A 144,179-nucleotide genomic window follows, 5' to 3' on the forward strand; every position below is an offset into this window, starting at 1 on the left:
AAGCTAACATCCCTCCAAACTGCTTATGACCCACTCATTTGGTTTCTATTAGGAGAGCTTTCTCTTTGAGTTTGGTTCATGGTTAGATGCTATTTTTTGCCATAACATTTTTTGTTTCCCCTAGCACATTTGTTGTGTGTCTCACTACCTGAATCATCAGTTTTGTGAGGAGAGGGCCCATACTTGTCTTGTTAATCTTGGCATCCTTAATCCTTTGTCTTGGGTATTTTGCATCTGGTTGTATGAAACTACTGTTAACCTTAAAAATAAAACTGACAGTTATTTTATCAGCAACAAGGGGTATATTCAGGAATAGCAGAGAATTACAGTCTAGGATAAGCATGTTACAGAAAAAAAACAAACAAACACAGAGACAAGTCCATAGAACAAACGAGAGGAATGCAGAATCCTCTTTTACGGAGAAAAGGGGATTTGGGAGGACTTTTTTTTTTTTTTTTTTTTTTTTTTTTAGTTTATTTATTTATTTGAGAGAGTGAGAGCTAGAGAGTGAGAACACACACAGAGGGAGAGGGAAAGAGGGAAACAGACTCTCCGATGAACAGGGAGCAAGACACAGGGCTCTATCCCGGGACCTGATGATCATGACCTGACCTGAAGGCAGAGGCTCAACAGACTGAGACACTCAGGTGCCCTGGGAGGACTCTTACAAACAAAAGTCCTGTTGGAGGAAATTGGGAGCTTGACTAACAGAGGCTTTTCATTGGCTGAGTTGTGACTGTCTCTCATTGGCTGGGCTGTTGCCAGGGAAGAAGAAAAGCCTTTCTTCCTCCTGCTGGGGTAGCAAAGTAGTATTCATGTGCTAGGTCCCTGTTTTTCTGTGGGGTGTGACTTTGACAAGGAGTGATAGGGTATGAAAACTCCTCCTGCCAACCTCCCGACTTCATTCTAAACAAAAATTCCTTCTATTAATTTTCACATTACCCAAGTTAGACCATTTGCAATTCATATGATTCAATAAAGGTTTTCAATAAAGGTGTGTGGAACACACACATTGAAGGAGAAGGGCATTTTAAGTGTCAGGGGCTCGTTCTGAACACCATCTCTACCTCTTGCAGTTTCCTAATCGGAGAATCTGGGAAGATCACATGAGTGAGGGAGTCCCACTGCTGGAAGCCTCTTTTCCTGTAAATCCTGCCCCAAAATACAATAGCTGCACCCAATTACTGAGTGTTAGCAAATCCAAAGTCATAAGACAAAGAATAGGAGTCTGGATCTCATCATATAAAGTGTTTTGCAGGAATTAGTTCATTAAGCCTGGCAACGGTCCTCAAGTAGATGCTATTTTATTCTCAGTTTATAGACCAGGAAATTGAGACAGAGACAGTTTAGGTCAGTTTAAGTGGTGTGCCCAGGGTCATGTTTCTTGCTAGTGGTAGTGCTGGGATTCAAATTCAGAGGGACTCCAAGCCCCACCATCCTCCATTGCCTTTGAGAAGCACCACTCCTAGTCAGGCGTTAGCACCACAAATAGCATGTGAAAAATTGGTGTGTGTCTGTCTGGGCAGAGTGGCTGTGGCTGGGACTTGGCATGCCAGGGAGAGATTCTCAAGCGTGTCCCTGAGCACCGTGAGCCCCACTTTTCGTGAAAAAGATGCAGTTCTGCTGATAACTCTTCCTCCTGCAAAGTCAGTCATGTTTTCTGCAGCACAGAAGCTAATATTTTTGCCAGAAAACTGACATTTGACAAGACCTGTAAGTTTAAACAGTTCAGAAAGGTCATAGGAAACAAGAGACAAAGGGAATGGGTCTGTTTGAAAATAAAATAACTATATCCAAAGCTTCTTTAGAGTATTATAGTTTTATTAAGATAAAACTAACAAATGTATATTATTATTGTGTTATCATAAACGTGCGCATTTTTTTTTTTTGAGGATACTTTTCCTTGATAGGCTTATTTTCCTCCTGGTTTACTAAGGTATAATTGATAAATAATTCATATAATTTAAAGTACACAACATGATGATTTTATATATATATATATAAAATCACCTCCCATTTGTGTGTGTATGTGTGTTAAGAACACTTAAGATCAACACCCTTAGCAAATGTTAACTGTACAATGCAGTATTTTAAACTACAGATATCACTGCATTAGATCTCTAGAACTGATTCATCTTACAACTAGAAGTTCATGCCCTTTGACCGACATCCCTCCGTTTCCTCCCCCAATCCACCCCAGTGCCTGGAAACCACCATTCTACCTTGTCTTTATGTTTTTGCCTTTTTCGATTCTGCAAGTGAGTAGTACCATACATTATTTGTCTATCTCTGCCTGACTCATCATAGATAAGTTCTTACATTTTCTATATATCAGACAATTTCCCGAGATCTATCATTTTGTCAACTCAAACCAGGCACAGTGAAAATAACCCAGAGTGGGTTTTGGAAAATAGTGATGGTAGATTCATCATTGCCTTAATGGCAGCTTGAGTGCCCTAACTGAGAACTTACTGTTTTTGTTAAGATAGAGGCTGTTGGTGTAGTCCTCTGAGATTAAAAGCCTGATGCTGGTATATTTCTCACTGTAAACATGTAAAGATACATTGGGTGCCTGGGTGGTTCAGTGGGTGAAGCCTCTGCCTTCGGCTCAGGTCATGGTCTCAGGGTCCTGGGATTGAGCCCCGAATCGGGCTCTCTGCTCAGCCGGGAGCCTGCTTCCCCCTCTCTCTGCCTGCCTCTCTGCCTACTTGTTATCTCTCTCTCTCTCTGTCAAATAAATAAAATCTTAAATAAAATGTAAAGATACAAATGTCTGGGTTGTTTTATTCCATGAATTTATCTGAGCTTCTAACCATCAAGAGGCCACATTGACATGGCAAGTGAAAGATGTCAAGGGTAAGGGGAATCTTCTGTATCTCCTCTCACAGACATGCTTTCCCGCAGAGTCATTCCTTCTTATTACTGAGAGAAGCTCCGGTGTTGAGACTCCCATTGCAATGTCCACTTGTAATTCCCTTCCTTGTCACTTCAGAAATGAGACAGATGGTGAGGGCCACTGGGGATGCACATTTACTCTATGCATAGCACTGTACACATTAAATGGAACATTTGATTCAATTTTGTCAAGTGCAGTATTTGTCGAGCGCCATCTCTTTCCAAGATGCCTTGATAGTCACTGCAAATACCTACAGCTGCTGACTGCTGCCCGTCATTCAACCCCTTTTTCTGCAGTGCATCAGCAAGTGCAAGGATGTGTGTACCTGGAGGCTGGGATAGTGAGGGGAGTTTAGTCAGAGATGTGCTTCAAATGAGTGATTGGTGACTACTTATTGTGTTAACCCATGTCTTCCTCTCAACACAAGCCCCAGATAATTATATCATTGGACATTTCATGGGTATTGAGAGAGCTCCTGTGGTGAACCAGGCACAGTGTTGAGTGTAGGAGATTCACGCTAGAGCCGTAGAGTCTCTGGTCCCGCTTTGAAGAATGTCCATTCTAGAGGGATGACAATGAAATGAAGTTGGCAGAGGGCAGCTCCAAGACATCAGAGCCTCAGGCCACTCAGCTTCCAGCCCGGGTCATTTTATTTGCTATTCCTGACTCTGTTTCCCCTTTTCTCCACCCCACTCTGCCAAGGAGGCGGGGCTGTAAGTACCACTCAGGGGACCCCCTTCCTTTCCCTGTGGCTCCATATTGTGCCTCTGGGAGCACCCGTAGGAGACTGAAAAGGTGAACACAGTGAATTCTGGCTATTTATCCTCCAAATCTTCCCTGATCTCTCCTTTTGCCCGTTTAGGCTTTTGTGTTTGGCCCTACAGCTACTAGACCTGGTACTGTCTGATTTTTGTGGATTCCCTCACCCTACCTACCTCTTGTAAGTGGTCCCTTTATTCGTAGGTCCTCAATTGTCTTCCCGTATGTGAGGTATGCCATCTCTATGGTCCAGAAATCGGACTCCCCAGTCCCTAAATTACCTGAGCAGTTGGGCACAATTAGGCACGGGACGTTTAGGAGATGTTCCTTCTCTTGACGTCCTCCCCTGCCAGGGGCCGGGTTCTGCTAGATATGCTGAGGGGCTCTGGCCCCTCTGACCTTCTTCCCTGTATCAATAGATAAATACTGGGAAATGTTTTCATCTTCCCTTTCTATCGCTTTCCTCCAGTGGGGAGTTGAAGCTTATTAGAATATAAAGCAGAGCCAAACAGAGAAGCTACATTTTCACCACACATCTCACCATTTGGCTCTAGTTACTTTGGTCCACACGGATATTTACATAAATCCGCTACCTCTGAAAGTATAATCATCAGGCTTTGAATAACCTTAGGCATGAGTTACTATTTTTTGTTTCATCTTCAACACATAGCTCAGACCCTAACATAAAGGAAAGATTTAAAGACATTTATTTAGTGAAGGAGAAATGAATGACCAGAAGAAGAAGAGACAAAAGTAAACGATAGTAGCCTTTCTTCATATCACTTCATATTTTCTTTCTTTCGTTTCTTTCAAGAATTTTTTATTCATTTGAGAGACAGAGAGAGCATGAGCAGGGAGAGGAGCCGGGGAGAGGAAGAGAGAGAAGCCAACTCCCTGGTGAGCAGGAAACCAGACAAGGGACTCCATCCCAGGACCCCGGGATCACAACCCGAGCTGAAGGTAGAGGCTTAACTGACTGAACCACCAAGGTGTTCCCACACTTTTATTTTTAAATAAATATACAAGAATTAATCCATGTAAATGACTGTTGTTCCTTAAGTAATCACCTTAGGGTAGGCAGTAGGCAAAGACATTCTGACAATGCTGCTGTCCTTCATATATTTTCAGAGTCAGCCATGCATTCTTTCAGACAGTGGCAAATCTCAATCCTTTGCGAAAGAATTTAATTTCTTGAAACTGTTAAAAGTTATACAGAAGCTTCTTTTGCATTTGTGTGTGTGTATATATATATTACATACTGTTTGTATGTTTGTTATATATGTGTATATAGATATATTACATACTGTTTGTGCACATAAATATATACATACATGTATTTTAAAAAGGCATATTGCAAAGTGATGAGATAGCTTTCTTTTCCTTTTTCCTAATGACACTCAGATGTGCTTGGACATAATTGGATTTTAATTATAGTAATTCCACAAATATTCTGAGCAATACCAGTCTGGAAAAATGAGCATATAGTTTACCAAGGTGATTAGTTTGAAGAGTAACAAGCTTTTGAATGTTTAGTTATTGTTTCTTGAATAAATGGTATCTTATGTTGCCTAGTACTCAGTAAACATTCAATACAAATTAGTTGTATGAAATGAAAGTATCATTTCCTTATAATGACACCTCAGTTTTTCCTTCCTTCCTCCCCTCACTCTAGGTTTCTTTCCATGGCATACTATTGGCCTGTGAAAGATCTTAGTTTTAAAATATACTATTTTAACATTTTCCGCCATTTCTGATCCCCACTACTGTACCCCACCTTAACCTGTCTTTATATGTTCTTGGATATACATGCATCTAGAATAATGCATAGTACTTGATGTGAGATATATGTTGCCCATTTTTCAGTATTATATATACTGATATATTCAGATATATATATTTCTATCTATATGTATTGGTAGATATAGATATAGATGTATATATTCAGATATATTCAGTATAGCTCATTTTCTCAGTGTTATGTTTGATATACATGTGTCTATAATAATGCATGGTGGTGTTTTGTGAGATAAATTTTTTTCCTATTTTTCCCTCAATATTATGTTTTTAACATATTTTCATATTGCTGGATCTGCCTCCAGCACACTGCTTTTGGCTTACATGGTGTACCCTTGCATCCGAGGATGGAGACCCAGATTGCATTCACCTCCTGCTACAGTTGATATCCTTGACATACTCCCTTATGGAACTGTGGGTGATTTTTGTCTCTGAGGAGTATACTGGCAAGTGAGATTGCAAATTTACTCTCATTACAGTGTCAGATTTTTCTTCACAAAAGCTACATTAGAAGGTCATACATACATCAAATAGTATGTAAGAGTCAGTGTTTCTTTTCCCCAGGTCCACAACGTCATTGAGTGTTTTCCAACTTTCTCATTTTTACCGACCTGTGCATACAAAGAGGTTCCATTATTATTTAAGTTATATTACTCACACTACCAGTGGGCTAGAGCAGCTCATCACACGCTTGTGGTCCATTTGGAAATCTCCCTCTGAATACTGCCTAATCTTATTTTTGTCTCTTTTTATCCTACTTGGTTCCATGCCTTATTGATTTGCTGGAGTTCCTTATACATTCTAATTTTTGTTCCTAATAATCTGAATCTATATTTATTTTTTTCTAAGTGATTCATATCCTGCGACCTCTTGTCATTTTCTAGACTATTAAGCTTATTTGAAATAAATGGAGCTAATTAACAATAATTAGAAGAATTTTAATGAATCAAGGCCAAATACTGAACTTTCTTCATATTTGTTCCCAATAAGGCTATTCTGTTAGGAACTTCTGCCACTGACACAGATGTCTGTCTTATCTAGCTCTCACTGACTTCTGTTTTCTTTTCTTTTTTTTTTTTTTTAAGATTTTATTGATTTATTTGACAGACAAAGATTACAAGTAGGCAGAGAGACAGGCTGAGAGAGAGGAGGAAGCAGACTCCCTGCTGAGCAGAGAGACTGACGTGGGGCTCCACCCCAGGTCCCTGGGATCATGACCTGAGCCCAAGACAGAGGCTTTTTTAACCCACTGAGCCACCCAGGCACCCCTGACTTCTGTTTTCTGATTGAAGATCTCATCAAAGCTAACACACTTGAGACTGGTTAGCAGGTGGATCCTTCGGTCACAAAGACTGAGGGTTAAAACATAAGCAAATCATGTATCTAAAGCAAATGATTGTAGCATTCTTTTAGTTTAGATTATTGTCTGTTGACATGCATTTTTTTAGTACTGTATATTAAGAACTGCATTTTTTTTTTCAAAATAAGATTGCATCTGAGGAGATTGGCAATACAAAAAGAAAATTCTCTCAAAACACTTTGTCTTTATCTACGGGGTAGACTGAGAATTAAAGATTAACCTGATTTGTAGCACTACAAATACAAAAGTGATGTTAAAGCATCTTTAGACAAGTAATTAGGAGAATACTTCAACAAGTAAGCACCCGTGTAGCAGTAATTCCTTACATTGCTTTTGGTGTTTTTTTTTAAGCAACCAACACATTGTTCTAAATTCAGTAACCTTTGCCTGCATACAACAACGCTCGTGAAGAACTGACTTACCAACTTAGTAAACATAGAACATATGTGGACCCAGGAGTGTATTTCTTAGACTAAAATTCTAGTCCCTTATCATCTGGTTTCTAACTCAGCCTTTGGTATTTATCTTTCACAACCTTCTTATATATTCCACGTTGAATTGGATATCTCACAATTCCCTGAAATTTCTAACACATTCTCAGTTTTATGCTCTTGTTCTTCTTCTGGAATTCCTACTCCCTCATGCTGAAATCCTCCGCATTCTTGAGGGCTCGAGAGAGAGGCCACACCTCCATGATGTCATCACACAACTATCACTAGATGTGCCCTCCTTTTTCTGCTAAACCCCATGGCATTTAAAATATGTTGCTCCTGGTGCTTGGGTGGCTCATGTGTCCAGCTCTTAATTTTGGCTCAGGTCATGATCTCAGGGTGGTGGAATGGAGCCCAGCATAGGTTCGACTCCATGCTAGGCATGGCGTCTGCTTAAGATTCTCTCTCTCTCCTCTCCCTCTGCCCCTATCCAAACCTCCCCCAATCCAACTCATGTGTGCATACTCTCCCCCCCCTCAAAATAAATAAATAAATAAATAAATAACAATAAATAAATAAATAAATAAATAAATAAACCAAGCACTTTTTTCAACTTTTTTTCCTCCATTTTATTCTATTTCTTTTCAGTGTTCCAGAATTCATTGTTTATGCACCACACCGAGTGCTCCATGCAATACGTGCCCTCCATAATACTCCCCACCAGGATCACCCAACCCTCCACTCTCCTTCTCTCCAAAACCCTCAGTATCATATGGCACTTTTAGCATAATTTCCTGGAATTCTGCATACTGGCATTTGTTCACAGACTAGAGTATAAATTCTGCAGAGCATAGTTTGGGTCTTATTGATGTCTATCCCCAATGATGCCTGGCTACGATGCCTTTCATAAAGCAAGGATTCAAGTAATAATTACTGAATATTAAATGAATGTCCATGAGATCAATGAACTGTTAAGATATTGCACAGAGGATGAGGAAGAAATTGTCTCATATTTAAAAGCCAAGAAAAATAGGTCTTAGAGAAGCCAAGACAGATTTTCTTTTTTTAAAATAACTTTTATTTTTTTATTAACATATAATGTATTGTTAGCCCCAGGGGTACAGGTCTGTGACTCGCCAGGTTTACACACTTCACAGCACTCACCATAGCACATACCCTCCCTAATGTCCATAATCTCACAGCCCTCTCCTTACTCCCCTCCACCCAGCAAACCTCGGTTTGTTTTGTGAGACTAAGAGTCTCTTATGGTTTGTCTCCCTCCGGATCCCATCTTGTTTCATTTATTCTTTTACTTCCCCCCAACCCCCCTCATTTCCTCTCAACTTCCTCATATCAGGGAGATCATAGGATATTTGTCTTTCTCTGATTGACTTATTTCATTCAGCATAATACCCTCTAGTTCCATCCAAGTTGTCGCAAGTGGCAAGATTTCATTTCTTTTGATGGCTGCATAGTATTCCATTGTATATATATACCAAATCTTCTTTATACATTCATCTGTTGATAGGCATCTAGATTCTTCCCATACTTTGGCTATTGTGGACATTGCTGCTATAAACATTCGGGTGCACATGCCCCTTTAGATCACTACATTTGTATGTTTAGGGTAAATACCCAGTAGTGCGATTTCTGGGTCATATAGGGTAGCTCTATTTTCAACTTTTTGAGGAACCTCCATGCTGTTTTCCAGAGTGGTTGCACCAGCTTGCATTCCCACCAACAGTGTAGGAGGGTTCCCCTTTCTCTGCATCCTCACCAGTATCTGTCATTTCCTGACTTGTTAATTTTAGTCATTCTGACTGGTGTGAGGTGGAATCTCATTGTGATTTTGATTTGTATTTCCCTGATGCCGAGTGATATGGAGCACTTTTTCATGTATCTGTTGGCCATCTGGATGTCTTCTTTGTAGAAATGTCTGTTCATGTCCTCTGCCCATTTCTTGATTGTATTATTTGTTCTTTGGTATTGAGTTTGATAAGTTCTTTATAGATTTAGGATACTAGACCTTTATCTGATATGTCATTTGCAAATATCTTCTCCCATTCTGTCAGTTGTCTTTTGGTTTTGTTAAATGTTTCCTTTGCAAGACAGGTTTTCTTTATTCACAGTTCTGCTCCACCATTTGGAAGCTGCTGCTCTTGACCATGAGCTCAAACACTTTAATCCTCATTTCCTCAATTGTGTAATGATGATAATAATATCACCCACCCATACAGTTTCATTTAGGATTAAATAGATGATTTTTATGAAAAGGTTGGCTGAATGTCTGTATATCATTATCTGTTGGTTTTAGGGTTAGTATTATTTTTGTTAGGATTTTCATGTGGGTATAGACTTTATTTAAAATGATATTGGTGGTAGGTGGCAGTTTATCTGCCTAAATGGTAGTCAGTGATGAGAAATGTATAACAAAAATATTAGAAGGTAAAATGAAAATTTGATTCATGTAATCAGAGAAGTTTTTGTTAAAACAGAATGTACCCAAGTTCAGGAATAAAATTAAGAAATTCTTCTTATATCAGAGGCATTTCTTTGCATGTTCCTATTCAATTGAGCAATATTTTTTCATCCAAGAACTCCTTGGATGAAATTAACCAAATTGACTTTTTAGATTTGGTTGGAATTCTAGGCTTTGAAATTAGGTAGAAAAAACTAATTTCATCTCAATTTTCCAGGCCATGTTCTTTCACAATTTTATTACAAATTAAATATAAGCTTGAACAAACATGAAGTGTAGTGTCAAAAGCAAATTAATTCTATTGGTGTCAGCACATTCCCAGATTCATTTCCCAGTTGTCTGCTAAATGTGTAAGGGGAGAAGAGAGGAAAGAGGAGGACTAGACTTCAACTCCCACTTGCAGTTTTAGCATAGGAGCATGGGGGAGTGGGACATGTGCTTGAGCCCCAGAACCAGGCAGATGGACTTAAATCCTGTCTTGCTTGGTCATCCACTACATGTCTCTCTCAGGCCTTCACATGGTTCCTTCCTTTACAACATGGGACAGAGGTTAGTTGCATTATGAATCTGTCATCCAAGTAGCCTGGGATTTATGTGAAGGACTCACATCACAAAAGTATCTCAATAATTAGAGTTTTGAAGTCAGAAATGCACCAAAGTACATCCGTGATACTGTGAGTTTTAGAAAAGCGATACATCTTTGACTGCCTGGTGCCAAGCAGAAGGCAGGTACATAGTGGGTGAATGTTATATGTAATCAGATGAAAAGAAGGACTTCAACTTCATTCTGTGGATGCAAAGTAAATATCCTATCATCTTTCTTGCCCTGTCTGTATAGACATCTCTTATTACTTCTTATTCGAGATGCAATGATATTTGACAGGAGCTCAAGATCCAGGAATTCTCCAATAGCTGGCCAACACCTCAACTGATTCAAGAATGCATTCACCCAAGGGATATTCTAGGAAAAATCATTCCTTTTATTTTTTAAAGACTTTCCACCAAATCCCAATAGAGTCTTCTTATCATATAATGCCGTGAGAAAACCTTTAGCACGGGCTATAGTCAGCAGGACAGCTGGTCTCCTTGGCCTCATTTCTCTAGGTCTACACCCTAATCTCATCTTTCCATCTTAATACTGTGATGGCGAATAAAACATATCCCAAAGAAAAGAAAGTAGAGCAATAATTTATTTATATTTCTTGTACTAATAACCTGGTAATATGTCCCGAGTTGTCCTTGGACTTGATCCCTGCAGAGCAACAAATCTCTGGTAGGGTTGACATGTAAAGATGAGCCCTGAACACCAATCACTACTTTCTCACAATTTCCACCATGAATTGAAACTGCACAAGCCCCACTGCATTTTCCTTTTCCAATTGAATATACACAGGTCTTTAGTTGCAGCTTAGCCCTTGCTAATTTTATCATCTTGAAGCACCTATTTATTATCCCTGAGTATTAATTTGTTTTTATGGGAATGGAGTTATCTCACTTCAGTGATGTTTGAGGGAGAAAATGAAAGATTATAGAAGAAATTTCTGGAAATTGGCTGGTTCTCAAGAAGTATTAACTCTCTAATAAGCTTTGTTCAGCTTCATTTGCTTTTCCTATTCACTAGTCACCTTGACTTTAAGAAAAATTTGATATAAACAAATCACAGAGATTAATAGGAAAAATAAGAAAACCAAAATTTTAAGAGATAATATGCCAACTGGTTATCTATCCCAGTAAACAGTCATTGCCACATCTGTCCAGTCATTCACCCCCTCTACCTTCTGGAAACTGGTTCTCTGCACTCACTCCCTCTTTCTGGGAAATGATGTTTCTCCCATTGAAGGTATCTATTTTGAATGGGGGGTGTCATTTGTTCTAAGTCCCAGTAACACTTAATGATCTAAGGTGAGTAAATAAATCCAGAGTAACACCACTCACTGCCTGACCTTAACTGATTGGTCTGGGAATGAATCCACCACTCACACTAGACAAAGTACATATCTTCTCCCTGGTTTTTTAATCTGAAAAAGAGAGAGAAAGAGAGAGACAGCAGAAGCCAGTCATTTTCTGGTGATGACTCTGGAAGTTTGAAGGTGGAGCTGCTGCCAGATTCTGTGTTTCCTGCTGGTGGGAAAACCTTTCTTAAGAAAATGAAGCCAACATGTGGATACAGGACATGTAGCACATTCTGGAGACATTGGAGTTTCTATTCCCAGTTGGTCTCTGGGCCATATTTGCTCTTTTTGTGGTTATAAGTCTTCCAATAAATTTCCATTTTTTTGGCTCAACTAGTTTTTTGTTGGCTTGCTGTCACTTTCAACTGGAAATAAACCTGACTTAGGAAATTCTTTAAAACAAAACAAAACAAAAAAAAAAGAAAAAAAAAAAGACTCCATAAACTCTCACTCCAGGGCCAACAAGGGGTTCTAGGATCTGCCCAGATAGGAGAACTTGAAGCTGGATGTGACTGAGGAGTGGATGTTGCCCTTGCCTGGCTCTAAGCAGAACTAAGATGTAAGGGATTCAAGATAGGGGCAAAGGAGAAGCTGAGTACAAGAGTCCAACCTTATTAATCTTATAACCCTTATGAGCTCAGTCACAGAATAAACAACAAAAATAACAAACACACAATCAAAGGGGGTCAAAATCCAGAGTCTGTGACTGCTTATAATCAAATGGAGCAAATAGGCTAAAATGGGTAGGTAAGAGTCAGTCTATCTGTCCCATGTTGTAAGGAAGGAACCATCTGAAGGCCTGAGAGAGGCATGCGGTGAATGACTAAGCAAGGCAGGATTTAAGGATTAATATATTCAGGCACTGATATAAAGAGACCATTACTTCAGTTAAAGGGTGACTGTGTTGGGCACCTGGGTGGCTCAGTGGGTTAAGCCTCTGCCTTCAGCTCAGGTCATGATCTCAGGGTCCTAGGATCGAGCCCTACATCGGGCTCTCTGCTCAGTAAGAAGCCTGATTTCACCTGCCTCTCTGCCTACTTGTGATCTCTCTCTGTGTCAGATAAATAAATAAAATCTTAAAAAAAAAATAAAGGGTGACTGTGACTCCACTTGCAGAACGAACTCATTGTTAAATGGATAGTGTAGACACGGATATCCCATCCAAGACAGTGATTTTATTCTGAACTCTGGTTCTGACAGGGAGACAATGATTTTAACAGGAGACCATTCAAGTGACTATTTTAATTCTTCATTTGTATTGACTCATGGTTCCATGTAAATACTTTTTCCCACTTCATGAGTGAGGCACCCAACTTAAAAAAAAAAAAAAATCCTGTTTCCAATATGACTCACTTTGTATGTAACACATTAAGATACATCTCTTACATGAAGAAAAATAAACCACTAAGCACAAATAAATTGTCCAGAGTATTTAAATATGTAAGGTTTTGGCCTGCTGTTGATGATACGTATCGGTTCTGTGGTTGAACAAAAATGCATCTCATTCTAGGTAAGCCATATTTCCTTTAGCATTTTAACAGTTCTCAGATGTTCTATGTTGATTCATTCAGGCTACAATCAAGAAGAAAAAGTTGTCGGGTCTTTAGAACTCAACATCCAAGGTCATAAATTCACTAATACCATGGCAAGGACAATTGAATGGAGAATAAGAACCATCATCTCTTAGATGAGTAGTCTTTTAGAACAGAAAGCGCTTTCCCATTTATGATCTTATATGAGCCTTATTGTCGTCCTTTGAAGCAGGTATTATAGCCTTTTTAAGGATGATAAAAGTGAGACTGAAACATTAAATGGCTTGTTCAAGATTATACATGAGAGTAGTACATGGGAGAGCCAGGATTCACATCCATTTCTTAGGACTGTTTTGCTTTCCAGTACAATATAGCTGCATCACAGCAAAATACTTTATCTGTCCTTGAATGAGCTGTCTGAGATATCTAATAAATGATAGTAACATCTTAAGGCAGTTTCCTGTTTGTCAAGCATGATACTGCATAAGGGGTCCTGGACTAAACGTCTTGACAGTTGTTCAGAAACCAAAGCATAAAATGCATTCAAGCGGTTTCTCAATTACTTGGCACCAAACTTTTCTTGGAGATGATCCTGCTGTCAGATAACTGATGGATAGTCCCCAATTTATATCTGGTAAATTAACTACTGCCATTTGTCTGTGTTGAACCGATTTAGCAAAATATGTTTATTCTACAGCTAGCTGAAAGTGTATACTAAAGCAGAGTAAAACTTTCGTTGTTAATTTTGCATGAGTAAGTTGGAGAATAGTTTTGAAAAATTGAATCTATATTTAAATATTTGAATTTTATTGCATGTTTAGAGGTTTTATTACATTTTTAGAGGTTTATATATTCACCATCAACATATATTTTTGTGAGTCCAAGAAATATATAGTCATTATTTGCATGGCAATGGGTTCGCTTTATTGAGCAAATCCTGGGCTAAATACTCATTAAGGCCTAGGGATAATAACATAGGATAATGATACTGCTTTGTTTTAATTGACGGATAGGTTTGTAAAGGGACAAAATATTAGAACCATGTTTGAAATAAGACACCTTTTGGGATTAATCAAAAGTATTAGGGAAAGTTAGAATGTGCTTATAATTTCAGTCAAGCAAAAAATTGAAAAATAGGAAGACAGTGATTAGCGAGGTTGTTTAATAAATAATTAGAAAAAAATTAACCCCCTCTAGCCAACCAATTCCACCATGTCACTTATCTTCCTCAAATGGGAAGTTTTAATTATGTATTAAAATACTGTTTGTATCAAGGAATAAATATTATTAAGCATAACACTTTCTCATTATGGTTTTATCTACACATTTATAAGTTGAAAAAAATAAACGGAAGCATTTAGTCACTTTACAGTAGAGGATTTTGAGGGAACAGAGCCATTATTCAGCTTTACAATCTATGATAACTCTATCTTCTTAATGTTGGTGACATTCAGAGAGCCCCTTAGTAGATACGTTCAGTTTCCAGCTAATGTGAATCTGGAACAGATAAAATTTTGTCTGAAGAACATTATTGTTTCCACAGTTGCTTCTATCTTAAAATCATTATCTGGTAAGGCTATCTGCTGAGCCCCTTTTCTTCAAAGATATATGCAAAAGACATTTGATTTATTACTTCGTTTGAATGTGTTATTTACAGCACAAATCTTGCAGCAAGGATTTCAGGCTTGGAAATGCCCTCTTGAAATAACTGCTCATTTTGCTTCATTTATGTTGCCATATGCAGTCAGTGCCACATTAGCAGGATAATTACTTACAGATGGACTTCGTCTTACAGTAGGAAAATCCAGGCCTTCCACATACTGTATCAGACACTCCGACCATGTCACATAATTAAATCAATAAAACATAACTATGCACGTTTGCAGCATAGGTATTTATACAAATTTCTTCCCAGACAGTTGGCCCATGTCCATGGCCTAAGGGAGAGTGCTCTCAAGGGAAACCGACCAGTTTTGGCACTTCATCCTGTCTCAGAGTGAGATTTTTGTGGGTTGGATTCCAAATGTTATTGAAGTTGCCTAGCTACCACATCTCCATAGAAGGAGAAACAGAATTTGATAGCAACTGGCCATGTAGCCAGTTCCCAGGGCTTATCATGACACCTGGGTGGTATGGAGTTTTCCATTTGCACCTATCGTATCCTTTCTGAGTAAGGCTGACTGTGGGCAAAGGCTAGGGTGAGTAATCCTCCATGACTCCTGATTCACATCTAGTTGTGGTAGCTTTCGGGCCCTTGTGAATTGGAAGAGAATTTAAAAGTCAGTGAACAGATCTTGTGGAGCCCTCATGTGCCAAGATATGAGACGGGGGTTCAATAAGGCCTGATCCAAGGAAGTTGTGATGATGAAGGAAACTCCCCTGAGGAAGAGATCATTCATCTGGCGTCGGGAGAGTGTATTGGCAAGAGCCCCGTAGAAGCAACTTGCCCATGTGGTGACTCAAGGAGAAGAGCGTCATGTGTTCAAGGATCTCAGAAAAGCTTACCACAGCGGAAAAGAAGACAGTCATGATAGAGAAGCAACAGGTCAGTCTGGGTCAATTTTTGCAGGATCTTAAAAAGAGTTATGAAGAATCTTAGCCTTTAACCTAAACACAATAGGGAATTATTGCTGGGCCTTCGCAGAGAAGCTTTATGAGTCACAATTATGGTTTTAAAGAGGTCCTACTGGCTACTACGAGAAAAATGGGTCCGTGGTGGTCTGAGTGAGGTAGTATGAGATGGAGGAGACCAGTTAAGAAGCTGTGATGCTTTTATTATTCCAGACACAACATGATGGGAATATGTACTAGGGTAATGCCACCAGAGACGGAAGGGAGGCGAGGGACCCAGGGGGCATTTTAGAGGTGCAATTGACAGGCTGGATGGCTGGTTTGGCAAAGGGAAAGGTAGAGATAAAGGGAAGGCAGAGATCTAGGACAGACATACTCATGAATGCCCCTGAGAAACAGAGGAGGAGCAGGAATCCTTTGGGATGTTCTAGAGGCTTGTGAGAAAGGCACAACCTTAGTAATCTCTGGTTCTCACTGGGTCTCCCCAGCTCATGGCTTCGAAGTCTATTGGCTCACTTGAGTCTCCTATGCAGCTAAATTTAAGTCCATTGTTGTTGCTTTTTTTTTTTTTTTTCTGGTTAACTGATGGATATAATAATAGGATTTAAGGGGGAAAAAAGACCTTTTCTCCTTTTGCTTCTTCTACTTCCCCTTCTCCCCCAATTTATCTTTTGAGGCCATCCGGAGAGCCTATGATGTAGAAGACAGAAGTTTGTGTGGGTGAGCGTGTGGCTTGGTGTTTAGTGTGTGGTGATTGCTTACATCACATTAAACCTACCACTCCCAGGACTTAAACAAGAAAATCTGTGATATTTTGGTATAATATCTCTGCAGGGAGATTTCTAATAACTGTAATTTGTGCTAACAGAAAAGACATGATCTCTTATTACTGATGGTGGGAAGATAATAAATGTGCTATGGCCTAGACAAGGGGAAGAGTGTAACCATCACGGCAGGGAAGGAGAACAGGAGAGACCACTCATCCCTGCCCCCTCCCGTTACTTTCAGAATAGTTTTAAGGACCATTAGGAATAGGAATTATAAGGAGTTAAGGAACTATAAGGAATTTAAGTCTATTCAAATCTCCTTCCTGAGTTTTGGAACCCACATGATTTAGTAATTTCAACTACTCACAATAAGACATATATGAAACACATACAGCATGAAGCCTCCTTGGTAATAGATAAATTCCAAGTAAGAAATGTAGAAAGAATGATAAAATTAGAGAAATCATAATTTTGTAATTCCTAATCAGGCAGAAGAGGGACCTGGAGGGCTCATGTTTATGATTTACCCCAGTTCCTGAGAGCCTGCAAGGTCCCAGGGCCAGTAATGACATGGGAATTGAACAGAGTGATATGTTTCTGATTTCACCACTTTCGACCAGTAAGACTACATGGGGACTTTACACAGCCAGAGAGTTTAAGTTCCAATTTTCTCATTTGTAAAATGGTACCATGGATTGTATCTGTCTCTCACTAAGGATGAAATGATATAAGACATAAAGTATTGAGGGGCACCTGGGTGGCTCAGTGGGTTAAGCTTCTGCCTTCGGCTCAGGTCATGGTCTCCGGGTCCTGGGATCAAGTCCTGCACCAGGCTCTCTGCTCATCAGGGAGCCTGCTTCCCCCTCTCTCTGGGCCTGCTGCTCTGCCTACTTCTGATCTCTCTCTGTCAAATTAATAAGATCTTTAAAAAAAAAGATATAAATTGTTGAGCCTTTATTAACAAAAAATCTCTAAGTACCTACTCTGCAACAGGCACTAATTTAACACTCACTTGTTGTAGACATTGCTCTAGGCACTAAAAATAGAAAGTAGACAAGATACCACAGCCTCCAGCTTCATAAAACTTAACAAGTTTGTAGTGGGACGACACCAAATATGGTGTAGAGGCACATAAGGAAAATATTACAAGTTATACTAAGTGTTGGCAGGAAAGTAACTGTCCCATTCTGAGTAGTCAGGGAGGGCTTCTCTGAGGAGGTGACATTTAAACAATGCGGAAAGAGAGGGAAATATTGGTGGGAGAAAGAGGTATGAAAATTCTAAAAAGCCTTGTCTTCTTTGTGGAATCTGCTCTAGATTAAATGTTTGTGCCCACCCCGTCATCCCCAATTCGTGTGCTAAAATCTAACCTGCAAGGTGGTGGTATTAGGAAGTGGGGTCTTTGGGAAATGAGTAGGTGTATGAGGGTGGAACCATCATGAATAAAGTGCCCTCATAAGAAAGATACTTGACTCTCCTGTCCCAAGAGGACACAGTGAAAAGCTGTCTATGAAGCAGGAAGTGAGCCCTCACTGGACCCACAGAATCTGCTGACGCCTTGATCTTGGACTTCTCAGTTGCCAGAAGAGTGAGAAATAAATTTCTGTTGTTTATACACTACCCAGCTCATGGTGTTTTTGTTATAACAGCACTAATGGACTAAGACAATCCATGGAGATAAAGCCTGCAATGTGTCATGGGGTTGCAGAAAATGAGCTGGAGTCTGTTCATTCCGGCTGTGAGAGGTAGAGTTGGGAATTAGGAATTATTTTTTCCAAAAGTGACAGGAAATCGGTTCAGAGCTTTGAAACAGATAACAGATGTTTTGTTTTATTTTTATTTTTTAAAAATGTATTTATTTGAGAGATCTCTCTCTCAAATATCCCTGAGCAGGGATAGGGGCAGAGGGAGAGGGAGAAAAAGACTCCCCGTTGAGCAGGGAGCCTGACACAGAACTCCATCTCAGGACCCTGGGATTGTGACCTGAATCTAAGTCAGACCTTTGACGGAGGCATCCAGGTGCCCTGTTTTTGTTTGTGTGTTTGTTTGTTTGTTTTTAAGATGGAGAGAGAGCATGCAGTGGGGTGGGCCAGAGGCAGAGAGAGAGAGAGAGAGAGAATCTTAAGCAGACTCCTTCCTGAGCATGGAGCCCAACCCAAGGCTTGATTTCACGGCCCCGAGATATGACATGAGCAGAAGTCAAGAGTTGGGGCTTAGCTGACTGAGCCACCCAGGAGCCCCTCTGGTGTATGTTTTAGGCATATTTCTAATGTCGTATAGATCTAAAGCAGGTTAAGAGAGGAAGTGCACGGTCAGGAGGCAGTGGCACTCATCCACAAAAAAAACAATGGTGGCCTGGTCTAAGGGAGCAGGGGCCGAGAGGGAGAGAAGGACAGGGATTCCAGATGTACTTGTGACAGAATAAAGAAGACTTGATGGCAATCGGTGTAAGGAAATGGAGGTGCAAAAGTAGGAATTGGGACTGGGACATGGGCTTCCAGCTAACTCACGAGGTGGGGTGGCCATGGCATTTACGGGGCTGAGGAGAGGACCGAGGAGGGAGGAAATGGCCCAATCAAATCAGCAGCTCTTTCTAACACGTGCTAAATTTGAGATTTCTCGAAGGAGAAACTCAAGTACAGACATTTTCTCCCAGCAGGAAAACAAGTAAGTGCCATTTATTATTAATAATAATATGCTTAATATCCTTATTGGATGAAGCTGTTGCTTGGAGTGTTTTCTTAGCAATTCTTCTTTGGGAACCTAAAATAATCCCAAATAACTCTTCAAAAATTTGGGGATTCTATTTTGGCAAGATGTAATTTTATCACAATTAAATTCAGTGTACTAAATGATGTCAGAATTTTTTAACTTTTTAAAACCATGATTTAAAAAAAAAAAACATACAAATAGAAAAAATACAAACATTTAATCCTGAGAGCCAAATTGAAATGGAGACCTCTACTTCATTCAGTCTATAAAATCAGTCAACAGAATCGTATAATTTTGAAAGCCATATGATAACTCGCCAATTTTTATCATAGTTACATGAAAAGACAATATACCGTTCTTAGATTTACTTAATGTGTTTGTTTTATGCTACAAATTACTTTAACAGCAGCAATATTGAAAAAGCAAATGGCACAAAACCTTTCCTTCAAATCCTGAAACATTTAATCTAAATCACTGTAAAAAACAGATGTTCATTCACACTGTCACTTAAAAATATAGATACAAGGCCCCAGAGTGAGGCAATTAGAAGTAACTGTTCCCTCAGCAATTTTAAATTGCTTGTGTTCAGCTGACATTTCTTGTGTAACTGAAAACCACATGATTTTAAGGCTTGCCTCTTTTTATCATTTGAAAAAGTAGAAGACATTGTAATTTCTTACTGCTTTTTCAAATAAGGAAATTTTTAAAAACCCTTAAATGTACTGTTTATTATATGTTATGTTGTCAAATGATCAAATGCTTGGTTTGAACAATAGTTACCTCATATACCATTCCTGGCAGAGTACTAGGCATCCCTAAGAAAAGCCAAGTAGTACATTTTTCTTTCTTTAAATTTTTTTTTTAAAGATTTTATTTATTTGACACAGAGAGAGAGATCACAAGTAGGCAGAGAGGCAGGCAGAGAGAGAGGGGGAAGCAGGCTCCTCGCCGAGCAGAGAGCCCAAAGTGAGGCTCAATCCCAGAACCCTGGGATCATGACCTGAGCCGAAGGCAGAGGCTTAACCCACTGAGCCACCCAGGCACCCCTGCCAAGGAGTACTTTTTACATTAAACTAACTTGAATCTGGCTGTGAATGAGAGGGTGACCACCTTTCCTAGTTTGCTCAGGACTGAGGGGGTTTTAAGCATAGGGATTTCAGTTTTAAAATTAGGACTTTCTTGGGTAAACCTGGATAATGGCCCTTGAGTAGGGGCAAGGGAAGTGTTATTTTTACATATGTGCATTTTAAAAATTTGTGCGACTCCAAACATCACTAAAAATGGAATCTGTTTATTTTGAGGTAAAAAAATAGATCTTTAGAAATAGCTAATAGATTTTAGTTGTCCTCAAGGCACGTTTCAAGCTGGGACTTGGTCTTACCTTTTTGCTATAATGCCCACCAGAGACACTTTATAGGTATGGATTTAACAGGATGTTGACTGGTCAAGAAAATTAAAAGGGAGAGTGATACCACAATGCAGGTGTTCCCTTCCCTTCCCCCAAGGCCCCTAACTCTCAGATTTTCATGAAAATGGACAATTACTATAGTCTATCCTTTATAGAATTCATCTTGGGAAAAGGGAAGTATGAGAAACTTTCCGTTTCAAGACTGATAAAAAAATTTTATGAACCAGAATGCAGATTGGTAATAAATGTATTTTCTTTTTGTCTTTTTTTAGATTTCATTTATTTATTTATTTTAGAGAGTTGAGGAGGGCAGAGGGAGAAGGAGAGAGAGACGTTCAAGCAGACTCCACACTGAGGGGGGCGCGGCGTGGAGGCAGGTCTCACCCTCAGGACTCTGAGACCACGGCCTGGACATGAAATCAAGTGTCTAACACTTAAAATGACTGTGCCCCCCGGGGCACCCTGGAATTTTCTTCCTCAGAACTAGAATTTGTTAGGCTGCTGCAAAAAAGTCAAATTTTAAGCCCACCCTTGTCCTTTTTTTGCTCTTTAATGAAATAGCTTTTCTTCCGTGTGTTTTTCCATGATTAACAGAAGCATTTGGTTTGCAGTTTTTAAGGGAGCTTAAAGAAAACATTTTCTTTCTGTTCCTTTTATTTAATTTTTTAAAAATAAATAAAACTCACCAAACCAGTTAGTCTACATTCTTGGTAAAGCATTACCTGTTTCTTAATACAAGGAAGTAAAAATACATAAAATATATATAAAGGAGTGTTGGATCAAGGCCATGTACCTTACTGTTTATGCTGTCACTTGAGATGGGAGATCAGAAGCTCTGTCTTTCATCCTACATATTGTTTCCCAGCCCCGGGACTGAGTCAGCGGGGATGCTAACTGCATGTACGAACACAGGTGAAGTTTTAGTGTAAATGGGAAAAAGGGCAAGGCAAAAACATTAGCGGGTTTCCCTTCATGTCATCTATGAATGGGAATTGATTAAAGTTATTGCGCAAGAAGCGGGGTGTGGATGCCCAGGGAGGAGGTGGCCTGGGTGGTGCCCCTGACAGTGGAGGCTTCCAGCCCTGCCTGAACTTGTCTCAAGAGCAGGGAAAGGACAAAACAGTTTTCTCACCATGTCAAAGTACACCCTGGTTTCTACAAACTGAACAAGTTTTCCAATGGCGGATATTCTCGGATCATCGGGAATATTCTCATCAGTAATAGGCATTCATGTTAAAGCAAAAATGTATTTAGTAGTAGTTTTAGTGACTGCCTGCCAACATACATGTGAATACACATCCTCTGGCCCCTTTTATTTAAGAACTCTGCATTTAAAGAGACATCTGACTTAGGTGTCTTGTATTTGAGGATTATAGCTATATTCCTATGAATGGCTGTAACAATCTGGAATGAGTTTGAAGAGATTTCCATGTGCTGCATCTACCCATCAGCTATTGGGTTAAGCCAATTTTTCTAAAAGAAAATGCATTAGTTTTCTATTGCTTCTGTGATAAATTCAGTGGTGTGGAATAAACTTAAATACATAGATATAGATATGGATATATTTAAAAGATTTTATTTCTTTACTTGACAGACAAAGATCACAAGTAGGCAGAGAGGCAGGTAGAGAGAGAGGAGGAAGCAGGCTCCTTGCTGAGCAGAGTCTGATGCAGGGCTCTATCCCAGGACACTTGAGATCATGACCTGAGCCGAAGGCAGAGACTTAAACCACTGAGCCACCCAGGCACCCCTAAACTTAAATATATTATCTGACAGTTCTGAAAGCCAGGTTTAGTGAAAACATACATGCGTGAAATTTGTAAATACATGATATGAGGTTTTTCCCTAAGAGCCCCAAAGTAAAAACTCCCAGAGCTCTATGAGTAGGCGAATGGCTAAATAAATTGTGATACTATGTAGCAATGCACACTACTCATACACAAAACCACCTGGGTGCATTTCCCAAGCATCATGCTGACGGAAAGAAGCCAGACAGAAAAGAGTATGTCCTTCATGCTTCCATTTATACAAAGTTCTGTAGAAGAGGCAAAACTAACCCATGGCCCTAGAATCAGAACAGGGTTTTCCACAGTGGGGGGATTGATTGTAAAGGAACACAAGGCAAGTTTCTGGGGTAATGGAACTATTCTATACCTTGTTGAAGCTGTTGGGTAATGGGAATATGCATTTTCCAAAACTCACTGAACTGCATTTCATTTTTAAAATGTGTGAATTTGGAGTACCTCGGTGGCTTGTGTCTGCCTTTGACTTGGGTCATGATCTCAGGGTCCTGGGATTGAGCCTCCCATCAGCTTCCTGCTCCGTGGGGGGCCTGCTTCTTCTCCCACTCCCCCTGTTTGTGTTCCTGCCCTCGCTGTGTCTCTGTCAAATAAAAAAAAATCTTAAAAAAAAAAAGAATAAATACATAAAATGTGAGAATTTTAGTGTATACTAATTTTACCGTAAAAAGCAAATAAAATTAAATAAAACAAATTAAATTTAAATTAAATTAAAATTAAATTCAATCAAATTAAATTAAAAAAAAACAAATTAAATACAGAACATTACTCTGATTTTATTTTTGTGAAAGTATATTTTATGCTTTCCACAAATTACTAGAAGTAAATAAATTGATTTATGAATAAGGGTTATCTTCAAGTGGTAAAATCATTCATACTTTTGGGATGCCTGGGTGGCTCAGTCAGTTAAGCGTCTGACTTGAGCTCATCATGATCTCAGAATCCTGTGATCCAGTCCGGTAACTTGCTCCCTGCTCATAGTGGGATCTGCTTCTCCCTCTGCCTGGCCCCTCCCTCTGCCCCTGCTGTTTCCCAAATAAATAAAACCTTTTTAAAAATATTAGTATTTTTGTTTCTTTATCCTTTCAATATTTCTGCAATTCATAGTTTATAATAAAGTCATTTAATAAATGTCACTATCACACACATCAGGCCTATGACAAAAGTATTTGTAATTTTTCATATTCTGTTTTACATTTGTTTATTTAACTTATATGTTCTTTATTAATATTATATATTATATTATATTAAATTTATTTACTTATTTTATTTTATATTTATACATTTATAATATATTGTATTGCTTATTTCATTATATTTAGCTGTATATATACATTTTGTTATATTTATATATTATTTTATTTTATTTTTTCCAAATCAAATTTATTGGGAGCCAAACATAATTTATCAGTATAAATGCTGTTTAAAAAATTAAAACCAGGGGCGCCTGGGTGGCTCAGCGGGTTAAAGCCTCTGTCTTAGACTTGGGCCATGATCCCAGGGCTCTGGGATCTCTGTCAAATAAATCAATAAAATCTTAAAAAAAAATTAAAACCGAACAGTAAAGAATGTCTTAAAGAAGTCAAGCCTTGATCCTGGGAAGCATGGCAGAGCTCTTTAAATGTTGGTCAGTTCCAGGGTTCCTGTCCTTGGTTCCTTACCTTTTTATCCACTCTAGGTACACTTTCGAGTGACCTTAATCACTTACCTCACCACCAAGCTAACAACTTCCAATACCTTTGTCTATAGGGCTAATCTCTCTCCTGAGTTTCATGCCTGCATATTTCTCTGCCTTCTGGGTATCTCCAACTGAATGGCAATGACCTCAAATGCAACATTTTCCTGCTGGAAATAATTAACAAACCACTTCCCTAACTTCTTATCATCACTTAGCTGGGAACTGAAGGGTTCCTTCAGTTGCGGGTTTGTTACCCTTGTTTTCCCCTACCTCCCCTGTGCATCTCATAGGTGCTAAGCTCTGGCCTTTCGGTCTCCGAAGTGTCTCTCACTCTCACGTCTGCCTCCTGCCTTTTCCCCCACGGTCCCATAGAGCCACTGTTGGGTCTCCTACGAGCTCAAGGCTGACCAATGTCAGTAACCTGCTGCATTACGCTTCTGCTTCCGCCTCAACCTTTACAGTTACTGTGTTTGGGCCCCTGCCAGTGTGCTCTTATCAAATGCAGCTTGGCTTCCCAAGAGGACATGGGAGCTAGCGTTGGCCACTTATTATGTGTGACTTGGGATCGGTATTCACTTTGACTTCCTCATCTCCACAGCGAGGAAACCATGCCTAATGTCAAAGTGCACTGAGGAGCCTTAGAAGAAACAATCAATAAAATGTGTTCTACATGGTGCCTGGCTCAACCAAAGAGATCAATAAATTATATATTTTCACCTGTTATTCATAGACTTAGCTTGATTCTGTGGACGTCTTTAGCATCTCTGAAATCTTGAAATAACTTACTGCAACTTACTGAGTCATTGCTGTCCACTCTATACAATCCAAAAAGCAAGGCTGAGGTTGAAAAGAAACAGTGATCCATGAGATGTGCCGCAGTGAATATAGGACAGAGCCACACCCAGTTAAACTCCCTTCTCTTTCTGCAACAGGTGGGACAAAGGAATTCCTAACTTAATGGTCTGTTCTGATGTATATTTCACAAGTTCTGGCTAGGGGCGCCTGGGTGGCTCAGTGGGTTGCCTTGGGCTCTGGTCCTGATCCCAGGGTCCTGGGATCCAGCCCTGCATCAGGCTCTCTGCTCAGCAGGGAGCCTGCTTCCTTCCTTCTCTCTGCCTCTCTCTCTGCCTACTTGTGATCTCCATCTGTCAAATTAATAAATAAAATCATTAAAAAAAAAAAGTTCTGGCTAGGAATTTTTCCTTCTCTTTCCTTCTTTCCTTCCTTCCTTCCTCTTACCTTCCCTCCTTCCTTTCCTTTTTCTTTCTTCCTGTGGTCATACAAGAAGCTTGTCAGACAGTAAAGGTGACATTGTTTTCCATTTATTTTAAAGTACCTATAGAATTAGGCTGTTTCTTTCTCTGTAAAATAGGGATGGAACTGTAATTATCTACTAGTGCAGCTGTGAGAATCAAATGATTTCATTCATGTATATTTCATGTAAAGCATATAGTTCCAGGCACATAGTAAGAACTCAATAAATGTTCATATATATTATTTGTGGTTCCTCACCTTATTATTATTACATTCTCAACTCACTCAAACTCTATGGCAATCTAGAGATAGAATCAAAATGGGTACGTGAACACACATTTAGGTAGCAATATCTGTATATCTACATAACACATAAAAACATATTAAGGATTTTAGTTCATTTTCTTTGATATAGTTTTCATTTCCTTTGCAGAAGGAATTTCTCATATTTCCAATAGATGACTGAAATGACTTCTCTACTGCCTCGTCTGTTCAATTTGGTTCCATTTAATTGATACTTATTGGGTTGAATATTCTGCGCTAGACACTTTTGTGTGGTAATGGACATCAAATGGCAAATCGTATTAATACATCCCAGCTCTTGTGGGGTTGAGAGTCTAGCCATGAATGTAAATATTAAACAAGAGACTACAAGTTTGATCAATGTTATGTTTGGGGAAATGAATGGTACCGTGGGAAGGTGCAGCTGTCACCCATTGATTTATGAGTTTCTGGGCAATGCATAAGCTGAGTTATTTAATTCATTCTGATAATAGTCTTTCAGACTATCTCTCCTATACAAGAAAACTTTTGCACTTCTTGCCTGTGTTATTTTAAAAACAAAACCTTTGAGCCCTGGACTTACCTTGGTAATCAGACACTAAAAAGCTTAGGATAAGAGAAAAAAGGTTCTGAACCATGTTAATCAGAATGTACAAAGTCAATGAATGAAATTCAGGCACAAATTTCTCACCACTGAATCATACTTTGGAGAGAACAGTGCACTTAATGAGTAAATAAATGAATTCAGTAGGCAGGATAGAAGTTTAATTATGAGTGTACAATCCTGAAATACATTCTTTAATTTTAGATTTGTCAGATACTGACTTTATAATCTTCAGCAAGGCATATTTTATCTCTATTACTAAGATTTTGCTCTCTCAACACAGAAAATAATTAGAAGCAAACCACATCAACTATTTTGAATAAAAATTGGGAAATAAATGTGAGAAATAAAATCATGACATTTTATAAATTTCAGTTTTACTTGACATTTAAAATAGCTATGCTGCCAAATATTGCAGAAATAAACAATCCTTAGCTTTAATAACATATACTATATTCTTCAAAGGAATTACAATCCTCTTTAAGGCAGAGTCTGTCTTACTGATCCATTTAACTTAAAGACAGTAAATGAATATCTTTGCAAGAAATGAAGTGATTTTATTTATAATTTATTGAATAACTAATGAAAGATTTTTTCTAGTATATTTATGTATATATGTACAATATGCTCATCTACATAACCAGCACCCAGCCATGTGTTTCAGTTTATGCAGAGTTGACAGTAATTCTTTCAAAAGCCCTTTTTGAGCATCTGCTGTATGCAGTCCTAGGCTAGGTGTGGACAGGAGGCAAAGATGAACAAGATTGGTCCCTGACTTCAAGCAGTTTACAATTATTACAATTATTTTACAACTCAGATCATTCTCTAAACATCATAAGTTATGTGAGTCATTTGTTTGCTCAAAGACACTGAATTTTCATGGTTGAAACCATGTAATTCATGTAATTTCATGTAATTTAGACTACTGTAGAATAGTGTGGGCCAAATATTTCTTCAGATAATTTTCAATTTTTGCATTACAGTTCTTTTATAGTTGAAATAGTACTGTCATCAGTTTCACAGTTCTCCATCAAAGTCCTTGTCTTGATTTCTTTCTTAATCTGTCACTTTACTATACACTCAAGTATATAAATATAGTTATAATTGTCTTTTATTATAATCATAAGCTACCACCCCTTCCCTTCATTATCATATATGCTTTATGCCTCATGCTATGTGTGTATGTGCACACAGTACACACACACACACACACAGGATGCACACACACAAATATATTTCCACATCAAATAAAGGCTCACTCTATAAACAGGGCACAGTGAGATGTATAGAAATGAGGATGAGCAAACAAGTGTCCAGGAGAGAAAGAGCAGATAGACAGAGAGCTAGATTTACTGAGAACCAAAAATAACTGGCAAATAGCACAACTTAGAAGACCAATGAACTTGACTACAAGATGGCTTTAAGCTTTCAGTCTTCAACTCCAGCTCCCACACACTTCCTCTTCCCTAGAAAATAAAGGCACTAAATGGTACTGAACATCCAGGTACATCGTTAAGTCATTAAACCAATAATAGGAATGGATAACTGGTAACTCAACATGAAGTAAGCTAATGATTAAAATGATGATGATGACAATAATAATAATATCCAGATACAAAAATTCTGAAAGCATAGACATCTGGATTAGGGAAAATAGAAGTCCTCAAGGCATTCTTATTTTGTAATACAATACCAGAATTTATATTCATACTAATCACTTCAACTATCAAAAATGTTTCTACATTTCATGTGGTCTTTTGAGGAAGAAATGCAATTACAATAATTCAGCATATAAAGTTGTCTGCCAAAATTGTTAACACCGTTTAAGAGTTTGATCACTGCATAGGGAAAGTTCCATCAATCTTGACACCCTCCTCTGAAATACTTTATTACCTAGTATCTGTGTAAATAAGACAGTCACTCTTTTTTCCTGGGCACTAATCCTACATATCTCTTTCTGGATCTGGGTGATGAGCTTTCTTTAAACAAATACAGTGTTCTAAGCATCCATACACAGAAAGTTTGGCTTCTGCTGTTCAATGAGGTATCAGTTGAAGTCTGTCATACTTTGTGAATGACAAAGATTTAGAAGTTCTTATCATACACATTGTATTTTGAAAGTTACTCCACAGTCAAGAATATGAGTAGATTATATGATCTTCCATTTGTGGTGTGCAGTTCCATTTACTCAAGGCTTTTCTGTTAACCTACTCAATTTCTCTGAATGACTATAACGTTTCTTGGCTAGTTATACCACTAGCCCTTCTGGAACTCTGGAATTTAAAAACACAAGCCTTTATGCATCTTTAAAACACACACACACACACACACACACACACACACACACACAATCATAATCATCATCATCTAATGTCTGTTTTTGTTCATTTTAATTTTTTACACAACCACCAAGTTTGATTATAATTTGGTTTTCAATCCAGATTGGTGGTTTATTGCTTACATTTTTTTTTCAAATTTTCTTTTTTTCTTTTCTTCTACTTTTTTTTTTCCTGGTCATTTACATCTATTTCTCCTCCTTCTGTTAACCCCAATTGCCCTCAGTAAAACCTGCACTAAGGGCAATGGTGGGGATTGTCCATTAGGGTTCCTTGGCCCTCCTTAATTAAGGGGGGGAGTAGCCTCAAAGACTGAAGTGTAAATTTGCATAAATGAGTCATATAGGAATGTAGAAGATACAGATTTTATGCCCTCCACAAGGGAAAGGATTGGTGATATATTTTTCTTCATGTACTAATTAGGTGATTATCTTTTATGAGTTATTCCCATCCTTTCCTAGGGCAGATGGCTTCCTTCACGCACGAAAGAGAGATTTCTGTGATAGCTCTTGCTTCCATAACCTTCATTGTTTGTATCCCAGAGAAGACAGACGCATAATCTCTCCCCTCATCCGCTATTAAACCTTGAAAAAAGGAACTGGCCTTGTGCTGGAGTCACATGTCCCTTTCTGAACCAATCACAGTAGTTGGAGAAAAGAGTTGATCTGATTGGCCAGTTGAGGGCTTGTCCCCACCCCCACAGTGAGAAAGAGGCTAATTAATGTTTGTTGGCTGGGTCACAGCCACACAGAAGTGTTGAGCACCTTACTGATGTCCATTATGGGGACTACTCCAGGGCACTTTGTTTGTAATGTTAAGCTCACCAATTCTGCATTTTAAAAAGTGCTATCTTGTGTCAAATGTCCATGGTTTAAACCTGCGATTTTGTAGCAAATGCTTTTCTTTTCTAAATGGAACACGTAAATTGCCAACTTGAATGCAGATCGACTTTTTAAAAAATGTAGGCCTGTTGGTAGTGCCTAACAATGACAAGTAAAAACACATAAACATGAAAATCAAGATCACGCAAGAGCAGAATCATGTTAACAGTAGTGAAATCTATTTTAGGTCCATTAGAAAAGCTTCGGTAGGTACCAGTAATGAGTTTTAAAGCACCTGGGTCAGAAACACCAAACAAGCTGCTAGTTCACCACCCCGGATTCATTAATCATTTCTGTTGCCTGCAAAACAGGTCTGTTAAAATGCACCTGTATTCAGTGGAGGAGACACTGATCCATGAACTTCTCAGACAGGAGGACTGCACAGATGTGAACTACCCAAAACAGCTTCAATAAGATTTTTGATACCACCAGGAAGAAAAGATTAGGAAAAATGACTTGTAGAATATTCTAGATGGACACATATTTCTCCATTAAGGTTCCAAGCAGAGTAGATGCTCGGCATAGAACTTCACTGGAAGCTCTCTTTTCTGTCCTTCCATTCCGATTTGCTGGTTTTGCATATGTACTTGCTCACTTGCTAAATCGCCATGGCCCATTCCTCTGGCCAGTGAATTGCTGCAGAGACCAGGCACCTGTGTTACCTCTGCATGCTTCAGCTGTTAGCCAATGACACGTGTGCCTATAAAAACTCAAATGTGTAATGTGTTTGTTCCCAAACCTGGTTTTGCCAGTTCATCTATTACTATAATAAAATAATGAAATATTAATAAATTGAGGTAATATTCATAGTAGAGGAGAGTTGTTGATGTGGAAATTAGGTTAAATCCATTGTAAAATCTTGACTAATACAATTTTTAAATGCTGTATAATTAGGTGCATGCTCAGATATTTTATTTTATTTATTTTATTTTATTATTTTATTTTATTTTAAAGATTTTGTTTATTTATTTGACAGAGAGATAGAGAGAGCCCAAGTAGGCAGAGTGGCAAGCAGAGGGAGAGGGAGAAGCAGGCTTTCTATTGAGCAGGGAGTCTAATGAGGGCTCAATCCCAGGACCCTGGGATCATGACCTGAGCTGAAGGCAGACACTTAACCGACTGAGGCACCCATGCGCCCTGCATGCACAGATTTTAAAGGGGTTACGTTGGCCATCTTGTTTTCCCCTCAGACTCAGGTTCCTCCATGTTTCACCTGTGATACCTTCTGATGCCCCCCTCAAATTCACACTTATTTCCTTTTCCCATCCTCTCTGGTTCTTTGGGAGGCCGACTCATAGGGACTTATTCATGAATGGACTCCCCGGATCTCTGACTTCTGTTTGTTTTGGTCAGTGAGAATCACTGGCAGGAGATCAGAGGTTTTATTGAGTATTTCTTGCACTGGTTCCTTCCTGGTGGGATCACAGTAGATTGGCTACACTCCTGGACCAAAATTCTCATTTTCTGACAGGTTGCTTTCTCTCTCTGGCTCCTGGTAACTACTCCTTCTCTTTTCATTTCACACCTCCAGGTAGGAACTGTCATCAGATTTTACCAGCCGTATGGCACTACATGATCCTTGGTGTTTCCTCATACTTGGCCCACATTCTGATCTGTAGTCCCTTTTTAGAACTCACATTGACTTACCTATTTTGAATGGACTGGATGTTTCCTGCCAGTATTCAGGCTGACATGCTGGAGGAGTGAAAAGTATATGGCTACTGATTGGGACAGTCCCAGATGCAAATCTTAACCCTTTCCTGTAGTAAGTGGAGAACTCAGAGAATCGATGGTTCCTTTTCAAACTCCACATTCTTTGTTATAAAAATGTAGATAATAATAAAGGCTACTGCATAGATGTACAAACTTCTACTACCACGGCAAGAATCCATATATATATATATATTTTTTTTTTAAACTCAATGTCCAGCACATATGAAATGCTTGTTAAGTTTTGATATATGAAAACATTATTTTATGAATGAAAAGACAATTTTTCTCATACAGACTCCTATTTTACTTCTTGGTAAAATAGGCAATCATTAATCAGGTAATTCCTCTAGAATGTTTCAAAAGAATATTCCTTGAGTGAGAACCCATCTGAGAAACTTTCACTAATGTCTCATTCCATTGATTTAGCACACAGTCTGAAATAAATCCTGCAAAATTGCAATGAGTTCAAGTAGAAGGACACAACATGAGTCATGAAGGTAGGCACTACTTTGACCTTATAGCTATGTGGACTAGGATATTAAAATGTCTGGCTTTCTAATCAAATAGGCTTTCTATAAAATAGCACATTTATGTGCTGATTATCCCAGTGTGTCTGTAGCAACATAGTAACAATTTTCTATGTAATACTTATATAACCTTATGTAGTGCTAACTGTGTGCCAGGCTCATTGAGATTTTATACATATATATATAGGGTAAAACCTATAAACATAAAAACTTAAAAACTTATGACTCCACATGTAGTTATCCCTTTATTACCCTCCTTTTACAAAGAAGGAAACAGCAGCACATGGAGGTTAAGCAACCTGCTCAATGGCCAGTACATGGTGAATCAGAAACTATAGCCTTAACCATCAGCTTGTAGTCGCCAATAGCCAAGAAAAGTTTATGTATTTACTATACCTCCTCTTTCAGATCCCACAGAAAGGCTGCATTTCCTAGATTAGCTTGCAACTAGATGGAGCCCAATAACTGAGTTCTGACCTTAGCAATGTAGACAATAATGATGGAACCCCCTTCCAGGTTTGGCCTTTGAAATCACCTGATGCAGTTCTCCAGCTCCGCTCCGACAACTTAGGAAGCCAGTGGCTCCAGAGGGATCACTATGAGATGGCAAAGGGCTGCCCAACCCCTTTTCAACTGTGACAGGAACAAGAAATAAATTTTGATGGCATTAAACTATTACGATTTAAGGGAACATTTATTCAGATGTAGCTTAGTGTGAGCTAACAAAGATATTTTAAATTTCTTTTGAATCAAATTGCTTTAAAGTAAAATACTATATGGCATTGGCTTCGTTGTTAGGCAACAATAGAGTCAATATGAGAGATGAAGACATATAAGAAACTAGCTATCTGTTTTATACTGTGCTTAAAACTGCAGCCCCAAAACTGTTGCCTTTAGTAACTTGGGAGACAGAGTAAATATCTTTAACTTGTACTTTTAGAAGTGTATGAATTTGATAAGAAAACATGTGCCTACTGGCTACTGCTGGCTGCCTTGACAAGGTTATTACTTAAAAAAAAAAAAAAGTCAGAAAACAGCTGCCTAGCATTAGGTAGAATTGAAAAAGAATAGATTCTGGAAACTGGGGTCTTGCTGTGTTAGACGATGCCAGCTAATTAAAGATGAGATTTTAGGAGACACTCAAGAAAGAATCAGACTTCAAAGGTTATAAACCCCCAGAAGAAGGTGTGGTCCCTAAGATCCACATCAGATTGTGTCCAAGGACCAAGAGGAAGAAGGAAGAACTTTCCTGCAGAGAGAAGCAGGGGTGGGAGAGAACAATGGTCAAATCCATCACCCCTAGGAGTGGAACGAGACTGGTGGGTCAGCAGAACAAAAGGGCACACGCACTTATTCTTGCAGCCTGAACAACTTTACGTCCTCAGCTTGGCTGCTGGCCCTGTCTTATTGCCAGGTACAATGTGTCAATTTCACAGCAATATCTTGTTTTAAATCATTCAAAAAAGCCCTTTCCATCTCAAAAATGCCAACCTGATTAAAAAAAATGTAACAGTCAAATCACCATCACATTACAATAATTACAAATATATCATGGCCATTTCTTTTGGAAAAACTATAATTGCTAATTCCTCATTTGGGAAATTTCTACTAATTGTCAAATCACTTAGGGAAACTGAAATTTCAGTGAATATGAAAGTGACATTAGAACAACAGGATTGATTTTTGGCTGGCAGTTCTACCCCCATGGGCCTACCCAAGTTTAATTTCTTTGTGAGGGAGTAAGCAGAACCTTGCCTGTTGGATTTGGGTATTCAGAGCAGTGTGCTGGGGATGGGGAGGTGCCCTGCAAAGAAGTAATATGGCTGTATTTTTCCACAGCCATTTTTACTTAGATGACTGGTAGATACATTGTTTCACATTAAAAACAACACATTGCACTGAAGATTAGATTGTAACATGTAGATGAATTTTTGAGATAAGATCTAGAACTACAAATAAATTTATTTTTTCCTCATCAACAGGCTTCAGTTCCCAGGGTCTGAATCACTTGGCAGGGACGAGTTTGCCAGTCTGAGTTACACGAGGAGCTGGGAGGTGAGAGGGAACAGAGGGTAGGATGGATGTAGGAGGCATCTTGCAATTTAAGAAAATGGGTTTTCTTTCGTGCTTCTTGATATTTAGATCTGAAATCTTGGTGGTCTTAGGCCACTGGAAAGAAGAGCAAAATTCAGGCCTGGGATTTCTAAGGGGTAAGTGTTCCAAGTAATTAGGATGTGTAATGTCTCCTGGCAGGATGAAGGTGGAGAAACAGCACGCCTGTGCTGTTTATCCTTTTTCATTTATTCCCTTTCTCTCTTTAAACCTTCAGTTCAATTCAAGTTGGCATAATTCAAAATGCTACTACTCTAAACAAAGGTGTATTTGTTTATAGGTAGGTAAATGGGTGGATGTATGGACAGAAAGATAGAAAAAGAAAGGCACAGAGAAAGCAGTTCCATGAGCTCTTGAAATCATGACTCGCCCCCTACCTGTCCCCATCTTGCCCTTTCTCCCACCACAGCGGTGGCACAAGATCAAGACTGCACTACTTGGGGGCAACAACAGGACACTGTGTCCCAGACAGAGGGGCACACCCTATTTTTTCTGGAGTTGGTGAAGTGGAAGGATGGGGTCTGGGTTTACAGCTGATCATCTTTCCTATCCTATGAGTCTATAGAAAGGGGTCCAACAGAGAGAACCCAGGGGAGGGAGCCATCTCGGGGCCCAGGTCCAGATAAGCCACAGTCCAGCTGTGGCCCTGTGTTTCCACCTCTCTTTCCCTGTTAGTCTGAGTTGAGCTTCTGTTTCTTCCCATTAAAAGATTCTGGGCTGAAGCAGCATAAAAGGGAATCTACAAGAACTGGTGGTACAGAAGGAACAGGGAGATACAGTTCTAAAGTAACCAGGACTTTTCCAAATGGCCTTTCTCTAGGTTGAGTTGATTATGATTGAAAGTAAAATCTTGAGTCATGTCTTAGGTACGGAGATTTTTATTAGAATTCAAATAGACATTAAAAAAACCCAACTTACTGGCAATTTTTTTGAACAATATAAGAATATAATTATATATGGTATAATTAGGCTCAATTATAATTATCATAATTATATTTATGTTTCTAATTATAACACATATAACTGTATGTTGTTATAATTAATATATAATTAATAATGATATTAATTAATGATTATAATGATTTGATTAATGATTGACTGGTATATATTAGTAATTCATTTTCTTATTATATTATATGTTGTATATGAACATATACATATATATCTCTACTTCATAAGCAGATGGCTATGATGTCAAGGAATTTCAGAGTCTTGTGGAAATCTTCAAAAATAGTTCTGAGGATTTGGGTCATAGGAGAGACCCGACAGGCCCGAGATGCTAGGATATGCCAAGGGATGGCAGCACTCTTCAATTATGTCTGGCTCGTTTGGATTTAGAAATTTAGAGTTCCTAAAGTTAGGAGTCATGCCTTAGCCCTCTTTGTATCTGCCAAAACTGGTTCTGCAGATCCACCAGCCCCTTCTTCATCTATGAATAAATCTACATATATTTTGGAAAAAGGCACTATGACTGACAATGTTGTTTTAGAGAATTTCTCTTGGCCACTCCAATTTTTCATGAAAACTCTCCTGTTCAATTCTGGGTTCCTGTCCCATTACCTCATATATGATTTCCACCATTCTGCCTTCTTCTTCACTCTGATGCTTTATTAGGACTGTCCTTATTAATCCTGGCTGTCCGTTGTTTGTTGCCTTTCTAATATTGAAGCTCTTCCAACTTCATCTCATCCTTGTTCCCAGAATCCGTAATAAGCCATCATGAGACTCTGCTTGCTGAAGGAGAGAGTTTGGACTCCACTCTCTGAGCTGAATATCTTTATTTGACCTTCAGTTCCAACTCTGTCTGGCTCCACCATGTTGGAAGCCTCAGGAGGTTGAATTTTACAGTTTCCAACAACTGGGCCTTTTCCCTTTTGGCTTCCAGTTGGGACTGGACAATGGGAAGCACTTGTAGAAGAACAGAGAGCAGTGGGAGATATTAATCAGCTAATGACCTCCTGGCTTCCCTGGGATCACAGTAGTAGGTTGTTCCCTCACTGCTAAGGTGGTAGGTCCCATCAGGTAGCTCTAGGCCTGCTAACACTACCCTACAGGTTGTGCACTTGTTGTCCTACATGTGTCATGACTCCTTGATGGTTGCCCTAAATTCTGCTTATACTTTTATATAAGGTTTCCCTTTCTACTCTGCTCAATTACCTCATTTATGTGTGCCATCTCTCTCCTGTCATGACCTTGATTAAGTCACCTTTTGCTTCTAGAGGGTTGCCCTGAATGTAATAGGACCAGGGGACACTAGGACACCTTGAATTCTATTCCTAGATTCGCCACTTATGAGGTAGTTATTGAACAAGCATGCACCGGTTACTTCTTAAATTCTAGACATTTTGCCTTTGCCTTTAATGCCTGTCCTCGGAAAATGTCATGACAGAAACATGTAGAGCTATGTTTACGGATCAGAGGGAGGAGCCCTGAGGGCCTTTGGGAAACTGAGATCATAAACTTCATTTCACTGGATGAATGAGAGGTTGCTTCACAGACAAGAGGGAATGATACATATGCGCAAAATACACAAATCAGAGGGATGAACCAGTTGTAGAAACTTACAGCACATGTGTACATTTGGAGGTATGCACCCAGAAGTGGGCATCAAAAGGAGGGGCTTAAAAAGATGGCAGAAGTCACAGTACGAAGAGTATGTACTCATCAAACATCTATGTGGGGTAATATATTATGTCTTGAATTTGTGACTCTATTCTATAGGACTGTGAGAGTGGGAGATAGGATTGGATATAAGTCTTAAGTGATTGTATACCTGCAAAAGATAAAAAATTGTTGCCATTGTAGAATACTTGATATTTCATTCTTAAAATGAAATAAAAACAACATATCCTGTTACATACTTCACAATAATAAGAGTGGAAAATAGGAGTCATTTAAAAGTTCTGGGGAGTTGTTCATCCAGTTGAGAATACTATCTCTACAGCAGAGAGACCTGAATGTCTTCATAAATCTCAACAGAGGACTTGACGTCCTTACGACCTGGCACCCATAGGCTATGCTTTCCTCCAGAGGGACTGGCCGTGTCCTGTAGGAGGATCCTGTGCTCTCCATCTTCCTGTCATTCTTCATCCCAGGATCATACCACTTCAGCCCAGAGGACCCTGATTATGTCATTTTTCCTTCTCTCAGTCAGAGCAATTGCTTCTCAAGGTTCTTTTCAGAAACTTCATGTTTGACTTCAAGTATTTTCAACCAGATCCCCCTGGAACACTCTATCTCTATTAGGATCTCCTCCTTTATGTGAGGCAGTATTTTTCCTTGCCTTCTTAAGGGACAGGAAAAAAAAAAAAGGAGCTGTCTTCAGAATTCTTGAAATATCTATTTATTCCTTTTGGAGAATGAATGCAATGTTCCTAAGTTTCCAAACTGTTCATGACTGATGGAGGTCTTGTGAAACAGTCATGTTTTTGTACAGTTTTCCCTGTTTTCCATGCATCCATTATGCACGTATGTGCATATATGCACACGCAGATAACAAGGTCAGAAAACTTAAGTGAGTTGTGAGCAGCCACACAGAATGTAAGTAGCAAGACAGAAACTCTGGACCTTCCAAATGTGCCCATTATTCTATGATGAGACCGAATAGTGCAGTGGTTAATAATGCCAACACTGGACTGGATAGTCTGCCTTGAAATCCCAGCAGGGTGAATTTAATCTTTGTGCCCCAATTTACTTGTAGGAAAAAGAGATAATAGTAGTCTGTACCACATAGCGCTGTTTTGTGGCTTAAATTAAAACCACATGTCAAATGCTTAGCATTACACTCAAGTTATATCAGTTATTCCCATTATTTGATTGACCGTGTCCAACCACCACTCTTGCTCTTATTGCTTCAACTGTTCTTTAGTTTTTTATTTTATTTTATTTTTTCAGCGTCCCAAGATTCATTGTTTATGCACCACACCCAGTGCTCCATACAATCCGTGCCCTCCTTAATACCCACCACCAAGTCAACTTTTCCCTCTCCCCTTCCAAAACCTTGTTCGTTTCTGAGAGTCCACAGTCTCTCATGCTTCATCTCCCCCTCTGATCTACCCCAATTCACTTTTTTTTCCCTTCTCCTAATGTCCTCCGTGTTATACCTTATGCTCCACAAATAAGTGAAACCATATGATAATTGACTTTCTCTGCTTGATCTATTTCACTCAGCATAATCTCCTCCAGTCCTGTTCCTGTTTATACAAAAGTTGGGTATTCATCAACTCTCCTTTATAGTAAGCTTTCTAAAAATATTTTCTTCGATCACAAGGTATGACTTTCCTTTCCTGTTAAATCCCATGGTTTTAACTTAAATATACTTCTCACATGGCACCTTAAAAAATGGTCTATTTTCTGGAATTCTGTGTATTGAAAGTTACTATATATACCATCTCTACCTTCTTACAGCATGTTTCTTCATCAACCCAACTCTATTTTGACTTCTGCCTACATCATACTCCTGAGATTTAGGCTAAGTTCCGGTATGACTTCATGTCAACAAATTCATCATCACTGGTGCCAGTGAAGAAACCATATTAAGAGTAAAGGAACTGGGGTGCCTGGGTGGCTCAGTGGGTTAAGCTTCTGCCTTCAGCTCAGGTCATGATCTCAAGGTCCTGGGATTGAGTCCCACATCGGGATCTCTGCTCAGCAGGGAGCCTGCTTCCTCCTCTCTCTCTCTGCCTGCCTCTCTGCCTACTTGTGATCTCATTCTGTCAAATAAATAAATAAAATCTTTTTTTAAAAAAGAGTAAAGAAACTAAGGTGTTTTAATCCCAATATCTATGTGATAATTATTTTTAAGAAAAGGGTGAAGATACTTTCCAACAACCATGGCTAGGAATTCCCCTGAAATAGGGATTATGTTAAATGCAGGGATGTTTTAGAATCCCAAGCATACTAAATCATTTAGGAGTATTTGTAGATAATATAACAGTAAGCATTTCTAGTATAAGGAGTTTGCATAATATGACCCAAATATCATGTAATTTTTGTCCATATGGATCTGCAGGCTTGTTTGTGGTGATCAGAGGAATACATTCCTTACTGTGTATAATTTCACTCTGTAAATATTATCTCGATATTTCATAAGAGTATGAATCAGTGAGGCAAGAGCATTAGTGTATATAAAGCTACTGAATTTGTGAAAATGTAGGAATGAGGGCAACTTGTGACACATTTTGAAAAAGAAGCAGTACTATCATGCCCCATCCCATTCCCAATAAGAGAGTATCTGAAAAAAGAAGAGCTTAGCTATTTTTTTCTTTTGTACTTTCAAAGGTGGGGATACAAATTATATATATATTTACTTCCTTCCATATTCTTTTTATAAACTCTCTCTATGCATAGGTGTTTGGTGTTAGGAAACCCAGAAAGAGTATTTTCAAGCTTCTTTAAAAACTGTGCTCTTTGATATTTTATCTTAATGTCTCAATATGTATTTTTAGATTTATCAACTTGCCTCCTTTTTCTCTGATGTCAAGACCAAAATTAGAAATAGCTTCTTGTGTTTGTCCACTCTGTTCTTTAAGTCCTAAGGTCCTTTAGGGCAAAGAGAATATCCTTATTCTATGGAAGAGATAATTACAGTGCTCATAAGTGCCAGTACAGAAATCCTCACCCATCCTGGAGGTTGTGTCCCTGAAAAGCACCAAGATTGAGAAGTTCAAAGCTAAGATCATACAAAACAGGAAATTGGGGAAAAAATGTTTTTAAACATAAACATTGCCAGAAAGCATCCAATTATAAAACCTGTATGTTTCTCCTGGTAGCCTTCTTCAGAATTACCTTCTCCAAGTTGATTTAGGAAATATCCATGTGAAATTATGATCCGCTATGGGAAGAGTCTTCCATAATTCTATGTTATGCTCACTATACATATTAAAAATATCCATCTAGACTTTATTGGATTTAAGTTAAACATGTTTGCAATTACATCTCTTTTTACCTTATTTTCTTAAGATTTAGAAAATGCTCCTGTGCCTTCCTGGGCTTTTCACACATCATGGGAATGCTTATGAGTACTTTTTCCTGGGGCTTACATTCTATCAATATATGCAGGATTTGATTTAGATAGTCCTCAGGTCTTTATTTCCCTTCCCTCTCCCAAAGAACCAACAGCTAGGTTTACACAAAGAATAAGTTTTAACTAATAACACATTATTTTGCTTAAGGGTTATAAAGTGAAAAAACTACACATGCCAAAGTGTTATATGGCTCTAAAATTGTATGGACACACATTATTCTCCATTATCTCTGAAATGCAGAGGCCAACATGGTGGTTAATTTGGGGTGGCTGTACTCCCATTTTAACAAATTGTAAAATGGCTGACTTACTTCTCCCTTCTTCCTGTCTATTCTTACTTTACTATGAAAATGACAATGTATGGCAAATCTGGGTTTCACTGACTGTCTGGTGTAGGTCGCCAGAAAAAAATAAGAGAATATTTACGAGGTGTCGATGCTCATCTGTGCACAACCACAAGGATACATTCTATCTCTGCTAGAAAATGGTGTGGGTGAATATGCACATTGATATAAGAACTTTTTGCTCATATCAAAGTGACTCAATGTGTAAATGTATTCAAAGAGAGGTGTCTATGTTGCTCTTTGAGAAAGGGTAATGTGGTACTGTTACCAAAAAAAAAAAAAATTTCCTTGTCCAACTTATCTCAATGTATCTTTGAAGAGGTGTTATGTTGAAGAGGAAGTACATACAAAAATAGGACAGGTTTATGTATTCTATTCATGATAATGGAATACATTTGGGGCCTCAGCATGGTAGGCTTGATGTTCAGTGAGCCTGAGGGGAGTTCTGCCCACGAGTCTAGAAATCTGATTTGTCTTCACTTCCATTGTGTATTAGCCCTTATCATGGTACCACTTAACACATGTCTGATGCTCCACAACTGCATTTAATGAATTAATGAACTCTTCTATCCGCCCAAGCCAATTGCTCCTCCTGTAGGCTTTATGCACGTGGACTCTGATTTTGACTTCACTCTCCCATTAGCACTGGACACCTGCCCTGAGCCCTCTCAATGAAGTTTTGTCAAACCATCTACCTTTTAACAACCTCCTCTCTGGGGGGTTGAACCCTGTCTACCATATAAATTCCTAATAAATCAATTTTTTATGATTGAGATGCCCCCAGATAACTTTGAATACCATTCATCCTCTACCTCTGTGCATCTCATACATTACCAACAAAATTTGAATTCATTGGATATGAGGCATACCCTCTAGGTTTCGAGACATATAAAATTGGATATTTGGGATGCTTGGAGTGCTCAGCCGGTTAAGTGACTGCCTTTGGCACAGATCATGATTCGGAGTTCTAGGATTGAGTCCTGCATAGAGCTCTCCCTGCTCAGTAGGGAGCCTGCTTCTCCCTCTGCCTGCTTCTCCCCCTGCTTGTGTTCTCTCTCTCTCTTTCTGAAAAATAAATAAATAAAATCTTAAAAAAAAAAAAAAAAGGCCAAAAAACTGGGTTTCCATCTCAGTAGTCAGTGCCGTAGCAAGGACAGTTCTCCTTGCCCAGGCCCGTACTTCCACTCAGAGACTGCTCCAGCTTGTCTCTGGGCCAGAGCTCTCAGAGTTATAAACAGCAGAGATCAGAACAGGGACAATGAGTGGAAATTAGAAGGAAACCTATTTTAGTTCACCATCAGGAAAATTTCGCTAATGGGGTTAGTAAATTGCCAAAAATGTTCAAATATAAATTACATGACTATTAGGAGTGCAGTGAGAGAAATGCCTATATTCATAAAAAGATCTGTGTATCCAATATCTGTGGTAAATGGTTCCTCTCCTTTCATCTTCCTTCTTTTTTGCCCCTCAAATTTTACCAGCTAGAATATGAAGGTCTTACAACCTCAAGCTGGTGCAAGTTGATAGGTTTCATTTTTAAGTTTTAAAAAATACTTTTTATGTGATAAGCATGGGTTCAGATGAACTGCATCTTAGGAAAAGTAGGAATGGGTTTAGAATCAACCAAAAGTAGAAATAGTTTCAGAATCAATCTCAATGCTAATTCCAACCAGCAGTGCAACTTTCAGCAGATGTATTCCCTGCCCTGAAGGTAAGAATTTTATCTAGAAATGAGGATGAGAAAAGTGACCTGTCTGTATTTACACACACAAAGACACATGTACAGCCCATTCATATATACATACATAGAGTGTTATGTGCTAGATATGTACAGTTTGTCCCTTAAGTCATCTTTGTGTGTGTAAGTTTGCATGATGCCATTTTGCTTTCATGAAAGACCTGCCTTGGAACCGGCTCTCATTAACTGAAAGACATCTGAAGAGAATTTTTACTTTTATGGGGAAAAGCCCCAAAATGAACACAGGATTCAGTGTTGGTTTGGCAGCAGCCCTGATAAAGGCAGCTGTACCCCAAGCAACCACAGCTGCCCCACCAAACTCCTTCCCTGGGACCCACACTCCCGGTCTGGCATCAACTGCCAGAGCTCTGATCTGTGTCTGTGGATATCTGGGCTTTATCTTGACTTATTTCATGCATCTTTAGCAACATGTAGCCTAAGGTATCAGGAAAGCCTAAGAGAGGTGATTTTGGGGGTGGTGGTGGGGATACTAAAAAGTGTTCCATATAAATTAATGGTAATCATTTCTTAGCTTCACACCATTTCAGTTAGTAAAGGTTTCATAGAATGCTCTACTTTCAAGAATAGGGGGAACCCTGTATCTTAAAATATGACTTGTTTCTTTTCAACAGGTAGCTGGTAGTAATGGTTAAGTTTTATTACCCCATGTAATATGTCTGGTTGGTACCCTGTTTCTTAACTCATTACATGTTATATCTTTAATTGTCCCAGTACTCTGTGTGGAGGAATCATACAGATGAGGAAAACAAGGTTCATTCCCCTAATAGGGCTGGTAAGTGGCACAGTTGGCACTGGAATTGACAACATCATGACACCAAATCTAGATTTTTAAAGTGATATGCTTACAGCTGCACGGTACTGCATGGAATCTTATCATTATAATTTTCTTATTAGAAAGAATACCTGCAAATTTTCAGTCTCAATCTCTTAATAATGCAGTGGATACTGCTATTTAATTAATCTTTCCTAGTCAACAAAATATCTTATTTTTTTCAAATTATGCAATCCAGAAAGGTGAAAATTAGTTGGTTAATAATAAATCAGCCCATATATGGTTAATATAGATCTAAGCAGTAATACATATATATATATATATATATATATGCATATATAGAGAGAGATATTTTTTTAAGTACCACCAGTTTTTATGGGTGAGTTGTCCAAAGTGTAATGAATGTCTGTTATATCTGTCTCAACACTGGGTATGCACTGTTCCACAGTGTTTGAGCAATAACTCTGGACAAAAGATATTTCTTACCTCATCATGGAATGTGTTGCTTTGGGAAGTGAGGTTGTAAATATATTTTTAAAATTTTCTTCCCTTGGAAACTTTATGCAGTCTTGAGAGGTACACAGGTATATCCCTGAAAAGTCAAGTATAAATTCAACTTTTGGAGAATAAAATTGATTTTAAATGCTAATTATTTAAGAGAATGCTCATGAATTTCATGGGGCAAAAGAATTATTTCCCCATTTTTATTTTGAGCAAAACTCAATTTTCATATATCTGTTTTGCTTTCCCTGTATCTGTAGCTATCTGCAGAACTAGTAAGGCTTTACTAAGTCACCTCCCCAACATTCATGCCAGGTTTAGACATTAACGAATTCAGAAACAAACCAGGGAGCACGAAATTTGTAAGTTTCCAAATGCACCGTATCTTTGTTAATTGACTCTAATGCTTAGCTTTGGAAAGTAATCAAGAGAGATTAGTTGAGTTGCTGCTATCATGAGAGAATCATGGATGAGCTTCTATTTAATGAACAACAAACAGGCTGGAAAGAACACTGGCTTGGTAGTTTTGATCAGCAGGCTGGAGTCTACTTTTATCCCAAATGAGTCAACTTTGGTAAATTGCTTAGCTCCCTTGGCTCTCAGTATTCTCGTTGGGAAAATGGCAGCAGTAGGAACACATTCCCTTCCTACACGAAGTTTATCAGGATCAAATGAGAAAAGATGTGTGAGGATATTTATAAAGCACAAAGGGCTTCACAAAATTTTAGTAAATCTAATCAGGTGTGTGGTGCCTTAGATACTCTGTTATCTTCTCTTGGAAGCACTGGCAGCAAAGATGAGTCATTACAAGAAATGCTTTAATAATGATAATAATAGTACTTAGAGTACACACAATAAATATTCATGCTTTGGCCACCCAGAACAGATCAGAACAGGGATCCCATTGCTACATGCCTCTAGGCAATGATTGATGTCCATCCCTTCTCTTCTTTCCTCTTATCCCTTTCTCTTTCTCCAGCCATTCCTAGGTTCTTGTTCCTCATGGTCTTGACTGGCTTGCATTCCACCCAAGGTTACTGGCTTTGTTATAGTGTTCTGCTTTGTAATTCTTATTAAACTGACTTGCCTTCAACATATCATAGGCCACGTTCTCAAAAATCTGAGTGTGTAACTAGTTTATTAGCCTGACAAATGACAAACATTGAACAAATTCCTGTAATTAAGCTGAATTGACTGAAATATCAATGGGAGACCTTGACTTTGATGTCACGGTATCCTCATGACATTTGACATGGTTAGAACCTTCAGGACTTTTCCCTAGAGATGAGAAATGAAAACTCCCCCCTCCCTTTTTTCGGCCTAGCAGACTATTTTGTGTGACTTAAAACTTGAGCTGAAGACTAACTAGTTGCCAATATTTAAAAATATGAATATATATCATCAAGTTCCAGCTTTCTGACTTCTCTTGAAATATCAAGGCACATAGTGATACTGGGTCCTTTACAGCAAACATAACAGTGCAGGGGGCTGGTGTGGGAGTGGAGAGGAGGGAAGCTAGTTCCTTTAGAATAAGTTGTGTTCAGTACTAGGGTCCCCATCCATTCAATTTGATTTATTTATGTCATCTTGTATGGCCCCTGTAGGACCTGAGTTTGTGGCTCAGGACAAACCCACAGAAATAACCTAATTAAATCTTATCTCATAACCAGTTAGTCATGGGTGCAATCATGAACAGATGGTTTAAGGTGAACATATGTTGTTGATCTGTTTCTCTTATTTCATTAACCATTTGCCAGCATTTTAAACTGTGTAATCATATGTCACAAACTATAACCGGAGCAGCAATTTTTAAGGGGAAAATCTAGAGTTCTGTTGAACTCTATCTTTCCCTGTATATGATTTTCAAATTTGAAATGAAAGGTGCTTTGAGTTTTGATTGTAGATCAAGTTTACAATGTAAAATGGTAAAATGTAGAATTTTAACATTTGATAAGTGTGAGTCAGAGGCATGTTCCAAACTCCACACCTGCCACATACATGTGATGTCAGAGTACTACAAACAGCATCCCTGGTATGGGTTCTTTACAACATATGAATACAGAAAGTAAAAGGCCTCCCATGAAATGTCACCATAAGTGATATATTAGAGGCAAGGAGGAGAGAACATGGTGACTTGACATTGGTAGCATCTTGAAGCTTCTAGAGTTTTCTGAAAGTTTCACAAACTCCTTCCTTCATTCCCTATGCCTAAGGGGAGAAAAATTGATAAGGCTAAACTCAAGACAAAGAATGATGGGGCCATATTAGTAGCAAGGGGCAACTTAACAAGAAGATTATAGATAATAGTGTTTGGAAAAAATCCTCCCTCTCGCTCTCTTTTTCAATTTCTAATCTTTCCCTTTCCACAAATCAGAATTAAAACTTAGAGCCCTGGGATGCAGTTGTGGGCCTATAGAAAGAGGCCGTGGCAAATCCTTGGTAAACCTCATTGAAGGCCATAATGAATTAGAAGCACGGAAGTTGTCTGTGTGATTCCATATGGTCTGGAATGGGTCACAGACCAGAAGTTTCTCAATAGAGGTTTGGGGTTGAAGTCCTTTTATATCTGTGCAAACGGGAGGACCTTTCAAGTGTGACTATAGCCCTGGTGAGTGACCAGTCAAAGAACAGAGACTCTTGGCTTCAAAGACAGACAATATCTCTGCATTCCTAACAGAAGGCCTTCTCATAGGTCTGGCTTTGAGCAAGGGTAAGTTAGCCTAATCATCACCAACCAACTATCCAATTATCCTCCAGGCTAAATAGACAGTGATTTCAGGATCTAGGGAGAGGCAGCAGAGCGAATAGCAAGAGAACATTTCATTTGACACATAGACAACCACATCCTGCACAACTAGTAATTCAAACTCTCTCTGTGGATCCATGGAACTTGGTGAGCTATTGGCTTGATCATATACTGTGTATGAAAATGTTCAAAATCATCAAAGAAGACCGTGTCAATGGGGTTCCAAACCCCAGCTCAGCGTTTTCTACTTGTCTTGAGTCAGAATGAATTTGGCGTAATTAGAAAGAAAAGGATGTATAAAAATAACTGCAGTGACAGTCACAGAGAAGTAACAAATGGGTAGCATGAGCAGAGTTACTTTTTCTTCTTGACAAACTCACAGACAAAGTACATGGTAAGATGGCACTCTGTGTCATTCCATCTGCCTGAACTCAGCATTTCCACACAGTCCTCATGACCGTAGGGGTCACTGGGCTCCCCCTCTCTCCAGTTGCTGTAGTTCTGCAGGGGAGTGTTGTCTGTGAACACATACTGTCCCTCCTTCTCAAGGTCATTCACCCCGATGAACACCCGGAAAAAGCCACTCTTGGCCACATAGTCAGCGATGAGTGTGTTGGCAGCTTCGTCCTTTGGCATGGCCAGCATCCCACCCCGGATCCGGCAGTGGGTCAGGGATTCCCTATAGTTCTTCTCTTCCTGCACGATGTAGTAGAATTTCTCCTCAGTTTCCCTAATCCCTGCTATGACTTTGCAGAGAGGAAAAGATGAGCATGATTAGGCATCTCAAAAAAAGAAAAGGCAAGGATATAATATTGCTGGCTCTAACTTCACTTATTCGATGTTCAACAATTATTTTGCAAGTCCCTAGTATGAGGTAGGCACTAGTTAAATATTTTCATCACTTCTGTAGTTATCAAATGGAGAACGAAGTCCTGCCATTTGTCTTCCCCGTCCTTCCTCCTCAACTCCTCACACAGTTGTGAAGAGGAGACTATTTTAACAAAGGTTTGCTATGTTTTAACAAAGGTATGCTTTGTTATACCATAACAAACGTATGCTCTATGTCTTGCCGCACAACTCCTCTCAGACTCTTCTCCCATACTACTTTAAGCTTTGCCATACTTAGCGTCCCAAGAACAAGCCCTTCTCTCTTCCATGTCCATACTTGGAAAGTCTTCTCACTGCTTTACCTGGAAAACTCCTACTTGCCATTTAGATCCCAGAGGAAGTATTTTCTCCCATAAGAACCTTCCCAATGTCTCTGGACAGGCATGGGGCTCTTGCGTACACTCCCCCATGTTTCCACAGCTCCCTCCTCATCCTCTTTTGCATCACTCAACACATTTTAATCTAATTGTTGGTCTGCATGCCTCACATACTAAACTATGAATGTCTTGAGGAAAAAGGACCATGTCATTACCACTCTGTAGCCTCAGAGCCCACAAAAGTGCTTTGGATGGCAAATGCTTATTGAATAGACATAGGAATAACATAGAAATTTGTCCCATGTGGGTTGAATTCCTGGGCTACTAACATGTACCTAGACTGAGCTTGTCCATGTTCACTCCACATACACGAAGTACTGAGCTACTGAAAAATCTTCAGGACAGAATTGGGGACCCAGAGTCATCCTGAGCTCATAATATGTTAAATGTGCTTTAGGTTTTGATGGGATCTACATATATTTCTTTGGGTCTAAAAATAAAAATTTACCAAGAAATCCGTGACCACACAATAAATGTCAAAAACTACTGCTCTGTGTGGAACCTCTAGGGTCTGGTTTTCTTCATGAGAATCCGAGTCATGTCAAAGATGGCATCTCAGTACTAATTATAACCAGAGTTATAATTAAGAGTATTACAAGGTGAAGAACGCAAGATGACTTATGTCTGTTTCTAATAATGTACAACAAACATAGCTGGGTTACAATAAATAAAAATACAATAAAAGAAGACCAATTTCAACTGCAACTACAATAGATTCCTCATTCATCCTGTCTCAGAAGAGAATACGTAGCCCACCTGAAGGGCTTCACTGTTAACTACAATGGGGAAATGGGAAGGGGTAACAAAAATGGCTAATGTGGGAAGTTGCACAATTCAGAGAAACACAATGCTCTGTTGAGGTGTTTTGAGGCTAGAGCCATCAGTGAAACCAGTATTTGAATCCCTGATCTGTTAATTAGCTCTGTATCTATGGGATAGGTAATTTCTCTAAGCCTCAGGGTAATCGTGATACACACACCCTAGGTATTATTTCAAGTACTCAAGAAAATAGCTATTGTTTTACTATTCTTGTTTCTGAGATGCTATCTCTCTTTGACAATTCCTGTCCCTTTCTCTTCTTAAGGCATGTCTTGCCAAACTCTACCTTTTTCTTCATTCCCCTCTCTCCAGAAAGTATCTTTTTCTACTCATAGGCAATGCAATACGTGTGAATATATGTAGGTAGGGGTCCTAGAGTGTCCTGGAGTCTGAGCGGATCATTAGCATTTTGAGGGATGTATACAAGGGGTGACACTATCTCAGCAGGTATTTCCCACTACACATACTGGAACTGTAACGTCAAAAGAGAGCAAACTAGTAGATGGCACAAGGCAAAAAGGATATGCTCACCATTCTTGACAAACTTCATAGATGTCTTGAGGCGAGCGACACTAATATCCAGTTGTCCAACAACTTTCCGGTACCTTCCACAGTCACAGACGGTGCCTTTTAAATGACAAAAACTGTGAATTCGTGTTGGAGCACATATAGATCAGTTGGAAAGGGCATTTTCTCTATTCTCAGTCTTTACTATCTCTTCCTAGCCGGCCATATCTTTGTGTGAATGGCTATACTTTTAGTCTTTTGCTTAAAACAAGGCTTCCACATTTCATTGTCTTTAGGAATTTATAAAATATCTTCTTAAGTATTTTGGATGAGTTAAAACACAGCTCTAAACCAGATTTGTAAAGAGAAGAATAAATATGGCCAACCCCTGCACACATACTCTGGACGATTGGCCTTTCTGTCAAACACAGAATGCGCCTGTCCAATCTCAAAATAAAATCTTTACAGCTTTCTTAAAACAAATTTCTAGTCAGTCTTCTCTTCTCCTAACCATATTGCTCACTGGCTCATAGAACTCTCCCAAGACAGAAGAAAACTTTCATGATGAAACCAAATGAAAATTCTGATTATCCATTTCAAATACAGCTTGAATGATCCTTGAATGTTTCAAGGACTAAGCTGAAGTCTTGTGAATAGATTCAACTTCTAATTTCAAGAGCCAGTTGTCCCATTTGCGGATTAACGCTGATTTTAATTTCTGCCATTCATTCCCTCTTTGCTCATTTACCTTTCCAACTACCTGCTGATATTGTGACAGAGAAAGAAGTGTAAGGAAAATGATGCGAAATTCAAATGATTCTCTTTTTCTATTTAATGGCTGCTTCATGTAATCAGTCCCTTTTGCTTTCTTCTTTGGCAGTTGAAAAGCAAAAAAGAATTTTATTAGCCAAAGGGGGGAAAAATCTGTGGCTTTATTTATTCACATTCACAGCTAAATATATGGAATTTAAAACAGTTCTTAGAATTAGTCTTCAGTATACCTCTGTGATCTCCCCCAGAGAGGGGGAGATCTACTTTCTTTCCCTGCACGTAGCACTGGAAATCAAACTCTTTCAGGACTCCGGGAGACTCTCCCTGACCCCTGAAGGCATGTTCTGTATCCATGGGGTCTTTCCGGATCAGACCAGTTTGCTGTGGGCAAACAGGGCTGGCCCCTGTTTGGTTGAGATGCTGGTGGAATGTAGGACATGCTGGTGTAGTCCTCCTGTTGAGACAATGGTGGATTTTCCTCTGCCTAGGACAATGAAGGCTGCTTCCTGATGTGCTGGGTTTGCTTCCTCCCACTAAGCATGACTAGGATGGAATGTGCCATCATTCCCTACCCCAGGGCTCGGAAAATCACCAGCAGATAGAAAGGAAAGTTCCCTTCTTTTTTTCCCTCTAGCCAAGTTAAAAAAAAAATTTAGAGGACTATTGTTTTTTCATAAAAATGTATTTATTTTTAAAGATGAATACATTTGGAATGATGCTAGAAATTTAAGAGAAAAATGAACAAGTCATACCTGCTTTGCCTTTTCCTCCTGGTATCCCAGGCAAACCCTTTTCCCCTTTGTCACCTGAATAAAAACAATAGCCATGAAAAGAACAATTAACTAAAATGGTGGAATCATTTCTGATAGACAAAAGCTGATACACCTAAAAACATAAGAAAGAGTTTTTAAATTTTATTTGCAATATCTCTAACTAATATTCCTTGATTTTATATAAATAATTTGATTTTGAGTTGGCTGCACAGGTACAATTAGTCAAACAAGTCTTAATTTATTTAGATGGAATGTAGAATTCAGATGGGGGGCAAAGAATTATTTAAATTTGTGTCACCTGTCCTACTAACATGGCCTTCTGAGAAAGGCTAATACAATTCTCTGCATGTTTTTAACTTTCAAAGTACCATTGTTTTGTATATCTGAATTAATTGATTAGCATGTTGCAGTGCCTGTGTATTTATTGTCCCCCCAAGTTCTTCCATATGGCTTTACCCTTGTATTTTCAAAAACATATATTGTGCCTTTTCAATTTAATTCAAATATTTACTATTTATTACTTACTCTCTGCAAGATAAAAAGCTTGGTACTTTGAGAGGATATAAAAAGAGACAAGATTAAACTGAGTTGAAGGGATTTACACTTTTTGAAAAGATGTGATGCATGCAAATATCTGTAATATAAAGTTGTGTCAAATATATTATGCTGAAATATCAACCTTGATAATTTTTCCCTTCTGCTCTTCTTTGTATGTGGCCATTTTCTTATTCAGTCAGAGGCATCCACAAAATAATTCTCAGAGAATCAGGATTATTAAAGCAGAGAGAAAAAAATGTTGATTTTTTTTTCAACTTCAAAATAAGCCCTTGAAGCCTACATCAGACACAATAATTGAAAGCAAAAGCTTTTGATTTCCAAGAGGAAATGTTTGGCTGAGGTTCTCGAAAATCAAAAGAGAAGACCCTGATGGAAGTAAAATAGAGTTTGTGCTTCAATGGTGAGCTGGAAAAAGAAAAAAGAATTTGGGAGGAAAGAATATAAAATGAAGGTCATCCGGGCTAGAAGAAGATGGGGGCTTGGTTACCTCTGTAGGAGTTTGGTGAAACCAGGAAATTCATTAGTTACATGCAACATGAGGGGGCATTTTGAGGGGAAACAGAGTCAGGATTGAGGTTCTGCCTATCCCCATCCTTCACCAGCAAAGGGAAAAAGATAGGAGCCACTCTAAAACCTGTAAGGTAGCCCATGTTGCCTGCTCATTACCCATTCTTTTCAATACTGTCTGCTGAATGCTTCTCATTAAGAGTCCTACACATATTGACAGTTGATCTTCCAGGAAAGCCTGCTTGCCAGGGCACCAAGAATTTGCTAAGCCTTTCCAAATGGACCCAAGTCAATTTGACCTTAAAGAAACTTCTCTTTCCAGTGATAGTGGATATTCATGTGCTCCCCAAACAGGAGATGTCCTTGAAATCCAAGATGCAGTTTAAACATGTGGGAAGAAGCCTCAGAACGGGTCCTTGAATGAAATAAGACAAAGATGAAATCCATGACAGTAGAGTGTACCAAATACTATAAGAGAGACACTGAAAAGAGATAATAGACTCTGGGAGGAAGGTAGATGACCTAGTGCTTCTGCTGGAAGGGTGAAGGAAGGCTTTCCTGGGAAGATAGCACTGGAGCTCAGTTCTAAAAACCTTCAGCAGATGAAGATGGGAGCAAGGTAGGAGACAATGCACAAGGTAGAAAAAAGCATGGAAATATGCCATGCATCCTGATGAGGAAGATTGATCTACTCACACCTAAGTTGTGTCCTGCAAATTTCTCAATTTCTCTTAAATGTAATTTGTTAAAGATAAAAATAGATTTTGAGAATGTATTAATGGAAGAAAGGGTATATGTTTCATAAGTACAGTTCCAGGTACTTCATAGATATTATCATATTATTTATAGATATTATCAAATTAAATCCTCTGAGTTAGGTATTATTGTTATCTTTATTCTGCAATGGAAAGAATGGAGGATCATAGAGGCAACGTAACTTCTATGTTCAAGGACATCTAGCAATTCAATAATTCAATGGCAGTGCTGGTATTGAAACCCAACCATTCCTGGCTCCCCAGTTCATGGTGTTTCCCAAATGAGTGAACCAATGATTTAATGAATGAAAGCAAAGTATTCAAAAAAATCTTATCAGTACTTGAGAGGAACGCCAAGTCCTTGTCACTACCAGAAACAATATGGACTTAAAGATCATATATATATACATGATCTCTATATATTATAGATCATGTATATATACATGATCTATAATATATATCTATAATATATATTATTCCTCTCGTGCCTCCTCCCCCTGTTCTGTAAGGCTTTCTTCTGCATGTGCCGGGAATGGATCTCAAATCAGGTAACAAAAACAAGAGCTAAAAGGAAAATAAACAACTATGTTGATCTTATCTAACACTATTCCATATATATTATAGATCATGTATATATACATGATCTATAATATATAGAGATAATATAGATATATATCTTTAATACATATATATGTAAATACATATATATACATATATATATACATATATACACATATATGATCTATAATATATATTATATATCTATAATATATATGATATATATTAAACTATATTCAAACTTATATATGTTTGAATATAGTTTAATATTTTATGATACAGATTAATATTTTATCTTTTGAAAACAGCGTGTTTTCTTTAAATGTGGATCCCTTTCAGTTCAATGTGGGCTGAAAGTTAATTCTAGTCCTACTACGATCTTAGTTCTGGGCTAAACACAATAGTGGACATCAAAGAAGCCTAATGGGAGTATTTGTTTTATAAAAATAAAGGGGGTTTTCAGGAAAACAAAGCACACATCAGAGACCAAGGAAATGGGACACTATCACTCTTACCTACCACAGAGTGAAGTAAATAAAAGAAGTGCCTGCCAGTTATTTGGCAAAAATGGCCGTGCATCAGAGTAGAGAAGACGTTCACTGAAGCAAGAGGCTTCAGCTGGATCTTAATAGTGTGGAGAACAGATTTTTGAATTGATAAATGGCTTTTTTGTCTGACAGGGTGTAAGCACTGTGACTACTTTCCAGTATTTTTTTAAAGATTTTATTTATTTATTTGACAGAGAGATCACAAGTAGGCAGAGAGGCAGGCAAAGAGAGAGGAGGAAGCAGGCTCCCTGCTGAGCAGAGAGTCGGATTAGGGACTTGATCCCAGGACCCTGAGATCATGACCTGAACCAAAGGCAGAGGCTTAACCCACTGAGTCACCCAGGCGCCCTACTTTCCAGTATTTTCACATGAATTTTATTCCTTTTTAACAGATGGTAAAGTCAAAGCACTGTAGTAGAAGGAACAACCATTTTCGGCAGTCCAAAAAACTGTGGCTTGAGTCCTGGTTCTGTCACTTACTAGCTAAATGTGGATGGGTTATACAACTTCTTTAAACCTCTATTTCTTCATTTTTTCAGTGGAAATAATGGTACTTAAAATCAGAATATCAAGGAGGATAAATTAGATCATGTCATCTTCTCTTGGTATTAACTCTGTGCTTGAGTCATAAAGAATGGTTAACCAATGTTTGCTTCTGCCACACACTTAGCCAGAAAGCATGCCACATACTTAGCTGGTTCATGGAGGAGGTGAGCTGATAGTGCCTATTTCCCCAAAATGAATTCTGGTTTAAAGCCATACATGAAAACTTATTTTGGCCCATGAGTGGGAACATGTCAGTGATAACTGTCTTGAGGCTAAAGTATTAGAGGTTGTATTTAAACAAACAAACAAACAAAAAATCATAATGCTTCCACTATAAAAGGATTATTAACCTTAAGTTAAAACATTTATTTTGCTCTGAGATTGAATTTGCCCATACTACCTCATTCTCTCTTATTCCTAAAATGGAATATTGACATCCAGAAAGCTACCTTGTCCATTGCAAAGTGACAACATTAAGGTCAGCCCAGAAAGCTGAGATTAATCTGAGTCAGTGAAAAATTTAGAAGGGCTACTGACAAAACGAGGACAATAAATTTCAAAGTACAGATTAAAAATGAAATTAATCCAGGTGAGCCAGAGCACTAACCCTCAATTTTTTTGAAATTCCAGGACATGTTCATAAATTTTGATGACATATCTCTGAGGAGAAAGAAATCTTAGTGAATGGTGGAAATTGGTGTTAAGGGACAGTAGTACTTACAGAAATAAAGGGTAGAAATAGAGCTACATCATAGAAAAGAATGTATTTTATCATTCACTTTTTTGTTCTTAATGCAATAAACATTTAGAAAGTTTCCACTGTATATTAGGCATTAGAATAAACTGATTAAAAAGTAGGATCCCCACATAGGACTCATATTTATTTAAGCAAAAAGATCCAATAAATCTTTCATTCATTTTTTCCTCTAGAAGTTCACAGTCTGTAGGGGGGAAAAGACATGCTAATAAGCCATGACAATGAGTAAAAATGATAGCGGTGGCAAATAAGGAATTGGCTTGAAGAAGACATGGTTCGTTAACACTATCAATTCCAGACTGTTACTTTTTCAACGTTTGTGGAAGTTTATCCACTGTGAGGCTCAGAAAATCATACTGAAAGCTACTTTTCCTGTCTCTATTATCTACCACCCTCCCAAGACACCTCATCTTATTCTATGAAAGGTTTAAGACTTCACTCAACATCATGAACTCCTAACTTTCTTAGCTGGAGCCTCATCGGTATCTGACATTTCTAAATTTCGGCTAGTGTACCATCTAGAATAACTCACTGAAAAAAGAACTTCTTGAATTCTGGATGTGTTCACAAGAATGACTCCTTCTCCCCCTCCACGTCTGCTCACCTCCAGGGCAATACTTGGGATCTTAACCACATGGAATACGGCTACTTCTCAGAAGTCTTAAAAGTGCAGCATCCCACTTTCTGGCTACATCTCCCCAACCCTTAATCAGTTGTTACATGAAGCTGATACAGCCAGGGGCAGATCCGTAATGCATTTTATCTGAACTTACCCAATTTGAAGAGCCCTCTCTAAGAAAGATTATTCCAATTACAAATGGAAAAGTGGTATAAAAATGAATGCTTATAAGAGAAGAAATAAAAATAAATCACTAAATTTTAAAAGTAGACACCACATTACAAAATTCACTAAGAATTGTAACATTTAAATTAATAAATTTGTGCCTCTATGATTCTTTTTTGTACTTATGGGCTGAGTATGTTTGGCTGCATTCATGAATATGCAATTGACCTAGCACTAGTTATTGATAAGTACATCATTTCCCTTTGCAAAGTAACATCAACTTTGCATAAACCAAATTTAAGAGTCTTCCTGCATGCTCCATTCCCTTTCATTGGTGTATTTATCTATCTCTGCATAAATTAACACTATCTTAATGATTGTAGCTTTAAAACAAATGTTTAAATTCAGCCTTCCAGGTTTGTTTTTCTTTTTTTACGGTTGTCTTTGGGTATTCTTGGTTCCTTTCATTTCCATATACATTTCGAATTGGCTTATTAAATTCTAAGAGAGCTATTTCTATGATGTTGATTGAGACAACACTGATCTACACATAAATTGGGTGTCATCTTAACCATATTGATCATCTTAACCATAATGAGCCTTTCAATCTGTGAATGTAGTTTTACCTTCATTTTCTTAAACATTCTTTAAATCCTCTCATTATCATTACGTCATGTTTGTTGTAGAAGGCTTAGACACCTTCTTTATTAGCTTTATTCCTAGAAACTTACTAATTTTGATGCTGTAATAGATGGCATCTTTTTAATTTCATTTATGATGGTTCTCATATATAGAAAGAAAATCGATCTTTGTATGGCTGAACTGTAAAAATCTGAATACAAATAGTTAATCTGTAGATTCATTTGTATTTTCTGGATATGCACTCACATCATCTGTAAATAATGATCCTTTTATTTTTTTGTTTCCATTTATTGTGATTCTTACCTCCTGTTTTGCAATTTAGAACTTCTGCTATTGGGGCGCCTGGGTGGCTCAGTGGGTTAAAGCCTCTGCCTTCGGCTCAGGTCATGATCCCAGGGTCCTGGGATCGAGCCCCGCATCGGGCTCTCTGCTCAGCAGGGAGCCTGCTTCCTCCTCTCTCTGCCTGCCTCTGCCTACTTGTGATCTCTGCCTGTCAAATAAATAAATAAAATCTTTAAAAAAAAAAAAAAAAAGAACTTCTGCTATGATGTTGGTGAAAACTGGTGATAGAACTGCGCTCGTCTCATTCCCAACCTCAGGAGAGGAGTGGTCAAGATTTCATCACTGAGTATGATATTTAATAGTTCCTGTTGTTGTCGTTGATATTCCCTTTCATATTAAACATGGTACCCTCTATGTCTAGCTTGCTAATGTGTTTTGAAACGTGAAAGGGTGTATGTTTAATTAAATGTTTTTCAGAACTTCTGGAGCCCTAACTGAAAATGTTTATTTTTGAAGTGAAAAAGAGAGGCAGTTTCCCAGGTCATTCTTTTTGTGAATATCAGTTCAGTTTGAGCAACTTTCTGTTTGAGCTTCTCTGTCTCATACCACTGCCTTGCTTATAAATTGGTGAATGACTTGAAAGGAATAATAGTACAGAATGCATCACTCCCCTGGTGTGGTTCTCGTCTCCTCCAGATCAGGCCCCTAAAGTCCTATTCAGTTTGGTAGCTCCCCTGTGCCTTCAAATTTGTATCTGTTTTTTTGGTTTGTCTTGCCTTTTTTTTTATTGGGCTCAGGTGGTCATTCATAGCAGACGGATTAATGCAAGTAAATTTCTCATAGCTTATGCACAGAAATCTGAATTTTGTTTTATTAATGGTGTAAGAAATTTCTTTCACCTTTACAACTTAGCACTGATGATTTATGTAAATTAAGAATATTGTCAAATTTGAGAACACCTCTCTAAGGTCTTTCCATATATGAGCTGTTGGATTTAGCTAGTTCTGACCCTGTACATTTCAAACATTATTTCTTTTCCACACTCAACACATTTCTTGTGCCGGATGCCCCCAAGACACAGTCCTGTGATGATCTGATCTCTGCCCCTGCACTTTTTCACCATGACTTTGGATAGATCTGCACAGTAAGTGGTAAGAGTATTCTTGGAAACTAGTCCTAGACTGAAATTATTAGCAGTGACTATACATGGAAATAACTGCAACCAATGTAAGCCTGTCCCATGAAGTCCAAACTAAATGTTTTCCCCACTCAAGTTCCTCCTGGTGATCTCCCAAAATATTTGTGTCCACTCCCATAATCAGGCGATACAAAGAGAAGTCTGACATAGGGAAGCTGGAGCAGAAGGAGACAGTAATGTTAAGCTGTGTGTTCTCAATGAGGACAGTATCAGCTCAAGGATATAAAAGTCGGTTCTAGGGGGTGAAAAATCTTACTCTCTTTTATACATAAAGCAAAAATATACATACAATACACAATAGATATATAGTCCATGGGTGGTATTAAAATTTCATAGGGGAGGGCAATTAGAAAAAAAAGTCTAAAAAAACTGGTTAAAGAGGAAATAGTTTCTTTTCTTTTCTTTTTTTTTTTTTTAATGTTGAGAGATATTCTTTTACCCTGTTGAGGATTAAATGCCTTACTTTACAAACTCTGCCAAGACATATGGTCATGTCCATTGATAAGGCTCCAGTTAGGGTCCGAAGGACCCAAGTAAGTGCCAGGCTCTGAAGCCAAGGCTTCATTGGCTTCATGGTAAAGCCACCCAAAATCCATATTACAGAAAGAGTCATCATTATGAGGAGTCCATCTAGCTCATCCCCAGCTGTGAGAATTTCAATCACAGGTGAACATACAGTGCCGGCCATTAAATCAGTAATAGGTATAGCAAATTTTTTACCGTGACACTATTCTCTGTCCCTGCCCTCGAATGCAGGCAGAAGGAAAATTCTCAAAGGTATGAGTTGGAAAAAGACAGGGGGAGAGGAGATATTAAGCTATGGGATGAGGAGAAGAGCCACAGCGTCAGCTTACCCTGCACCAATCCGTCTGCCCAAGAACACACTATACGTGACGGGGAGGCCACACCTGATCAAGTAGTTGCTCAGGCATATGTGGAAGGCAAGCTTCAGGGTACCCATCAAGGCTGCAGAATTCTGTTACCGGTGGCACTGAGTTTCCTCAGTTCTGTACATTTGCACAAGTTCCTCCCATTTTCATAAACATGTCGCTGTTCTTCAAGAGCTCGCTGAGGTCTTTATATCAATCCAGGCTTACTCTCCCACATGGTTCCTATAGTAGTTATATAGTTACTCCTATTCTAATTCTTTCTGAGAAAGTCCCATATCCTAGCTTCATAAGTAGTCTATGAGCTCCTTGTGATAAAATTGTGATTCTCATTTGGTTTTGTACCTTTAAACTAAGTGGAGAAACGCCAGTATGGACTGCTGACCATCAGGGGCCGCTGGAACTTGCTATCATTGTGAGGGCTCATGGGAAGATGAGATGAAGGAGTGCTTGGATAATAAAGAGGCCACCTCTGTTTTATAACAGGAAAGCAGTCATTTTATGTAGGATTGGGACAGGACAGAATACAAGAGTATGAATATATATACTTAGAGTTTCTAATCTATTACTAAACCCCAGATGCAGAATCATTATTATTTCACTCCGTTAAAGAAGAAACATACACTTGGATGCTGGAGTGGCTCCATCAGTGGAGTGTATGGCTCTAGATTTCAACTTACATCATGATTTCAGGGTCGTAAGATCGAGCCCCAGGTTGGGCTCCGTGCTTAGTGGGGTATGGGCTTGAGACTCTCTCTCTCCCTCTGCCCCTCTTACCTGCTCTCTCTCTCTCTCTCTCTCTCTCAAATAAGTAAAATCTTTAAAAGGAAAAAAGGAAGGAAGGAAGAAGGGGGAAGGGATGAAGAAAGGAAGGAAGTGGAAGGAAGGATAGAGAGAGAGAGGGAGGTGGAAGGAAATTTCTACTGTCCTTTGCTAACTTGAGGTTTTTTTTTTTTAATTTTTTTATTTTTTAAATTTCTTTTTGGTGTACCAGAATTCATTGTTTATGCACCACACCCAGTGCTCCATGCAATCCGTGCCTTCCATAACACCCACCACCAGGGTTATCCAACCTCCCACCCCCCGCCCCTTCAAAACCCTCAGATTGTTTCTCAGAGTCCACAGTCTCTCATGGTTCATTTCCCCTTCCAATTTCCCTCAACTCCCTTCACCTCTCCATCTCCCCATGTCCTCCATGCTATTTCTTATGCTCCACAAATAAGTGAAACCATATGATAATTGACTTGCTACCTTAAGTTTTAATAATTGTTTTCTACCACTGAACACGCTTCATGGTCATGATACCCATTTTAGTCATATCAAGGATTACAACCAGAGGATTCTAGGACATAGTTCAATACAGAAAGTACCAAAACTTGACGTTTGATTCTGTCCCTAAATTTCTGTTTCATCTTGTTCAAGGTCTTTATTTATTTTTTTAGACACATTGTTTATGTATGAAAGGAACAGCTAAGACACAAAGAAAGAGAAGAACTCCTATGTTACAAGAAAGAAAAAGGATCATTTTCATGATACAGAACCTTTCAGGATATATCAAGGTATGCGTGATTTGCTTCAAATTGCCACTGGAGAAAAGGAAAACGCAGCTTACCCTTCTTACCAATGGGCCCAGTCTTGCCAATGTTGCCCTGGTCTCCTGCTTCCCCCAGCTCCCCCTTAATTCCTGAAAAGCAAAGCATGTCATTGTTTTTTGGTTGTTTTTTTGTTTTTGTTTTTGTTTTTAGATTTTATTTATTTATTTGGCAGACAGAGATCACAAGTAGGCAGAGAGGCGGGCAGAGAGAAAGGAAGGGAAGCAGACTCCCCACCGAGCAGAGAGCCTGATGCGGGGCTCGATCAGGACCCTGGGATCATGACCTGAGCTGAAGGCAGAGGCTTAACCCACTGAGACACCTAGGCACCCCAAAGCATGTCATCTTTATATCCTAAGGTTTTATATTCCCTTTGAAGATGTGGCTAATGCATTATATCACTTGAAGGAAATACCAAAAAGTGCATTCTTCTATCTGTGGCACGTGACATATATCCTAGGCTTCCTTATCTACTTTAATCACATTATAGTGTATGTATTAAAACTAAATGTGGATAAGTATGAAAATCCTGGACCTAGTGATATTGAAATGCTTACCAACACAGTATTTCTAAAAGGTCCATAGCAGAGAATGTTTAATCTAAAGGTCAAATAAAGGGCTGAGTGGAAGAATTCTTGCATTTTTTTCTAATTCTGTTCCTCCATAGATCTATTTTGGTTTCATTCTGGGAGTCTGTTTCCTCCCTAAAATTTAACTGTCTTAGCCATTTTTAAAAAGGGAAGGGAACGTGTCATAAAACCTAGTGATCAAAGGAACATCAGATATTGTCCCACCAAGTTTTTATAAAATATATATATAATCGGGGATCACTGAGTTCCTCCAAAATAGTTATCGATTTTGTTTTTTTCTATAATTACCTAAAAAAATTTACTGTTTATAAAGCTGTATCTCTGTGATAATAATTTTACAACTGATTGTATAAAATTATAGAATATTGTACATCTTTATTGAATAAGAAGAGTTTAAATCAGCAGTTTTCAGATTGAGGTCACAAAGACCTGTGAGTCTTCTTTTTTTCTCTTTAACATACTAAAGATTTTGAAATCAGTGGTCTAGGGCTACCACCTTGTAGTAGTTGGCAGGAAATATGTCCAGTGCTTGGAAGACACACACTTAAACATCACAACAGGCTTTGTGTCATTCCCATCTTTGCTCTGCTCTTCTCATGCCCCGCCATTTGCTGAAAGATTTTGGAAATAGGTGAATAAGTCAAGGGATCAGACAACTTCTTTCTGTTCCTTCTTATTGTTCTCCTTACACTCTAGGCAAGCCAAAATGAGTTGCCTAGCAGTGGCTTCTGAGAAGAGACATGGCTATCAACCCAGCGTGTTTCTAAAACTCACCGTCTCTTAGATGTCTCTGGAGACTGCTACTGCCTAGAGTTCCTGGAGTGTCCCACTCCTGCCCACCCTAAGGAGGCAGTTTGAGAAATGAATGGAGTCTTGGGGACAATGTCATAGGAGCTCTTTGGTGGCAAGTAAATTCATGTCTGAAATAGATTTCATTCACCTTTGGAGCAGAGAATGTTACGAAAGCTGCTAATTTCCAGGGCAAGGCCAGGAGAGGAAAGCAATTTTAATACTAGAACATCAAATTCATGTCATTGCACTTACCTTTTGGCCCCATGCGTCCCACTTTGCCATGTTTCCCCTCCTCTCCTGGATCTCCCTTTTCACCATCATCTCCTTTTGAAATGGAAAATGAAAGAGTGGAGCAGCTCAAATAATAACACAGCACATCCTCCCCAGGATATGGTGGTACACATGGTTGGAATCCATTCCTCAGCCCAGCGCTTGCCTTATGACTCTGATGTGACTATGTGTATACAGGCTCTCATGGACTGGACACTCAGGGAAAGAGAGGACACTCTCAGTATCTCTTGTCATTCACTTTTCTCCACATTGTTGGGGGAGGTCATTGAGATGGATGTGACTGCCCATTGACCTGTGAACTAGACCTGGGCAATTGATCAAAAGCTCTTCACCCCATCCCCTCTCTTGAAACATACGAGCTGTCCACCATTCCCATAGTAGGAGCCATTTCAATGATGCAGCCTTGAGAGAGTGAAGTGTTCTTGAGACATCTGGCTGGTATACGTGACCAAATACTGATAAGCTCTATATGAACTTTTGAGACTCTGGCAGGCAAGTGTGCAGACCTTGTCCTACCACCACTGAAGACAAGTCTCATCTGTAACTTCCCTTGCTTATTAACACTACCACCCACCAATCTGGATTGGTCTGCCTCTTCCCTTGTCTCCCCTTGCCCTCAGTGTATGAGGTGGGGGGTGGGGGGCAGTTTCAAATTTTCTGCAAGAAATTCCCAATTTTCAAACCTACTAACTTTATGTTTAAAGACATATCTTTGCCGGAGATTTCCTGAGAAATTTATTTGGTTTGGAAAATCTTCTTTTTTTTAATTGAAGTGTATTTGACAATATTACATTAGTTTCAGTTGTGCAACATACTGATCTGACAAGTCTATTGATTGTGTAACCACCATCTGACATCATACAGTGCTATTACAATAGCATGGACTATATTCCCTATGCTATGTCTTTCATCTCTGTGATTTATTCATTTCATAACTTTAAGCCTGTACCTCCGAATCCCCGTCACCCATTTTGCCCATCTCCCTATTTCCCTCCCATCTGGCAACCACCAGCAAGTTCTCTGTATTTATGCATCTGTTTCTACTTTTTGTTTATTTGTTCATTTATTTTGTTTTTTTAGACTCTACATACAAGCAAAATCATTTGGTATTTGTCTTTGTCTGGCTTATTTTATTTAACATGATATACTCTAGGTCCATCCATGTTTTTGCAAATGGTAAGATCTCTTTCTTTTTTATGGCTGAGTAATATTCTATTGTGTGTACACATGTATATTCATATACATTATATGTGTGTATACACACACACACACACACACATATATATATATATATATATATATCTGGTATGCTGGTATGATAAATCTTTATTTTTGCTGGAGAATTTGGCCAGTTCTAGAAGCATGAACATGTATAAACATGTATATTGATGTGTGATACATATATAAAGAATATAAATATATATTTTATATAATTATCTAAATACATAAAAATATATAAATGATAATTTATCCTTTGTAAATTACTACTCTCTGACTGCATGCTTGAGAGCCCCCAAATTGTAGGCATAAACCAGAAAGCTAAGAACAGAAGCCAGCTAAGAATGGGGATGCAAAGCAGTTCTGTGTGAGCAGTGACTGTCTTGGTCATAGATGGGTCTAGCCCTAGCACCTGCCCAGTCAAGAACTGCATGAGTGCCTTTACAAAAGTGTCCTGGGGGCACCTGGGTGACTCAGTTCGTTAAGCATCCAACTCTTGATTTCGGCTCAGGTCAAAATCTCAGGGTCATAGAATTAAGCCCCGAGTTGGGCTCTGTGCTCAGTGGGAAGTCTGCTTAAGATTCTCTCTCTCCCTCTCTCCCTGACCCCTCACTTGCTCCCCCTGACTTACATGATCTCACTAAAATAAATAAATCCTACAAAAGAAAAAAAAGGAAAGAGAAATGTCCTGGACTATAAATCAGGAGCCCTGGATTTTCACATCATGTCAGTCACTGATGGACTGAGCAAACCTTCAGAAGTCAGTGATCGAGCTTATTGGCTTTGAAGTAGGACAGATGTGGCCTTTCTCAGCTTGACCAGTCGTTATCTGGGGAAAGTTGGGTATGTGACACACTTTTCTGAGTCTCATTTTCCCCTCCTGCAAATTGAACAAATAACACCTACAAAAGGAGGGCCCTTGTAAGAAATTTAATAAGATAAAAGATAAAATGCATTAAAGATATGGAACATAATTGTGCCATGGTAGCTCTTATTATTTTTTACTTTTCCTCATCCTTAATGTGGACTTCATACCTGCCCTACCTACCTCTCTCAGTTGTTTTAGAATCAACAAAGTAAGTATATGAATGTGCTTTGAAACTAAAGAGCACAACACACACACAACATTATGACCAGCTATCTGCATATTCACACACAGTCTCCAGACAGGAAGGAGTCCGTCCGTCACCAGTGGAAAGAAGTAGAAAGAAGACTTCTAAAGGCAAAGTGAAGTACCTTGGATGAGACAGTGTGGGCGAGGGAAAGTGGAGATGTCATTCACTCATCCAGAAAAGAAACATAATCAGCCATTCTCTATTTTTTCTGAGAGCAGAGTGTTAATATCTAAATGAAAGCATTAGCCAAGTATGGAAGAGTTCGATTTCCAGTCATGAGATCGGTCAAGCATTAAAACACTTCACATGTGGGGCTCTAAAGTCTCCTTCTGGAGAAGGCTTTCAAAAAAGAACACACAGATGACATGTGTGATCAGACCAGAGGGGTGAAGTGGATGGATTAAGTGGCCTTTCTTTAGATCAAGTTAGTAGCAAATGTTTGTGAAGTAATTATAATGTGTTCCAACGCTGTTAATTCTAGAAGGTGGAAACTATTATTGTGCCACTTTATGAATGGAAAAACAGACTCAGTGAGATTAATTGTTTGCCTATTATCATAGAGCCTGTGGGTAGTAGAACTAGGAGTCAACATGTATTATCTCTGTGCCTTCAGATCCCTACCAATAAACAATTGTCCCTTCCAGTCTAGGACTCTGTGAATCTTAGATTTTGGAGTTCAGATATTTGACATTGTGCCAAATTTTTCAGGGTAGGGGAAGGGGAGATCCAGAAAAAAATGACTGTCTTTGTTTCTTTTTTAAAAAGAAAAATGATGGTGGCTCAGTCGTTGGGCATCTGCCTTGGGCTCAGGTCATGATTCCAGGGTCCTGGGATTGAGCTCCACATCAGGCTCCCTGCTCAGTGGGGAGCTTGCTTCTCCCTCTCCCGTTGTTCTTTCCCCCTGCTTGCACTCTCTCTCTCATCTCTCTCTGTCAAATGAATATACAAAATCTTAAAAAAAAAAAAAAAAAAAAAAAGAAAAGAAAAAGAAAAATGTTGGGGCAGAAAGAAAAAAAAAATATATAGCCTAGTATCTCAATGACTTAATTCACAGGGAATGTATCCTTGAAGTAGTTTGGTGTCACTGAGACCTGGCTTTGCCACTCACTAGCCAAGGGAACTTGGGAAGTCCTTGACCTTTTCTAAGTTTTGATTTACTCATTCGTAGAATGAACAAAATTCCATCTTCTTCAGAGGGTTTTTAGGAGTGGTAAAATTAGAAAAATATTTTCCTTTAAGGAGCCATCTCTAACACTTGTAGGCTGGCCTAAATTCTCCGTTTAATTACCTCCATTGTTGAAAATAATGAACTTCATACTGAGTGAGTCCATTTTTCTGCGCTGTTCCTTATACTCATCTGTGACTTGCAGGATGGCTGGGGTCATGAGTGATTTATTCTAGCCTCCCCATCATCTGACACAGTGTTTGTCTCTAATGCTTAATAAATACAGTTGAACGAGATATATCTTGTGAGCCATAAAACATTTTACAAATGCAATGGTGGTGTTTACAGAATACCAAGTGCCAAAGGGGTTTCTAGTCCTTGATAAGCATCCAATCATCTGGTCTCCACAACAGCCTTTGAGATGCATACTATTCTTAGCTCTGCTTTACAGAAGAGGAAACGGGTAGCTTGCAAGTAACAAAGCCAGGATTCAAACCAGGGCATTTGTCTTCAAAGCCCATGCTCTGAACAAACTCCATGATAGGGAACAAATTCATTTCTGGGTTTGGGATTGCTCTTCTGTGGGATGGGACCAAAGATGCACGGTCTGCTCACTAAAGGGCAAGATCAAATGCAGGCATGTACGGGAAGCATTTTGTGAATCATGAAACCACACAAATGTGAACTACTGGTGCCATGATGATTTCTCCTCTGCCCCCCACCCCTTCCTATGAGCTTTCCCATTCATTTTCAAGCCAGTATCTAAGTGAAAGCAGCTAGATGAGTGACTTAGTCATCTACTGCTCCCTGGTGGCTCCTGATGGAGACCTGGGTGGGTGAAAATGGGATTATTCCTCTGGTCTCTGTGCTTGCTTCCTAGCTTCGCGGTGAGCAGGCTGCTGGCAGAGATGAAGTAAACAACTGGTACCCTTGCCTTCAGCTTGTATCCTGGGATCATTTGATCTTTGGGACTTGCTTTAATGAGAACAGAAGAGAGGTATAAAAGCAAGCTATGGAAAGGGTCCCCCGCATGGCTCACAGTTGTCCGCTTTCATCCTTTTGGCAATATTTCATTGGATTCGTCGTGCAATTTAGCCTTTCTTTTTTTCTTTTTAAAAATAGCTACTTACATTTTAAAATTGAATGAAAAGCTATTCATTGAAATGAACTAATTTCAATTTTACAAAAATGATTTGTTCCCTCCCCACCCCTCCGGCCACCGGCTTGCTGGGATAATCTCTCCAGCAGAATTCCAGCGGAGCACACAGTTGACCAGTTTTTTCTCAGGTAAAGCCCCCCCCACCAACAAGCAAAAAGTCTTTTAAAATTAAATCCTTCTTTGAAATGAAACAGCTTAACCTAGGTCAGTACCCCCTGCTCTAAGGAAGCAATTATTAAAAATTAGTGAATTGGTTTTGGAAATTTTTAAAGAAAATGTGCCAGAATCTGTACTTTTCCCACTGCCAAAATAATCTTATGGACTAGGGGAAAGTTGTTAGGAATTTTTTTTCCTGATCAGTCTTAAAACTGAGTGGAGTAAGTGGTATGGAGTGCTTTGTTAATGGGGCCAGGACTCTTCCCTAAAATATATCCTTCCCATCTCTAGCTACCCCTTCTTGCCGCTTGCTTTCTCACTCCTGGGAAGCTCTCTAGTCATATCAGTTATTGCCTGGACATCTCATACATACCAGGTGTATCCCTATGGTGGTAAAATGGACTATCTCCCGGTGCTTTGACTTCCTTGATCACAACTTCATCCTTTCGCTGAAATATTCAGCCTTCCTCAGGACCTACTATGTTGACTTTCTCTCCATTCACTGACTTTATCAGTCCCTCTGTGCCTTTCCCTACCTCCCTACATATCCCTTCAACTCAGTCATTCCCCCATAGCTCTCCCTAAGGCAAAAGGAGAGCCTTCCTTTGGTAAAGAGGGCTCTGGAGCAAGTTATGTCCTTTTTCCATTAAATGGAAAAAAAAAATAATCATTACTTCATAGGATTATTGTGGCCTAATGGGGATGATGCATGAAAAGTGTTCTGCACAGAGCCTGGTGCTTGGCGAAATGATCGGTTCTTCTTTTACTGAGAACAGAAGGGAGGTATAAGAATGGTGATCATCGTCATCGTCATCACCAGAAATGACATCTCTTCTAAACCTTCCTTTCTATTCACTACCTCAATCCTTATCCTACAACCATCACTTACTTTTGTACTTGACTCTGTATATTAAGTAGATTTTCACACAATTAAAGATAAATAGAAATTAATATATATCTATCACTGAGACTTGGCCATTAACATATTGCTATTGCTTCATCTATGTATTTTTACTGATTTTTTAAAAAAGTAAATTACAGACCTCATGGTACAGCTTCCTTAAATACTTCAGCAAATCTCAAAACGGTAAGAACATTCTCCTATGTACACATATCATTATGTCACTCTTCAGTTCAACTTGGCTGCGGGGATTTGCTAAAGTCTCCTTTATAGAGTTCTGTGACCTTGATCATCTTGAGTCCAAACTACTGCGCTGTATATAAATTATAAAAAAGAGATGAGCACTTAGAAAGAGGAACAGGCATTCCGAGGAGTAAACTTGGGTTCGATGAAAACAAATCATGACAAAAATTCCATTTTTTCTTTTGGAAGGACTACTAATAAATCAAGAAACTGCCAAGACCGCAGTGGCTGGAAGAAGACACAGGTCCACTGGTCATTCACCGAAGACTGTAGTTCCTGTGAAGCGGGGGTGCTCTATCGGTGAAATCCATGGGCTTCGATCTTACAGATCCTGAATTCAATCCCTCGTTATATTCCTTTCCAGCTTTGTGAACTTGGGTGTGGTATTAACCTTTCAAAATTTCTGTTTTATCTGTAAATGGAAAAGAATTCGAGTACCTGCCGGTTTTGTCTCCCAGATGGAGGGCTCTTGGCTTACTCTGAGACACGGGGTACTTTGATTCATTGTGATAGCTTTGTGGTGGAAATTGCTGGTAGAGGAAGAAATCAATAAAAAGTTTTCTTAATTCCTTTTTTCCCTGTCAAACATGTTGCCAGGAATGTTTAGCGTTGCCTGGACTCCCGCTGCCCATTCCCCAAAGGTGGGATTTTTCCAGCTCTCCAAAGGCCTTATAGCCTTAAACTGGTGCCGGCCACTTGGTTAACAGGCGCCATGAGGAGAAGGCGATCTATAATTAAAACCAGCCCTCTGCAAGCATGGCTCCCTGACCTCCTAAGGGAGCAGTGGTCATACACTGCCGAGAGACTACGGGCCCGTGGTGACATTTCATCATGGCTCTTCTTTCCTTTTTTAAGACACGGAGGGGTTTTTCTTCTTATTTCTTTTAATGGAAGCATAAAAAATGAGCAAGCGTGGCTTCTAAAAGAAGAATGATTTGTAGATATTACTTCCATCTTCATTACCATGAGGCAACTGACCTGTGGTCAAGGGAGACCCAGACCTTGGCTAACCTGGCTTAACAACAACAAGAACAAACAACAGAATAATGAACATTATGTTCTATGAATAGAAAAAAAAAATCTTTCTATGACAGTGGGGCAGGGGTCCTCTAAGAGATTTTCTGAGGCTCTTTCCTAACACTTCCTCACCCTGTTATGATGAGAGTGCATGAAATGAGACCCTCCTTATAAAACAATTAACACCGTTTCTAATAATTTTAAAGCACTTGAAAAATGTTTATTTTGATCCTGCAGCAGGGATACGGTTACAGAAGAACCAAGTTCATGTCAGTCCATAGGAAACTGCCTGTCTCTAAGGAGAAAAGCTGTCCAAGGGAGACTCTTCTGAGGAAGAAAGCTGCTCTCAACCAAGATGCAGTTGGCCAAGGGTTTCAGCCGTTGGAACCACAGGTCTTTGGAAGCTTGGTGCGATGGGCAGAACAGGAGTTTTATGGTCTGTCATGGGCTGGATTGTTTCCTCACCCCCCAAATTCATATGTTGAAGCCCTGCTCCCAGGACTTCATTATGTAACCGTATTTAGACAGAAAGCCTTTAAAGAAGAGATTAAGTTAAATTCTGGCTGTTGGGACAATCCTAATCCAATCTGACCGGTGTCCTTAGGAGAGGAGGAAATTTGGACACACAAAAGGATGCAAGGGATGAATGCACGAATCCCTAAAAAGGCCATGTGAGGACACAGTGAGAAGGCAGCCATGTGCAAGCCAAGGAGAGAGGGCTTAGCGAAAAGAGACCAAATCTGTTGACTCCTTGACCTTGGACTTCCAGCTTCCAGAACTGCATGACAACGACTTCCTGTTGTTGAAACCACCCAGTGTGTGGTGTTTTGTTATGGCAGCTCCAGCAAACTCATTCATCGTCCCAGAGTCCTGGGCTCAAATCCCGCATCTCCACTTAACAGCTCTTTAATATTATACTCAATAAGTACTCTCTCTGCTTCAGCTTCCTAAACTAGAAAACTGAGGTAGTTACCCTTTTTTTATGGGGTTGCTCGAAGATTAAATGATATTATTGTTGGCAGAGCTCGCAGAGGGAACCTGTGCAATGAGTGGGCCCTTATCCATCCACTCCATATTAAGTGTAAAGTGGGAACCTACAGGTTTCACCTTCCTGGTATCCTCCATCTGGGCCTCTGGTAACAGCCCCACACATCTCCATAGGAAACCACACTTGTTTATTCTTAGTCCATGTGGTTTGAACTTAACCCGCAGTGATTGGCTCAGCAGTGGGCCCATGACGGGTAAGAGCCAGGGAGTCTCCATTTGTAGATAAGCCTGTCCCATAACTCAAGCAGTTACAACTTTTGAAAATGGTGGCTTGCTCTTTCTGCAGGGTAGCAGAGGTAGGACAGATGATTATTGAAGTGTCAGAATCTATCTTACCATCATGAAGGGAGAAGCTTCTCTAAAATGAAGTCATTATGGAGGAAAGCAGAACCAAGGTATGAAGACTGAGTCCTGAGCCCCTGACCCCAGACCAGATGTAGCGCAGCTTGACTCCCTCCTTGTTACGGAGACTACACAGTCCCCTTCTCTCCTCTGTTTGCTTGTTTTACTAACCAGTTAGGCTTGGTTTGTATTTGGTTTCTTTCACCTGCAAACACGTTTCCTTACTAGTACAATTAGTAGACACAGATCAAGAAAAGAAGAGCCTTTCTCTGAAGAGATGGAAACCTCAGGAGAGGATGGGCATGGAAGCATAAGGACTACCGTCATAAGTGCTGGGAGAGCAGCTGTTGGGGGAGCAAAAGGGAGGAAACACCTGCCCCTACCTGCTCACACCTGAAACGCTTCCCTAGTCTTTCTCAGGAAGAAGTAAATGGGATCCCTTGCATTGGGCTCCACCAGAATAAGCTTCTATCTTCAGGTAAGTGAAAAAGAAAATAAGCTGAAGTAAAAATTTGTCATTGGATGGGAGTAGGCTGGTCCTAAAACGTTCTCACCCATACAAGTTCGTGCAGATTTGTATCTTCTGTCCAAACCATGCATCTCTAGGGGTTTGACTCACTTTTGCCTTCCCCTCCCCACGAGTCTGCTTAGTGCAGATTGTCCTGCTGCCATCTCCCTGTTCAACCAACAGGACTAGTCTCATTCCCTGAAGGGAACAGCCCTTGTACTTCATAGCATCCACACCAGCTCCTCCATCCCCCCCCCCCCCCAACTCCCATCAAATGGTGGGACAGGTCAGGGAGAAGATACTATTCCCTTTGTATCCCCAGCACTTGGCACAGCCACTCAGATGTAACAGGTACTTCCTCAGTGAAGGTTCTCAAAAGGAAAGGAATAACAACCTTAAAGTGAAGATTGATAAATGTGAACTTACTACAGTGAAATAAATTAGTCATTGATTAAAATTTATTCTCACAAGTGGCTGATTAATGAATGAACCTGAGTCGGCCAAGAGAGGTGTGAAGGCTCTTAACCTAGGAGGGCTGCTAGCCTGACTCTGCTCTGCCCGCCACCCCACGCTTTTGTTTCCTCCTTGCCCGTGTCTCCCAATACATTACTGGGACACTTGCTCATGTCTCTCAGTGTCACTGCCATGGTCTCATCTCCCAGGTTCAGACCCCAGATCGGTTTTGGTTATTCCTCCTTCCAAACTCCCACCCTGATTCTTACTTTTTCTCCCATCCATCCTTTCTTTTTCCTCTCATCCCTGCTGCCATTATTCTACCTCCCCCTATTCTCATACTCTAACCCTCTTCCTTGCAAGTGGCCCCCAAATGGTCTTCATGGAATTTTATTCACGGGTGACTCCAAGTGCCTAGAATAGTGCCTGTTAAGTGAATAATTATTGAAATACTGGTTTCCTTAGATCTGAGCTTCACTTTTTCAAGCTGTCTTGCAGATGGTTCTTTATAAAATCACATTTTCATGACAAAACATTTCAGCAGTTCTTCTGTGTTTATAGGCCAAGTCCAAACTGGTTAGTCTAGCATTTGGATTTTCAGAGACTGACATCACTGCAACTTTCTGGTGTTATTTTCTGACATTGACTTGCATACCCTTCTATGCCTGTTCAACTTGTTTATTCATTTTTCATTAAAAGGTCTTTCAATTCATGCCCCCATTGAAAGGCTTTTCTCTCTGTTTGAATTTCAACTCTCCCGAGGAAAAAAGCAGAAGTCGTAAAAGAGAAGAAAGACATCGATGACCACAGAGAAATTAAAAGTTTCTATATGGGTAAAAGAAGTCACATAACTATATCGAATTTATAAACAAATATATGACAGACAGGGAAAAAATCAAGCACTAAGACATAGAAGATGATTAATATTCTTAACACGTGAAAAGCTTTTGCAAAAAGACAATAAGGGAAATAAAAAGATGATCTAAAAATATAAATAATAAATGATAGATGAATATTGTCCATATTCACTATTAGTCAGAAAAGTACATGTGGAAATGTAGCCATTAGATTTAGTAATAATCTAAAAAGACTAATAGCATTCAAAAATGCCACAGATGCAGAGAGCACTCAGTCATTGCTTCTGGCAACATGAACTACTATAGCATTTCTGGAAGCTAGTCTGTCAATAGGGATTAAAGAACCCACACCTTCCATTTTACCATAGGGAACCTATTTTATGAGAATATCTGTAAGAAGTAATGTATGTATCCGTGTGTGTATTCATATGTATGAGAATGTTTGTAGTGGCAAAAACAAAACCCATTAACAATCTGGAAGTGTATCATCATGAAACTGATGGAAATCCCAGAAGAAATATCATGCAGTTGCCAAATCTAAGGAGTTTGAGAAAGACCTCTGAGGAAGGTGTGATCTCCATGTTTTAGTATATAAAGAATGTCTCTTGGAGAGTCATACACATATGATCTTATTTAGAAGAAAGCATAAATAAACAGAAAAAATACAGAGAAATGTGTGAATACCAAGTTATTCATGAGGGTTACATGGGAGAAATGGGTCGGGAAAGGGAAGAGTCACAGTGAAAAGTGAGATTGTTAGTGTTTTCTTTATACTTCTTTATTCTGTACGTATTTACACATATTATATGGGTTTTTAAATTAAATTATTTATTTAAATTCAATTTAGTTAACATATACTGTATTATTAGTTTCAGGGGTAGAATGTAGTGATTCATCAGTTGCATACAACACCCAGTGCTCATTACATCACGTGCCCTCCTTAATGCCCATCACCCAGTGACCCCATCCCCCTACCCATCTCCCCTCCGGCAACCTTCAGTTTGTTTCCTGGAGTTCAGCATCTCTTATGGTTTGCCTCCCTCTCTATTTTCGTCTTAGTTTATTTTTCCTTCCCTTCCCCTATATTCCATCTGTTTTGTTTCTTAAATTCCACATACGAATAAAATCATAAGGCATTTGTCTTTCTCTGAATGACTGATTTCACTTAGCGTAACACACATGCTATGTGTTTCAACAAGCATGAAATACTCTCGCAGTTTGAAAAATAAATAATAATGTAAGGAAACTGTGGATATTCTCTCCTTTTGTAAATTTAACCCATTAGTCTTGTCTCGAATTCTAAATTCCCTAAATTTATTGATAGAATTGTTTCCTTGGTAATTCACCATCTGGTTCCTTGTTACTACTCTCTAATTGTTGCCTTAGAGTATTATTTTAAAATGCACTGTTATTTAACTTTTTGTACTAATGCCAATTACTTAATTAGAGTGCAAAAGTTGCATGTTTTGGGGGCAGATATTTTATACCTTGTTCTCAAAGCTTCTCAAAAATTCATAATTTGCTCACTTATTCATTCCTTGAACAAATATTTATTGAGTCTCTATTAGCTACTAAGTCCTGTGTTGAGTCCTAGGCAGACAGCACTGGCTCTGACTAGACATGATCTAAGCCTAAAAGTTTGGTCTTATAAATGTTATAAGTATTATGAATGGGAAATTGTCATGTGTGTTGTTGGCATCTAACAAGGTGAGATTTTGAAAAGATCAATGATCTTTTTTCTTCTCCCTGATAAGGAGATTTGGCTTTTATTCATCTATATGCTCCCTTCTCAGATGATAAGATAATGTATCAAATAAGGAAATAGAACAGAAATCTTTTATTCTGTATTGATATGCTAAATAATGTAAGGAAATATAATACGTAAGGGCATATATGGTGATTAATTTATCTAACAACAATATCAATGACAATATTAATAACAGCTATGTTTACTATGTTTACTGGATGCTTCCTATGATCCAACCCAGGCTGTTGGTGTGCATGATATCAACCAGTCTCTTTGCTATGCCCCACCAATCTCAGAGACCCGTAAACTTTATTCCCCCTTCAGCTAGTTCCTGTATAATCTCGCAAAGAAAAGTGAGGATTTCAAGGATCCTGCAGTGTTTCCTACTTGAATTATAAAGCACCTCCTCTTGTTTTCGGGTTTATTTGGTTTAAGAAAAATTGCTCCTTGGAACCAGCAAGTCTTTTGTCGTCTTTGCATGTCTGAGTAACAGGGAGGAAAAAAAGAAAACAACTAACATTGTACTTAACGAAAAATATAATATTAAGGTTTGTTGAGCAGGTTCTCTTCCTCCTGCACGTCTCATTCATTATTAAAATGCATTCACAGCCAAGTCAGCAGAAACAAATGCTAGGAGGAATCCCATCCATCCAGGATGAAGTGCTGTGCTCCTGCAGCGCAATGCGGTAGTTAAGAGTGGAAGGTCTGGGGGATGGAACCAAGTCCTGGTCCCACCACTGGCTCACTGGCAGCCCGCTGAAATTCTATAAGTCTAAGTGTTCTTGTTAGTACACCAGAGTAGGGAAATCTCTCCCTCAGAGTGTTATTGAGAAGAGTAAATGTGATAATGCCTATGAAGTGTCAAACGATGCCTGGAATGCAGTGAGGACTCGAGAAATTTATGTTATGGCAGTAGCATCCACTAGGTCACCCAGAAATTCTAGCCGCTAGAAATCGGAGGGCCACAAAGAAGCAGCCAAGGGCAGCCAATGTCTCTTTAGCCCATACCTTGGCTGTGTAGATTTGCAACTCCCTGGCTGATGTGTATATTTGCTGCCAGAGATTTGTGCCCCTGGCTTTGAAACGTTTACAGCACTCTGTAGATGGAGCATTCAATATTCTGTCTAAAATTCCTTTCAGTACAAAGTGAGGCAGAAACTAATGGAAAGAAAAAGAAGAGCGTTGTAAGTAATAACGATGCGGTTAGATCCCAACATCCCAATCCATGGACATCCCGCGCATCTGTGAGAATGGCAACGTCCTCCCTGACGCTTCTGCTAAATGACATAAGTCACAAAAACCATGAGTCAAGACAAATAGTGCAATTTGTTTTTGTAGAGAAGAAACGTCTAAAGAATATTTACGATATCTATGTTCAACTGCTTACTGGACTTTTCCATTTGGATGTCCAGAGGCAGCTCAGACTGTTTCGAGCTCATTATCATCTGCCAGTTTTGCTTCTGAAATCTCTTTTTCGTCTCCTCTCTTTCTCCCTATCCCAACAGCCCTAATTCAGCTCTCATTTTTAGTTCATGTCCCACCAGGAGCTTCTCACATCCTTTCAGTCCTTCAGCCTACCTATCTTGAGCCCCGCCAAGAGATTTGTCTACCTGACCAAAAAAAAAAAAAAAAAAAAAAAAAAAAAAAGAAAAAGAAAAAGAAAGAAAGAAACTAAGTTGCTTCATTCTCCTACTCAGACTTCCATTGGCTCTTCTGGTTTAAACAGTCATTTGGCCAGTCAGACCTGATACAGTCTTAAAATTTCTATAGAAGAGCTGTGAAAACCAAAGAAAGAAAACCCTAGGTATAATGAAAATGAGGGTAACAAAGTGCAGTAAGTTTCCATTTACATTGAAGACATTAGAGCCAGGATAGGGAAAACATTCTGTGCTCCACCTTATTAAAAGATTGATTCTATTACCTAAAGGGAGGTAGAATAACAATTTCTCCTCCACTGGACACCCTGTTCCAAGAGTATGTCGCCACTGACAAGAAAATTAAGTCAATAACTTTGTTGCATTAGTGATACATTTCGACATGACAGAGGACTCCCACACCCACCCATATTTCTAATTACAAAAAGTTACACAGGAAGGAAGACAGGAGAACAGGCAGTAAAATGAGGCATTTTGGGAGACTCATTTCTCAATGGTAAAGCCTTATAGGCAGGTGCAGGAATACCCTGGCATCAGTGAATGCTAAGCATTTTAATTTTGCATACCCTCATCTGTGCAGAGCTACAATGTTAGAAAAACAAGAAGAGGGAGCCAGAGAAAATTCCATATTGGCATGGCTGAGCCACCTTAAAATAATACCAACCTGATATAACCTCCCTTCGGGTTCCTCTAAGGTCGTATCCGTTGCCTTTGTACACTCCCTGTGAGCATTATTTCAGTGTATTTGGTTTGTGTCTATGGGCCAGTAGTGACTTTGCCCAAGACCACCAGTGTCAAGCTCTAGCTTTGCTCTTCACAAGCTAAGATAAATCCATTCTAAAGACCTTCCTTTGTAATATATCCAAGTCCCTCTGTCTCTTTGGGGGACTTACACTTTGGTCTGCAGCATATTGTTACCCTTGTGGCATCACTCCATCTCCCAAGCTCCTGTTAGACATAAAGGCCTCTTTGGTCACTCAGCATGTGGCCCGAAGTGGGGCAGTACTTTGGTTCTGAATGTCAAAACCCTTTTCTAGATTTTTGTGCATCTCAAATGAGGCAGAACAAGATCATGTAAACTATTTTTTACTGCACTCCATACTATAATGTCTTGCACGTACACCCTGACTGATGTCAGATAAATGACCTTCAAATGATCATGGGCAAGAGAAGTATGCTTTAGTTCCTTGACTTATTTGTTTGTTTGCTTGTTTGTTTGTCTGTTTATCCCCCTTCTTAAATAGGGATAATGATTCCTGTAGTATGTCAGTGGAACTAAAGAAAAATAATTGATAAACCCTTCATAAATTCCAAAGACTCATACTCATATAATTTGCTTAACAGATACAAGTATTCTCAAGTGGCTACAAGAGATGTAAAATAATGGTCCTAGAGTTTTCAAGTCAAGAACAATCACAATAAATAATTTGAAAACAATTAAATTCTTTAGATGCTACTTCAGTTGAATCTCTGAGCATCGGATTTTCACAGCAGATATTTATAATTTATAAAAGAGCAGAGAATGCTCTAGAATAGAATTTAAAGATTTTTATAAAATTATAGAATATTCCAGATCAAATATGTAGTGCAAAAACCAGACAGACTGCTTATGGATTGGAATATCTAGAAAAGAGGCAAAAAAGGCCAAAAAACATCATTTCTAACAGAACTAGAATTTCATAAACACAAAGAGTGAGAGACTTAAGTTATATCAGGCCTACACATATAGTCGAGGACCCAAGGCCAAAAACACTGCCTGCATGGGGCACAGGAAAATATTCCCTAAGGAAGACAAAAAGACTGGAAGGCAGGAAAGCCATTCTCATTTTCTCTGGAGTTTTTTTAATCCATGGTTTTCGAATATTTCAAGGGTCCTTGGCAATATGTCAGGGACAGCACTAAGTGCTTTGTGTGGCTCAACTTATTTCTCCTCACCAAGACCCTATGAGGTAGTCACACTTATCATTCCACCTTTTCTTACTGAAAACAAAACAAAACAAAATAATAATAATAATAATAATAATAATAATAAAACAAAACAAAAAAACACTGAGGTTTGGTTTTGTGGGTTTTAACTCATTTAGTCCTATTACATCCCTATGGTATTTACACCATTGTCATTCCTATGCCATTGATCAAGAACACCAGACTCACTTGGAGAAGAAGGAAACACGAGTGAGGAGAAAGGATGATCTCAGGTTTGTGGACTTCGGACAATGAGAGTTGACTTTGCAGTGGGACCACAGTAGGCAGGAAATTGAAGCAAGGAGTAGAAGGTGGTGACATTTCCCTGGTAGATTTCTATTTGGGGAACCAACTTTATAGTCTGTGAGCCTTTCATGAAAGATGTGGGCAGAGAGGGAGCTTATGGTAATGGAAAATGGAAGCTAATGGGAAAATATAGCTAAGCTATATGCTACACGTTTTAATTTTCAAATTAAGCATTTGAGATGGATAACATTATCCATATTTCAAAAATGAAGACACTGAGGCTTAAGGTCTCAGAGACAGGTAAGTGGCAGAGCTCAAATTTAAAGTCCATGATCTTTGCCAACATGCAAGTACCTGTTGGGAAACTACTACTATGGCCCTAGAGGTGATGGTTGGCTAGCCAAGTTATTGTGCAAGGCAGTGGAGGGAAAGTGTGGTCTGGGTAAAGATACATGATTATTAAAATAAAACAGGCTAAAATTTTTTAACATTACATATCATATATCCTGACTCATCTTTGCCCATACCTTGATTGACTAGACTTCTACTTTCCCCTTTCTGGTCTAACCTTGAGATGCTTTCTTGGAATCTACCCAAAGGGAAAAGGAGAGGAAAAAATGGTTCAGAACATCCCAGCCAAGCCACTTAAAATCTCAACCTGTCTTTATGCATAAAATACATAATAAAACTCTCAATGAAAGAATATAGTGAATTAATATAGTTAATATAAAGGTCTTAGGAAAATACCTACTTGCTTAACCTCTCTGATAAAGCCGCCAGAAAGAAATTAACAACTTAATTTATAGCAAGGTGACCGAGCTAAAATAATTCCATACAATGTGTATGCATTGACCCCACAGAACTCCTTTTCTAATGTTAATTTAAAAAACTAAAGGAAGGATCATTTCATGCTTAATGAGAAAGATGGAACGCGAGGATGATGATATAACATGGCAGAATGGACTGATGACTGGCCCAGTGATTGAAATAGGTTTTCCAGTTCTAGTCCTGCTGCCAGTTGATTACTGTGTGATCCAGAACAAGTGATTTTACCTCTCTGGGCTTCAGCTTTAACAAATGCAAAAATAACTGGGATTAAACCAAGTTACCTCTGACAGTTACATTACAGGAGTGAGACTCCCAATTTGGCTGTGAACGTGATCTACACATTCCTGGGCATATCTGGCCATCTGCGTGGGGTAGTCATGAGAAGGCTTGTTTGCATTGGAGGCTGAGAAGATTCCCAGAAATAAGTCAGGTTGTGCCAATTGCGAGGACCCAGAGAGTGAGCAGGTATCCAGAAGGGCCTACTGTGTGAATGGCATTTGAGCTAAAACCTAAATGAGGAGAAGGAACAATCCTTGGAACAAAGGAAAATTTAGGCCAGACAGAAAGAGCATCAAGTCCAAAGATTCTGGGCCAGGAATGAGAGACAAAGCAAGGATGCCTGATTCAGACTATGAGTAGAAAAGTAGTTTGATGTGGGAGAAGTAGGGAGAAGCCAGATGGATTGCAAAGGAACTTTTAGGCCACACACAAAAGTCATTGGGAAAAAAAAATAATAATAATAAAAAAATAAAGCTCCTAAACAAAAAGGCTAATGGAAGCCAACATAAGCAATAAGGCTACATATCTTTAATTTCCAAACAGACTAATGAAATATGGAGTTGATTATCAGAGGGGAGGCATCTCATTACCTTCAGCATATTTTCGTATCCAGTACAATGTTGAGCTATGGGGCGGCCTGAACGTTGTGTTCTTAATTGTTGCATCCATTTTTTGTCACATAAAGGTCAGTGGACTATATTTTCCAACCTGATTCTCCTAGAAACCAGTGGATGTCATGGAATGGCACTGGACCCAGAGCCGGAAGGCCAGGGCTAAATTTCAAGTTGCATATCTGTTCTATAAGTATGTGAGAGACCTTGAGAGTTCCACTTGGCCTTGTTGAGACTATTTCCTTATCTTTGAAGTTGAAAGTAATTGCTACCACATAGGGCAATTGTGAACATTAAACAAGATAATGTACTTGAAAATGCTTTGGAAATTGTGAATCATCACTCAAATATTTCTTATTGCTCTTACATTTCTTTTCTTGCTAAAATTTACATTTCTTGCTAAAATTTCTTGCCACTGCTGTTTTCAAGGGATACCACTAGAGGTCAGAATTTTACACGAATTGTTTCAAGAGTCACTGCAGGTGGGAAAAGAACATTTTTGTACTAAACAGCATAAAATAATAAATTTAAGGCATAGAGAGAAAAATAAAGACGGCTTTCAACAAAGAAGTTTTGATAATTGGAACACTGCTTACTCCCATAATTGTTACTCAGCAGACTTAGATAAATAGGGAGAACGAGGAAAGATAAATAGAATTTAATTATCTATTTATGATGTCTACACGGCTTAAAGTTTACATTTGTTAGCTTATATTATTCTTAAAACAGTTCTCTAATGAAGCTCACTTTTCAAATAAAGAAACTAAAACACAAGTAAATGTAATAGCATACTGAAGATCAAACAGATTTAATTCAGTATCTTTCTTCCTACCAAGTCATGCTTGGGAAATAATGCAGTAAGAAAATGGTGAGTCTATCTTGGGCAACATATTATAGGACAGGTTAACATTACTTGTTTTCCACCGGCAACTCTAAATATTAGTTTCTTTAGTTCCCAGCCTCCCAAATGAATTCAGGGGAAACTCCTTTTATTGTTTCTCAGAGCTTCTAGAAGTTTCTGAGCACAGTGCCGGGAACTATGGTATTGACATGATTAGCCACGGAGAAAAATATAGACCATCCTGCTCTTAGGAAAAATATATTGAACAGAAGTAATGATTCCATTCTTTAAAATGTTTTCTCGGCCATAAAGCTTTTTTTATTATTTTTTTCTTTTTTTTTTTTCCTTCTCTTTATCATTAGCATTTTATTTTTGTAGAAATAAATATACAAATCTGCCTTGTTCAGGGGTAGGGAGCAGCTATTATCACGTTCATGAACAAACGAGGTAGGGTAGTTGGCAGTTTCTATCTTGAGTGGAGATGAATACAAAGTCTTGTTTTTCACTTGTAGGCATGGCATCCGGCGCCAGGCCTGGGGTGCAAAGGGGCGGTAATGAGCATGCGCAGGGCGCTCCATAGGCACGAATAGCGGCAGTTTGCCAGGGAAAAAGGGCGTTAACGGAGCCCTGAGTCCAAGAGTTTGCCATCTAATACTCAGTTTGAAATGTGACAAGTTCTAGGAGAAGAGCTTTAATTTTAGCACCTAACATGAGGCCTAAGATGTAGGAGGTATTCTGTACATTCCTTTCCAGAATTGTGGAATCTCTTTAAGAAGGGAACTCAGGGGACGCTTGGGTGGCTCAGTCATTAAGCATCTGCCTTCTGCTCAGGTCATGATCCCAGGGTTTGGGGATCAAGGCCAGCATCAGGCACTCTGCTCAGCGGGAAGCCTGCTTCTCTCTCTCCCACTCCTCCTGCTTGTGTTCCCTCTCTCTGTATCTCTCTGTCAAATAAATAAATAAATAAATAAATAATTTTATAAAATAAAAAGAAGAAGGGAACTCAGAATTCATTTTGATGCAAAGTCCTCTGACTCTGGGGGAAGAAGAAATCATACCAGATTCCCAGCAGACTTCGTTCTGGAACCCCCGGAGTTCTAGAGGACACAGGCTCAGGAAAAGATTTACAGCATTTGAAATCTTAGCAAGGTTTCTAGCTGGAAGAGGGAAGTTTTGCATTAAGAAATGAGGATAGGAAGACTTATGATGAACAGGGTGCTGGTATCCAATAAAAATTAATTGCCCTCTCCTCCCTCCTAAATTTTTTCTTTCGCTACTACTTATGATAATAATATATATTATTTTTTAATATATGTTATTTAATGCGTCTCTTATGTTTAAAATAATGCTCAGTACTTAGTAGGTATTCAATATATGTTGGCTGAATTGAAATAAATAGAATTGTTGTATTGCAATGCAGGATATTTGGGATGTCATTTTGACAACACTTTGTCCATTCTTCTAGCTTCAAAGTTGTAGTTTCTCTGCAAGAAAAATTGTTTTGACGGTGCAGTTCTCAAATGGACTCTCTGATTTGCAAGGACAAGGAAAACTTTAATTTTCAGCATTTTCCCTGCTACCCCAGGAATAACAAAGTTTCAGGTACATTATTGGAAAGTCCAGTAATAGTTTTAAGTAAATACTTTTATTTCTAATCAAAACTTTCTTTTCTGAACATTTGCCCTCACATTATTCATTTATTCACCCAAGAAATTATTTGGAAGCCCCAAGGTCTCATTGTTCCTCCCTGGCATTTATTTTATGGTATCAAAGGTTAAAGCTTGGATTGCAATCTTTGGAGGAAATTAATTCACTGATTAAGAAAAATGCACTTTAAGCAATACACATTTAAATAACTGACAAGCATAGGGTGATGTATTTCTACTTTTTTCTGAAAGACCCATTTTTTCTACTTAAAATTTTAAGCAGCTGCAATTCTTCTATCCTATAGCCTGGAGAAACATAGCATGAATTACTAATAAGGGAGCACCGAATGTGCACTGCAGTGACCACTTTCAGAACAAAAGGGTCAGAACTGAAACCAGGAAAACAGCATCTTTTATCAACCAGTTGCTTGAAGCACATTTAGACCTTGGCTCTACTTGAAAAAATTCTGCAATAGTCTATCATCCTTCAGCTGAAGGCACTTGGCCTCAAAGACTCCACTTTCAAAAAAGAAATTTCATTTATACACTATCTGCAATCCTCGACAAAAATTTTCTTCTTTGTAGGAAGCCCACTAATTGATGAAATATATGAAAGATTTAATTTTCTCTGTACAGAGGTTTTTGCCTGGTAATTTTACCAAAATCAGTGCTTAGAAAGGCATTGGAATGAAAACAGCTGAGGAATAGAGAGCGTCTTAAGAAAAGCATTCCTGAAACACTAAGGTCTTGGCTTGTGTACCTTCCCCCTGGAACAGCAGGGAAGAGGGAGTTTTCCCCTGCCCTGCGTGCGGTCCGCCCCCTGCCAACATTCTCCTACCTAACATCATAATAGGCCATTGTTTTTCCAAAATAGGAGGAAAGGAGGAGGACACTAGGGAGAAGAGAGAGTCATTCCGAGTTACAGTAGGATTGAGGGAGGAGGGAAGAGAGTTCACTTATTACAGATGAACATTTTGCTTTGCTTTTCTCACCTTTGGGTCCTGGTGCAATTGTGTGTGTGGCACAAACTTCACTGGTAGGACGACTATCCATGTCCAGTCCCAGACTCTGAATTTGCAAAAGAAAGAGCACCAGAAGGATGGACTGGTTTCTTCGAAGAAGGGCTCCAAAACCGTTCATTGCTGTGGTTCTTCAAAAAAGGATTACCCAGAAGTGCCAAAGAAGTAGCTTTATTTTAAATAAAACTTCTGCTTTAGGGAAGAAAGTAAAGTATCTGGAGTACACATTCCAGAAAGGGCTGCACAGACAAGAAGGAAGCATATCTTAAGTTGTTTATTTTCTCAGTCTTCCAAATGGACCATACATTGTCCAGACTGTTTATTTTCAAGTGACAACAGTTTACCGAAAATTATCTCTGAGCTAAACACTCAAGGAGAAACAACCCAGAGAATGGAGCGGATAGAGATGACTTCTGTTCAGTATAGGAGCTGACAATTTCATATCCCACATTGCATTTTTATGTTGGGTTCCAGAAAGATGGATCCAGAGATTGCTTAAATTACCTGCCTGTTATGGGTACACTATGCAGGGCTTTGAGCTTTTTTGTAAGGAAATAATCATTAACTGTTTGTGGCAGCTGAATGCTAGCACTCCCATTGCTCTGTGTTAACTTATTTCCTTCTCTCTTTACAAAGGATCGTCTTGGGATTAAGCCCCAAAGGGAAGAACATCAGCTTTACTGCAAAGCAATTTAGCAGTAAGTATCAAGAATATTAAAAATGTTTATAACCTTGGTCTAGTAATTGTCTTTCTGGCACACTATTTTAAGAAACTATTCTGAAATGTGGACAAAGTTTTTTTTTGAGAAAATATGGCAAAAAGAGGAAGGGACATTAATTGTCTAACAATACATTATGGTTGGCAAATCATAGTAAATACAGACATATGAGAGAGTATGACATGGAAATTTTATTAATTTTATTAAGATTTGTAGCAAGTTTTTGACAAAATGGAGCAGAGAAGCTTATGCTATTATTATGTTTCTTAAAAAGTAGGATAGATATACATAATAGAGATACAGATACAGACATATATACAGTGATAGAAATACAGATTATTCTTCCTTTATCTTCTATTTACCTATCTGTCTATCATCTATCGTCTCTCTCTCCATCCATCCATCCATTCATCCAACCACCCACCTATCTATTCTATCAACCCATGGTCTGTATGAATAGCCTAGGCAGTTAAATGATTGCCTTTGGCTCAGGTCATGGGCCCAGAATCCTGGGATTGAGTCCCACATCAGGCTCCCTGCTCAGTGGGGAGTCTACTTCTCCCTCTACTCCCTACCCTCCCCCACTCATGATCTCCCCATGCTTTCTGTCTCTCAAATAAATAAATACGATCTTTTTTTAAAAATCAGATATAATAGGGAGTTACCTTACCTTCTTTACTCTTTTTTTTTAAGATTTTTTTTTTTTTTTGACAGAGACCACAAGTAGGCAGAAAGGCAGGCAGAGGGGGCGGGGAGCAGGCCCCCTGCTGAGCAGAGAGCCCAACACAGGGCTCGAATACCTTCTTTACTCTTGAGAAGCATGTTAACTGAGAGGCCAGAAGAGGTTTCAGACCTACTCTCCTTGAGCTTGGAAAAGAAAGACCTTATATATCCTCATAAGGGCTAATGAAGAATTATTTCTATGAGATGTCATTATAAGTAATGGCCCATCTAAGAAATACAGATGTATGGGTTTCCTAGGGCTGCTGTAACAAAATATCCCCAATGGGGTGGCCTAAATAACCAACATTTATTGTCTCATGATTCTGGAGGCTGTAAGTCTAATATCAAGGTGCAAAGCCATGCTTGTTCTAAAGACACCAGGAAAGGAGCTGTTCTAAACCCCTTTCTTACTTTCTGGTATTTGCTTGGGTTATGACAGCACAGTTCTAATCTTCACGTAGCATTCTCTCTGTGTATATCTGTCTGTCTGTCTGTCTTTCTGCATCAAAATGTATCCCTTTTTATAAGCATACCATTCGTAATGGATTAGCACCCCTCTACTAATGAACTAATTTTAATTATGTAAACAGTGAATCTTGGAACACTACATCAAAACCTAATGATGTATTGTATGATGACTAACATAACACAATAAAAATTTTAAAAATAAATAAATAACCAAACTGTATTTAAAAAAAAGAAAGAAAGAAAACCTCTTTACAACTTACCTCTAAATACAGTTACATTATGAGGTAGTGAGAGTTAGAAGGCTTTTTTTTTTTTGGTCTGGGAAGATATGATTCAACCCATAACAGGCTTATAGGGTGATGTAACTGGATCTTTTTATTAGCAATTCAGGGAGAGGAAGCAAAAGGAACTGGCATTAATTGAACAGCCATGTGCTAAATTGCATTGATCCCTTAAGTGTATCTTGTTTAAGCCTTTATATAACCCTTGGAATGGATAGTAGTACCTCCCCCATTTTACAGACAAATAACTTGAGGCTCAGAATAATTAAGCAATTTGTTTAACATCACTGTGAACATTAATTTTATGTGTTAACTTGACTAGATTATGGGATGCCCAAATGTTTGGCCAAACATTATTTTGGGGCATGCTTATGAGAGTGTTTCCAGATGAGATTAGCTTTTGAATCTATAGACTGTGTAAAACAGATTTTCCTTCTCAATCTTGGTGGGCCCCACTGAAATCATTGAGAGGCTTATCAGTGTGAAAATATAGAAAAAAGAATTCCTCCTCTGCCTCATTGGTGGAGCTGAGATTGGCCTTTTCCTGCACTAATACTGGGGAGTTTGTGGCATCATCTCCCTGGTTCTTGGGCCTTTGGACTTGAACTGAACACCATTATTTCCCTGATTCTCGGGCCTTTGCCAACAGCTTTTTAGGGCCTCCACCATGCGAGTGGCAGATTGTGGGACTTCTTGGCCTCCATAATCATGTCAGCCAATTTCTTTTACCAAATCTTTCTCTCTTGATATAGATATTGATACATACAGGTATCAATAAAGATATATCTTGATGGTCTGTTTCCTTGGAGAACCCTGATTAAAAGTCACCAATTGAGAATGGGACCCCCCCCCAAAATTCAAATGTAAATTCTTTTCCAAAGTTCCTGTTATAAAATGCTACTTATATTCCATACAGGTGAGTAGGCTCAAGCTTTGAAGATGCATTAATTTTCACACATTCTTAAAACATCAAAATGGTTGCATATGCCATATTAACAGTGATAGGAAAATAGTGGGAATCCACAGAATGGTGTGAGAAACTCAAATTCTACATCTATGGTAAGCAGATAAATGAAACAGAGCAAATCACTCAATTTCAATTGCCATAAGACATATAAAGTGAGTTTAGACTTGATAATTAATGTACTTTCTGAGTTAAGATTCTTTTAAAATAGGTATTTTTTAAGTTGCTTAGATTATTCTCAATATACTTTGTTTCTTTCATTTCTTTTCAAGCATTCCCTGGCACATAGTGAAATACATTCATTATATTTATATGTAGAAATCCACTGGTGAAAATTTGAAGCAAATAATAGTCCTTAGTATTTTTCCTTGGGATATGCTATGCCTGTTCTTTCTAACCTTTCTCTCTCTCTCTCTCTCTCTCTCTCTCTCTTTGAGTTCAACAAAGTATAGAGACTTCCAGGGAAGATAGCAGAATAGGAGAACCTTAAACTCACTTATCCCACAGATACACCTAGAAAACCCTGACATCAATGAAAATAACCCAGAAAATGACCCAAAGACTAGCAGAACAGCTTCTCCAGCTAAGTGTAGAGAAGAGGCTATATTGAAAAGGATAGGAAGGTAGGAAGTGGCCTCATAAGGCCACTGCTTTCAAAAGCAGGAGATGTAACTGATTTTCTTAACATATAGAAATAGACACAGAGTTAAACATAATGAGACAAGAATGTGTCCCAAATGAAGAACAAGACAAAATCACAACAAGAGACCTAAATGAAGTAGAGGTAAGTAATATGCTTCATAAAGAACTCAAAGTAATGATCATCAGACACTTACTAGACTTGAGAAAAATGTGGAGGGCCTTAGTGAGACCCTTAACAAACAGATAGAAAACATGAAAAAGAACCAACAGAAATGAAGAACACAATAACTGAAATTTAAAATACACTAAATGGAATAAATAACAGACTAGAGGAAGATGAAGAGTGAATCAGCAACGTGGAGGACAGAGTAATGGAAAGCAGGGTTTTAGTAGAATTTACTTATGAAGTCATATAATTCTGGAATTTCGTGGGAGCTTTTTTGAGAACTGGTTCAATTGTATTGCTGGTAATCAGTTTGTTCAAATTTTTTATTTCTGATTCAGCTTGGAGCTTATATGTTTTTAGGAATTTATCCATTTCATCTAGGTTGTTCAATTTGTTGACATGCAATATTTCATAATATTCTCTTATAATCTATATTTCTGTGGTGTCCATTGTTATGCTTCCTCTTTCATGTCTGATTTTGAGTTCTCGCTCTCTCTCTCTCTTTTTTTTCTTTGATGAGTCCAGGTAAAGGTTTATCAATTTGTTGATCTTTTCAAAGTGCCAGTTCTTGGTTTCATTGATTTTTTTTTTTTTTAGCTTTTTAAATTTTTAGTTGTTAGTTTCTGTTATTTATTTCTGCTCTAAACCTGTTATTTCCTTCTTTCCTGTTTTTTATTCTTCTTTTTCTAGCTTCTTTAAGTTCACTAGCTTGTTTCTTTGAGATTTCTCTTGCTTCTTGAGGTAGGTCTGTATTGCTATAATTCTCCCTCTTAGAACAGCTTTTGCTGCATCCCAGAGATTTTGAAACATTGTGTTTTTATTTTCATTTGTGTGTGTGTGTGTGTGTATTTTTGGATTTCCTCTCTCATTTCTTGGTTGACCCATCCATTGATTAGGAGCATGTAACTTAACCTCCATGTATTTGTGTTCTTTCCAGATTTTTTCCTTGAGGTTGATTATTCATTTCATACCATTGTGGATGGAAAATATGTTTGTTATGATTCTTGTTGAGACTTATCTTGTGTCCTAATATGTGATCTATTCTGAAGAATGCTCCCATGTGCACTTGAAAAGAATGTGAATTCTACTATTTTAGGATGGAGTATTCTGAATATATCTTTTAATTCCATCTGGTCCAATGTGTCATTCAAAGCCACTGTTTCCTTGTTGATTTTCTGTCTGGATAATCTATCCATTGATATAAATAGAGAGTTATTGTCCCCTACTATTATTGCATTGCTATCAGTTTATAATTGTTATTAGATGCTTTATTTATTTAGGTGCTCCCATGTTGGATGCATAAAATTGTTATTATCTTTTTGTTGGATTGTTCCTTTTATGATTATGGTGTGTCCTTCTTTGTCTCTTGTTACAGTTTTCATCTTAAAGTCTATTTTGTCTGACAAAGTATTGCTACCTCAGCCTTCACTTCTATTTGTATGATAAATTCACTTCCATCCCTTCACTTTGAATCTGTATGTGTTGGAAATACGTTTCCTGCAGGCAACATGTAGATAAAGCTTGCTCCTTTTTTTTAAGATTTTATTTATTTATTTGAGAGAGAGCGTGAGCAAGAGAGCACAAATGTGAGCGAGGGGAAGAAGGAAAAGGGGAAGCAGATGCCCCACTAAGCAGGGGGGCTGCTTTGGTGCTCTATCTCAGGACCCTAAGACCATGACCAGAGCTGAAGGCAGATGTTTCATGAACTGAGCCACCCAGGCACCCCTTTTAGTCTCTTAGATCAATGGAACAGGATGAGAGCCCAGACAGAAATCCATAGTTATATGGTCAATTAATCTTTGACCAAAGAGGCAAGAATATGCAATGAGAAAAATACAATCTCTTCAATAAATGATGTTGGGAACACTGGACAGCTACATGCAAAAGATTGAAACTGGACAACTTTCTTACACTATACACAAAAATAAACTCAAAATGAATTAAGGACCTGAATGTGAGACTTGAAGCCATAAAAATCCTAGAAAAGAACATAGGAAGTAATTTCTCTGACATAAGCCATAGCAACATTTTTCTAGATACAGTTCCTGAAGCAAGGGAAATAAAACCAAAAATAGACTATTGGGACTACATAAAAATAAAAAGCTTCTGCTCAACAAAGGAAACAATCACCAAAACTAAAAGACAACCTAATAAATAGGAGAATATATTTGCAAATGACATATCAGATAAAGGTTTAGTAACCAGTCAAGCGCTCTACCACTTAGCTGTACCCCTACAGGAGGTTAGTATCCAAAATATATAAATAACTAGTACAAATGAACACAAAAACAAAAACAACACTAAGTTAGACTTGGGAGAAGATATTTTCAAATGACAGTACAGACAAAAGGTTGATATCCAGGATCTATAATGAACTCCTCAAACTCAACACACATGAAACAGACAATCATATCAAAAAATGGGCAGAAGATATGAACAGACACTTCTCCAATCAAGACATACAAATAAATGGCTATCAGACACATGAAAAAATGCTCATCATCATTAGCCCTCAGGGAGATTCAAATTAAAACCACATTGAGATATCACCTTATACCAGTTAGAATGGCCAAAATTAACAAAACAGGAAACAACATGTGTTGGAGAGGATGTGGAGAAAGGGGAACCCTCCTACAGTGTTGGTGGGAATGCAAGTTGGTGCAGCCTCTTTGGAGAACAGTGTAGAGATTCCTCAAGAAATTAAAAATAGAACTTCCCTATGACTCTGCAATTGCACTCCTGGGTATTTACCCCAAAGATACAGATGTCGTGAAAAGAAGGGCCATCTGTACCCCAATGTTTATAGCAGCAATGGCCACGGTCGCCAAACTATGGAAAGAACCAAGATGCTCTTCAACGGACGAATGGATAAGGAAGGTGTGGTCCATATACACTATGGAGTATTATGCCTCCATCAGAAAGGATGAATACCCAACTTCTGTAGCAACATGGACGGGACTGGAAGAGATTAGGCTGAGTGAAATAAGTCAAGCAGAGAGAGTCAATTATCATATGGTGTCACTTATTTGTGGACCATAACAAATATCATGGAGGACAAAGGATGTTAGAGAGAAGGGAGTTGGGGGAAATTGGAAGGGGAGGTGAATCATGAGAGACTATGGACTCTGAAAAACAATCTGAGGGGTTTGAAGTGGCGGGGGGTGGGAGGTTGTGGTACCAGGTGGTGGGTATTATAGAGGGCATGGATTGCATGGAGCACTTGGTGTGGTGAAAAAATAATGAATACTGTTTTTCTGAACATAAATTAATTTAAAAAATAAAATAAAAATAAAAATCTGGGAGAACAAAGGATTTAATGTATATTAAAGCAGTTGTTGCATTAAAAAAAAAAAAAACTAAGACTAAAAACAAAAACAAAAACTAAACCAAAACAAATAATCCAGTCTAAAAATGGGCAGAAGACATGAACAGACATGAACATTTCTCCAAAGAAGAAATTTAGGTGGCCAATAGACACATGAAAAGATACTCAACATCCCTCATCATCAGGAAAAAGCAAATTAAAATCACAATGGGATATCACTTCATACCTGGTCAGAATAGCTAAAAACAAAAACACAAAAAACAAGTTTTGGTAAGGATGTAGAGAAATAGGAACATTTGTGCACTGTTCATGGGAATGTAAAATGGTACAACCACATGGGAGTTGAGGGAAATTGGAAGGGGAGGTGAACCATGAGACACTATGGACTCTGAAAAACAATATGAGGGTTTTGAAGGGATGGGGGGTGGGAGGTTGGGGGTGCCAGGTGGTGGGTATTAAGGAGGGCACATATTACATGGAGCACTGGGTGTAGTGCAAAAACAATGAATTCTGTTATGCTGAAAAGAAATTTTAAAAATTTAAAAAAAAAGGAAAATAGCATGGATGTTCCTCAAAAAATTCAAAATAGAATTACTCTATGATCCAGTAATTCCACTACTGGTTATTTACCCAAAGAATATGAAAACACTAATTCAAAAAGATATATGCCTTTCTATGTTTATTGCAGCAGTATTTACAATAACCAAATTATGAAAGCATCCCAAATGTCCACTGACTGATGAATGGATAAAGAAGTGAAAAAAATCCCAGAAAAGAACACAGACAGTAATTTCTCTGACATCAGCTATAGCAACATTTTTCTAGATATAGTTCCTGAGGCAAGGAGAATAGAAGCAAAAATAAACTATTGGGACTACATCAAAATAATATATAATATATATGTATATATAACACTTTATACATATATATTATATATATAAATTTTTCTAGCCATGAAAAAGGATGAGCTCTTGCCATTTTCAACAACATAAATGGATCTAGAGGATATAATGCTATGTGAAATAAGTCAGTCAGAAAAATACAAATACCATATGATTTCACTTATATGTGGAATTTAAGAAACAAAATAAATGAGCATGGGGGGGGGGAGGCAAACCAAGAAATAGATTCTCAACTATGGAGAACAAACTGAGAAGAAAAGGGGTGTAGTGAAGAGGGAGAGATGGGTTAAATAGGTGATGGGCATTAAGGGGTACACTTGTGATGAGCACCAGGTGATGCATGAAAGTGTTAAATCACTCTATTGCATACCTGAAACTAGTATTACATTGTATGTTAACTAACTGGGATCTAAAAAACTTTTACAAATGCATATAAATATATTTCTATATGAATGAATAGACCATTATACCAAGATTCAAATTGCTACAGATTATTCATCACATATTTGTATGTAAAGTACTACTTATCCAACCAATGCTCTATTGTTGGAAAGTTAACATTTATAATATTATTAATATAAGTAAGACTGTAAAGAACATCTTTAAAGATTTTTATTTATTTATTTGAGAGGGAGAGAGAGATCATATGAGTGGGGGGAGAGGAAGAGGGAATCTCAAGCAGATTCTGTGCTAAGTGGGGCTCAATCTCAGGATCCTGAGATCATAACTTGAACAGAAATCAAGAGTCAGACACTTAACTGACTGAGCTATCCAGGCATCCCCTAGAGCTCAATCTACGTGCCTATTCCTTTTGAACATTGAAGAAGACTAATGTATATGGCTTAGTAACTCACTGAATGTTGAGAGCAACATAAAAGGAGAAATTTTTAAACAGTATCTCATATATTGTAGTTATATTTTCTTCTCCTTAAACATTATAGTTCCCTTTTTTCCTGACCGATAAATATGAGGAGCTTGTAACGAGGTGGATATTTGAAGAAGAATATTTTCATAAACCGGACAGAACTGCTCTACTTTTAGCTAGGATTTACTAAGAAATGTGATCTTATAAATCTTTTTTCAGTTACAATCTGAGTGACTGGAAAAGCACTATTGCCACTAAGAGACTTTGGTTAAGAAAAGAACTAGTTTTGAGAGGACAATAATGAAGCTGGGTGAGTTTAAGGGTCAGGAAAATAACAGGATGGAGAGAGTAGGCAGACAGTTTAGAATGCAGGTCTTGATACTAAGAGATAATCTAGAATTTGAGATTTCAGGTTTCAAGTTACAAGGTATGGAGATTATAGATGAAAGTAGAATGTTGAGTGAGTAAAGTTCAAGAGTATAAATGTCAGAGTCTATATTCAGGGACCCGAAGGAGGAGAAGCTAACAAATAAATCAGAGGGAACAAAATTTCATGGAAGCCAAAAGACAAGGAAGTTTAAACATATAACCAGTGGCAATTAATGCATGGAACCATAAGATGAAAGTTGACATGGGATTTAGGGATTCTACAAATAGAACCTTATAGGGAAAAGAGATTTCATAAAGATGAAAGGAAAAGAGTGACAGAGTCCCATGACCCTGGGAAAGTCATTGTTGAAAAATCATAGTAATGAAAACAACAATAATAATAATGCTTGTGTTTATTGACCCAGGTTTCTCTTACTCTCAGCACCTAAGAATGTATGTTTTCTTCTTAACGTTTCTAAACAGTGTTTAAACAAGAGTGCAGTTAAAATGGAATGGGATGGCATGTGAGGCAATGGAATCTAGACTAAGTTTCCAAAACTTGTTGATGAAAGAAAAGAAAATTAATGTAAAGAAGGTATTAATAGGACCCTATCTGAATCATTGAAGAAGTTATGTATATGGACCAAAATCATGATACTGATGCCATTATTTAAGGACTTTGTGTAGGTTCCTTGATAACCCAATACATAAGGAGTGGAGTAAATAATGACCTAAGTTTTAAAATAAGACAGATGATTGGATACATGCAAGGAAGGGATCAAATTACGTTAAGCGTACTCTTCTTAGGGTGTGATAATATCTAGTGTCCCAAAAGATTTCTATTGAGACTGAAAACAACATACTCTCAGTTATTTAGAAAATAGTCATTGAGAACTACAAGTGACACTGCTTTTTTCTTTAAAATATGGTTTGAAAATAGACAATGAGCCAATCAAATTTTCAGCAGGTATAAAATTGGAAGAAGTTAATGGAAATTCTAACAAGACAGAAATCGGTGACTGGCTTATGAAACGCTCTCTGTGATTCCACCTTTTCTTAAATGTTTTTGTCTTCCATTTCCTGAAGCACTGAAATTTCAGGCTTGGTTTTGTGCTTGCCCACATATGACATGCCACTAAAGTGAATAACACATGGTATTTCTCCCCTGTTATTCTTTTACCCATTTTTCATGGGCCGCATGGTAGGCGCATAAAAGATATGTCCACTTGCTAATCCCCAAAGCCTGCAATATGATCTTCTTTGACAAAAGGGTCTTTGCAGATGTAATTGAGCTAAGGATCTCCAGATGAAAGAATCTTGGATTATCTGGGTGACAGGAACAAGTGTCCTTAGGAGACTCCCAAAGGAGAGGCACAGGGACAAAAGGAGAAGGCCATGTGAAGACAAAGGTTGACGTTCTACAGCTGTAAGCTAAGAACATCTGGAACTGCCAGAAACTAGCAGGGTTCAGAGAAGTCCTCCTCTAGAGTCTTCACAAGGAATTCAGCTCTCCTGACCCCCTGATTTCCTACATCTGGCCTTCAGAACTGTATTAATAAGGTTTTCTCATTTTTAAGCCACCACGTTGTGGTAATTTGTTACAGCAACCCTAAGAAATTAAGGCACCATTCTTGTGATATCCATCTACAGTTACTGGAAGGAATGACACATCAAAACATTTACTCAGTGCCCGACAGAGACTGAGCAACATCTGTTCTTGTACATTTTAATTATCATGCATTCAGCTTATATGATATCTGGAGGGAGATAAAATACAGGATATGAAACCAGCACATCATAAGGCAGGAATGATTTACTAGTTGAAAAAGGATAGCAACAAAATGACAATCTCCTCTCCTGAAGGAATTTCCTGACAAATTGATAAACCTCAGGTTTGGACCTGGTTTTGTATTTGTCCATTCACAAAAGTATCTTTTTGGATTAACCTCTCTTGTGAGTTAATTGAATGCAGTTTGTAACAAATAGGAATTAGTAGAACAGATTTTAAAATGACATATAATTAGAAAACAACATGCTAGCAAACACAGTCATAAAATTATTTTATTATTGTTTGCTTTTGAAATTTCACATTTATAAAAGCATATTTTTTAAAAATGATTTTAACAAGCTTCTGAGATTAAGTAGAAGCCTCCTGCTGTTCTTGCCCCATTCTTGATTCTTACTTCTGGAGGGAAATTATTTTAATAATTTTAGTGCTGCTTCTTTTATCTCTTCTGTATTCTAAAATAAACTTATGTTAATGTTCTTGATTTTTATTTGATTCAATTTGGATGCTCATTGTCTTCTTAATTTGGAACACGGAGATTTCTTTCTCTTTCATTCTTAATCCTACATCCCCCTCGACACACATTTCCCTTCTTTCTCTTTATAATTTAGTAATATTATCACTAATACAATATTCAATGTTTATATCATAATGACTCTGTAACAGTTATTCATGGCTCAATCATGTGGTGCATTATGATTACATTTCGTTGCTTGTACTAATTTTGTTTTCACAAGATTTAGTAATTGGGTTGTTTTCTTTTGCACAGTGTTCTATGTACCAATCCCACAATAACTACTAATTCTTTGAAATTTGTCAGTTCTGCGGAAAACGTAAAATATTCTATTAGCTTCATTGCTTTTCTGAGAAATACCTCTTCTGGAGCCCTCATGCTTCCTACTCCATCTGGTTTGGATATTCTATTGGCTTTTGATAGAGCTATTCAACTGGGATATGTCTTCACCATTGACTAGAAATCTTGTTCCAAGTCCTTTTTCTATAACCACATCTTTTTTTTTTTTTTCTTGGTTTCATCATTGTTTTTTTTTTTTCTTCTCAGTTTTCACTTCTCATTTTACTGTAACGTGTTTTCTAGTAATTTCCTATAGTGCATGGAGCTATAGATATGTTTCTGAGATCTTGCACTTCTGAAAACATAATAATTCTATCTCCAAATTATGTAATATTTGGAATCCCAGGTTGAAAGTAGGTTTCAACCTGTGGTGTAAAAATGTTCTATTTTCTTCTAGTTTCTTGTGGTGGTGGTAAGAATTTTGATGTTGTTCAATTTCTCTGTATTTCGTACAGAATATATTTTTTCCCTCTCTCTGGAAACTTTTAGGACCATTTCTTTATATGCTATGTTTTGAAATTTTGGTGACACGACCTTAATATGGATCTTTTTGTATTCACTGCGCTGGGTTATCTGTAGTCACTTTTCTGTTGCTTCTTCTCTTTTCTGTCTTCGTAGATTATTATTATTTTTTATTCTATTACTGCTATTTTGGTGACATTCTGCAGGGAGCAGAACATAAACATAGAGATTCAATCTTCCATACAGACTCAGATATTTCAATTACCTTATAATACAGTTTCAAACAATTCCTATAGGTGAGGTTCACCAAGGATATTCTTCCCCCTAAAAATCAGTCTTAGAAGGGAGTTCCAACTTGACCTTGTGAAGAGATCAGAGCATGCTTTCCATATAACATGTATGAAACTAGACAAATTTTAAAAAATAATAATAACTTTTAGGAATTCTGACAACTGACCAAAGAATACAAGCTTAGAAGCATTTATTCTTGAAAAGATCCTAAGCTTTGTATAAGACTAATGAAAGTATGAGACTTTCATGCATGGAGCCAACCCCATCCTTCTCCTACCTCTGCTGGTGAAAATAGCAGTTTTATCAGCACAAGCATAGCCAAAAAATCCAGCAACTTTGCTGCCACAGGCAAACTCAATATGAAACAGAGTGTGAAGACACAGTTATATATTAATGTAAGTGACTAATGAGTACAGAAGTACATCCTAACATTGATGGCTCATTGAAGGTTGACAAAAATACCAAGGCAAGGGGCACCTGGGTGGCTCTGTGGGTTAAAGCCTTTGCCTTCGGCTCGGGTCGTGATCCCAGGGTTCTGGGATCGAGCCCCACATCGGACTCTCTGCACGGCAGGGAGCCTGCTTCCCTCTCTCTCTCTCTCTCTCTGCCTGCCTCTCTGCCTACTTGTGAGCTCTCTGTCAAATAAATAAACAAAATATTTTAAAAAAATACCAAGGCAATTTGATGAAGGAAATGATAGTCAACAAACGTGCCATGTGGAAAATTGGATAGCCACATGAAAAGAAATGAACTAGAAACATAGCTCACACTGTAAGCAAAAATTAACTCAAAATAGATCAAAGACTTAAATATAAAAGATTAATGTAAGTCCTTTAAAAAAGTAATTGCATATAAATAATATATATACATAAGGTATACATATTATACTTACTTTTATATATTTATATGTACTTGTATTTGACATAAGCAATTAAGCATAGTATAAAACTTGTAGAAGAAAACATAAGAGAAGACCTCTGTGACCTTGCATTAGGTAAAAATTTCTTAGGTATTGAACCAAAGCTATGGTTCATAAAAAAATTGATAAGTCATCCTAATCAAAAATTTAAAACATTTGTGCTTCAAACACACACACACAGAAATACACACACATCTTTAAGCAAAAAAAAAAAAACAAAAAAAAACAAAAAAAAAAACCAAAAAACCAAAAACAAAAAAACAGACTGGAAGAAAATATTTATAAGTGATAAATCTAATAAAGAGCATGTATCCAATAATCATAAGAATACTAATGACTAAAAAAAAACATGAGCTAAACACTTGAGCAGACATATCTACAAAGAAGACAAATAGCTAATATATGTATGAAAAGATGCCCTATGTCATTATTTATTAAATTGCAATGAGATACCATACACACAGATAAGATGGACCATAATAATAAAAAATGTGACAGGAGTAAGTGTTGACTCGGATGTAATAAAGAAGAATTCTGATATATTGCTGATAAGGATATAAAATGGTACAGTCACTTTGCAAAACAGTTTGGCAGTTTCATGAAAAGTTAAATATAAACTTAAAATATAACTCAGCAATTCAACTCTACCCAAGAGAAATTAAAGCCTGTGTCCATACAAACACTTGTACATGTATGTGTGTAATAGTATTATTCATAGAAGTAAAAAATTGGAAACAATACGAGTGTCCATCCAGCAGTGAATGTATTTTGTCTATCAAGTAGTATATCCATAGAATGGAATACTCTTCAGTAGTAAACGATCAAACTTCTCTAGATGTAGCAATATGGATTCTGCTTTCTCTACAGATTCTGCTAAGTGAAAGAAATAAAAAACAAATGACTACATATTATATGACTTTTTTTTACATAAAATTTGTGGAAAAAAAAAACAAGAGTTTGAAAACAAGATTTATTTATTTTAAAGAGAGCACAGGAGGGAGGGGTGAAGTGGGAGAGAGAGAGAGAGATAGAATCTCAAGCAGACTTCTTGCTGAGCTCAGAGACTGACATGGGACTCGATCTCACAACCCTAAGATCATGACCTGAGCCAAAACCAAGAGTAGGACATTTAAAAGACTGCATCACCCACGCACCCCTACAAAAGCAAGATTTTAAAGATAGAAAGTAGGTGAGTGATTGCTTAGAACTGGGAGTGGAAGTGGGGATTGATTGCGTATTGGCACAATGGAACGTCAGCAGGTGATCGTTAGGTTGTAAAACTGAACTACAGGGATGGTTACACAACTACATAAATACACTGAAGAACCCAACTCTTTACTTACAACTGGCTAATTGTATGGTATATAATTTATGCCTCATAAAACTGTAAATAATTAGCATTAAAATGGTACTCAAAACTCCTAGAATGTTTTAATACCCAAGAAGTATTTATAAGCCTGGAAATCATGAATGAGACAAACTTGGTTTTGCTCCCCTTTAGAGAGCCGTCCTTATAGATCCAGTAAGTCATCAATCTCAAGATTGTTTCCAGTTCAGAGTGTATTGGTTTAGCACACCCAAAGAGCATCTTTATGTGAGACTTTTTTTTTTTCAGTTAAACCATCAATAGAAAATTATCAGAGGAATGAAAAAATAGTACTATAGATGCGTAACTAAATTTTATTATTTAAATGCATCTAAGTATAAAGTTAATTATAAAAATTAATTGCATTAAAGAGCAGAGCTTTCTCCAATCTTTTTCACTTACAAAAGGGTCAATACTTTCTTTTGGCTCTAAGGGGAGCAAGGGGCAAATTCTTGATTTTCGTTATTTCTGTTCTGTGATTAATTATACATAGCAATCTCTTGAATAATATTGGATGAATGAGAATGGATAATTATATAGGCACATAATGATGGGAGTTTGAGTTCGATAGAAATGTGAGATGAAGATGCATTAGTTCATTTACTCATTCAACAAGTATTATTTATCAGATATTGTGGCACCATATCTGAAGTTACAGGAGTCCGTAAAACAGTCTCTTCTTTAAGGAATGTCCCATTGTCTTGTTGAGGAGACAGAGAAGTTTAAAGTAGTTGCCATTCTTTTTTTTCTTTTTCCCATTTGGATAGAGATAAATACCAGGTATCCAGCTCTCACGGAGGCCTAGAAGAGAGAGGTCTAGTCTAGGCTTGGTGGATCAAGAAAAGTTTCCTTTAGGGGATATTTCCTAAATGAGGTTTTGGAAAAACCTGTCAGAATTCACCAAGCAAACTTGAAAAGGAATAAAGAGAAGATAATCTACATGAACAGACTAGCATATGCAAGTCTGTGGGAAGTAAAAGGAGTTCACTGAGGCTAGAGTTTAGAACTTGGTGGGGTAGATGAGGCTCAAGGTAATGATAAAAACTAGACCCCCACAGGGTGTTGTATGTGCTGCTTAAGAGTCTGAAAAATAGTGGAAACACGTAAAGGATTTTAAGAAAGGGGATGTCACTGTTAGAGCTGGTAATCAGAGTATGAGAGATGTGTCAAGATAAAACTTCAACAGCTTCATGTAATAGGAACCCAGGAATGGGAACTTACTGGCTTAGTGAAATGAGATAGGATTATTTGTTTTTTGTTTGTTTGTTTAGATAATTAGGAATCTGAAGGCAGAGAATCCCAACAGAGTATTACCATGCTATCACCAGGCACCATGACTTCCACTTTCTGCCTTTCCCATTTTATTTGTGGTTTCCTTCCTCATAGTCACAAAAGGGCTGCTACTGTTCACACATTGCACCTACATGCAGGATGAAGAGAATGGTTGTGACAAAGGTCAAATACAACAAGACTGTTAACTTAGTCATCTTTTTAAAGAAACTTCCTGGAAAATTTCTGGGGTGAAATTAATTTACATCTCATTGGCCAGGATTAGGTCCTATGGTAGCAGCTAAGGAGGCTCAGCGATCAAATATTTCAGTTACGTAAACCAGGGATTTGGAAGCAAGAGTGGATCTTAATTAACTAAGTAACCAGTAGTGCCTGATTATCCAAATGACCTGGGCTTTAGCAGTGGCAATGAGAATACAAAGATGCGAATGGATTCTTAAAAACAAAGTGGAAGTAACAAGACTTGCTGATTGTCCAGCAATGGAGGGGAGGAGAGGTGCAGGAGTCTAGTGGATTCCTACGTTCCTAACCTGAACTATTGGATGGGGTGTCATTTACTGGTGCAAGGAATTCAAATTTGGGAAAAAAGATGGTGAATTAAATTGGTTCAAACTCCTTCTGTAATATTCAAGGGGACACATCTGATGGCCCAAAAGATATCCCCGCCAGAGGTACAGATTGGAAAGTCATCTCCGTATAGACTGTAATTAAAACCATGGGAGTGAAGGAGAGCTTGAGAGAATCAAAAGTGAGAAGAAAAGACTCATGTTATTTTAAAGGAAGTATCTAGAGAGTTTGGGAAATAGTCCAATCCGTGTTGAAGAAAGTTCACATTTTATAACTGCGAGAAGCTTGGATGCTTTAGGCAGCCCAAAAAGGAAATTATTCTTTATGGCACTTTTTTTTTTTTCTTTTTGACAAGGCATTTTTTATTGTTTGCAGTCAGCTCAAATACATGATCTCTTTTGAATTGCTTTATGCTCTCTAGGACAAATAAATGATTAAAGTAACTACGTTTAATAGAAACTCTGTTAAACAGTCGTCGTGACTTGACATTTAAGAGGCCTGAGCCCACCTTCCGATTCCAGCACAGATTTTTGCCTCTGGGAAGATTATTTACTTGTTCTACATCTCACTTCTCTGTTTTGCCAATGTGGAGACCCACAGCCATTCCCTGTCATTCCCTGCTTGTAGAGATGGGTCAGAAAAGGATTTCCGGTACCTGCGCTCCAGGACACAGGCACCAAGCAGATATAGACTGAGTAACTGAAGGGCAACTTCGCCTCTCTCCTCCCTGTAAACAGAGGTCAGGGATGGGTGTTCTTTAGCGTAGTCGCTACAGCACACTCTTGCCCTACCCCCTCGCTTCTGAAAAGCCTGAAACAGCAGGGTTTCCACACAGACAGAGAGTATGTGGATGATTTGTTGTACCTGCTTGACACTCAACACGGAGGAGTTAAGAGAAACCATCAGGCATTTGTTGAACTGAGGAAATGCAGAAGATAACGCATTCCTGGGAAAGTATTTCCTGCATTATAGAGATAAATATTTATCTCAGCTGTGCTGGGAAGCATGAAATCAATAAATGACACGCTCTTTTTTTTTTTTTTAATGGCCTGTTTATGTTTTAGGGACTTCACATTGCAAATCTTGGTCATTGACGTCATATATAAATCTCAAAACATATTTTCATGAAATACTTTTCTTAAAAAAGATTTTATTTCTTTATTTGACAGAGAGAGACAGTGAGAGAGGGAACACAAGGAGGGAAGTTAGAGAGGGAAAAGCAGGCTTTCCACCTAGAAGGGAGCCTGATGTGGGGCTCGATCCCATGTCCCTGGGATCATGACCTGAGCCGAAGGCAGAGGTTTAATGACTGAGCCACCCAGGTGTCCCTTCATGAAATACTTTTAAGAAGATCTAAACTTAATAATTAAGCAAATATCCTTCATCCTAAATTCCCATAAATCATTCTCAAATGTCTATTTGATAATATGCAGAGATCCTGAAATCTTTCATGTAATTTTTCATTCAAAGTGTCCAAAAGCTGACAAGGACACATCACAATGTATATAACACCAAAGGACAGGTGTGTTTAAAAATGAACATTTTGTGCCTAAAAATATTGTTTTAAACATGTTCATTTAAGACAAGAATACACTGTAGAAAGTAGAAGCCAGAATTTTAGGACTCGCAGACATAATTTTGCTCACGTTTCCGGGCGCCAGGCGCCGTGAGGACATGTGTAGAGGTTAATGCGTTAGGCGATCAGGACCGTACCACTGAGCTCTACTCAAGTTGGGTTTTGCATTCTGTTTTTCAGACTCAGATCCACGGTGTTTTTGCTAAGTGGCTCCTTGTCTGTCACAGGAGATGTCGCCTCATCTCAGTCCTCTGTCCTCTTTCACACACAAGTAGGTGAATCCTTTACTTTGATTTTCCCGAAGCATCAACAGGACAAGGTAGTTACATGTAGTGTCTTTCTACTGAAGTTCTGAGGATACCAGAGGCTATTTCAGAGAATATCAAGCCACTTAAATCTGAGTAGCGGGCATTCCTCTTCTTCAAAGTTGTGGAGCCAGTAAGACACTGAGAATTTCCTCTTTGCCATCTTCTCTCGGCTTTCCTTCTCCACATTTTTCTGGGCAATTTTACCCCTGCTCCACTCCTCTTGGTTCCCAGTACCCTCACGTTCCATCTTCCCAGGCCTGCCCATGAAGCTCCAAAACAATTTTTTATTTTGTTTTCATTTTGCAGATACTTCTGCCTTCTCCTTGTGTGCCTTCTGCTGAATTTTCCCAAAAATTTCTAAAAATAAAATGCCCTTTTCCTGGTATGAATTGCCACCAGCAACATTTCTCTTGATTCCATTAAAATGTGAAAATGCTGGGGCGCCTGGGTGGCTCAGTGGGTTAAGCCACTGCCTTCGGCTCAGGTCATGATCTCAGGGTCCTGGGATCGAGTCCCGCATCGGGCTCTCTGCTCAGCAGGGAGCCTGTTTCCCTCTCTCTCTCTCTCTCTCTCTGCCTGCCTCTCCATCTACTTGTGATTTCTCTCTGTCAAATAAATAAATAAAATCTTTAAAAAAAATGTGAAAATGCTTATTTTTATCTCCTCTAGAAATGGAATGGGCACAAAAGCAATGTCACCAGCTAATGGGAGAGAACACTGACTTGCTTTACTATTTATAATTTTTTCCACGGTATTATATTAATCTGAGAATCTGATCAACTGTGAAGACATGGAGGTTCAGGGACTTTAAGTGACATGATAAATTTATACAACAAATAAGTGCCACAAAGAGAATTTGGGTTCAGAACTTAGAAATTGAGATATGTAGCTAGATAAATTGATAATGGAATATTACTCAGCAATAAAAAAAAGAACAAAAATCTTGCCATTTACAAATATATGGATGGACCTAAGTCAAAAGTCAGGCAGAAAAAGACAAATATTATAGTATTTTACTCATGTGGGATCTAAAAATAAAACAATAAATGAATAAACAAACAAACAAACAAACAGAAATCAACTCATAAATTCAGAGAACAAACTGGTGGTCGCCAGAGGAGAGGAGAGTGTGAAGATGGGCAAAATAGATAAAAGGGATTAAGATGTACAAACTTCCAGTTTAAAAATAATAAGTCATGGAATGAAAAGCATAGCATAGGGAATACAGTCAATAAGATTGTAGTAATGGTGTATGGTGACAAAGGATAAGTACACTTATTTTTGGTGAGAATTGCATAATGTATGGAATTTGTCAAATCACCATGTTGTGTCCCTGAAACTAATGTGACATTGTATGTCAACTGTACTTCAGTTAAAAATAATCAAGTAAAATAAATAAAATTTATCAGAAAAAAATTGAAGTCAGTAATGATCGCCATAGGAGCCTTAATTAGAAATGCCAGTAATCTTGTAGATGAGGATCATTACAGCCATTTTACCAGCCTGAATTGTTCTTCTAGCAATCCTTCAGGGGCTGATCAAGTTACCCCAGAAAGGTCATATTTTGCTGAGTCCTGAGTACCTCAACTATCTCTTTTGATGCTATACAATATTAAAAATCTATAATAAATAAAACTTTTCTTTCCCATTGTGGTTGAGAGAAAACTGAGACAGTGTTTGAGTGATTGGCTTAATATCACACAGCAAGGGAGAGGCAGAGCTGGGATTCAAGCCTGTGATTCGGCTGCATTGAAGCTGAGATTGGGCATCTCTGTGCTCTGCCACTAGGTCCAGAATCTTCACCTTTACGTTGTGCATGTTGCTTCAACACGGTTAGCAATGCGCATGCGATGCATTGGGGAAACTGACAACTTAAACAATGCTCTCTCTGCCCCACATGAGGGCGATGTCTCTGTTTCTGTTAATATGAGATGCGTTTTTAATTTTTTTCCTCATGCTGAGATAATGTCACAATCCTTTAACTATTGTACATTCACTTATTCATTTATGCATTGATGCACATCCAACGAACATTTATTTGGCCCCACCTGGGTGCCAGATACTCTTGTTTGTGACGACGGCCCAGACTTCCTGAGTAAAGTATTTAGTATTTTTGTTGCTGCTGTCAAACACCAGTGATGTTTTCTCTAGATACCTTATCTCCACCTTCCTCATAAAAACCTGATTTCATAAATATAATAACTCAGTTTCAAGGAAGGTCAAGAGACTTGCCTTCAACCAGATGGTTAGGAAATTGTAGGCCCTTGAGTCCAGATCTTCTGTTTTGCTATCTTCTGTTTATCTCCCATTAGCCCTAAAAAGGAAAAAAGTTGCAGTCATCCAAGTTCTACCTAAAACCGTTATCTGGGAAGAGTCAAGAATGGGTGCATTACTTGTAATTCATGCTTTCACTGATACTCCGATTCCCACAGTCAGTTAAATTTTGAAATTTCATTTTATTACAGACTCTTAGTGTCCATAAGTAAATGCGGGTGTGTTTTTAATTTTGCAGCTCTGACTCCTCCAACTTGGAAACGAGCTTCGGTCAATAGCTCTGAAAGACACATGTGTTTTCCTTAAACACTTACTCATTTTTTAAAAGCACTTTGTTTTCTCTTTTACTTTCTTTTATCCTGAGACCAAGTATTTATGGATACTTCAGTCTTTCTTGACAGGTCTCAGAATTTTTTAGATGTATGAAAAATTAATTGGCTAAATTGAATATGGAGCACTGTAGGAGTGATGGGCACAAAACAGCAACCAGAACAACACATGTGACAAATATACGACTTGGCCTTCTTCCCATTCTAGAACCAAGTCTGTATAACCAGAACAGAACCATTCCAATATGCTCCCATAGTGGCAGGGAATTCTTTTGCATTAGTGACCAGAATGTGGACTGATTTATGGGCCTTTTTATCTCCAAAAATACATTTTTTTTTTTTTACGGGGATCTTAGAACCATGCAGTCATTTATTTAATTTTGTATTGTCTTAAAAGGTGGTAGTTTTATTAAAATAAAATAAAGTACCAAGCCAAACAAAATGAAAACTTTTTCCTAAAAAAATATATCCACCCAGACTTTTAATCAGACTGTAAATGTGTCTATACTGTTTCTTCCAGAGGTTAGCTAACAATTTATAAGCTTTTTTTTGGATAGAAAATCTCTTTACTGACCAACTTCCAAGAAATTTATCACTTTAGGGCTACTAGAAGATGATTTCCATAGGTAACTGTGGGTTTATAATTAAAATTTTAAAGGGAAAATGAACTTCCTTATTTGTTGCTTTTCCTTGACATCCAGGATATATTAAAAGGAAATTCAGTTATTCTCTGGTCACTGTGGAAATTCTTAGAAATTATAAATGACATGTACTTTAAACTGAATGTTTACTTTTAACAATCTCATTAAAAATAACATAGTTAGGACCTGTGAAGTTCTGGGGAATATTCTGGGGAATATCCCATTTTATAAGTTCTTTACATATATGAACTAGATTCTCACAAAAAACCAAGCCATCAACTTCAACCCTGAAAGCCTACCCAAAGCTGGTTCAACCATACAAATAGTGCATTCCCTGGAAAATAGATGAAATTTAATTTTTTAAAAATTGAATTCTCAGCTCTTTGATGGAGACAGCCAGGAGTGCTAGAAGTTATAGCATGGCTCTTTGCCAAGGTCAATCAGTGCAGAGATGAATTTTCATTTCTTCTTCAGAGCCAATTATACAGCTTCTACAGCTGATGTTAAAAGGAGATTCCAGGCTCATGAGAAATTTATGAGTACCTGCTCTGCCATGTACTTACCTAGTCAGTGGAGATAGTACAATGAGTAAGACTTGGTCCTTAAACTTGAGAATCTCTTTTTGTTTAAAAAAAAATTTAAAAAAAGAAACCAAACTTTAAAAATACTAGCATGCTATTCTTGTGCCTTGGTAAATGAGTATGCTAAAAATTCCTTTCTCTATTTGATGATTGAGCTTTGAGAATTGGGGGTTCTTATGTGAAATGATGGTCCTTATTCTATAGTAGAGGAGTATTATGTATATAGATAATATTAGATTTGTTCAAACTCTAGAATTTACCTTAAATATAATAATTTTCTGACATCTATAAGATAAAATTTTTGCTGAAAAATTTTTTTCTTTCTTTTTTTCTTTCTTTCTTTCTATCTTTCTTTCTTTTTTCTTTTCTTTTCTTTTTTTCATTTTACTAAAAGAAGGCAATCCAGACTTCCCATCTATTTGCATCATTGCTGAGAGCTGTGCTTTTTTTAATTGTTTTTTTTTTTAATTGTAATTGACATGACACCCTTGACACTGGACACTGAAAGCCATTTGTTTTATCCTATTAGTTTTTATTTTTTCTTTAGATCAGGCAATCATATTCCTACAAAAGAAAAAATGTAAAAAACTGGAGAGCTTTAGAACAGAAATAAACCCAAACCCTAAGTCAATGGCGTTTGTGTTTATCAGAGTACATATATGCTTTTTGGCACATTTTTCAGAGACGAAACTCTTCAATATTCCAACTGATGGGGAAGGTGTTGGAAAACCCACATCTGCATAATACATATAGGTTAGTTCTATAAGAAGACAAACATGGATTTGTCTTTTTACAGAAAGTGAAAATCCAAATTGTTTTTTGATCTTTAGTTTGTGCACGTTTCTACTTCCTGTCCCTATACCTCAGTGGAAACTTCCTTGCTGGCGAACCAAATAGGAGAAAGACTCTCCCAACTTGATCTGGAAGATGAATGGCTGGATTTGACACAGTGTATGTTGTAACACACTGTTGGTTACTGAGTACACACAGAGGCTTGAGATGGCTGGCCATGGCCACGCTTTTGGCTTGGAGTTGCGCCCTGAACTTCCACAGTTGAAATGAGTCCATGATTTTCTGGCTGCCGGATCCAGTACCCATGTGACAAGAGAGGTAAACTTTGGCTCAGATGTACCCAAAATATTTACTGTATGCACTGATACATAGACTCTCTTATTTGAAGTTGTTTGCTACTTTGTGAAAATGCTGTACCATCTCTTTGGAGATGGTACCCATTAACATCTGTTGTTTTTTGGAGCTACATACATTCCAAAACACACACACACACACACACACTTCTGTATAAAGTCCAAGGTAGAAGTACTTGATTACTTCGGAGAGCTAAATCATCATTTAAGGGTTTCCCAAAGGAATGCTGTCACCAAAATCTTCTCACATTCTTAGCTAAGTTCTTGATGTACAAGTTCATGCTGCTTACTTCATGGTAAAAGCTAAAGGTGAAGTAGAAAATTCTGTGGTTCCATGTGTTTTAGGGCCACTGTCAAGGAAATGAGGCCATAGGAAGATAAAGTATGGTTCAGGATTGGGCTTAAATGATGAGAAAGTTGATTCCTAAACAGGCAACAACGTGCCAGATTCCACTTTTTAAAATATATTTTTTTTTATTAATTTTTTAAAAATTTATTTTCAGCATAACAGTATTCATTATTTTTTCACCACACCAAGTGCTCCATGAAATCCATGCCCTCTATAATACCCACCACCTGGTACCCCAACCTCCCACCCCCCACCCCTTCAAACCCCTCAGATTGTTTTTCAGAGTCCATAGTCTCTCACAGTTCACCTCCCCTTCCAATTTCCCCCAACTCCCTTCTCCTCTCTAACTCCCCTTGTCCTCCATGCTATTTGTTATGCTCCACATTAAGTGACACCATATGATAATTGACTCTCTCTGCTTGACTTATTTCACTCAGCATAATCTCTTCCAGTCCCGTCCATGTTGCTACAAAAGTTGGGTATTCATCCTTTCTAATGGAGGCATAATACTTCATAGTGTATATGGACCACATCTTCCTTATCCATTCATCCGTTGAAGGGCATCTTGGTTCTTTCCACAGTTTGGGGACCGTGATGCATCACTAGCCATCAGGGAGATTCAAATTAAAACCACATTGAGATATCACCTTACACCAGTTAGAATAGCCAAAATTAGCAAGACAGGAAACAACATGTGTTGGAGAGAATGTGGACCATAATCCCACCCCCTTCTCCCAAGCCCCCTCCCCCCAGCAACCCTCAGTTTGTTTTGTGAGATTAAGAGTCACTTATGGTTTGTCTCCCTCCCAATCCCATCTTGTTTCATTTATTCTTCTCCTACCCACTTAAGCCTCCATGTTGCATCACGACTTCCTCATATCAGGGAGATCATATGATAGTTGTCTTTCTCTGCTTGACTTATTTCGCTAAGCATGATACGCTCTAGTTCCATCCATGTTGTCGCAAATGGCAAGATGTCGTTTCTTTTGATGGCTGCATAGTATTCCATTGTGTATATATACCACATCTTCTTGATCCATTCATCTGTTGATGGACATCTAGGTTCTTTCCATAGTTTGGCTATTGTAGACATTGCTGCTATAAACATTCGGGTGCATGTGCCCCTTTGGATCACTACATTTGTATCTTTAGGGTAAATACCCAATAGTGCAATTGCTGGGTCAAAGGGCAGTTCTATTTTCAACATTCTGAGGAACCTCCATGCTGTTTTCCAGAGTGGCTGCACCAGCTTGCATTCCCACCAACAGTGTAGGAGGGTTCCCCTTTCTCCACATCCTCGCCAGCATCTGTCATTTCCTGACTTGTTGATTTTAGCCATTCTGACTGGTGTGAGGTGAAAGGGGAACCCTCTTACACTGTTGGTGGGAATGCAAGTTGGTGCAGCCTCTTTGGAGAACAGTGTGGAGATTCCTCAAGAAATTAAAAATAGAGCTTCCCTATGACCCTGCAATTGCACTACTGGGTATTTACCCTGAAGATACAGATGCAGTGAAAAGAAGGGCCATTTGTACCCCAATGTTTATAGCAGATTCCGCTTTTTATTTGTGTGCTTGTAAGCAGGTAGACAAAGCAGCCATCACATAAGAATCATGAAAGACGAGGGTAAAAATTACAATGGTTTGAAAACCAAGTCTTTTTTTTTCTTTCATATTTGGAAGAAGTCTGACATCTCCAACTTCGATTTAGAAATGAGATGTATAAGGTGAATTGTTTGAACTGTCTATTTTCCCTTTAAGAGGTGCCACTAAAAGGATGGGTTGGCCATTATAAAATATGAGCAAAGCAACTGCTAAAATAAGATGCAGACAATATTTATCTGGATGAGAAATTCATGTCAGGAATTCCAATTTACTGGACAGCTATGGACTTATGATACCCACCATTAATCATACTTTTACTAAGAGAGCCCATTATCATCCGGATGGAGCCACCAATGAAGCAGCAGCAAGGATAAAATAAAAAAAAAGGTTGCTAGGATGAAGGTTGCAAATTCTAAACAGAGATGAGTGACACATGTTGGGTAGGATAAATCTGCAAATAGCCTGGGGCCAGACATCAGACATTATTTGAAATGACAAACTTCACATTAACTAAAAGAGAAAAAAAAAGTTTATAGATGGAGACAGACGGTGGTGCTAAAAGTTATACAAATGCATGATTCATTTCCAGAAGAAATCAATGTTGAGGTGACTTTTTTCCTCCTTCAGAACCAATAATGAGCCTCCTATAATTAGGCAAACTTTCTCCATCCTATCAAAACAAACTGCTCTGCCACAGCGAGACCACTGACACATCTACCCTTCAACCAAAGCTATAGTATTTTAATCTAAGTACAATGCAAAGACACATGAGTCAATCTACCGTAAAGTTTCAGCAAATAGTATGTGTCATTGGAAATAACTTCTGCTTTTCCGAAGACCGTAGATTTATTCTGTAGGAGTTTTAGAAACAAGCAACAATAATTTTAGCTAAAGCAATTCCCTGCGTTCACTAAACCATAACTGTCTGAAACTAGTTATTTCTAGAATTACACAGAACCAAAATAGCAAACATGTAAACAGAGAGCTATGGGTTAGAATTCATCAAATGAGAGGAAGAAAAAAGTTTTGAATTTTAAGGTATAAAATATCACATCTGTGAACTATTTATAGATGCCCCATTTTAATGCACAATTCGAGCGCTGATTAAAAACATTCTCCATAAATAGAAAACCAATTTGCCATGTGTGCGCAGAGCGGATAATACAATCAACTTTCCCCAGCTATCAGTTTTCTCTTCATACAGTCGGTCAAAAAGTAATTGACCTTTGGACTTCTCATTAAAACTCAGCAATTGAGGCCAGAAAAATGAACCGGGATCTATTCATGCCATCAAATAAGGTTATAGCATATCTAATCTGTCGTTTTCGACTTTCTCTACTATCAACACAAGTTCCTGGGCCGTGGTCGGCACCAACTAGGGGAAAAGACAGAGTTGAGCCAATTGGCCATGCCACAGTTATCCATCCATACCTACAGACAGCGTCTTGGTTTGCCATGAAGCCAGTAGGATAAAAATGTGAGACAAACAAGAAATATCTGAGCCAGCCTGGACACTGGAATGGAGAAATAGACTCTCAGTGTACCAACCTTATGTCTTTAGCTTGTGTTGATGCCTAAGCTAAATTCCAGAAGAAGAAATTCCCTCACATTCTGAAAGTTCTGTGGGAAATTTGTATTACGGAGAACTTGGGGCAAATTGCTGTTTGGGGGAAGAGGTGGGTAATACATTTTCCTGGGAAATGACACAATTATGGAAATTAACAAACAATCTATGGGAATCTAAAATTGGAGATGGAAAGAACCAGAGATAGAGTCATTAAATCCCTTTATTTCACGGAGGGTAGAAATGATAAGATATAGAGATATAGAGCAACTAACCTCAAGTCACACTTTGCTAAGATATGTATTTGGGTCTCAACTCCCAGCTGTACTTTTTTTGTTTTTGTTTTTGTTTTTGTTTGTTTATTTGTTTTGGTCACAGCATGGTTTTGCAATTCTTTCATGTATTTTCATTTTGTTTGTTAAAGATAAACAGAAATGAAAAAAAGAACCAAAATTCTCATTGAAGGCATCTTGCAAAGCCACACATACACACTTGGGTCTTCCTGGCAAGGGTTAGCCCTGCTATGGCCTTTGTGTGTGACCATGATCATTTTTAAGTACATAGTTTCTCATGTCCCCCTTTTAAGTCCCAAGCTCTTGTGAGGTTTTCTGTATATTTCTTTACAGAAAGCCAAGATTTACAATGTATCTTCAGATTTTTTGCATGTAAAATGTGAATCTTTACATTCAGCCTGAAACTTTTGTTTTAATTAAGGAGATCATATAAATTTTCTTCCAAATCACACACTTATGGGAACAGACAGAGTGATATTCATTATTACAAAAGGATAAGGTTGCAAACTTGAAACCATTTTTGGCAAGCTAGGACATGTGATCTCTCTCATGTTAGTGATTCCAACATCCATAATAATAAAAATCTCCCTGTACATTCAGACATTCATCTCTGTCTATTTAGTAGGTATTTGATGGTTTTTTTTTTTTTTGAAAGGCACTATTATGTAGTGGAAAGATAAAAAGAAATAGAAAAGGATATGGCGATCCAAGCCTTGCTTCTAACTGTGAAACTTGCAAAAATCATTGTTCTCTTTTGGATTCAATATTTTTCCCAATTAAAAGACAGGGATGGACTAAGTCATCATTAACTTTTCTTATACCTAAGGTCTAGGATTTATATGCTCTCTAAATTTCCATTTAGCATGTATGTATTTTTACATGTGTATGCATACGTACATGCATACCTCTGCCCATACCCATATGCATGTATAAAAACACAGATCAATTATGAAAAGGACGTAAAGTGTCAGTAAATTCTAAGTAAGAAAATAACCAGACTTTGCGTCTGGAGTATGCCATTGGTAATGTTACCTTTGAAAAGAAAGCACAAATTGTTTATCTATATTGAAAGTCACACCTAGAGACATAATGTTATAGCAACTTGGTAGCTCAGTGACAGACAGGAAATGTTTGTTCATGTGTGTTTTTGGCAAGACTCTTCAGCTGGGGATAGTGGTGGTTTTTTTGTTACACAAAGTCTTTTATGTGGCAAAGTCACATTAGACGCTGTCTGGTTGCTCTTGGTTACGAAGGCTTTTCCTATTTGACTCACCTTCAATTTTTAGGCAAATTCTCTGGCTTCCTGCTATTGTCTCTGGGTGTCTGCAAGTCTTGGCTATCTTTTATGTGTCTATTGAAAGGAAAGACTGGGTAGGTGATAAAAGAGCTTTGCACGGCCCATGTAACTTCAGAGGTGTGAATTATTAAAAACATAAAAGTGGTTGGATAAGAAACAGAAACAGAATTTATCATAAATTCTAGATCCTTATCCAGTTTAATAAATCCCCCCTTTTAAATTATAAGCGATAAGCCTTATCTGCTTTCTGCATATGTCACAGGCACAATCTAGGGCAGTGTTTTGTCTTTCCATATTGCTTGTCTTACTCTAACATTTCAAAAGTTCCTCAAGGAATCTTGCTGAGCCAGGGAGACAAATGCAAACATGGATGGTTTCTCCCTTAAGCTATGACCTTTTATTTTATTTTTTTTAAATAAGGTTTTGTTCCCCCCAACCTTTTTTTTAAGTAATCTCTACACCCAACATGGAGCTTGAACTTAAAACCCCAAGTTCAAGAGTGACATGCTTTGCAGACTGAGCCAGCCAGGTGCCCCTGCTATGACTCTTTGTTGTAAGGTTAAGGCAAAAGATTGCTTTTTCATTCAATTACTGCAATTCATTCCTACCCAACCTACAGCATAATGAATAACTTTCTTAAAAAAGTATTTATCAAGCTATGAGCTTCACAATATGCTGAGCATTTTATACACATAAACTCAATCAATCCTCAATACGGTCCATTACACAGATAAAACATTTAGGCTCAGAAAGTTCAATTACTCAACCAAGTCTGCACAGTTAGTAAGTGGCAAAGCTGGGATTCAAACCCAAGCATGTCTGAAATCCAAAACCTGTGACTTTAACCACCGTAGTGTGTTATCGGTGGGTTTTCCACAGGGTAACAACTCTCTTCCTTACATTTGAACAAAGGCTTACATTTTTTCAATTTTTTTTTGAAGACTTTATTTATTTATTTGACAGAGAGATCACAAGTAGGCAGAGAGGCAGGCAGAGAGAGAAACAGGCTCCTTGCTGAGCAGAGAGCCTGATGCAAGGCTCGATCCCAGGACCCTGAGACCATGACCTGAGCTGAAGGCAGAGGCTTAACCCACTGAGCCACCCAGGTGCCCCAAGGCTTACATTTTAATAAGTCTTCTTCGCACACCCACTTAGCATACTGGTCCTCACGATGCTCTATGAGAGCAGCGAAAAGGGTGTGTGTTAGCTTCATTTCATAGATGAGGAATCAGCGCCTGGACAGGGGGATCCAGTGTCCCAAAGCTAGCAAGCCCTGGTGCTAATAAGACTGTACCTGTGTCTTTGGGCAGCTGTCCTGGTGGCAAAGTCCCTAATACTAGAGTAATTTCCTCAATAAACTAAAAAAAGAAAAAGATAAATAAAGCCTTAAAGAAAGAAAATTTTGAAAGCATACATTAATCAATCTTAAATAAGGAACAATTGCCATGTTAATCACAAATGCTGGAAGTACCATTTTTTTAAAATATTTTATTTATTTGCCAGAGAGGGAGAGGAAGCACAAGCAGGGGGAATGGCAGAGGGAGAATCAAGATCCCTGCTGAGCAAGAAACTCAATGCAACTTGGGGCTCAATCCCAGGACCCTGGGACTGTGATTTGAGCCAAAGGCAGATGCTTAAGTGACAGGGCCACCCAAGCAGCCCTGGAGGTACCATTTAACAAATCCTTCTTTCCTTTCTCTTGACTAGCTCACATCCCAGCCAATGGCTGGCCAAAAAGTGAATGTATCTACATGACTCCTGTTAAGATCCAGCATCAGCTTCCTTCTCTCTCCATGATGGCTTAGGGGTGATAACAACTCAGCCATTATTTACTAGCTCCAGGTAATTGCACATTTCCATGGGTCTCCCCTATATCCACCCGCATCTTCATAAATAGTCCCTTTGTAAATGACTCATCCTTAAATTTTCCTAATTTGAGTGTGTCTCCTATTCCCTGTTGGGACCCTGATTAAAATAACACCTTTGTTGTCTTTGGAGTTTCTATCCTTCATTTACTTATTCTGCTAACATCGATTGACACCATACCTTCAACCAGGTGTAGAGGAAGACACACAGATAGAGACAAATAAGATCTGCCTAAAATAAGCACTGTCACATACTTTTAGTAGGAGCTTAATTAATATGTCTGTTAACATTTAAAATATACTTACCATTGCCCTGGAAACACCATGCAAAATATTTACCTACAGCATTATTTGTAATAACAAGATACAGAAATCACTGTTAAGACACATTATGGTACAACCAAACAATGGGATGATATGCACATGTTAAAAAGAATGTAATAGATCTATATGTGTTAATATTGAAAAGTTTCCAAGATATATTGAGAAAATTAAAGTACTTGACAGTATGTTATATTATTTGTGAAAAACATAACACATAGGAGTAGGTCTACACATAAAATTTGTTTTGGTTTTGGTTTTTGAGCTGTGTTTTGGGGTGGAGATTTTTTGGATTTATAGAAAAAGAAATTTTGAAAAGGATGCTATTGTAAAGCAATGCTAAGGAAGGGAAATTGTTACTTCACATTCTTTCAGCTTTCAGTATCTATTTTATCTCTTAAAAACCATGTGCTTGAATTAATTTTATTAAACAACATAAAAATAGAAATAAAGATGAAATCTCAACCCCCTATCTTATTAGCTTAATATAGTAGTTCTGTCTTCCAAAACAGTAGTAATTCAGAGGAAATAAAGTAAGGCCCTAAAACAAATTTACAAGAAACAACATCAGGATATTAAACAGTATGACTTGTAAAACCTAAAATGAGAGCATATTACTCTACGTATTTCTCATGAAAACCTATTGAAACTGACTTCAAAGGCTGAACCACATGTCTTTGAGAGCCACGAGGGGCCTGTTAACTTAACCTCTGCTTGTTTTCTCTCTTATTACTTTTGCAATACAATTATAACTGGAAGTCCCCAAACCTTATAATTGTCAACTAACTTTTGGAAAATGCGAATGGTTGACCAAGAATTTAAAGGGAAGGCCCCTCCTACCTTCTCTGAACTTTGTGGTGGTCTTCAGATGCAAAATGACCTACCTCGACCAATCCTCAAAGATGAGCCAAAGAAGAAAATAATTGTCTTTTCAGGAAAGTTTTCTTTGTGGACAGCAAAGTTCTCTGGAAAGGAATCTGTATAATATGACCTCTTTTTCCCAGAACGTATTGGTATTCAGCCAAGATTTTTCACTGAAAATTAACATCCTTGTATACACAGATAGGTTTGATATCCAAGCTCAGCTGGCTCAGCCCATTTTGCACAAAGTATATTAATATTCTTTCTATGCCTCAGACACTCTTATTAACCCAGCACAACTTCTCTTCTTCCTGTGTCTGCTTTCCACCAATACTCACAACCAACCACAGAGAGCAGGTATTCCTGAAAGGACACAAAATAATAGCTAATGCACATACAGAGATATTTTAAGCTCAAATTGCTGTCAAGAAGAATTCAGATCTTGAGCGTTGTAATTTCTGATGGAAACTTCCATGCATGCAAGCATATTGTGTTAATTATTTTCTATTCTGTTTGTTTACTGATGCAGCATCTGTTGGCTATTGTTACTCATGTGTGCTATAAAAAGGCTCAATATGGTAGATGGAAGAATGTCTCGTAGATGGTCACGCCCAATAGATAGGGCATACTACGCTGTTAGCATTACTTCTGTTAACTAGGAACACTCGTCTGCTCCTTTTGAACAATGTGCTTAGTTCTCATCTATTGAACTTCAGCCAGGCACTGGCCCTAGTACTTTACATATATTATTGCATTTAAAGTTCTTGACAACCTTTGAAAGAAGGATGTCGATTCAATTTTACAAATGAGAAATGGAGGTTAAGGAATATTTTCTGGAATCACAGTTAATAAACATTGTGATTGAGTGTCTATGTATTTTCTTCTCAACCCCAAGAGTAGGACTAATATCACAGAACTTTTAATCCAAAGTGGCCATTTTGTTTTATCTCCTAAGAGAAGGAATTACCAAAACACCCCAATAACTTCCCTATAGCCACAATGAAAGAGCAGTTCAAAGCTCGGGGTAAAAGACCGAAGCTGCCCCCAAGTGCAGCTTGAAAAGACCCTTTCTGTAGGTTTTCCCGGAAATGTTTATACTCTCCAAATCTCTACTTAGAAGAGTTTTTATTCTACCATATTTGGGCACTATAACTACAAGGTAAAAGAAAGATGGCAAAATTCAAGAGAACTGAACACAAAAATTCCCTTTCTGTATCATTTTAAAACATAGACAGGGATGGAGATCTTTGTTTATGTGAGAACAAGATTTTTCTCTTCTGGAGAAATTGTTCTCACTCCTTTTCCTATAAAGGAAGGGGCAACAAGCCAAATAATTCCTTAGGTTGAGAACAAAACCATAGCCAGGAGAAATGTGGAGGGGCTTTCATAAATGTCTGAAGTAAACCAGTGATCTCTTTAATTGGACAATGTTCTGCCTTCCTTTCAGTGATGTGCTTGTCCCTTTGGCTTATGGTATGGACAAGTCACCATATCCCTAAGAGTTCAGAGTCACTCTCAGAATGAACATTCTGTTTGTGCACATCAACATCACAGAATGCCAACACTTGAAAGGGCTACAGAGGTCTTGATTCCAACATTTTCAAATCTCCTTGCTGGAGTAACTCATCCTTTGACTTATATTTTACATATGAAGAAGAGTGATAAGACTGTGTTTTGCCAATAAATGGTGATATTAGGACATTAAACCAGGTTTCTGAATCCCCACTCTTTTGCTTCTACCAGAACAGCATACAACCTCACTCTGAATCCTGGCTAACTTTCTAAGAGTGGGTGATCAAACTCTCTAAGCCTCAAGCTTCCCCATCTATAAAATGGGAAGAATACTGGTACTTGCCTCATAGGTTTATTACGAGGCTTAAATGAAATGATGCCTGTGAAAAGCTTGACACAAAGCTAGATACACAGTAAGTGCCAATTTAACATCAATTATTATTATTACTGTTATTATGATCATTATTATTATTAATGCAATGCTTTCTAAATCAAAGTCTTATTCTCCAAGGTGTGGCACATATGGGCTTTAAAAATTGCATTTACTCTCTATAAGTGCTCAATTTTCATTGCAAGTGAATTAAGATCAATTATAACATAATAGAAATCTAAATATAATTCTTCCTCTTGTTTGCTCTTCTTATGAATTAATATGTAACATGGTAAGGGAAAGAATTCTAGATAACCAGTAATAGTGTTTACAGTACGTCACAGGGGAGGGGGAAGGCACTCTGAGACTGTTCTAGCCCATCCCCTGATTTACCATCTGTTTCAATCGTGTGCCCCATGTCAATCAAAAGCATCTCTATTTGCCAATTTATCTACTTACATCAGAAATATAGCGATCTTCTTTGATTCCTACTTTTTTCCCAACACTTCCAGTTAATCAGTGACTTAGTCCTGTAAGTTTTATCACTGTACTCTGCATCTGATCTTTCCCTTATGTTCATTCCCACCATGATAAATGCCAACCCTCGTCACCTGTCATTTTATTATCCAAGAATCTCTGTAGCTCTCCCTACCCCCACCCCATTTTCCACACTGCATCTGGAGGAGCTTTTCTAAAACAAAAAGTAAGATTGTGTTACTCTCTTGTCAAAAATCACTCAGAGGCTCCTACTACCCACAGGATAAGTCTAAACTGTTCGGCAAGATATTCAAGACAAAAGCCTTCTCCAGTCTCAACTCCCACCAATACTTACCCCAGGTTGTGTGTCCTGGACATACTGAAATGACTGTAGTTTGCCAAACATGCCGAAATCCTGAACTTTATTCCTTCTAACTAAAATGCTCTTCTCATGATAATATCTTATTGAATGACTGACTCCTGTTTGTCCTTCATAGTTCAGCCCAGGTTCTGCCTCTTTGTGGACAGCCTCCTCTAACAGCACCCTGTCCTCACTCCCCTTGTCTGCTTGTCTTGAACTTTTACATACCTCTATTATCACGCGGTATGGGAAATTTTTACTTTTCTCTTTCCTCCATTAATTGGAACTTTCTTGGCCGGACGGTTGATGTTTTCTTATTGGAAGCCTCATGTCTATCCAGATACCTGGCAAAGAGTAGGTACTCGAAAGATTTCTTTTAATGCATAAGAACCTTCCACTCTCTTGCAACTGATCATCATTTGTTGCAACATGATATTTCATTTGCCCTACAATTTTCAGAGATGGAACTTTAAAGGAAGTTCCATGTGTCCTTGGTTGTGAAGTGGGTTCTCACAACCGTTAAACAGGGTGTGCACAACCACAACCCCAGAGACCTTTAATCTGGCCTGGCACCACGCTACATCCTGCTTTTCAAAGAATATGTTGGACCTTTCTATATGGTTTCTGTATGAGATGATTAGAGCCCGACATGATGTGAGGCTCTCTCAACTTTCATTTCTCCATCCTAGAGTCATCAGTGGGATTTTGAAATCTCCGTGTAAAATACAGGATGAATAATTACAAATACTTTACCACATAGCTCAGAATTGTAGGTGAGAAGTAGGGTAATAGTTGCTTTTAATATGAAATGTGGTCAGTTCTACAGGCAAGCATTTACATGTTCATAGCTTTATGGAAATTTATTGGTGGACAAGACCACATGTTCTCAAAGACTTCAAAATGACAACATAATAATAATTAATGTTTCTGTGCCAAGTATCATTCTAAGCATTGTTCTCATTACACATATTGAATCATTTAACCCTCCTGACAACACCAGTGAGGTGACCACCCTTATTATCTCTATCTTAGTGGTAGGAATTGAGGGACATAGATGATAAATAATTTGTTTATGTTCAAATGATTAGTCAGAGTGGAACCAGGATTCAAACTCCAGTGCTAACCACTAGAAAGTCCTAAGACACTTTGTTTTTTAAACTGTATTTTCTTTTTTAGAAACATTTAAGTTGCCTTATAAATATTAAATTATTAGTGCTATGTTAAAAATAAGAAACTGCCCATGCTTTAAAAATACATTTTTATTGCAGGGAAGACAGGATGTCCAATGACTACATATCTGATATTCTTCAAAGCCTTGTTCCATAATTACAATATTTCCATAGTATCAGACTGTGGATCTTCAAGCCTTTTTGTGTGGTCATATTCATTGTCTGCTCTGGGGATAAGGAGTTAAATAGGTGGCTCCAAGCCACCAATCATCTGAATGGGGTCTGCAATGCATGCAGGGAGAGGTTAAAAGAGTATGAATGGGGATATATTCCTACTCTATCCCTATTTCTGCAAACTATTCCTATAGAGAAGAGGAGAATTTAGAATTCCTTCAGGCACAGTAGTGGTGGGCCTTCTGGAGAAACTCTACTGCTGGCTATGAACTTATATAGGTTTGTAAAGAGCTGAAGGGCCTGTAAAGATTTCTCATTCATCATCAAGGATGCTTAGTTAGAGGAGTGGGAACAAAATTAGCCTCAAATCCATTCTTCATTCTTGGTTGCAATTCACTTAAGTAGACTATTTATTTTCTTCATCTGGATTAAAAAGTTCTTGGAATTAGGGAACTTGCCTTTATTTCTTTTCTCTTGCTTTCAGGGCATAGTACAAGGTGAAGCTTAGTGAGTGGGACTTAGGTGAGATACATACCTTTGTGAGCCAAAATTTCTCCACCTGAAAGAGTCATAGAGAAGATGGTTTCTAAATTGCTCCTTTACATGTAAATATTATTTTTTCTTGTGCAATCAGAGTCCTTATTGTCCTTATACTTAGGGCGCCTCCTCTTTATTAGCCTAATACCATAATATTCATTCTTTGGAAGACAAAGAAATAGTGAATGATGGTCATATTCTGAGGCTGAAGACTTGACTGTCCAGATTTCTGGTGGCCCCCCAGGTGATCTTTCTAGCTTCATTTCGGGCCTTTTTCATCCAACCTCCATACAGAAGTCAGAGTGGTCTTCATAAAACAGAAATATGATTCTTTTGTTCCCTTGTTTCATCCTACAAAGTACCCTTGCATAAAGTCCAAAGACTTAATTAGGACCACAAAGCCCCTTAGGAACTCTGTGCTCTGCACTGCTGTACTATACTCTTCCTTCCCCGGCTACCTCAGACGAGTTCGGTGGTCTGTTATGTGGTAGCATTGTGTATATCTGCTATGAGAGGTCTTACACGTTGGTTGTGACTTGCTGCTGTAACAGCCACACCCCCAGCTAGACTCCAGTCTTCATGAGGCCAGGAGCCATATTGGTCTTTGTTCATTTTCTAATGACTTGCATCTAGTATGGTTCACATTTAGCAGATGCTCAACAAATAATTGCTGAATGAATGAATGAACAAATACCATACTACCATTAACTAGCCAGCATGATTTTTATTCCCATCAGCAGGGGAAAATAATGCTTATCTACCTGAGATGACACAACCACATATGAGTTAACCTTTGAAGCAGCTTTCACTTTTTCAAAAGGGAGACTAAGAAGCACTCTCATTTTAAAATAGAATAATAACTCCTAAGTTTCTGTGTCATACACTTGACATTTTACCTTTTTCCCCAGAAGTCTGTCCTTTACACTACTGTGCAATTTCAATATGATATATGATACATATCAAACCTTTCCTTAGCCATGTATCCGGCAATTATTCATTTAATATGCCAGACATTCTCTTAGATGTCAAAGAAACCGAGATGTAGAAGGTAAGGCTTCTTCTGTTGAAGAGCTTATAATCAATAAAGGAGACAGACAGATAAACACAATATATTCATAGCTACTGAGTACACACTTTGTACATTTGGTATGTATTTTGGTATACATTTTCTCACTTAACCCTTATGTATACCTTCCCAGGGTAAATTGAGAAAGTCAAGGGTTCAGTTGGTCAAAGGCCATTCCACTAAGAGTTGAGTTAGGGTTTAAATCTAGGACCATTCAATTCCAGAGCTCACCATATCACATTATGATACAATATGGTAAGTGCTTTAAATCCAGACCTGAACAGAAGAGGCAGGGTCATAGGGAGGAGATGGGAAAGGAAGAGAAAGGAAGGTCTTTGTGTATCTGTGCAATCATATATACAAGTTGGAGAAGCTTCATTAAAGAAAAGATATTTTAGCTATGGTGAGAAGTTAAACTCAGAAAAAAAAAAAAAATTGTTAAGGTCCCAGAGCAATGCCAGAGCTTCGTAAGGTAAGCTAAAAATAATTAGCTTTTGCTGGAGCATTTGCTACATACAAGGGAGTGGCAAGAATTGGAATGATTGTCTCTCTGCTAAGAAACTTGTACTTTGTCTTACTGGTAATGGTATTTTAAGTAGGAACAGGATGGTTGGATTTGAATTTGTATAAAAGATCATTAGCTATTTACAAAGGATTATTTGGAAGAGAGAAATACTGGAAGCAAAGACATGGTCCGGATAACAGCAAATAAGGATTTGAACTAGGGAAGTATTGTGGGAGCTGGAGAAGAGGTCACTAATAAGGAAAATGTTTAAAAGAATCAGTAGTGGCGCCAGAGTGGCTCAGTCGGTTAAGTGTCTGCCTTCAGCTCGGGTCATGACCACAGGGTCCTGGGACGGAGCCCCACACCAGGCTCCCTGCTCAGCAGGGAGCCTCCCCCCCCACAAATCAATAAAATCTTAACAAAAAAAGAATCAACAGAATTTACGAACTGAATGCGGGCACGGGTCTAGAATGAGTCCAAGGTTATAGTTTGGCGATCTGTTGAATTCAGCCCTCTAATACGTGTTGTCTTGAGTGGCTGAGGAATAAAGCAGTAACTAATTTTGCTGGACACTAGTTTGTGTCAGATACAGTTTGAAGCAATCACAATAAACCCATGTGTTATATAAGATCTTTATCCCTATTCTGTTTTGTTTTGTTTTTAAAGATTTTATTTATTAATTTGTCAGACGGAGATCACAAGTAGGCAGAGAAGCAAGCAGAGAGAGAGGAGGAATCAGGCTCCCCGCTGAGCAGAGAGCCCGACGCGGGGCTTGATCCCAGGACCCTGGGATCATGACCTGAGCTGAAGGCAGAGGCTTTAACCCACTGAGCCACTGAGGTGGCCCTGTTTTGTTTTATTTATTTATTTATTTATTTATTTATTTATTTATTTATTGGTGAGGGAAAGAGACACAGGGAGAGGGACAGAGCATGACCAGGGGGTTAGAGGCAGAGGGAGAGGGAGAAGAAGTCTCCTCACTGAGCAAGAAGCCTGATGTGGGGTTCCATCCACAACCCTGGGATCATGATCTAGGGGGAGGCAAACACTTAACTGACTGAGCTACTCAGGCACTTCTCATTATTCCTATTTGGTAGCCATGGAAGTGAGGCACAGAAAGATGACTTCGAAGGATATAGAGCAATGGTAATGGGGACTCTGAGGCTCTGCCCGGGTTCCCTTTAGGACCAGGGCAAATTTCCCTAACAGCAAGCAGTGTTGCTGCCTAACAGCCCTCGGCTCTCAGCCCCATTGGGAGGAGAGCCACATTGCCAAAGTCATAAAGCCCCTTCTAGGGGGCAGCCTACAACCAATAATTGGCAAATTCCAGGGGTACAAAGGCAAAAGCTTTTCTCCCCAGGCTCAGATAACTCTGAAAGCTTATTCCAACTTCAGATCCCCGTGCGATTACCTTTGATGAGTAATGCACACAGCAGACTTTTCTTTTTGCCCAATCTTGCATCCTGCCCAAGGTCTTGGTCTCAAGGGCACTCCTTAATAAACACCCTACTAACTAATCATTTCAGAATCTGCTCTCCGAGGACTCCCCTCTGAACAGCCACCAAGTGGTGGAGCTAGCATTTGAACTCTAATAGATTCCTTGCAGTAGCCATGGCTATAAATGCTTTTCTATATAGTTTCACAAAGTCAAAGACTCTAGGGCAATACCCGGTACTGCAAAAATGATTCATAAATGGACAAATGATGACTTTTTCTTTTTGTATTAGTTCATGATGCAGGACAGTCATTCAATAAAAATTTGCTTGGAATGAAAAGGAGATAATTGAGGAGATATTGAACCAGGCAATGTCAAAATCAAATAAGGAGAACATTTAAAGAAGGAACTAGGGGCGCCTGGGTGGCTCAGTGGATTAAGCCTCTGCCTTCGGCTCAGGTCATGATCTCGGGGTCCTGGGATTGAGCCCCGCATCGGGCTTTCTGCTCAGTGGGGAGCCTGCTTCCCTCTCTCTCTGCCTGCCTCTGTGCCTACTTGTGATTTCTCTCTCTCGGTCAAATAAATAAATAAAATCTTAAAAAAAAAATAAATAAAATAAAGAAGGAACTAGTCAAACGCATCAAATACTGAGGGCAGATTAAATGGGATAAGGGCGAAAAATTGTCCAATGGCTTTGGCAATGGAAGTTAGGGCAATCTGACTTTTGTTGGCGTGACATAATGCAGGCATTCCCATATTGCTATATTCCAGAGAGAACAGAGGGAAGATGTAAAGATGATTGATGGTAAACTCTGCTATCAAGGAGCCCAGCTTTCAAGGGAGCCAGAATAGAGTCTTGCTGTTTTCTAACATTGCCCACTGGCAAGGGTGAGTGGGGTCCATGTCTGCTGCATATGCACAGGGAATCCAGAGTAATGAGGTTTGCAATAATCTTGAACAAACATCCAAGACTCTGGGAACACCCATTCACATCACATCCTCTCCTTTCTCAAGAACTGGAGGTTCCCAAAAGTGAATTCTCAAATCCCACACTGTGATGTGGTCAAGCCGCGTGCTTAGTCACTTCATGCCGGGTGTCCACACTGCCGATTTTTTAGGAGCCAGAGTTTTCCTTAAGGTCTTGCCCTGCCATTACATGATGAGGAATGCCAAGAGCTGTTTCAGGTAAGAGGTTCCTGACCTAAGGCCACAGGGGTGGGTGGCCTGGGGGAATTACCCACAGAAAGTGTTTCCCACGAACCCACAGAGCACAGGATCCATGTCTGAAATGCCTGTGTCTCTCAGCTAGTTTCTCCTCAGCAGGGTGCAGAACCAAGCATTATGTAATGGAGGCAATAGCAGCTAAAACTTTTTAAAAAATAATCTCTGTGGTAAATTTAAAAGCGAATGTTGAGGACTGTAACATTTCAGATTTTCCACTCTGTGGACTGAATTGCCAGGTACTTCAGTCTCACTTTCTCTCCATTTAGCTTTGGAAAGCAGAGATCAAATGCATGACCTTGCAGTCAATTTCCACATTCTAGAAAGAAAAGACTCCGTCGATTTGAGCTGGGGACCACACTCTGAAAATTGGCACGGGGCAGATGCAATCGCGTGTTACTGCAGTCGTGTAGATACCTTACAGGAGATGGGATCTTTTTGTTAGTTATGATAATCCATGTAAATAGCAGGTATGACTTTTATTCCACAAAATTTGGAAGCAAGGAATGTCATCTTACTTTAGTTTAGGAAGTTGGATGGTCTGTTCTGAGCCTCCATGTTTCTGGAAAAACTGAACAATTGTATCCAGGCTTCCATATGACATCTTGTCCTCTGTGTCATATAAGAAGAGTTGAGACCTCATGCCATCTAGAATATACAGTGAAGGACCCTCTACCCACCATTCCTAAGGCATGGAGCCACACATGTGCATTCAGTGTGTGTGCACACTCACATGCGCACGTGTGTGTCTATGTGCATGGGGCGGGGGAGATGGGTTTCTATCCTGAGGGCCTTGGCCATCAGTGTCCAGGACCCAAGATGCTCTGTGCACCTGTTCCCACTTGAGGTCACACGCAATCTAGGCCCTACAGGAGGTCCCACTATGAGAACACTAGTAAATAAATCTGGCCCCATCCGCGGGGAAGCTCTTAAAAATAATACAAATATTTTTCCGAGTTCATTTTACTTCCGACTTTCCCAATCCTTGAAGATTTTCTTTATAAAAGGCAATGCCAAATAGTCCCAAGGGATACTCTAGGAATGGGTGATAGAGAACTTCTGGGTACCCATCAACTTTGTCTTTGGTCAACGGCTAATATGGCCACCCACTTCCCAAGCAGAGGCATGGAAACGCGAAGTTTAAAACACCTTCTTGAAATGAAGTGCTGAAACATGATGAATACAGAGCAAATTTAATATCTAAGCTGTACTGTATCCTCCCTGTCCTTCCAGCCCTTATCATATTGGTGTGTGAACATGTGACAAGTGAGACCGTCCGGAAGGAAGAGGCATTCACGTGAGGGTTTGACCCGCAGTGCCTCGTTCAGGAGAAAAGCAGCTGGCTGGAATGCAGGACTTGTCACGCAGTCTTCCAGGACAAAAGCAGTGACAAAATCCTGCTTCTGCCTATTCAAAAGCTCTTCTTCTGATTTCAAATGGTGGTGCATAATTACAGCTTTCCCAGAATGTATTGACATCGAATACATTGACTGAAAGATAAATATGGAAGGGGCTGTGACTTTTGCTGTAAGATATAGTAATTGAGGTATAAATTCTAGCAGGAACATCATTGTTCTATAACACCAAATTTTACCCACTCTTCCAACATAACAAAAATGTAAAATCAGAATGTTTCCCAGTTTTCATAGAAAGCACAAAGGGAGAAGTAAGCTGAATAATTAATATGTTTAGATGCTGGAGGTTTAATAGGGTGCCTGGGTGGCTCCGTCTGTTAGACTTTGGACTCTGGATTTCAGCTCAGATCATCATCTCAGGGTCATGAGATCAAGCCCTGTGATGGGCTCGTGCTCAGCCAGCACAGAGTCTTCTTGTCCCCCTCACGCCCCCTGTACCCCTACACTCTCTTGCTCAGCATGCTGGCTCCTGCACTTTTTCTTTCTAAAATAAATGAATAAACAAACAAACAAAACATTTTTTTCTAAAAAAGACACTGGAGGCTTAAAACGAGTCTTTGGAATTTTATAATCTCATTTTAGTTCTGTTCTTTAAATTCAGTTGCACCGTTTGTCTTTCTATAACTTGCCCTCTGTTTTTGTTGGGTTTGCACCTTGTTGACAAAGTACTATCCTCCAGGCTCCGTGCTTCTCTCTCAAGTTTCCCTTGAAAAAATACCTTCTTTAAAGCATATGGTCAGGAATATCACCTATTTATTCATTCTACAAATTGGATACATACATGAACCATATAGACACGTATCCTTGCGTTCTTGGAATTTGTATTGAGGAAACGGATGGAAGAGAGGCAATCAATTATAAACATAATAAATAAATAAAGTAATGGTATATTACATAGTGACAAGCGCTACAGAAAAAATAAAGCAGGTTCAACAATATCGGGAAACTGGGCATTGGTGGGCAGATTGTTCAGGATGGACTTGGAGACAGGGCTATTTAGGCAAAGAATGGAAGCAGATGCAAATACAAACAGGTTGGTGTTTGAAAAAGATCATGAATTACTGAAGCTGCCCCTGGCAGAACAAATGGCCAGTGCAAAGGCCCTCAGGCAGGAAGATGCCTGTTGACAATGAGGAAGATGTAGGCATTCAGAGTGAGGGACAGAAGAGTAAAAGGGCCAATGTCAGAGAGATAGAGTGGGGTTAAGAGGGCCTTCTGGGCATTTTCAGGATTTTGGCATTCACTCTGAATGAGATGTAACCCCCTGAAGGGTTTTTAACAGAAGAATGACAAGATCTTTTTTCATTTTAAAAGGATTATTTTGCTGCTAAATTGAAAGAAGACTGGGCAGACAGACACAGTTGGGGGAAACCAGTCTGGAGGCTACTGCACTGGTCCAGGCAAGGCACTTTCTAGATCTATTTTGAAGGAAAAGCCAACAGGATTTCCTGAGAGGTTGGATGTGGGTGTGAGGAACCTGGCCAGCCTTCCCTGGTGTTGTTATGCTGCATGAATGATGAACACTTCTTTTCTATCTTTCCCACTTTGTGCATTTTCTTCTGCTTAATATTGCAATCCTTTTTATTTAAGGCTAACATTCTGCTAATATTTTTGTATCTTTGCTGTTTCATCCATCACACACTTAGCAGGAGAAAAAAAAAACAAAAACGGTTTAGGGAGCATGACTGCTTGGCAATGGGAGAAGCCTGCCTCTCAAAAGGGGGTGTCTGTAGTCTGTTTCTCATTTACTCTTCTTAAAAAAAAAAAAAAAAAAAACAACTGGCAGTGTTTAAACTATCACAGAACAAATAAAATCCATATGTGTTTCACAATTTATGTAACTGATTTAATTTGCTTTCACACGTCCATCAGACGTCTCTGGGTGTGGCTCTGGGTCTCTGGGTGACTCAGTCAGTTAAGCGTCTGACTCTTGATTTCAGCTCAGATCATGGTATCGGGATCCTAGGGATTGAGCCCCGCATTGGGCTCCCACCCTGCAGGGAGTCTGCTTGTCCCCCTCTCCCTCTTCCCCTACCCCTGCTTGTGTGCTCTCTCTCTCTAAGATAAATAAATAAATCTCAAAAAAAATTCCATCAGAGTTTTGACTGTTACAGTTTTTATTTTGTCTCTGGAACATCAAGACCTTAAATTTGGGTGTTGCCAGGAGAGAGGTACGAGGAATCTTGGCATCTGAACAAGATGACTCCCGTGGGGGTGGGGGGAACACCAACCATGAAAAGGTCTTGCCAGTTTCTCTGCTGGAGTCAGCTTTATGGATAGTGATGATATTATCTACCATGTGTGTCAATTGCTTCTCAGTTGACTGAGCTGTTTTACACACATTAACCTATGTAATCCTCAAAACAAACCTGGGAGTTACGTGTCATTGTCTGTATCATACGAGGAGCGTGTTGTCTCAAGGAGGCTAATGGATTTCTCCAGGTCATATCACTGGGAAATGACTGAGCCACGCTCCACACTGGGTTCAGAATTTAATTCTAATCATGCCTCTAATCTTGGGCCAAGGCATGTTGGCATGTTCCTCCTTGTAGTAGTTGATGGCTCTGTGAAGAAAAGGGGAACCATAAGTGAACATTGTTCTAGTTCACAGTCTTGCTGAGGATTGGTCTTTCCAGGAACCAAAGGCAATAGGGTTCAGGAAGTTTCTACGGTCACTAAGGTCTTGACCTGCGATTCAGACTCAGTGAGTCTCTACCAAGTCCAGTGGGAATAATTTTTTCCAGCTTCTGTGTCTCGATTATAGAAGACATTCATTCCCTGCTCTTAAACTGTGTTCGAGAGTCCCTGTCTCGGATGTAATTGCTGCTGTAGTTCTTCCACAGGGAGTAAGGATCCGTGATGAATGGGAGGATCTGTTTATGAAGTCTGCAGCGCCACAAAGCCCTTTAAGAAATGTTAAATCCTGTTAGTATAAATCTAGAAATAATTTGATACATGTCTCCATTACACGCTAGAAGAATAAAAAGTCACCATCTGCCTTTTCACAAAATAATATTAATGGGGCTAACACCACGGCTTTAAATGGAGGCGGCTTCTAAAATTAAGGAAATAGAAGGCACGAAACTCATTCCATCAGAAGTTTATTGATTTTTCAATTAACATTGAAGGTTTGCTCCCGAAAATTTTGCTTACTGGCTAAGAAATGAAGTGTGCCAGTGGATAATAATTGACATGAATTGCTATATTCTACACATCACCCTCAATGTCAAAATGATTGATAACGAGCAAGTCCTAGTTGTTTAAACACTTTTCAACTAAAGTAACATCATTAGAAAAGATAAAGATTGCACAGTATGAAATTCGTGTGCATCTTTAATGATGCTAGCTTAAAACAAACTACAAAAAATCTATTTCTAGGTGAACTTAATTTAAACATGATAAAGAGGATTATGTACTGAAGAAGGACTAGACACTTTTTAAAAATGAAATTTAATTGAGTACAATTTTAGAAACTGGTTCAAGATTACCAAGCTCTTAGCCTTCTGACATTTTAGGGTGCTTATAATGAAAAAAGTGAAAAGAACGCTCACTATGACACTGATATTTGTGCCCATGGTCACACTGGTAAGCATAGCAATTATTTGCTAACTTAGCCCCCTCTTATATTTCTGTTACTGAATACACTTCTTCGGTGTACTAAATTCATCCATTAAAGACACCATTAAGAAGAAATACCGTGAATGCCTGGGTGACTCATTCGGTTAAGCATCTACCTTTGGCCCAACTCATAATCCCAGAGATCCTGTTCCAAGGCAGGCTCCCTGCTCAGCAGGGAGTCTGCTTCTTTGCCCCTCCCTTGGCTCTTGTGCATTCTCCCTCTTGCTCACTCTCTTTCTCTTCAAAAAAATTACAAAATCTTTAAAAAAAAAAAAAAGAAAGAAAGAAAGGTAATAACACTGAGCTTGACTCTCAATCACTACCTTAGGATTTAACACCTAGTGTTTAGCAACTTGGCTATGTGCCTCTCTTAGGTCAACAGAGTCACAGAACAAACCCCAAAACCCTTTCTCTAGTTTGTGGAAATTTAAATATCTCCAAAATGCTTATTTAAAGAGGCAATGTTTTATTGATACATTCCAAGCACCTGAAACATGACTTGGTAAACCGTGGAGCTCTCAATAAATATTTATTGAATGTTGGTTAACTGAGTAGATGTTCTATTGTCCTCACCAACATCTCAATCATTTCAACAAATGTGAGTACTTATCCAATGCCCAGCAGTGTACTTGGTTCCTAGGAAAAGTAGACCAAGGCAGAAGAACCAGAGACTCAGTTCACCACCTTAAATAGCTAGGGGCCTGGTAAGGAAGGGCAAAAAGAGATGAAAAGAAACCCAGGCTATGAGTAAGCACTGTGTGATCACAGAAGAGGAAGCTACTGCTTGCCTGGGGAGCCTGGACAGGATCTCCGAGAGGACAGGATGCTTCATCTGGATCTCCTGGGGAATACATGCTGAAGAAGGAATGGAACCTCAAGAATCAAGGATGACTCTATTCCCCTTTTTCTTCAAAAGTCAGTCCTCAACGTTCTTTAAGAAGCCAGATCACCTCATCCTGAGGTTTCAACTGGGCTCTTTCGCTGGGTCAGTGTTTTTTGGGATAGGCCTTCAAATGAACAAGGTGTATTAATTGCCCAGCAGTGTCTGTGTGCAAGGTTGGGCTTCCATCCACGTAGGAGATGGCACAACCCTTGCCCTAGATGATTCCCACCCTGGTGCGTGATGAGCACGAAGCACAGACCCCTTCCTCTGATCTGGGGGCTGGGAAGACCTCCCCTCGCACAGGAAAGCACATGGAAGCTGGGATCTGATAAGCAGAGCAGAGACAAACAGGGAAAATGGGAGGGATTTTGGGGAGGGAAGGGCATTCCAGGAAAAGGGAAGGCTGCATGCGAAACCAGCCACTCCCATTAGGATCCAAAGACCAATTTCTTGGGAGCCTTTAACATGAATGGCTTCAAGAGCCAGCGGAAAACAGGCTTTCCTGTCACTCCTCCTCCACTCCACCTCCTCCCCGGCCCCTGCCCTGGAGTCTGCATTGACAGGCAGCAGGGAACATGGGCTTCAGTTTTCCGGTATTCTCCTCCCACTGACCCTGAAGCTGCCAGCCACAGGTTTCTTGGAACTGCAAATATTGTTTGAACTCCAGCTAAAACTGGAGATGTGTTTTGAGTCCTATTATGCAAGCATATTTATACCATCTGTTTATGACACTTACAGGTGGACACTATGATTCATTACACACACGGCTCGCTAAAGATAGAAGCTTGGAAAATCCTGGGCTCTGGAGAGTTGCTGGGTATGGGCCAGTGTGCAGAAGGAGAAGGTAGTAGGAAGGTTTTCTTAGAGTTTTAGGGGTTTTCACCTAAAACCCTGTCTGTGGTGAAAATGGTTTTGAGAGCGTTTCATAACATGAATTTGGTAGAGAAGGATGGAGAAAGGAAGTGACGAGATACGTATCAACATGACCAGTTGGGGAAGATTTCCTTTTTCTGCGGGGTGTGTGTGTCTATGTATACACATGTGCACCTGCGTCAGGGAGTCAGAAAATATTTGCTAACTATGGAGTCAGAACGACGTCATCTCCATGTCAGAAGGAAGAATCCAGTTCTAAGACAATTCTTTCTTTCTCCTAAGTAATGTTTTGATAGGATTTGGACTTCATAGCTCATGTTCCTTATCTTTATATAAGATAATTCCTTAGTTGTGGTTTTTTTTTTTTTTTTTTTAATCTTTTAGGACCGTTTGGTGACAACTTACATGGAACTAAGATCAAGCTATAAGATTTACCCATCCTTTTGTTTTCAGAAGCCATTTCCCTATCCATAAATCAGGAATGTTGCCATCACACGCTATGTATGCTATCACTGCAGTCTCTATGTTTCATTTTAGTCAAATGTACAAGCTTTTAACAGCATCATATATAACAATAGCATTGAAAGTGATATCAATAAGCAAGTATCTCAAAGTCAAGCTGTCTGATAGGGACCCTTCCCCCTAGGGTAGTAGAAACATCCAGAAGAGTCAAGGAAGAATGAACTCACTGTTGTGTTCAATTAGTTGGGAAACCATCAAAGTAAATAAGGCAATACCTTTAAGAACACACAAAAAGGGAGGCAGTGAAGTAGAACAGATTAAAAGAAAAAGGAGAAGTCTGTTTGAGCTACCAAGTGACCCCAGGGGTGGAGAATAATTTCTTCTTCAGGACAATTTTAGTAAAGGTCTTCTAGCAAGATGGTTCGGTGGAAATGATTCCTTTCCGTGTCTGTAGGGAGCCGATGAAGTTTGCAGGAAACACAGGCAGCGTGATTTCAAACAAAGTGCAGTAGGTCAGCTGGAGAGAGCAACTTCAGAAATCTTTTGTCCCCTCCTAGAATACTAATGGCTTTCAAAAGTCCCAATGGTCGTGAGGAAAGCCATTTGCATGTTAGGAGTAAGACAGAGTGCAGAGAAAAATCTCATTAGCTCTGTGTCGACTCAAGACGGCTTTCATGGACTTCTCAGCCTTCTTCAACTGACAGTTGATAATGCTCATCTCACAAAATTACTTGCAACTGTAAAATGTTCAACAACAGCTTATTGAGCCCTGCTATGTGCCAGGATTCGTGTCAGGCTGAGAAAATACTCAGATACATGAGGTCTCTGACTTTAAGAGTGAGAGAGAGAGAAATGACATTAGATAATTATGTAGTTATTAAAAAAAAAAACACATAGAACTATGAATATAGTTCTGTAGGGTCCCTAAAGGGATAACACTATCTGGAAGAAGCAATATATAAGACATCAATTTCTGAAATATAAATCTCAATAAGAGGTTCAGTGACTATGCTAGAGGTGCACCCTCAATCATGGCACAGGTGCTAGTGAAAGACGTCACTAATCTGTCATTGCACTCATTTCTCATAGAGCTGAGTTTGAGCCTCAGAACCCTTCTTAAAACAACTGATCACCATCAGTAACTAAGAGCTGGCACAGAAGCTGCTTGGTAATCTGGCTCTCTACAAGTGTAAGGAATTGCTATTAGAGTGCTTTAAGAACAGTTGCCCACCTATACTGCCCATTGTCAAAGGATATAAATTGGACAAATTGTTTGAAGGACACAGGACCAGGAATCAAATGATCCAAATTCTAGCTAGCTTTGTGATTGTGACTAAACCTTTTATATGCCATCGTCTTTCTTTATCAGAAATGGGAAAATATTGTCTCCCTGAGAAGAGTCTGAAGTGTTAAATATAGAAGTATCTGTGGGTACTTTGAAAACTGTAGGGTTGAACCAACACAAACTGTGGGTTATTGTGACAATATTCTTGGTATTATGGTTTTAACTAATCTTTCATAGTATGCTGGGAAGTCTCCGTGGCAAGCCCCCCAGCCCCCACCTTGCAAAATCCAAGATAAATAGTTCAAATGAAAATCAAAGTCATCCTTAAAAGGGAAAAGCAGTTTAAAAATGTGAAAGAAGAAGAGATGAAGAGTTCCAGTGTAATAATGTAGCGAGTAGGAGCAAGGCCGTGGGGGCCAGAGTATCTGGATTTAAATCTTCCATCTGTCACTAGCTCTGTGACCTTGGGCAAATTACTTAATCTCTCTGGCCTCAGTTTCCATGTCTGTAAAATGAGGTTAATAACAGAATCCGTTTCACAATAATGTTGTGAAATTTCCCTGGACTCCCATAAGATTCCAGATTTGTTCAGTTCCAGGATGAACATCCTACTAGAGTTGAGTCTAAGAACAGTCTGTATTTCTTACCTAGGAAGTTTCCCAACTCTAGGGGAAAAATCAAGATTGTGTACAAAATCCATGATCTTAAACACATCTTAAGGCTATGTAAAAAAAAGATGTCAACTTCCCTTCCCTTCTTTCTTTCTCTCCTTCCCTGCTGCTTCCCTCTCTCTTTTTTCCAACCATATTCTTTGAGAGTTCATTATGCATTAGATGCTTTGCTAGAAATCTCAAAATTTAGTGTTACGATGCATCCCTCAGAAGTATATGTAGCTTTGATACCGACCATAAATCCAGTGAGTCTTTAGAAGGTAACTTAAACTCTCCTGTGAAAGGGATGAAATCGATTCATTGCAATAAGCATTAAAGGTTAAATTCCTAAATTCTAGGACCTCTTAAATAGTCATCTGCCAACTTGTGCGAATCTTCACCTTTATCAAAAACATTTTTGAGGGTTAATCTTCAATAGAGGTGAATATTAGTTGCAAATTACATAGAAGAACTACTGTAACAATAAATAATATATTATTTATTAAAAGGTACTAACAGTGGAACATTTAAGCAAATGAGATGGAATGATTAGGTGCTCAAGTATTTCTTCTTACACCTTTGTGGATTGCTCTGTGCAGACCCCTGTGATTCTCATACCCCATGTAGAGACCATCTTCTACGGGATTTATTTAGGTTTTAAAAAAAAAAAACTGTAAAGAAAAATACATAGCTGTAACTTGAAGAGAAAGAACTGTGTTATTTGAATAAAGCCAGCATCTTGTGACATAACTGGCAACTTTTATTCTCTGTCAAGCTAAAGAGGACTTCACTGGAAGTAAAAATCTGCAGCAAGAATTCTTCAAAAGAATGCAACACATTTTCTCGAGAGGCATTGCCTTTTAATTAAGAGCTGCTAAAGGAACTCAGCAGTAGGATGTCATGGTTAAGCTCAAAGTTTCTGGGGCCACCTCCGGCAGATTCTGACTCTGCCACTTCTTAGTATTGTGATGTTGGGCATGTTACTTTGGGTTTTTTGTGCCTCACTTTCCTCATCCATGCAAGGTAGAATGACAGTCTACCTGTATCCTAAGTGACGTAAAGATTAGGAACTCGCGGGAACATACTATGTGTTCTAGGACTTGTTATTATTAACTCTAATGAAGACAGCATGAAAAGCTATGCTTTCTTGGCTTCCTTTGGAGTAAGTTGTTAAACTGTGTTACAACCAAGCCAAATTAGTCTTCTTGAAGTGCGTTTAATCCTTAATCCGCAGATAAGCAGATCAAAGGTGAATTACCCAAGCTTCCCAGGGAAACTGAGGAAAGAAAAACCAAACCCCAGTTTGTTCTGTGCCCCCAGGAACCTGTCACTTCTGTAGGATTTATTCTAACTTCCTACAGAATCCTCCCCCAAGAAGAGGGGATTTGTGCAGCGGATCTGTATCAATGCTCCTTCCTCCCTCACTCACCTGTCTGTACCTATAGGGTTTTATCAAAAAGAATCTCACAGGTGAATTTTATGGGGAAATGTTGGCAGGAGCCCGTAGCAAGGTATGCAAGTCCCTGCCCGCCTAAAGGAGGAAACTGGAACAGTGTATGCGTTTCGTGTTCAAGAATTCCAAGTTGGTACTCAATGCACTTTTAATTGGATTTTCTCATTGAGACCATCTCTTTTCACTCTTGCTTAATTAGAATTCTAATGGAAGGGAGGGAAGGAGGGGCGTCAGAGAGGGAGGAAGGAAGGGAAGAGGGAGAAATTGTTCCTGAGTATCTATTAAGTGCCAGGTACAGTGCTAGATAATACATGCATATTAATTCTCATTTAATCATTACAACAATTTGACAGAGGCAGGTATCATCATCCCTGTTTTACACATGAAGAAACTGAAACTCTGAAGACTTAAGTAACTTTCTCAAGTTTACAAAGATATGAAGAGTCATACCCAGGATTCATTATCTAGATGTGCCAGAACGTGGGTCATCACACATACCTGACTTACTGTTTCCCAATAGACACTCACCAGGGTCCTAAGCAGCTCTAGAAGGCCAGTTACCTGGACTGATGCTCCCACTGACTATTGTCTAGGAGCATTTCCCAGAATAAATGCAAACCTTTGAGCTATTATGGACCCAAAACAAGTGAAACTGAATTCTAATGCCGAAACAACAACAACCCCCCGCCCAAAAAAACTCACCAAAACTAAACAAAACGAACTCTTTAGACAATGATTATATTAAGTTAGTGCTTCCCTAGCCCTAAGTATTACACGTAAACAATTACTCATTTTCATGGGAATCATGATTGAGGACTATTACTCTAAAATATGGGTACTAAGAATCTAAGAAGGGGCATGGTATTCTGGGGCTTTCCAGTCTTTGCCGTGGTCTGAGTTCCCACATTACTTTTTACTATCTGTCTTCCACTCACTGATTGCAATTAATTGGAGTCACACAGGTTATAAAATGTCTTTTCAGAGAATCCCCAGTTTGAAAAAAATCATTGTGTTCCACAACTCACTTCAAATTCAGTTGTTTGAGTCTTGAACTACATTTTCCCATAGGATTCATGTTCTCAATTTAGTGACCAAAAATTCTCTAGTCTATAATAAAACTGAGATTTACTTAATACCATGCTGGTAAAATGTAAATAATAGATTTGAATAAGAAGTATTTATTTTTCTTGCAATTACTAAAATTATATTAAATGTGATAATAACAATTGTAACCTGTACCATAACAATCTTACAAAAATCTATCAAGAGATCATATCTCATTTTTATAAATAAGAAAAATTTCCTATGCTAGATTAAGTAATTAACCTAAAGGCACATATTATTAGTAAATTATCAGGACTTAACTCAGATATGGTATATATTTGATGTTCTGGTTACTCAGACTCTCTGAATTTTGATTTAATAAAATATTGATATCAGAGACAAGACATTCACTTTCACTTCCAGTTCTGCTACAAACACACTTTGGGCAAGTCCTTTGGCTCCCCTAGACTTAATTACTTCACTAAAAGGTTGAGCAGTTTGGACAATTGGTCTTGAAATTCCAGGCCAACTAAGCTCTCCGGTGATAAATTTCTTATCACTTCTATAAGCAGCCCTATACTGTTATTCCATGGCTACAGTTTTTAGAAAGTTTCTTTTTCCTGTTCAATCAAAATACATCTCTCAATAATTTCTTAACATTTTTTCTCCTGGTATCCTACAAAATAAATTTACATGTCCTTCCCCATCCATCCATCCATCCATCCATCCATCCAATCGATAAGTCTATAGTATAGTACCACCATTGGGGAATCCCTAAAGGTAATGTCAAAGAGATGGCAATGAAATGAGACAATTAGAATTAAATATGTATTTAATATACATTTAGAGGAATCCTCTATGTCTGTCTCAGTTGTGTTAGTTGTGATATGTTAGATTATCCTAAAATAGAACTAAAGTCTGACGTCTTAGTGGCTTAATACAATTGACAGTTTACTAATCATCCAAGTAAAGTCTAATGCAGAGTGGGGATATGTCTAGGAAACTCTCCTCTACGTGATGAACCGGGAACCAGGCTACTTTCAACTTACAGTTTTGCCCAGTTTTTCCAGGTTCGTTCTTTCACTTCCAACTGCATAGGCAGAAATAGATGGAGAATGGAAAATCATGCAAATTGTTTTATGGCTAGGGTTGTAAATCCTATACCACCTCTGCCCACATTCCCCTGGCTAGGACTCAGTCAATTGTCCTACAGACATACAATGCGGACTGGGAAAGGTGTTATTCCAGTATCTCCAGAAATCAAATTGTTTGATGATCAAATTGTGTTATGTTTCCTATAGGAACTCAGAAAATTTTACATTGTAGACTTGAAAACCAATTACGATTTTTAAAATGGGTAGGAGATTTTTTTTTAAAGACTTTATTATTTATTTGACAGAGAGACAAAGAGAGAGGGAACACAAGCAGAGGGAGTGGGAGAGGGAGAAACAAGCTTCCCGCCTAGCAGGGAGCCTGATGCAGGGATCCATCCCAGACCCCTGGGATCATAACCTGAGCCGAAGCAGACGCCTAACGACTGAACCACCCAGGAACCCCTGGGTAGAAATTTTACAGGTGATAAATCTGATGGAGGTACTTGGGACAGAAAAATATGAAAGTCAATTATCATACGGTTTCACTTACTTGTGGAACATAAGAAATAGCATGGAGAACATTGAGAGAGGGAAGGGAAAAATTAAGTGGGGGAATCAGAGGGGGAGATGAACCATGAGAGACTATGGACTCTGAGAAACAAACTGAGGGTTTTAGAGAGGAAACAGGTGGCGGGATGGGTTAGCCTGGTGATGGGTATTAAGGAGGGCACGTATTACATGGAGCACTGGGTGTTATATGCAAACAATGAATCTTGGACCTCTACATCAAAAACAATGGTGACTAGCATAACATAATTTAAAAAAGAAAGAAACTGATGCACAAAGACCCAGATAAAACCAAAGATCCAGAAAAAGCATGGCATGTCACGAAAGAGAATTATGTAACTGTTCATTGGGTCAATATCATGTGTCAGCCCTTTCACTAGGTGCTGTAATTATTTTGGTAATGTTGTTTAAAGTAGATACCTTGACGAAAATTCCCCCCAAAACACTTCCTGAGCCTAATTTTTTAGTGAATATAGTATATTTAGAAAGTGATCTCGAAAGTCAGGGAACAGAGACATAGAAAAAGAAGACAAGTCAATACCAGGTTATATCATCTAGTTGGCCCTGATAGAGGCAACTGTTGCTTGAGTCTGAGAGTCACTACTGGCAGTTTCTGAAGGTATGTCTCATAACTGCTCTAAGAGGATTTGAGGTGGTGCACGAGGAACATCCAACACCAGCCATTTCCAGTGCCGTCCACCTCTTATGCTTCTGCCTTCCATTAATCAATCCGTCACAAAACCTTCTTTAAAGTAATAGCCAGTGGATATTACAAATAATATAATATGATATAATATAATATAATATAATATAATAGGGGTGGATTAGTGGGATCAGTCTCCGTCCCTGCTGCTGTAACTCATCCTGAAGCACATAATTCAAATTCATCCTTTCACTCCTACTCTCTCTGTTATGGGCTGAATATTTGGGTCCCCCCAAAATTCATACATTGAAGCCTTAAGCCCCAGTAAAATGGTATTAGGAGATAAGACCTTTGGAAATTAAGGGAAAGGCCATGTGAACATACACTAGGAAGGAAGCCATCTGCAAGCCAGGAGGAAAGCTCTCCTAGGGGACCAAATGAGCCAACACCTTAATCTTGAACTTTCAGTTTCTAAAACTGTGAGAAATAAATTTCTGTTATTTAAGACCAGTCTATGGTATTTTGTTATGGCAGCCTGAGAAGACTAATATGCTATTTATTTACTATTTTTCTCATCTTTAGTCAGCACTTTGACTGTCTTGTAGTCTTTCCTAGCTGTCCAGGGTGAGTATTTAGTAAGATGGTCTACACCTTCTATCCTGAGGGCTTTGGACTCATGGCCTTCTAAGGTCATTGCTGTTATACTTGCCCTGTCACCATTTTTGGTGGATACAGAACAAGCAAGACATTTCCAAGCAAGTCCTCTGGCTATATTCCAAGTTAGAGCAGCAACCCTAGCTCCTCGTGGCAATCATGATCATTTACTCACACTAGTACTATAATCTTTTCTTGCTTGCTAGTTCACTAATACAAAGAATCCAGAGTATCTAAGTGATAGTTTTAACTTCAAATAGAGTGGAACCCTATTAAAGTGTTCAAATAGAATAGAGGTAAACTCCTTGGGAAAATAGGGTCTCCGGTCCAGCAGAGCTTAAGCATAAATTTTAAGGTTGGTTATAGAGAATGATGATAAGAATGCCTAATTTTCTGTAATCCCCTTGGTTCCTGGATCCATGTATTTTTCCTACCAGGGATTTAACATCATCTTCTGACCATTGACTCAGTATATTTATAATCTTAAGGTCAATATTATTAAGTTGGCACATTACTTGAGTTTTTAATAGACCTGCTCATTATTTTATTAGGTCAATTGTTTCTTGATTACTGGGTATATGATAAGTCAAGTAGATCTCATTGTTAGGATGATGTTTCAGGCATTCTATAAGCCTCCAAATTTTGTGCTGCTTGTAGCACTGAAGGCAGAAAAGGTAACCCATATGCTTCCATATAACAATCCCATCAAGGAAAAATCATCAAAAAGAGGTTTGATGTAACCAATCTACCAAGCACCAAACCACTGACTGGTTTCATTGATCCAGAGTACCATTACAAGGGCTCAGTATTTGTCTCTGATACTTACAGATTTGGGTATTTAGCCACAGAAGTATCTAGATTAGCCTTGGGGAGAGGCATCTCATGTTATAAGTCTGTGCATATAGACTCTATTTCTGTCACCCTGGTCACTTAATTCATGAGCCCATTGTGCCAGCATCAAGCAGCAAGTGGAGCAGGCTGTCATCCTCTCTTGGTTAGTATAGGTTGTCTCCTCTTTGGTTCATGTTCTCCTCATGGCTGGATCTACTACCAGAGGTCAATCCATTTGACTCTTATGCAGAGTTCCTTTTTACCCTTCTTTTTGTCTTACTCATTCTATGTTTATGACCAATAGGCAAGCTGTGTTCTAATAGTGATGAATTATTACATATCCATACCCCAACCCACTTCTCCATCCATACAAAGTAAGTGCTTTTCTCACAAACTCTGACCTTTAGGAGGATTTTTCCCCACCAATCTCATTTAGGACTACCCATGACTGGTTCTATATTGTGCCACCAGCCCCTTTAAACTATTGTTCATATAATGTACTGATACCAAAATACTCATTAATATGGCAGTACTCTGAATCTTTCTGGAGTTCATTTCTCATCCTGTGATTCTAGCTCACATTTCTCCTATAGGAGTTGTATTTCTGGCAATTTCACGATCTCAAGGTCCAACTACACAGAAGTATCTGATGCAGTGTGATACAAAGAAGAATCTTTATGACTTAGAGAGCTTTATGCCAATCAAATGCTTAAGCTCCCATGTAACCCAATGTTCCTTCTACCCATACTTCATCACAATCTACTATGTGTGATAGTGTTATTATGATGCTACTGCATGTCAAAGATTATTCCCCGCCACTTCTCATAAGTAATCAGAGTTTTATTTCTTTCTGATTTATGAGTAATCTAGTTTCAAAACCTCATCACAGGGATTTGTATTATATGAAAATTCCTAGTAACTATAATCTTTCATATTTTTTTGAAAATGAAGCTTCAGTTAAAGACTTATACAAAGGTAGTCTATTTGGAAGTAATCTCATGTATCAAGAATTATGGAAAGAGGGACTAAAAAATGAAAAGAGAGAAAAATAAATAAATATAAATTGTTTCATTGGTCGTTGGCGTAGGTGACACATGCTCAATACTTTGTGACCTGCAGTAGAAAGAGGTTTATAAAATCTCTTTCTGGAGACGCCTGGGTGGCTCACTTGGTTAAGCATCTGCCTTCATCTCAGGTCATGATCCTGGGGTCCTGGGATTGAGCCCCACACTGGGCTCCCTGCTCAGTGGGGAACTTGCTTCTTCCTCTCCTTCTGCCTGTCACTCCTCCAGCTTGTTCTCTCTCTGTCAAATGAATAAATAAAATCTTAAGAAGAAAATCTCTCTCTGAACTTTTGTTTCAAACTTTTATCTTCTGTACACCAAGGTGGCTCCTTGTGTATGATTATAGCACACTTTGGGGCTTCCTCAGAGAGTCCCACGTTTTGATGACAGATAAGCCCCAGGAAAGGAAGAACTATGTGGCTTGAGTAAAGGTGAGGAATTTTCTGAATGCGCCTGAATGAAACTAGTCAAGTTCTGTATAAAACTGGTCATGGTAACATGACCATGACTGAAATAAGAGGTGAGGATTGAGAAGCTTTGACTTAGTGCACAAGAAGTATCTGATGCAGTAAAGGAAAAAGCGTTGAGAAAAATTAGGCTTGACACTTAGAGAACTAATCCCAAGGATATTTCTATGAGATGAAAATTATTTCACATTTTATCCTTTGACAGATACCATTGGAAGATTTTTATCATGAAAAAATATGCTGATATCTGCATATTTAAACAAGTATGTGGGCAGTGTTAATAGTGCTAGAACTAGAGTTATAAAGGCCAAACAAATAAGAATTTTCAGCAAAGAGGTGATATATGATGATACTCAAAATCTGGACAATAAGAATATAGATGAAATACCCACTTTAAAACTATTCTGGGGGAAGAGTCAGTGGGCTGACCAAGGAGAGTATAGGAGAGAAGAACCTAGGTGAAAATTTGGGTGAATTAATTGTGTCATATGCAGGTTAGAAATATAAACCAGGAAAAAGTTGGCTGGTGTGGGTTAAATTGCAAACATAGGGTTCCTTTTGGGTACAGAGAGTTTAAAGACTGGGATATAAATTTGGATGTATATATTCAAAAGGCAGTGGGAATAAGAGTATGGAATTCAAGAGAGAGACTTGGGCTATAGGCGGAATTCTAAGGAACCTAAAAACAACAGCCTCAGAAAGACTACTACTCATCACGGGGTTTCCTCAAGGGTAGTTCTTGGCAGCTATTTAAGGGAAAAGACTGAACTTGAAGCAACAAGTCCATGACACTTGAAAAGGTAACTTAGAATTCTTGGGATCATTGTTGTTAGTTTTCCTCCCTAGATCCTATAGCTGGAATTGCTAGAAAAGATGGTAGGCATCATGGCTGAATGAGTACCTCATTTGGAGGAAATTGTTTTCCTAGGGGTCAAAACAGTTCTTCCCACTTAGATTTCCTATAAGTAAGAGCAGCTAACCACTTTCCAAAAACTGAAGTGTAGTTGACCACAATGTCACATTAGTTTGAGGTAAACAACATAGTGATTGTACAAGTCTATAGGTTATGCCATGATCACCACAAGGGTAGCTACCATTTGGCACCATATATCACTATTACAACATCATTGACTATTTTACCTTTGTCGTACCTTTTATCGTCATGTGAATATATCAGGTATTGTTTGAGTCTAGAGTTCCCCCCAAAACTATGCTGCTTGCTGTGGATGGGTTTTAGTTAGGTTAAACATATCTTGGTTTGCCCAGTAAAATCCCTAATGTACCAATCTTAGTGTTACTATTAATATGCACAATTCAACTCTCAGAAGCATTCTTAGCTGCATGATAAATTCTACGATTCTCCTAGTTATCAATGTGATGAAATATTGATCTCCTCAAAAAGGCTAACCAACTTAGCATAGTTGAGAACCTCAAGCAAGTTTTCACTTGGCCTCATCCATTTTCTTCAGTGTGCTAGAAGAATATTACAATTTTCTGTGTGCTCAGACATGAAAATGGTGGGGAATCTGGGCAACTTGCTTTGTCGTATTTTCTCAACTTCAGAGATAAGGATGTAGGGTAAGTGGCACAACTATGACCAAACAATAAGAGAGAAGATAAAATTTCCAGATCTCTCTAAATGATCCGTACTGCTTTTCTAAGCATCCTGTATAAAAAGGACATCCAATTAATTCAGCCTATGCTCAGTGATGCCAATCACTCATTCTGTTTATGGTGAAATCAGTTTGTGATGATGACATACAAAGTCACTTTTAAGAATATATAAAAAAGAGAAGTTGTTTTTGGAAATAATTTTGTCAGTTGGGGACCAATGAAATATTTCAGGGGAGCCTTAAAACCAGTGAACTAGAACCTGGTACAGAGTATAATTATTCTGTACACCATTTCTATTTATGTGGTTCCTGACTTCCAATCTTCAAGTAATATTGAACTACAACCTTCTTGTCAAGCATACTCTTAAAGTCACCTGACTTAGGAGATTTACCAAAAGTAGTCGAAAAAACATAATTGGTAAAACTTAAGACTTCTCTCTGTTGTAACTGGTCACACAAGTTTTTCCTAAATATTTACCTATACACTTCAGTTCCTGAAACTAGTTATGATATTCAGCCAGAGTATTGTTCTTTGCAACATACAAATTCAACTGGAACTAAGTCAGTGAAGAGAGAATTAAATAAATATGATGATGTAAAGAAATTTTCTATCCTAACTGGGCCAAGGTCACTCAGTTATTAAGTGGCAGAGCCGGGGAATCAAAGCCAGGTTTAAATGATTTTAAAAACCCAGTGTTTTGAAATGATGTTCATAGCTATCTTCTATGTTTTATGCCACTCATCCTTATGACACTTAATTCTCTTTATATTTCTTCTGGTTAGAGAAAACAGGTATGTACTAATGTAGGTCTTTCATAAAAGTAAAGTGGTATAACTTGAACTTTTGAAAAGTAATCTCCTCTGTCTAGGATACACTTCAAATAAATGGAATGAATAGCTAGAACTTGAGCCTGGGTCTCTTGACCCACATACCAAATACTTTTCACTCCCCATCTTACTTTAACTGTGTAAGTCCTTGATTTGAGTCCCACATCAATTACTCCTATGAGGCAACTTCGGGTACACCAACCAACTTCTCTGGTGCTCAAATACCTTTTCTTATTTTCTTTTCAGGTACCTTTTCTTGAAATAGGGTCAATGACATCGAGTTTCCTCCTAAGGCTTTGGAAAGAGCAAAAGATATGATGACTGTGAAAAGCAAAGGATTTGATGACTTCCTGAAGTCAAACGTTTGACCGTCAAGTCAGTAGAGGTCAATAGTGTAACAAAATGGAAAGATCATGACCACTGGGGAGCCTCGGATCTAGGTCTGAGTTCTTGTTTTTGCCTTCCTAGCTCTGCAACCCAACGCAAGACCCTTCTTTTCTCGTTTTCTTCAGTTTTCTCGCCTGCGAAACTGGCAGACAAGGTAAATGTTGCTCTAGGATCTGTCCCTGCTTTACTTTTTTAAAAAATTGTAATGACTCTACACAGGTTTTAATTACATTCAGGATATTTGTCTAAAGAGACATTTCATATATACTCAGCAAAGGCATATTTGCTTTCCTGAGTGTGACTAAATTTCATTTTTTCACTGCAAGTTTCATCTTTACATTATAGACAACCATATCAAATTGAATTCCAAAAGAAAGAATTTGTGTCCTTCTCAGTTAAAAATAAAATGCAACAGAACTGCTCCCAAAATCCAAGCAGATGGTAGAAGGACCCGAGAGAGAGAAAAAAAAAAAAATATATATATATATATATATATATATATATATATATATATCTGTTTGCCAATGAAACCTTGGCCCAGCGGTCAAAGGATGGGGAGAAACCCAGAGGTTTTGTTTGCTGGGTGAAGGGCAAGCTGCTGGCTTTGTTTCCTTACACAAAGCACGACACTCGGCCACCTAGGGAAGGCGTGAGGCCTTCCACAAGCCCGCAAGCTGCAGGAATGACTCAGGTGCTTCGAAAGACCTCAGAGTAACTTGCTGATGTGAATTAGCTGCTTCTCTGGGCCCCAATAAGAGGGCCACCCACGGCCAAGTTCAAGCGTTAAATTATCTCTTTGTTTTCCAGGGTTTTGCATCATTCTGTTCTCACACATTCCTTCTTGGAAATTCTATAAACACAGCAGCAGCGAGGATTCATCCCTTGCTATCTCTCTCTTTGAGGGGGACCCGTGGTCATCATAGCCCAACCATGAGACCTCCTGCGACACTCTGACATGAAACAGATTCCTTCAAACATCAGCAGCCCGGAGTTATTTTGGGGCTGCCACTTACCAGCAACGTGGTCTTGTGTGGGTCACTTAAACCTCTCTGGGCTTCTATATCCTTATCTATAAATCTACGAGCCTGGGCTGAAATTGAACACCTGTCAGACCCTCCCTGTCC

At 38.6% G+C, this 144,179-nt stretch overlaps 1 protein-coding gene and 1 long non-coding RNA gene across 4 annotated transcripts; one reads left to right on the forward strand and one right to left on the reverse strand.

Moving 5' to 3' along the window:
* Positions 1-15,259: 15,259 nt before the first annotated feature.
* Positions 15,260-67,959, forward strand: LOC309860093. The gene is made up of 3 exons (XR_014309146.1): positions 15,260-15,748; positions 59,594-59,710; positions 67,563-67,959. It is a non-coding gene; the product is annotated as an uncharacterized lncRNA (long non-coding RNA).
* Positions 44,053-114,437, reverse strand: COLEC10 (collectin subfamily member 10). 3 transcript variants are annotated; one of them, XM_082721619.1, is made up of 7 exons: positions 114,421-114,437; positions 82,408-82,673; positions 61,378-61,449; positions 59,764-59,835; positions 50,109-50,162; positions 48,610-48,705; positions 44,053-46,740 (listed from the first exon to the last, which is right to left on the reverse strand). In XM_082721619.1, the coding sequence occupies exons 2-7, from the start codon at positions 82,553-82,555 to the stop codon at positions 46,349-46,351; spliced, it is 834 nt and encodes a 277-aa protein (XP_082577745.1). In that variant the 5' UTR covers positions 82,556-82,673; positions 114,421-114,437; the 3' UTR covers positions 44,053-46,348. The 3 variants fall into 3 exon arrangements, with proteins under 3 accessions (XP_082577745.1, XP_082577746.1, XP_082577747.1); XM_082721620.1 differs by lacking the exons at positions 61,378-61,449; positions 114,421-114,437 and having other exon boundaries at positions 82,408-82,710; XM_082721621.1 differs by lacking the exons at positions 59,764-59,835; positions 61,378-61,449; positions 114,421-114,437 and having other exon boundaries at positions 82,408-82,710.
* Positions 114,438-144,179: the final 29,742 nt, after the last annotated feature.

This window comes from Mustela nivalis (assembly GCF_964662115.1).
Source record: "Mustela nivalis genome assembly, chromosome: 2".
NCBI classification, from domain to species: domain Eukaryota; kingdom Metazoa; phylum Chordata; class Mammalia; order Carnivora; family Mustelidae; genus Mustela; species Mustela nivalis.

Bases quoted from the DNA above. Each gene is read 5' to 3' on its own strand.
- COLEC10 (XM_082721619.1), bottom strand. From the start codon at position 82,555: ATGAACGGTTTTGGAGCCCTTCTTCGAAGAAACCAGTCCATCCTTCTG. The intron at 61,450-82,407 runs GTGAGAAAAGCA...CCATTTCAAAAG, and splicing joins AATTGCACCAGGACCCAAAG to GAGATGATGGTGAAAAGGGA. The intron at 48,706-50,108 runs GTATGACTTGTT...GTCATTTAAAAG, and splicing joins AGGAGGAAAAGGCAAAGCAG to GCACCGTCTGTGACTGTGGA.